The following is a 144,179-nucleotide window of genomic DNA, read 5'->3' as shown; positions in this document are numbered from 1 at the left end:
AGATATGTAAACACACCTTACTACAGGACCTCTTTGTTTGAAGAAGTGGTTCCAATAATTCACCAAACTATATAGGAAGTTCTGCTTACTGCCTTGAAGGAGTAGGATTCTGCTCAATTGCAATAGAACTATGTTCTGTTGCTGTAAATAAAGAAATAAACTACAACAAAGCGATCCCTTATAAAACGAATAGTTTAATATATTGGGCACCTTTTTAATTAAATTCTACCCTTTAATTAATTTGGGTACCCTTGAACGAGCTCCAACGTATGACTCAATGTGACAAGTGGAAGTAACATTGCTAATTAGAGTACCTCAATACATGAAGTTTTCCTCTTGTTTTTTGTGATACTTATTACTATAGATTAGATATTACTAACGTATTCTTTTCTCCATGAGACCACCGAACAGCATTGTCTTTGGAAATGCAGTTTAGTTGGAGTTGGGTGTTAAGTTTATTACTTATGGATGTGAAGTTATTAGTATTTCGATATTTTCATCCTTACATTCAGAAATTCAAGATTAATGAAAAACTCTATTGATGTAAACTATGAATAACATTGTCATTTTTTCGAATTTGTATACCCTGGGGGAACGTACATTTTAAAATCATCAAACCTTATTCCAAAACACTTTCTCATGGACAATAAGATCAGCGGAAAAATTAAACTGGATATAAAAAAGTGGACATACAGTAATTTCTTCTTCCTTTTAGATATATGACTCGAGATCTCTGCTCCAGCATTGTTTTTTCATTAGTTTTTTTCATTTTTCAGTGGACTCGCTTACCTTTATTTTTTGAGTACCTATTCCTCTGTTTTCTTCCTTCCCCCCATTTCTCCCTTCCCTTTTTTTCTCATTACTTCTCTTCTCTTCTTTGCCTGCCTATTACATGGGAAACCATAGTTGGCTAGGTATCTTCCTCTCTTTTTTTCTCTTCTCCAACACACCCAAACACAAAGCCCATGGTTTTTTATATTTGTATCATTTTATTGTATTTTATTTGTTTCGTATTCTTTGTAATTTTGTTTTGTGTGTTTTTAATAAATTTAAATTGAAAATCAGTACTTATTACAGTGAAAAAAATGAAGAAACAACGACTTCATTGATTGTAAATACCATTTACGGTATTATCACCTCCGAAAGACCGTCGCCCCATAGATGTTTCATCAAGGAATATAATAAGAAATACTCTTTGATTTAATTATTTTATCAAAAAAAGAGAGAGAGAGAGTGATTGAGTACTTTTTTGTACTTAGTTTTAGTACTTAGTTTGTACTTACTTTTTGAATAGTGAGAGAAAGAGAGAGAGAGAGAGAGAGAGAGAGAGAGAGAGAGAGAGAGAGAGAGAGAGAGAGAGTGATAGTGTGTGTGATTGAGGAAGAGGTGATGGGAAATTCTTGAACTCACCCGAGTCACCGACTGCTCAGCAGCGGACTGTATTCCGTTCACGGAAAGGAGGGACTTGGGAAAATATTAATATTCTTCCTTCCCTGCAAACATTATCTCTTTCCACAATATGTCTATTCCAGGGTGGTAAATTGATATAGATAGGTACAGTGAAGCGCTAAGGATAATTTATTTTATAATCATAAGAACAAAATTTGAATTAAAGCAACAGGTGAATTAGAATAAGAATATGACAGTTAAAATTAGAGGACTAGAGAAGTTAGTAGATTAGAGATATAGAATACAAATGATCTGAATAACAGGAGTAATCATTAGAATACCAGAAAGAGTTATAAATTGATTTATTTTTAAATCTATTTAGGAAAGAGCTTCTTGTTCCTAAGTAAATGATGATCACAGTTAAAGTTAGAGGACTAGAGAAGTTAGTAGATTAGAGAAATAGAATAAAAAGTAATCTAAATAACAGGAGTAATCATTAGAATACCAAAAAGAGTTATAAATTGATTTATTTTTAAATCTATTTAGGAAAGAGCTTCTTGTTCCTAAGTAAATGATGATCAGATGAGACTACGAAAGAGCTGAGTACGATGATGAGTCATGAGCTGATCAGATGAGTACGATGTACTAAACTGCGAAAGAGCAACAAAGAATTAGAGGAGGAATAAGTTGAAAGTGCAGTAGCCAGTAGTGCCTCAGTATCAGAATAGATTAAGCTTTAAGATATGTAAACACACCTTACTACAGGACCTCTTTGTTTGAAGAAGTGGTTCCAATAATTCACCAAACTATATAGGAAGTTCTGCTTACTGCCTTGAAGGAGTAGGATTCTGCTCAATTGCAATAGAACTATGTTCTGTTGCTGTAAATAAAGAAATAAACTACAACAAAGCGATCCTTATAAAACGAATAGTTAATATATTGGGCACCTTTTTAATTAAATTCTACCCTTTAATTAATTTGGGTACCCTTGAACGAGCTCCAACGTATGACTCAATGTGACAAGTGGAAGTAACATTGCTAATTAGAGTACCTCAATACATGAAGTTTTCCTCTTGTTTTTTGTGATACTTATTACTATAGATTAGATATTACTAACGTATTCTTTTCTCCATGAGACCACCGAACAGCATTGTCTTTGGAAATGCAGTTTAGTTGGAGTTGGGTGTTAAGTTTATTACTTATGGATGTGAAGTTATTAGTATTTCGATATTTTCATCCTTACATTCAGAAATTCAAGATTAATGAAAAACTCTATTGATGTAAACTATGAATAACATTGTCATTTTTTCGAATTTGTATACCCTGGGGGAACGTACATTTTAAAATCATCAAACCTTATTCCAAAACACTTTCTCATGGACAATAAGATCAGCGGAAAAATTAAACTGGATATAAAAAAGTGGACATACAGTAATTTCTTCTTCCTTTTAGATATATGACTCGAGATCTCTGCTCCAGCATTGTTTTTTCATTAGTTTTTTTCATTTTTCAGTGGACTCGCTTACCTTTATTTTTTGAGTACCTATTCCTCTGTTTTCTTCCTTCCCCCCATTTCTCCCTTCCCTTTTTTTCTCATTACTTCTCTTCTCTTCTTGCCTGCCTATTACATGGGAAACCATAGTTGGCTAGGTATCTTCCTCTCTTTTTTTCTCTTCTCCAACACACCCAAACACAAAGCCCATGGTTTTTTATATTTGTATCATTTTATTGTATTTTATTTGTTTCGTAATTCTTTGTAATTTTGTTTTGTGTGTTTTTAATAAATTTAAATTGAAAATCAGTACTTATTACAGTGAAAAAAATGAAGAAACAACGACTTCATTGATTGTAAATACCATTTACGGTATTATCACCTCCGAAAGACCGTCGCCCCATAGATGTTTCATCAAGGAATATAATAAGAAATACTCTTTGATTTAATTATTTTATCAAAAAAAGACAAATATATCATTTCCTCTGATGATAACGAGTGAAAAGGAATAAATTATTCAATTATTATTTATCACATTACTAAACTTATAAAATTATCATAAGTAATAATTATTATTTAATAATTCTATTGTTCAAGTCCAATTCATTGTTGAACTTGCTCCAGATATGAGAATAATTATCATATTCCATTGTTTTTTTTTCTCAAAATAATTGATACTACATTTTTGAATTGGCACAATATTCATGAAAAAAAGTTATTGATCCTCCACCTCTACCTTTTCTACCTCTTTTACGTCTTCCACCTCTTACCCCTAATCTTGTTATATATGTTCATCTAGTAGTTCATGCACTCTCTATTCTCCTTGCTCTTCTTTTCATTCTTCTTGTAGATCTTTTCTCCTAATTGTTTTCCCTCTTGTTCTCCACCTTTTTCATTTCTTCTTCCTGTCTTCTCTCCTCCTCCTTATTCTACTACTTCTACTTTACCTTCATCATCTATGTACCTGTAATATGTGTGTACCACAATCATCCGTTAGCTGCCCTGTTTGCTCTAACAGGTCGTTTGTTCATCTACCTCAACTAGGGATTTCTTGTTCACACTCGCCCCGTCACATGATTACTGTGGCAATCACTGTTCAACTCTGTATCTGCTGATAACGGACTTCATCAGTTGAGATGCAAATTAATGACCACAGCAACAAGCAGCAAGCAGCACCTTATTCTGTTCCAGCAATCAGTCAGTGCTTCTGCTGCTGCCAATTCGTGAGCCAGCGGAGCAAATAATGCCAACAATGACAGTGATGATTATTTTAACTGGGTCAGCGGCTTTCCTAACGGAAAATGTGTGTGTGTGTGTGTGTGTGTGTGTGTGTGTGTGTGTGTGTGTGTGTGTGTGTTTGATTCGAGAACGATTGTCAGCTGATGTGCGTCTGCAATAATTCGTGGTGGTATTGTGGTGGAAGTAGTCCAAGATCATAGTGGCATGAAAATAGTGTAGAAAGAGTGAGTGAGAGATTGATTGATTGATTGAGTACTTTATTTATGTAGATTACAATATATACTGGCTTATACACTTATATACAATAGCTTACAATACTATAGCAAAATTATAGATTAATTTACATAATATAGACTAAGAAAATAATTATTGAGTTGTATATGATATGAAAAAGTAATTGTAATATAATAACTATAGATAAAAAAGATAATATTGTTATGCATCTACATAAATTGCCGGAACTTTGGACATACCAATGTCCATTCTTCGGAAAGAATATTCAAAGTTTCCTTCCCACTAACTCTTTACCAAAAGAGATTGATTGATTGATTGATTGAGTACTTTATTTATGTAGATTACAATATACTGGCTTATACACCTATATACAATAGCTTACAATACAGCAAAATTATAGATGAATTTACATAATATAGACTAAGAAAATAATTATTGAACTGTACATGATATGAAAAAGTAATTTGTAATATAATAACTATAGATAATTATATTGTTATGCATCTACATAAATTGGCGGAGCTTGTCCATTCTTCGGAAAGAATATTAAAAATATCCTCCCCATAGAGAGAGAGAGTGATAGTGTGTGTGATTGAGGAAGAGGTGATGGGAAATTGTTGAACTCACCCGAGTCACCGACTGCTCAGCAGCGGACTGTATTCCGTTCACGGAAAGGAGGGACTTGGGAAAATATTAATATTCTTCCTTCCCTGCAAGCATTATCTCTTTCCACAATATGTCTCTTCCAGGGTGGTAAATTTATATAGATAGGTACAGTGAAGCGCTAATGATAATTTATTTGATAATCATATGAACAAAATTTGAATTAAAGTAACAGGTGAATTAGAATAAGGATATCACAGTTAAAGTTAGAGGACTAGAGAAGTTAGTAGATTAGAGAAATAGAATACAAATGATCTGAATAACAGGAGTAATCGTTAGAATACCAAAAAGAGTTATAAATTGATTTACTTTTAAATCTATTTAGGAAAGAGCTTCTTGTTCCTAAGTAAATGATGATCACAGTTAAAGTTAGAGGACTAGAGAAGTTAGTAGATTAGAGAAATAGAATACAAATGATCTGAATAACAGGAGTAATCGTTAGAATACCAAAAAGAGTTATAAATTGATTTATTTTTAAATCTATTTAGGAAAGAGCTTCTTGTTCCTAAGTAAATGATGATCAGATGAGATACTGAACTGCGAAAGAGCAACAAAGAATTAGAGGAGAAGGAATAAGTTGAAAGTGCAGTAGTGCCTCAGTATCAGAATAGATTAAGCTTTAAGATATGTAAACCACACCTTACTACAGGACCTCTTTGTTTGAAGAAGTGGTTTCAATAATTCACCAAACTATATAGGAGGTTCTGCTTACTGCCTTGAAGGAGTAGGATTCTGCTCAATTCCAATAGAACTATGTTCTGTTGCTGTAAATAAAGAAATAAACTACAACAAAGCGATCCCTTATAAAACGAATAGTTTAATATATTGGGCACCCTTTAATTAAATTCTACCCTTCAATTAATTTGGGTACCCTTGAACGAGCTTCAACATATGACTCAATGTGATAAGTGAAAGTAACATTGTTAATTGGGGTACCTCAATACATGAAGTTTTCCTCTTGTTTTTTGTGATACTTATTACTATAGATTAGATATTACTAACGTATTCTTTTCTCCATGAGACCACCGAGCAGCACTGTCATTGGAAATGCAATTTAGTTGGAGTTGGGTGTTAAGTTTATTACTTATGGATGTGAAGTTATTAGTATTTCGATATTTTCATCCTTACATTCAGAAATTCAAGATTGATGAAAAACTCTATTGATGTAAACTATGAATAACGTTGTCATTTTTTCGAATTTGAATACCCTGGGGGAACGCTCATTTTAAAATCATTTAAATCATCATACCTCATTCCAAATCACTTTCTCATGGACAATAAGATCAGCGGAAAAATTAAACTGGATATAAAAAGGTGGACATACAGTAATTTCTTCTTCCATTTAGATATATGACTCGAGATTTCTGCTCCAGCATTGTTTTTTCATTAGTTTTTTTCATTTTTCAGTGGACTCGCTTACCTTTATTTTTTGAGTACCTATTCCTCTGTTTTATTCCTTCCCCCCATTTCTCCCTTCCCTTTTTTCCTCATTACTTCTCTTCTCTTCTTTGCCTGCCTATTACATGGGAAACCATAGTTGGCTAGGTATCTTCCTCTCTTTTTTTCTCTTCTCCAACACACCCAAACACAAAGCCCATGGTTTTTTATATTTGTAACATTTTATTGTGTTTTATTTGTTTCGTAATTCTTTGTAATTTTGTTTTGTGTGTTTTTAATAAATTTAAATTGAAAATCAGTACTAGTGAAAAAAAATGAAGTAACAACAGCTTCATTGATTGTAAATACCATTTACGGTATTATCACCTCCGAAAGACCGTCGCCCCATAGATGTTTCATCAAGGAATATAATAAGAAATATTCTTTGATTTAATTATTTTATCAAAAAAAGACAAATATATCATTTCCTCTGATGATAACGAGTGAAAAGTAATAAATTATTCAATTATTATTTATCACATTATTAAACTTATAAAATTATCATAAGTAATAATTATTATTTAATAATTCTATTGTTCAAGTCCAATTCATTGTTGAACTTGCTCCAGATATGAGAATAATTATCATATTCCATTGTTTTTTTTCTCAAAATAATTGATACTACATTTTTGAATTGGCACAATATTCATGAAAAAAAGTTATTGATTGAGGTATTATCAAATTGTGAGGAACATTGTCTTTGATGAAGTTCAGTAATTAAGTGTAAGGTTATCGAGTGTATTCTGATATCCCCAGAACCAGGATAAAAAATGTATTTCATCAATTGATTGAGTTGACCCTGGTCTGTAATCAGACAACACCTACAGATTGGAAGTTTCTGAGTTGCAGATGCTTCACAGATTCTTTGAAATTAATTAATTTTTTATTTTTTGAAGTTCGGTGACAATTTTCTCCAAATTATTGAATAATCTAATTTTGTTTTGAAACAAACTTTGTTTCATACTAATATAGTATTGTAAGAATTGCACATTACAGTTATTTTTCGATATTACAATTTTAAATACCATGATATCAGAATTCAATGTGAAATTTACTTCATTAGTTCTAAAAAAAATTACTGAACTCCATTTCTGACATCACTAAACATAACATATAAGCAATGAAAAATGCTAAACAATACTACTTTTATTGAATAGATAGAACGGGATATGGCTCATTTAACTTGCAGTCATCAAATTGAGGCTAATATCATAATTGGAAATAATTATTGATTCAGTTTTAAGACAATAATTGATTCAATAAATTGAATGAAGATTCGTCTCACATCATCCCATTATAGTAGCCTATCATTGTCATCCAATTATCGGCGAGTCAAGGATACACGTGTCCAAGATTTGCAGATTTCAAACAATCATTCTGCTATTGAAAATTGTATAAAGCAAACTCAGATAAACGAAAAGTGATTCTGGTGAATTCAACTAGTTTATTCTATAACTCTTCAAACTCTTTCAAGACCTGTCTAGAGATGGATAATGGTGTTAAAATATTATTCCGCTATTATTCATTATGAAGTGATCTTGAATAATCTAATCACTGTTAATTTAATTATAAGTATTGATTCAATAAACGTTTATCTTCTATTCTATTTCTATTTTCGAATGGTTTTGAAAATTTCAAGTAATTTTATTAATAATTCCTGGCTTGTGTAATTTTTTTATTCAAAAATTGACTTAATTTGATTGGAGTTGAGAATCATAACTTATCTTTTGGAACTATTGCTATAGTAATTTGGGAAAGGGGCAGTTTTGGGCTGAGCCTGTTGACTCTTCACTAGCAATCCTTCACTATTAAACGAGCAATTTCTGTTTATATGTTTATTATGTTTGTATGTCACTAGATCTCAAAAACGGGTCTAACGATTCTCACGAAAGCCAGAACATAGTAGGTTTATAATATAAAACTTCGATTGCACTAGGTCTCATCCCTGGGAAAACTCGCTTATTATTACTATTATTACTGGTGTTCTGCCCTAGGGCAGGTCTAAACATGATTCCTCCATCTCCATTCCTCTCTGTCCTCCTCTATGATCCATAATCTTCGCCCTCCTAGGTTTTTTAATAAAGGCAGTCAATCAATCAATCAATCAATCAATCAATCAATCCTGTGCAATTCTCTTCATCTTGGAGTACTTTCCCTCGTCCCTGATATCATCCACCAACTTCACTCTTTTTCGTCCCAGCACCCTCCCTCCTTGCACAGTCCCTTCCATTGTCTCCACAAAACTCGCTTAAGGACATTAAAAGAATAATAATTATTATTCATAATTTCGTCGTCTGTTGATGATGGACGTGAGTGAGCGTGTGCATGTGTGTGGTACTGAGACAAAATTATGACCCAGCTTTTGAACTTCTTTAAATCATTAAGTCAAGTACTTAGTGCCGGTTGCACAAAAGTCGGTTGAATTTTAATCATGATTAATTCCAGTAGAACCAATCAGAGAAGCCATCTCTTTGAAATGGTCTTCTCTGATTTGATTCCCGTAAAATTAATCAGGATTAAAATTTAACCGGCTTTTGGGTAACCGGGCCTTTATGAGAGAAATTTTTGCATTCCTCTGGGAATTAATCTCAATCCACTCAAAAATTGGATAGACCCTTCCTGTATGAACTATAACTATATTATCTTCTTTCCTAATTTTTTTTGGCTTTTGTACTCCAGAGCGAAGCTTGGACCCCCGATATTTAATAATATGTTTTGTGAACATTTTTAATGTTAAAATAAATAAATGGATATGGATATCTACCAGATTCACTACAACACACAGGAAAAATAGCATCGCTCATTGACACAAATCTCAATACGGTATTAATCTATTTAAAATACTTTAAATTTTACTGAATTTAATTGGTTTATTGACAATATCTTAAGTCTATTCAATTATGGGAAAGTTCCACAACATCAATATTCACTCTTCAAACTTTATCAGTATTTATTTATTTATTTGATAGAGCAAACAATACAATAGTCGGAAAAGAAAAACAGGCTATTGTCCAAAACTTCTTCTATTCCTTAGTTTTGTCTCAAATTGTCCAAACATTCCATAGGATATTTCATGTATTTTATTTTTTTCTCTGTCATGTAGCTTATGACAGAGGTATGACATAACATTATTTGACATCATTTAATATTATTCAATTTTTAATATGAAAAAACATTTACAATATGGAAAAAGTCCTTAACATACTTGGATTAATATCCTTTAACTATCTTGTAGAGTTCCCACTATAGAGTCTATGTGTCGAGATGCATTCATATGCCCATTAGGTTATATGTCCATAGAAACAATGTTCATCCTCATGAAAGAAATGAATCACTGATTATCGAGGAAGTTGAGGTTGAGGAAGTGCCGAATGGAATTGGTGCGGAAGTGAGATGCTGGATAGGCGAAGACGGGTGTGGGACAATGAAGGAAAAGAGTGAAGCGACATTCCGTGGTATGTGTGGCAATGGCCGCCCTTGCCCCTGGCCAACACTCATCCAGGACACTGACCGACCACCGACAGCTAATTCGCCAAATCTCGGCTTTGCTCAAGCGAAACCGACAAAAACAGGCCGGCGCAAGAAAACGTCGATCGCGGAAAATGACCAAAGCGACCTGTCTGTCTATCATGCACAAGATTCTGATGCCACTGCTGATGCTACTTTTTCTGATGATGCTACTGATGCTGATGATGCTACTGATGCTGATGAGGCTACTGATTCTACTGATGCTACTGACTCAACTGATGCATATTTTTAATAAAAAAATCTGGTATGGCGCACTCACACAACTTTCCTTGCCGTTATGAAAATTGTTCACCTGACGCTAGTGTTCACGCGCATCTCAAGTCTACTTATAAACAAAGATCTGAGCCAGCTGGTGACAGAACAATAATGCTGGAGACATATTTATGCTGGAGTCTGCTATCTCTTCATAGTGAATCATTTAATAGAATAATAATTGTAATTGAATAATCTTATTTTTTCAAATTTCGAGTTTATTTTCAATTTTAGGTGAAAATGTTACTCAACATTAATTGTAGAGATTTTCATGCTCAATCTTTTCCACTCAAGAGTTTTTGTTTAAATTGTATCTAAAGCCTGATAATTTGGAATCTAAAATCAAACTTTGCATAGATGGGGCAGAGCTCGTGAAATTTTTACAGAAATGAGACTTGTGGCAGTTGATAGAGCTTATCAATGACTATTTTAGGTATGAATTTGATCAGAATCGTTGGAGCCGTTTTCGAGTTAATCGCGAAAAACCCTGTTTTTGACAACATTTTTGCCATTTTAGCCGCCATCTTGAATTGCATTTGATCGAAATTGTTCGTGTCGGTTTCTTATAGGGGAAGGACCTTAAGTTTCAAATTTCAAGTCATTCAGTTAATTGGAAGATGAGATATCGTGTACACAGACACACATACACACACACACACACACACACACACACACACACACACACACACACACATACAGACCAATACCAAAAGCAAAAACCGCTTTTTTGGAATCAGGGGACCTTGAAACGTATAGAAATTTAGAAATTGGGGTACCTCAATTTTTTCGGAAAACAATACTTTTCTTACCTAGGACAAGGAAAGTAAAAATCTGCAACTAATGTTACTACTACTAGTGCTGCAGCTGCTTACACCACTGATGCTGATGCTACTTTCATGCTTCATGCTAAAATATTAATAATGCTACTTCTGATGCACATTGATGGATGATTGACTGTTATTGATTGATTTAAAAATGACAATGTATTGCTAGGTCTTGCAAGACCTGGAATAGGAGAGATGGAGGATGAACCTTTTGAGCCTTTATTGAACAATACCCTTAGTGCACGGGTAGCGCGGCCCGTTTCCTGTCCATAACCAAAATCTACTAAAGATTATGATGATGAGTAATTTTATTAGCCTACTATCCATACTAATGATTCTGCTCATGAGGAGGAACAGGTTCAGGCTGTGTTATGTTAGTCCTCCCCCAATTATGTCGAGTTGAAATCAAAGTCAATGAGTGTCAACTTATTTAAAAAGAGTTTATACAGTGTAAAGCATCGAATTTGGGTAGATAAAAATCCCTAACCGAAATAGTAATAGGTCTGAAAATAAAGTAACTGGCTAATATCGCCAAATAGATAATAATTAAGATTAGATAGCATCAGCTTGTTCTGGCTAAACGGTACAAAAACCTAAAAAGGATTTGAAGGAATTTGTTGCTAATAAATATATTATTATATAAAATATTTTGAAGATTGAGGTTAGGTATATGCATTCAGGGATCGGTGACCTAGAGATCGATCAAATCGAGCAACGTAGAATCTGACCAAAACCCCTTGGCAGAGCTCTATTGCAATCAAACAGTATGCAATGTGAAAAAACACATGATCACGTGGCTAATTATTAGGTAGCATGAAACAAATATTAGTGTATAGAATATTAGCTAGAATATTAGCAGAGAGCATAACCAAAAAACCAAATAAAAATAATTAAGTGTATTCAGGAAATAGGAGGTACCAGGCGCATGAATACCGAATAAAATTTGCATGCACCAATAGCACAACGGCAGTTAATAGGCGGCAACTGTAGGCCAATTCAAAAATATTTCTATATATTTATATAAATGTACTGGATTTAGGTTAAAACATTGTATAGTCTATGTTATCGATATGGCTCGAAGGCGAAGAAATTATTAAACGCACAACCTGATTAATAATTTGATATTTTTTGTACGATCTATTTGAACCTAAATGGCGGAGGACTAAGATATTCAAATTTATGTTAATTTGAAAGTCGGAAGTAAGATTTGTAAAATTGAGAAAGGAGAACCAGCACTCGCCAGCCAAATGCCACCATGAGAGGACCCCAATATTTTAGAGCGTAGTACCTTGCTAATAAATTGTAAAAGTTAAGTTAAATCAAATTATTAAATTTCTTAAAAGACTTTGTGATGCTATTGTAAAGCAGAAGTCATTTTCAATTTCAAATAAATTTATAACCCCTTGGAAGAGACGATTCCGGCTACCGTATTCCAGGACCATAAGGAGTTGGATCGACATCGGCGGCTTATAAGAAGATTTTCGACACGTGAGTGATAAATATTGAATTAGTGATGGGCGCCCTAGTGCTTCGAATTAATCTAATAATCAAAGCTAGCTCGTCGAAAGGGTTTTTATTTTAAACTAAGAATTTAATAAGAGAAATACTTGCGCAAGTAAAATTAGTATTAAAGGTATTTTATTGAAGGAAAAAATAGATCAATACATTTCAGAAAATTCCATTGAATCAAAGAAGTATAAAATCTAGGCTATTAAAACATATTCATATGATATTAAATTTTTGCAATATAATTTGCGATAGTTTGTTATAGCTCTAATTCACTAGATGAATGGCTCTACCTATTCCGTCAGGTGCCGAATCTTGCACCCTGAGACAAAATATATTCTCAATACAAAGAAATCTACTAAGTACTAGAGAATTTAATATATATATATATATTTGGATTATTAGTGGCTAATTTATCAAGTTGATCTTAAAGAACCTATTTTTTAATTGAATTGTCCAAGTCGACAAGTATTAACAAGCGCATATCGCAGCTACATGCCAAAGGATGCATATGAATTTTAAGATAAAGGCACATGGTAATGATTCGTGCCATAAATCTAGAATATAAAGTTTAGCCTGTGATATTTTACTGATTTCAATTATTGTTCTATTTTTTATATTATATTTTTTATCGCTCTTTATATATTTTTTGCCTCGATCTATTTTTTGCATTATTTGTCTAATATATGAATCAAAATATTTATGGTGTGCAATTTATTTTTATTCCTCAACACTATAGTATAAGTATCATATTTATATATATTTATTTTTAATGAATTACAAGAGTTATAGGAGAAGCCCATACCTAGGCCTAGAAAGATTTTTATGAGACTGAATCCCATTAAAAAACCACGACCTAATTATATAATTATATAAAATTTTCATGCTCTACCGACTGATGCCAAGCAGGAGGCTAATCGTTATTTAAATATAAAGAATAACGTCATAACAGCTTTCTTGCTGCAAAGGCTTACTATAGAGTAGAGGATTTCTGTAATCCTTAGTACATAGGCACTTACAAGTTGTATAAATACGTACATGTATAGGCGCATTGCTTCAATTATCTCGGTTTAATTTTGTTCTCCAATTTTACATTTCATTGAAGTGAGGTTTTCTTTCAATAACCTATTCTAGATTATATTTCCTATTTACTGTTTGTTGTATTGTACTGTATGATATACTATGTTGAATAAATGGATATCCTATCTTATCTCATTTTAATAAATAATTGTGTATCTCGAATCAATAGATAATGCTATTCATTCATATTGTTGTGAATCAATCATATTGTTGGTAGATCAAGGTAGCAGTGCATGGATTCAATCTAAGTTCGAAGCTCTAGTTTAGATTTGTCAATTCTAAAAAAGTAAATTAATATGAATAATATGTTTTAGTACGTTTTGGCTAGAAAAGTGATCGAAAGTATTAGGAGTGATAAATAGCTGTGGGTGAGTGATTATTTAGAAACCGGCCTGCAGTGACAGTTCATTTTGAGGTTAAAGACTGGGAAGTGAGTACAAAACTGAAATCTATTTTCGTAAGTAACTTCATAATTCTCATTAAAGTTGAATATTAAACAAAGAAAAACAATGAACTGTTCAGTTTGCGATAAAGATCTACCGGATGATAATGATTTTATTACCTGCAGCAGGTGTCAGTCTGGTTTACATTATAACTGTTCGGGTGTGTCAAAAAGTACGTGGAAGGCAAAAGGAGTGCAGAAAAAAAATGAATGGGAATGTCCTAAATGTAGATCCAGGAGTAGATTGAATAGCTTTGAAGAAGACTCTACAGACCCTGCTTTCATCGCAATGAAAAGTATGATGGAAAAATTGTTTGCCAAACAGGATAAAATAATCACTGAAAAGATGGATGAAATGAAGGATATGATTGCGAATATCGATCTTAAGGTAGGAGAAATGAGGAAGGATATGGAAATTATTCAAGGAGAATCGGCAAAGTTAAGAAAAGAGTTGGATGATTTAAGAACAACAGTGGAATGTGAAAAGCAATATGCAAGATCCAGGAATATAATTCTTACAGGTATACCTTTCGAAAAAGAGGAAGATCTAGCTCAGAATGTGTTAACTTTGCTGGGAAAAATGGAAATCGAAATAGGATTAAAAGATATCTCAACTCACCGACTGCCATCGAAAAATAAACTTCATAGTCCTGCAATTCTGCAATTGAACTCTAGAGCGGTTAGGGATAAAATAATTAAAGCAGCAAGAAAAAAGAAACCAGATACTGGATTAATAAATCCACATCGTCCAAAAAGAGCGATATACTTCAACGATCATCTAACTCCGTATTTTAATTCGCTGATGATGAAAGTGAAAGAGTTTAATAAGGTGAAAAATTATAAGTTTGTGTGGATGAACGGTGATAGAATAATGGTCAAAAAAGATGAGTTATCTAAGGCTATTCGAATTATCAAGTTGGACGATCTGGATAAAATGAATTGACTTAATCGATCCATGGCCAATTAAGTTTATCAGTAAATACATTCACATTTTTTTCATTAAAGCAATATTCTATTAAATCTGCTAATCACTTACACAATAAGAACTTAAAACAATATAGGATAATTGTCACCTAGTTTTTTTTTTCCTACTTTGTACTAATTTTTAACTGAATCTGTATATATAATAATTTTTATGCATCAATTGGATAATGAGGATTTGAATTTATACGATGATACATTATGTTTTCAAAGTTTGAATGAGACTAGGGGTTTTTTGAAAAAGCAGATTGTGTCCGGTAATGAAATAAGATTTCTATGCACTAATATAAGATCTTTGAGAAAACATTGGGATAATTTAAGGATAGAATTGGATAATGTAATTAATGAAGTAGACTTTATTGTATTAACGGAAATTAATTTAAGAAATGAAGAAACAAATTTATACGGGATTCCGGGATTTGGAAATAAATTTAAATGTAGATCAGATGGAAGGGGAGGGGGAGGATTGGCAATTTTTTATAGAGATGGTTGGAGTGTCGATGAGATTGTAATAGAGTTTAAATCCGCTGAAATGATGTGTCTAAGAGTTAATAATAATGGGAAACAGATGATATTAGCAGCATTCTACAGGCCTCCCAATCAAAATGTCAATTTGTTTAATGAAGAGCTAGAGTATTTTTTATCCTTGGAAAGGATTAAAAATGAAAATAATATTGTTATGATGGGAGATATTAATATTTGTTATATGTCATACATGTATGGATCAGATAATTATTTAAGTGTATTGTATTCAAATGGTTTATATAACAGTATTCAGAAACCAACTAGAGAGGAATTGTATGATAATGTATTAGTGTCTAAATGTCTAGACCATATCAATGTTAAATTGCACGATGATTTCTCATTTTCATCTTTTGTTGTTGAAAATAAAATTGCTGATCACTATTGGACAGGTTTGAAAATTGTTATGAAAAATAATTCGTATGTTCATATGGAGAATATTGATGATTGTAAAAGTATAATTTTGAATAGTCGAGTTAATTATTTCATTCAAAATGAAAATTGGTGGCCTATATTGGATATCACAGACCCATCTGAGATCTACAATGAGATATTGAATAAATTTACAAGTATATATGATAAAAGTACAATAAAAGTTAAATTCAATAGACGTAAGACAGAAAATCCCTGGTTCAATGATAGTATTAGGAATTTAATAGATAGGAAAGAGTATATTTGGAATAGGTTGAAAAAAGATAAATACAACTTGGAATTAAGAGATCAATTTAAGAAGATTCGAAATGAGGTTACATTCAAGATTCGTAATGAGAAAAGATTGTATTATCATAGGATATTTTCTGATAATTTGAATGACAGCAAGAAAACTTGGGAGACAATCAATCAGTTTATAAATAAGAAAAGTAAACCTACTATTTTAGATTCAATTAAGAGTAGTTTCCAGATTAATGATGAGCATCAAATGTCTAATCTACTAGAAGGGTTTAATTTTTGTTTCAAAGAAAGTGTTGAAAAAATAAATCATGAGATGAATGGAGAGCCATTTGACTTGGCGGCACAATTTGAGGAAGGCAATTATACTATTGGCAATAAAATGAGCATGAATCTGAGAAAAATTAATCAAGAATTATTAATCAAAGCAGTAAATAAGCTTAATTACAAATCTTCTGCAGGCCCTGATAAAATTAGACCGCAGGATATAAAGTCCAACTTATATTATTTGAAATTGATTTTGATGCATTTAATTAAGCGAATTGTTGATACTGGGAATATACCACCTTTATTGAAAGTAACTTACCTTAGACCTATTTTTAAAAAGGGTTCTCGAAAAAATTTAGAAAGCTATAGGCCAGTAGGCTCAGTATCTGTTATAATGAAAATTTTAGAGCACTACTTATGTATGCAGTTGCAACAATACTTAGACAAACATAATATTTTGAATAATTCACAATACGGATTTGTTAATAAGAAATCTACTATTGACTTATTAGAAAAAATGACAAATGACATCAATGGTGCACTGAATGATAATAAGTTTGTAATAGCGGTGGCAACAGATTTGAGTAAGGCATTCGACTTGGTGAATTATAAGATCATGCTATCCAAACTAAAATTGATAGGCATTAGTGGAAAATTCTTAGGATATTTGAGGACTATTTTAGGGATAGGAGATTGCACGTCATTATAGGTAGATCAATTAGTAGTGGTTATAATCAGACATGCGGATTAATTCAAGGTAGTATAATCTCGCCGACACTCTTCAATATTATGTCAACGATTTGGCTAGTCTAGCATTCAAGGGTAGTATACTACAATATGCAGACGATAATTTACTCTATGTCATGGATAGTGATTTACAAATGGGCTTGAGAAACATGCAGCAGGATCTGAATATGGTAGTGAAATATTTTTACAATAATTCTATCAAGATGAATGCTCAGAAAACTCAAATGATTATATTTAAGAACCATAGAATAACTGTAAATGCTTTTAACTTGTTCAACGTGGTATGTCATAAAACAGAATGCTTAAGAGAGAATAGAGTAGTATGCAACTGTCAACGCCTTCCAGTTAATGATAGTATTAAACATCTGGGTATAAACTTTGATTTACATATGAGATTCAAAACACATATTGATATAATGACAAGAATAATGAAGGTGGCGCTTTACAAGTGTTCTAGAATTAGTCATTACTTTCCAGTGAATACCAAAAGAATTATATACTTCTCAATGATACAGAGTATTATTAATTATGGAATAACAGTGTACTCCCTAGCCCCTCAATACGTAAAATTGCCATTGGAGAGGACTATGAGAAGAATTGTTCAAACGTTGTTTAATGGAATTGAAAGAAATCTGCTGGGAATTTTATCATTTGATTTATTAGCCAAGTACCATGACTTGTCAAGGAACTATTTTAAAGAGGAATATAGAGTATTAAATGAAATTGTTTATGGGCTGCGACAAAGAAATTACAGAACGCAGAGATATAATAATGTTTATGGGAAAAACTTACCTAATAATAGAATACCCGATTTATTGAACTCTCTCCCCATAGAATTAAGAAATTTGGAAAGGAAAGGTGAAGCTAAAAGGAAATTAAAGGCATATTTTATGAGAATTAATAACGAATAGGAAAAATAGCTAGCATAACTTTAGATTATTCTGATTGAAATTATTAAATGACTTACCCGTTGTAAATGTTAATGAGGTTAGAATACTTGATTCAATGTTATAATAAGTTGGCTATGGTTCAAAACGCATTTAAAGCTAGAAGTTTACTTCCAGATTATTATAAATAATTTTCATGCTACCAATTATATGAATAACTTCCATATTATTTATAAACACTGAATTGAGCCTGGTATAAGTAGATTTGTTTGTTAGATAATAAAGTCATATTCAACAAGATTAAATGGAAACACATAAAAATACGATGTATAATTTGAGCAATTAAGGGTTCAAAATTGAAAATAGTAGAAAAAAAAAAGTTTTTTGTTGAGTTTATTTCTTGTAATGTTTATACTCTGATGAAAGAAAGGTTATAATAATTATTATTATGAAAAAATCAAAATGAGTTTTAGCAAGAGTAACTAGATAAATCTTGGTTGTAACCTGTGTGTATTAATTTGTGGCTGAGACGATGAAAATCAAGTTGGCAGCAAATGCCTTCTGTATGGATATCTGTGATCAGAATACTGTGACAAAGTGGGATGCTAAAAAAGTGTACCGACAATCTGTACTGAACTGTTTTCGAACTTCTTTTGTTGACTTTGTGTTCATTGGAAATGTCAAATTGTTTTAAAATAATTATTGTCTGTAAATTTTCTAACTGTATACCTCTCAAATAGCTAAATAGCTAGAGAGGTTATTATATATGTACTTGGTGAAATGTAATATTGTGAAAATTGAAATAAATAAATTGAAATAAATTGAAAATAAATTGAAATCAATTGACAAAACTTTAACCTTTGTAAAGAATGCAGGGTTTGAAGATAATTTATAAGGTTACAAGAAAAAAAATGATCCAGAGAATCCAACTAACAGTGATATTTTCTATGAACGGACGAAATTAATCAAGTCCTGTGTCACACAGGATTTACTAATGTAGATTAGTCTCATTGAAAAGCTGTGTCACTGCTGATACTGAGAAATACTGTTGATACTGCTGCTGATGCTGATATTGATGCATATTGATGACTGATCCACTGTTATTACACTGTTATGCTATCACAGGTGCCAATAATACTGCTTCCGTTGTTGTTGTTGATGATGATGATGATTTTGATGTTTATGTTGATGATGATGTTGATGGATGATGATGATGATGATGATGTTGTTGATGGATGATGATGATGATGATGTTGATCTTGATGTCTATGTTGCTGCTGCTGATTATGTTAACTATGATGATGTTGATGATGATAATGATGACGTTGATGATGATGATAATGATGACGTGGATGATGACGATGATGATGATAACGATGTTGATGATGATAATGATGACGTTGAAGATGATGATGATGATCACGATATGATGACGATGATGTTGATGATAACGATGATGATGTTGATACTGCTACTGGTGCATTGAGATGACTGATTGACTGCACGGTGATCAGAATCTACATCATAACTTTGCTCAGTCAGCCGACTTCAACTTTCCAGCAGTCATCTGCATACGCATCCTGTCAAGTCTGTCTATGATAAAACCGGTAAACATATTATTATTTATGTTCGGCTCCGAATCAGCGAAGTGTGTTTGTTTTCAATCCACTTTGTGAAACAAGTTTAATAAACATATATGCCATACATTATCATGCATGATTGTTGAGGTTGGAGGATTTTCTCAGCATACCATTTTCTAGATAGTTCACAAATGTAAGATGATAAGAGAGTGTTATCAATGAACGATTCAAAGAAGAAGTTTGAATTCAGATTCAATGTCCAGCTATTCAAACACACACAAAATTATAAAAATTTGATTCTATAGTATGAGATGTGGTATTTCTCCATAATTGAAAGAATAAGACGTTGATATTATCAATACCACTATATTAGTTCAAAAACTAATTCACATTACTGTAATTATATTATTTATTAATTTATTATTTATTATTTATTTATTTATTTATTCATATGCAATACAATTCAGGTAAAAACAACAGGCATTTGCCCAAAACTCAGCAGCAGCTCCTCCTCATATATGTCTTATCAATATAAGAATTAATTTTTGAAGAAATATAGTGGTATTGACAACATCAACGTCTTATTCTTTCAAACACAAAAAATTGCCACCAAAAGTTGAATATTGTATGAAGTGAGAAATAGGAGGTGATTAGGTGTATACACAGATTTATCAGGTGATAATTTAATCAAGTATATACTGAGAGACTTGAATTATTCTGGAAGTGGATTGTGGATGATAGATGAGATAAGTTTTATTGCCTCTTTATTTGTATCATTAGTTCTTATTGAAGCTCAAAATTCAATCAACATTCTCTTTCACAATCAACCAATACGACATAATTTTAAAATCTTGCTTGAAAGAATATATTCAAAAGAGAGGAGCCTCAAACATTACAAAGTCTTTGATTTTTGTTGAAAAAATCCTTATTTCACTGATACTCTCTCTTTCTCTCATTTTCTCTTACTCTATTATAATCGACATTGTACCGTAGGAGTCTATTCATAATTAACAAATATCTACAATAGGATCCTATTAATATACCATTAGAGAATCTTGTCTCCTTCTTTTTCCAAATCTTCTTTATAACACGAGTCATTTCATAATTGTTTTACAGGATTCAATTGTTTTATGTTAAGAAATGAGTAGAGAAGATAGATCTGCATTGGTTTATACTAGCTTGAAGACAATCTCCTTCCATCAAACTATACATCTGAACATCTCTACATCGATGACACCAGAGTTTGGTTTAGATATTCATCCTATACCTATCCAACCATGAGTTCTGCACACGGGGCATGATATCGCACGCTCTCTACACTGACTATATTAATGATACTAAAGTTTAGTTGAAAATTTATTCGAACCAATTGAGCTCTATACATGGAGCCTGTTATCACACTCTACACACAGTAAGTACATTGGTGATACCAACGTTTGGTGAGAACTCCGTTTTTTATTCCTCCTATCCAACACTGAGCTCTGTAGCCTCTGGAGCCTGATATCACACGATGTACATTGGTGATAGCAGAGTTGAGTTGAAATATTACCTCTATTTAACATTGAGCTCTATACACGGAGCCTGTTAACACACTCTACACGAGGTACGTTGGTGATACCAGAGTAAGGTTAAAATCTTTCTCCAACCGAACTCCAAGCCTGATATCTATGATATCGGCGTTCCCGGTTATCAGTTGCCGTATTCGATCGGTGTCCAAGATAATTACAATTGGAAGGAAATTGGTAACTGGAGAGATTGATGAGCCGGCAACCCGAAGTGTGTTGCCCAGTTTTAATGAACACTTTACAGAGTTTCGAGTTTGGAAGAGAGGAGCTGCTGCTGAGTACTGAGGAGTGAGGACTGTGTGAGCGCGCCGGGCTAATTGGTGTAAAACAAAGCGGTCGTTGACCCAGGAGGGGCCTCCACGGCTGGCCCGGGCCAGACCCTCCAACCTCCACCACAAGGTATAATTCTATCTTTCTTGAGTGAGTTTAGAACTGTTGAGCTCTCTCGGCTGCGCGTGCGTGCGATTGACCTCGCTGCTGGTACAGTATTACTAGAATAGTAGTGTTAGTGGAAGAGGTAAACATGTATATCCAACCACACAATATACATACATACTGGAAGAGAACTTTAAAAATACATACAACTTACAATATATAGAGGACCTACCTCTCTTAACCATCCACCCCCTTCACCATCTCAACTGCCCACAACCAACATAACATTGCCACCCACACCCCCCCCCACCCCCCGATCATCAAAACGACTTTGGCGTCGGAACGAGTTTGAGGCATCCAACAGCTTTCCATTGGACAGCAGCATCCTATCACTAATACCAGCCCGGCTCCTCTTCATTACATTACAATACAATACGATAAGATTGTGGACCACATTATGTGCTGCGCTCGATCTAACACAAACATTTGTTCCGACAGATTTATTAATACGGGTAGTTGGTTTTTAATTATACCCAAATTTGGGTGGAATGATGTTGTGTGGAGAATAGTTGAGGGGACAGCTTCCAAAACATTTCCAATCAGATTGATTCAAGAATGGAGAACTACATGGTGTTTGATGGAGATTCTTGATTGTTCAAAAAGCAACTCAGTTTTTTAGTAGGGAATAATACTTGTAAGGAAGTATTACATTGAATATCGGGGAAACCGAGCTTCGCTCTGGAGTACAAAAGAATAAAAAATGTATTACGAAAGAAGAAATTATAATACATTCATTTAGTGAGGTCCACGTTATAATGGCAGTGGATAAAGATAGAAGAATGGCGATTCCGATTCTCTGCATTAATTAATTATATTTTTACACTGTCAAAAACATAATTGGCATAGTTGTGGACCTAGAAAAACATAGTACCACCGGCTTTGTCGAATGATAGACAAGGATAGCAAAACCAAAGTTGATCAAATACTGTCATTATAACGTGGACCTCACTATAGTTCATACAGAAAAGTTCTATCTAATCACAGTGGATTGAGATTAATTCCCAGAGGAATGCAAAAATTTCTCTCACTAAGGCCCAGTTGCACAAAAGCCGGTTACATTTTAATCTCGATAAAATTAACGTGAACCAAATCAGAAAAGACCATTTCAAAAAGATGGCTCCACTGGAATTAATCAGGATTAAAATTTAACCGGCTTTTGTGCAACCGGCACTAAGTACCTGATTGAATGTACAAAAGTTGAACATTCAACTGTGTCATAATATTGTATCAGTCCCACACACTTGCACTCGCTCACTCACTTCCATCATCAACAGACGAACAAATTATCAGCTGTTTTTCCAAGGATGAATAATGATCATCCTTTTAAGCGAGTTTTCCCAGGGATGAGGCCTAGTGCAATCGAATTTTTATATTATAAACCTGCTATGTTCTAAACAAACATATAAACAGAAATTGCTCGTTCTATGGTATAGGATACTTGATCAATGTTTCAAGAATATGAACCAACAACGTGAGTTTTTGCTGTCGATGGCATCAAATCTATGCTACGAAAAGTCTCAGTATAAGCATTCTTAGTAACGGATATTAGTTCTGTTGCCTGAGATTAGAAATATCGTACTTGATTGTTTTAGAAGTGGGAAGCCACTAACCTCTTTTTCGTTGTAGTTTGTTCAGGAGAAAGTAATATTGGAGGAAAGTCTCAATTGATTTCAGCCAACGAAGAACAATCAACTTGATTGTAGTTGATGATAGGAAAAGCCAAATTTGATTGTTGAATAGATGGATTGATAAATGCACTCAATCTATGGAAGTGGATCGAGAAAAACATGTATAAAATATATCATATAAATTTATTTATATATAAATATATTATTATGAATAAATATAAATTTATCCATAATAAAAGGATTGAGCCTCATGAAGTAAACCCCCTCTACGGAAGTCAGAAAACATACACTGTACTTGACTCCTCAAATCTCAACTGAATATGAATAAATTCATTTAAATTACGTCCATATAACGTCATTCCATTTCAATTCCATATAATGTATTTATTTTTCCTTGATTCAATTTAGGCCTACTTGATCCAGCAATCTAAATTTCTATTAATTATTCTAGTTAATGTTATATTGTATTTAGTGATGAGTGACTCAAAGAACCATTCAGATGGATGAATATACGAGTTTCTCATTATTGAGAGTCGGATCACATCCTAGATAGAACAAAACTGAAGAACAAGCTCAATAGGAACAAAAACTGATGTTCTAGTTTTAAGCACACACAAAGCAGAAAACTGATCATCAAGTTCATGTACGAGTACGTAGATTGTATTCATTCATTTATTGATTCAATATTTTAACACATTTAAATAATTGAGGGAGGACCAACAAGCACAGCCCAAAGCTTTTCCTCCCTCGAATTTTGATTCAGCCCCTAAGGAGACACACTGGGGTGTTTCACACCCCAGGGATTTTTTTTCTCTGTTCTGCAGTTTACAATATCAAACAGATGGGAATTCATGCCCGGTATAAATTAGGTTTGTAGTATTGTCAACTACTCTCCACCACTTCAGGTGGTAAGAATTGTCAACTACTCTCCACCAGTCAGTAATAGCATTCTACAAGGTTACCAGCTCATCTTGTTCTTCGTTTGGGGTGTCTAACACCCCAGAGTGTCTTTTACGTAGGACTTTTATCAAACACTTTCATTACAAAGTTTTACTTGTATTGTCACTACGAATGTGGTATGGGATGATGGATCAGATTGGAATAAATGCTATGATTCTCTACAACTTGAGATTCAAAACAATAAAATGAAGAGACGTGAGTTTTTGATGAAGTTGTCATTGGCAATGATCAAGCCATTCGTTCAAACCGGATTAGGAGCTCCAACACTTAGGCGGAACAAACATTTATTTATTTACAATGCAATGACACTAATGTAATAACATTGTAAGATATAATAATAACATACTTCTGAAATTAGTATAAATATTGATAAGCAGTTCTTTACTTTTGATTTCTGTATGCACTTGGAACAAAAATGATTGAGAAATGATGAAGTATGGTCTAAGTACTTGTTTTTTCATTTTTTTCAAAGAAAAATGTAAAATTGAATTGGGTTGTTTCAACACCCTAGTGTGTCTACTGTGTTAGCATAGAGTAAGTGTGTCTCTGTAGGGATACTAGACCAGAAAGTAGGTTATATTTTTCACTTTTATAAAAAGTTTGTTTTCGAGGATCAAATTCACGCTGGGAAAGTCTGAGTATCAGCGTTAGTATTAGTTCTGTTTACTAGTAACTGTTACTAGTTCTGTAAATTTGTAAACTCTTCTATATCAATTTTCAAATGCTAGTACTAAAAACTAACAGTTATGAGATGCAAACCATTCGGTGGTTTGAAACTTCGGAGCCCACCTGGAACTGAAGACCCCACTACATCCCTGCATGAAACTGGAGGAGATAAGGTGAGTATAGATTTATGTTCGAATCCTCATCATAAAAGAAGTTCCTCATTTCTAATTTCTTCAAGAAAACAGTATTTCATGTTGAGTCTTCAATCCTTTGCCTATTACTTTGAAAACAGAAAGTGAACGAGCGTTAGCTGTAGTATTAATATTGTAAATTGCTGATCACAGATCGCATGGCAATAGGTAATGTTCTGTGGAGCCAAATTACTTGGCAACCAAGTGCCCAGTATTATATAGAAGCATAAGTATATACAGCATTATATATATATAGTACATTGATTGCAGATTACTCCACAGGTTTATGGCTGTTTTAAAAAATTGCAACCTGGACCGAGAATCGAACACTGAGAGAAATAGAGAGAGAATAATAGTGTATAGAGGAGTGAAAGAGAGGGAATGAGAAAGAATGTGTTCAACTCCTGGCCACTCACCCCGACAATCGAAGAATCCACCCACCTCCCCACCCTTACCTAATGGCTCCAAATGTCTTCAAATTGCAACAAATGTGACGCCAACTGTTGAAATCAACTGATAACAATAATTGTAATTTGATGACTGATGACATGAATATTAATTATTGCTGTAATGGATGTCTCCCACTAATCATAGGCCTATTATGTAATATTTCAGATTTGAGGCTGTTTACAAAATGTTTATTGATTTTCAATGATTGAGAAAATTACAAGAAATTGATGTGTAATCTATGGGAAGTTACTGTTATGATGGCTTTTTACGGCTTGAGAGAACAATTTATGTTTTATTCAGCTATTCATCAATCAATCAATCATTATTCTTATTGTAGCCACATCCGATAATGATATTGAAAATTTAGCCAAAAATGAATTATCTAAGATTCCAGTCGACGGTTTTGCATTTTTCTTGATGTTTATATGTTTATATTTATGTTTTTATGTTCCGCACTTACGGCGAAACGCGGTAATAGATTTTCATGAAATTTGACAGGTTTGTTCCTTTTTTAATTGCGCGTCGACGTATATACAAGGTTTTTGGAAATTTTGCAATTCAAGTATAATATAAAAGGAAAAGGAGCCTTCTTCATACGCCAATATTAGAGTAAAAATCAGACTATAGAATTATTCATCATAAATCACCTGTCTACTGGATTATACATTGCATTCCATGACGCATGCAATTCAATATCTCAATGTAACTTAGTGAAAAAACAGCTGTTGTGTGGACTATTAATTGCATGCAGTGAGGCATAACTTGGAGTAGCATAGTATTTTCTCCCGACTTCTCTCTGCTTTCAATTTGGAAAGCTTTTGATGGCAGTAGCATATAGCTGTTTACATCAAATTATTAGCATTGTCGATACAACAACCCAAACAGCCATTAGTCGTTTATACACCTATATCTCGCCGACACGACAGGACAGGACAGAATTTACTCTGATGGACAGTATTAGAGGAAACTGTGGTTTATAACAGCGCGAGGTCTACTGTTCACAGAACTACTAGTTATAATATACCAATCACAAAACAATACTATAAGAATAGGGTGATGCGTTTGTACTCCGATAATTGATACCCAACTTTCCAATTACAATACTCAATACAATTCCTATATTCGAATGTAAGAATTGTATTGAGGGTTGTTAATGGAAAGTTGGAGATCTTCCTCATTTTATTTATTGGAAAAGCATTTATCTTGAAACTATATTTTTGCTATCCAATCGTTACAAGCCACAGGGTGTTTGTAATCACTGTTCAATTGTCAAATTCTGTTTTCAATGTACAATGTAGAAATGATAAGCAGGAATTCAAAGTATGGAAACTTTTAGAATATTGGTTGCAATTTTTTTTTCGAGTCTAGCTGAGGGCAGTGAACCACGAAGCTGACTGAACCCAAAAACACAAATTTTACCTGAATGAAGTTACCTGACGACAGAGTTTTCAGCAAGAATGAACCCTTCCATTCAAGAACGGATTGTATGCTATCTTTTCATGGAAAAGAGTCTTGGACGCATTCAAAAAGAACACGTTTCAAAATTATTAGAATTCATAGAACAGCTGAACCACCAAGACACCCAGATCTCGATAACTCGGGGTCACTAGCCCTGAATTCAGGTAGGTCTGCCCACCTACTGAACTGGACAAAGCAATATGGGAGTCAGGTGCACTGAGATAACATCGAGAATGGACTTTGAAAGGCCATATTTTCGAAGAAAATACGATCCAAAGAATGTCCAAACAGTAGGCACAAAGGTACAAGAATCCCTCGACACATTGTTCTTAGAAAGCCTGTTTGTTTGAGACAGTGGGCTACTGTTTGTTCAGAAACAGCCACTCGGCTGAAATGCTAAAATAAAAGCCGGATTATGTGGTTTTGCTTCCAAAAGCGATGATATACGAAAAGTTTCTGCAGTGAATAGACACGACTAACAAAGTGAAGGGTTGTTATGAATCGGGTGCCAAGTGAACCAGCACCATCAGTCCCTCTCACTTGTCTCTCTCGCCACAAGAATGACTGCTTCTATTTAACTATTCTCAGAACTTGTGGTAGACCTTTTTCTTCAATAGAGGCTTGATACCTTGTCTTTCTCCTGTCCAAATTTGCTAGCTCATTCAGAAGAGTGATGAAAGACATGTCGTTCATTCAGTGGAAAAAGTCAACATTTTCATGAAAGGAACTATGGTTTTAGAAGAATATAATATAGACCATGTTATATTGGAATTTTTTTAAAGGTGTGTTTCAACTTCTTCAAATGAAAATATTCATCCATATACTTGAGAAATGATTAGCATTGAGAGTTCATTGTAGATTTAAAGGTGTGTCAACTAGTTCAAATGAAAGTATTCATCCATATACTCGAGAAATGATTAGCATTGGAGTAGATTTCGTTGTAGATTACAATATAATCCATGCTTGCTCAGATTGCAGTTTGTTATAAGTAATAGATCATTTTTCTAGCTCAATAACGCCAATAACCAGTCATAACATGTATCTGGATAGACAATTCATATTTTTCAAATCATGACAGTATTGTATAAAGTTTACTCTATACAGTCATAACTAACATTACTGTAGTAGAGTTATTGGATGACATGAGGTTGAATATTTGTATATCTTAAATATAATACTGTATTGTATGCCACACAAATGGGAAAAACATTTACGATGAAATTAAAAAATAGAAAAAAGCATGATTAAGAGATGGGTATAGGTGTATCTTGAATATAATACTGTATTGTATTCCACACAAATGGGAAAACATTAACGATGAAATCAAAAAAGATACTAATAAATTAATTATTAGTATCATTTGTGAGGAAATTGATGTTAAAAAGTTGTCTTATACTTTCAATACATTGTACTTGATGGATGAATTACAAAGGGGATTTTCTAATAATTTATTAATTGAATTAGAAAGTTGAAGAAAACTAATTATACACTTTAAATGATGTTTTATCCTTCCTCATTATATGAAGTTTTCTGTTGAAGTATCAAGTTCACGAATCACTGCACATGGAATCCAAATAAGCATGTTCTATTCTTAGCTATATCTGAGAGTCTGAGAATATTCAAGTGTGACAAATTTGGATTATCAGCAACACCACTCCAGCATATATATCTCTACTGGTAATAGACTTGTTTAGAGAGTCGCCATAATACTTGCAGAATCAGTATAAATATAACACGTGGTACTGATAGAATGGACGATAAGGATTAAAACCAATTCATATGAGGATTTCTGTAGCCTATGATAAAGTCACTAACTAGACTAGTTTACGGGTACCAGTGAATCTCCACTATTAAACAGATTTAAAGTGTGTAGTTTTCCTTATGAAAATTATGTGCAAACTTTTAGTAATAGGTAATGAAATAATAAAATGAGGAAAAATGGAATAAGGATGAATAGCTGCTTACGAAATAAGAAAATAGTTAACCACTTTTTATTACAAATGAACACAGAAAATCACTGAACACTTCAATATTCAACACTGTGAATAAATTTTTGGATAAGAATCCCTCAACCGATTCTCGCAGAAATATAATTGAAATGAAAGTGGTTGACAATTTCTGTTTTTGCTTCTTATTATGAAAAAAATATCGGGGCACCGAGTTTCACTCGTTATTTATTTATTGACTTTTGATAAACAGAACACAATTCTTTAAAATGATTGGGGAAGTACTAACAGGCACAGCCCAAAACTGTTTTTTCCCCGAATTTTGATTCATACACTATAAATAGTCCAGAAAGTAGGTTATGTTCCATACACTACATATACGAATTCAGGTTTAATTTTCTGTTCAAACATTTGAAAGCAAAAACATTATTATTTAGATTTTATACAAACCAAATTGAATAACAAAATAACACTCACTAATCACTTGAAATTGTCAAATAATGATCAACTTTGGAAATTATTATACACTCTAGTTCAGGAGGATTATCATGTCATGTCAACAAATCAGATTATGTTCATCAAATCGATTAAAAATTGTCTAGCTAGATAAAATTTCTCGCTGATTGATTATGATTACACAGCTGGAAATAATTCTGTCTCTCTCCCACACAGGCACGTGCATCTTCTATTATCGAGAGACGACGAAATTATCATCTGTTTTCCAAGGATGAATTATCCTTTCAATGTCGTTCAGCGAGTTTTCCAAAGAATAAGACCTAGTGCAATTGAATCTTTATATCATAAAAACCTACTATGTTCAAAATTTTGTGAAAATCGTTAGAGCAGTTTTCGAGATCCGTAAAACATAAATAGTCAGATATAAAAATAACCAGATATATACAGAAATTGCTCGCTTAATATAATAGGATACCACATCACATACAACACAACTTACTGTAATAAGAACTATAATTATTATTTACAGTACAGTTATTTCATACCCTTTCAGAGTTCCAGTGATATTTCAAAGTAACTGACATCCCTTTACCAGAATTTATAAATTGGCTTTCAGGAATGATCGTTCAGAACTTTTAAGCACATTTAAAATTTCTCTAGTATAATACTGGAATATAAAGTGTACAATATACTTGAAATTAACTCCAACTTCTAAGACTATAAAAAATTTTGAGCGTATTTTCCTCCCCATAGGCAATTCACTCCCCCCCCACCTAATATTTCAATGCATTTTATATTTTCATTAGTTATGACGTGTTCTCCCCCAGGTAATAGAGATCCACGTGAACACTTTATAATTCTCATGTTACTAAAATACACTATGAATACAACAGGCATATAAATCAAGCAAAGCATAAGAATTGGATGAACCTCTATTGTAGTTTTTTATTGGTAAACTTTGATAGAATACCATACCTTCTTTTCTCCTCCACATCATTAAGAGTTTGCAGGCTTTTATATTCGTGAACATTTACGGAAGAGGAAAATATAAGATTCTCTTTCCATCGAAGATTAAGTTACCCTTGACATTTCTTGTGCAACTTCCATGCTTATTCCCAATGCAAGGGATAGGTGGGCTGTAGATCATGCACTACAATAGACCAGCTTCATCCTGTATCGCTGAGTAGAGCCTTCACCTTGACAAAAGCGTGTACTCTACTTTGGAAACAAATCAGTTCTGATTTGCTCTATATCGCATTATACTATTACAATGTGTTCACCTTTTTCAGCACAAAATCGTATTTGGATTCTGTGAATAAATCAAATCACCAGGAATTCATCATGCATCATAATCTTCAATACCAAATCTATCTTATCATGATAAATCACATAAATTAACGAAAATATGATGTTATCTATCATGATTTTCACTGTGTATTAACTTGAACTTACTCATACACAAAAGCGTATTTGGATTCTGTAAATTGATCAAATCAACATGAATTCACCGTGCTTCAAAATCTTCAATACCAAATTTATCTTATCATGATAAATCACATAAATTAACGAAAATATGTTGTTATCTATCATTATTTTCACTGTGTAACTTAAACTTATAACTTTTTTGAATACTGGCTTGTTGATGGAACAATATGATGTCCATTCTACTTGTAATTTTTCATCACATGAAAATTCTACAACTTTTCAGATGTACAAATACTCTGGATTCGATTACAAACATGTTTCAACAGTTTATACTTTTATTTTGCGAATCCACTGAATTAACATACAGTAAATCTGTAGTCCAATGTACAGTTATAGTTATAGTTTCAGATATATCACGATGGGTCGAATAGATTTAGTGACAACTTTGACGAACAGTATATTTGAAATGAATAACTCATGTTTGTTGAAGTGGCATAGGCAGCAAATATGTTTAGATATCCCGAAATGTGGTCCATAACTGATGAAATTCTTGGATTACTGGGAGTTGAAAATCTCACGCTGGAAATTGACGATTATACAAATTATGTTCCTACAATAACGGGTAAAAATGTCGAGTTCCTTAATGTACTAGCATAAGCCTACTGGTTCTTGAAATGAATGTAGAAAAAATTAATGTCTCAAAATCGTTAACATCAAGTGAAAACTCTAATTTCCTCCTCTATTTAACCATCCATCTCACATCCTTTATTCAATTTTTTTGTGAAATCATCGTAGTTTGTGAATTTTTTGTAAAATGTAAATTCATCTCTGGCACTTTCTTTACTTGACCTGCTCTTATTGAAAGCATCTTTAACATGCCTGTCAAATAAAACGACTCAAAGAAAGATTTTCCTACCTACATAGGCAATTTTCCTCTTTCTTATTGCTAGTGAAAGATCGCATACCAGTGCGTCGTTGCTATTATATTCAGCACAGAGAAATTCTCAATTCCCACTAACTCCTTCTCACTCTTTCTCGCTCTCTCTCATTGAGTTGGTTCACTGCAGGATCAGCATGTGAAAATCCGTCTCCATTCACCAATGTCATACAATTAGAGCAAGAAAATCTCACGTAAAGGTTTTCCCAAGATAGAATAGAGCAAAAGTTTTCTCTCATTATTTTCACAGGCTTCTGTATTAATTTAGCTAGGAAGTTGAAATTTATTGCCAAGGAGTGGTGATTTCGAAGAAAGCGTGAATGCTGTATTAGGTGTCATAAACTGAAGTAAAGGCAACTCAGTTTCAACCTTAATCATTCCAACTGTTTCAACTCATTTAGAGAGATGGAATAGTTCAAATCCTTCAGAATTTATTCCCTGAATGCTATGGTCTGTGAACAATCTTTCGAATAATTGAAATGTACAAGAGGTTGAAAAATCCCTTTCATTACATTTTTTATTCAAACTTCATTTCATTTTTGCTAAACAGTGTATTGACTAGTCTTGCATGTCATTCTTTCCAAAATACCGGTAAATATATTTCTGCTCATCATTACATTATTAGAAGTTCCATAGAGTTTGATTTGATTTTTATCCTAACAGTATAATTTTGTCCACTTATTAGGTTATATCATATATTTATTAGGATTAATTACGCACGAGATCTAATTACGAGCTATTTCGATCTCAGTTTTGTGAGATAACTTGAGAACTCTGAATATACAAGGTAGAAATAACCAAAAACGTTCAACATTGTTTCTATTGGGAACTAAAAATCTGAATGAAAAATTGCTCCACTACTGAATGTGTACAAAAAAAAGCAAAAACATTTTAAACAGGAGTGAAATGTCAATTCGACCCGTGAAGATCATTAAGTATCATTTTTATATCTTTGCAAAGACAGTCCACAATACATGTTCCACGTGCTTAGAGCGGCCGATAGTTTGATCCCAGAGCCCACGCACTTCCAAGATTGATATGTTCCATGTTTCATGATATGTTTCCAGACTGCATCAATGATTTCGCTCAACATGTTCAGTGATTTATGCTTGTGCCAGTAAGTAATAAAAGTTTATTACACGCGTGAAAACCTGGATTTCGCATTCTAGGCTAGCCACATACGGTCTGAGTTTAATAGACAGGGAGTTGGCTCATTCCTGTCATGTTCGAAATTTTAATTATGAGCCTAAAAGAGTCATCATTACGCTAAGTGATACTTGAAGGACTGTTCGAGTGCTTGGTCGTCAAATCATTGGATATGCACACATTCATGAAAATTTCAATTTTTTTTTTTTTGTAAAAAGAAGTTTATTTGTTACACATGTCAACTTGTTCACTAGTGGGAGTTTTCTCATTGAATACAAAAAAAAACGAAAATTTGTCCCATTTATCGGAATACGAGTACATAAGCAAGATAATGCAGATTGAATTTTAAATTTTTGGTTGAATTAAAGATAGTGACTATAAACCCAATCGTTACTCTGGAATAATCTCAGTTTCCTATCATGAACCTTGTCCATTTGAAACTGATAATGGCGAAGCAACAGAAATTATTCTCTCTCTCTCTTGGGTTAACAGCCGTAGGGCTGGTTGGCAGCAGCTCTCCATGCTTTTCTGTCGTCCGCTTTCCGCTTCAGCTCGTAGTATGATCCACATCTCATATCCCGTAGCAATTGTTTCATATACTCCAGCCTAGGTCTTCCTCTCATATTCCTTCCCTCAACCATTCCCTCCATTATCCTTGTCAGTAGAGTGTCACGTCTGATGATGTGGCCAATCAGCTGTGCTCTTCTTTGCTTGATCCACTTCAAGAAGTTCCGGTTCTCTCCCACTCTTTCAAAAACTTGCTCATTTGTAATCATATCTCTCCAACTGATCTTCATCATTCTTCTGTAGCACCATGCCTCGAATGCAGCCAATCTTCTTTCCTCTCTCACCCCCATTGTCCACGCCTCACTTCCATATGTTGCAGTACTCCATACATACGTTTTCAACATGTTTTTTCTTACGTCGAGACTTATGTTTTTTGAGGTGAATAGATTTTTCTTCTTATTGAAGGCAATCTTAGCCTGGGCAATTCTGCTGGCAATGTCCTTGCAGCTTCTTCCATCACTTGTGATTTTGCTACCCAGGTAATTGAACTCCTTCACTTCATTTACTACCTCATTCCTTAGCTTTACTGCTGAGCTGTTCTCTCCTGTCCTGCAACATATTAGCACTTTGGTCTTTCGGATGTTTATTTTCAATCTAAACTCTTCCTCCATTATTCTGTCCATTTCATTCAGTGTTTTCTGTAGTTCCTCTTCACTTTCTGCCATTACTGCTATATCATCCGCAAAACGAAGCATATCTACCGTTTCCCCATGAATTTTCACTCCTGTACAAACTTTTTCTCTCACTCTGTCGATTGCCTTTTGAATATACACATTGAACAAGTATGGGGATAGCGCGCATCCTTGTCGTACCCCTTTTTGAATGTGTGCAGATTCCTCTTCATTTCCACTCCTAATAACTCCAATTTCTTGTTTATAGATGTTGTAGATCAGTCTTCGGTCTCTGTAGTCTATCCCAATTTGGCGAAGAATGTTGAATAGGATGTTCCAACTTACATTGTCAAATGCTTTTTCAATGTCAATAAAGGCTATGCATGTGCGTTTCCCTATCTTCATCTGCTTCTCTATCACCTGTCTCAGCGCCAGAATTGCTTCTCTTGTCCCTACACCCTTTCTAAAGCCAAACTGATCTTCAGACAATTGTTCATCAATTCGTTTTTCTATTCTCCTGAGGATAATTCTGGTAACTATTTTCGATGCATGACTCACTAAGCTCAGCGTACGGTACTCTTCACATGATCTTGCATTTGATTTCTTTGGTATAGGTACTATAATACACTTTACAAAATCGTCAGGTAACTCTCCAGTCATATATATACTATTTACAAGATTATACAGTGCTCTCTTTAACATTCCACCAGACTTTTTCAAGAGCTCTCCTTGTATATCATCTATTCCTGGTGCCTTCCTTTCTTTTAGGTCTCGCAGTGCTTTTTCAAACTCTTCCATCAACATTGGTGCCCCCAATTCCTGTAGTTCTATCTCGTCTTCTCTTTCCAAGTGCAGATTCTCATTGTCCTCTCCACAGTACAGCTGCTCCAGATATTCTTTCCAATGTTTTGCTATACTCTCTGAATCATACTTTAATTCTCCATTTTTGTCTACAATACTCATTGTTCTCACTTTCCTTGTTTCAAAGAATCTTTTCACCTCTCTGTAAGCTATATCCATCTGCCCTGTTTTCATGCAATTGTTTATGTTCTTGCAAATTTCTCTTAAATATTCTTCTTTGTCTTGCTTTGCCTTTCGAATAATCTTGTTCCTCAGACTCCTGTATTTCCTTAATCCTTCTTCATCTTGAGAATTCTTGTACTTTCGTCTTTCATTAATCATTTCAACAATATCTTGGCTTATCCATTCCTTTCTGTTCTCCTGCTTTTTCCTTCCTAAACCTCTTCTGCCGAAAGTTTGATACTCTTCTTTATTTTGTTCCATTCCTGCTCCACTCCCATCTGATTTTCTGTTTCTTCCATGGTCCTGTTTGTTTTCTCCACGTATTTCGTTTGAGTGAGATCATCTTTAAGTCTGGTCATATCCCATTGTTTGCTTTTTCTCATCTTCAGAGCTTTGAATTTCAGTTCACAGTGCATCATAACAAGATTGTGGTCACTGTTAACGTCTGCTCCTGGGTAACTTCTACTGTTTTTTACTTGGTTTTTGTACCTTTCTCTCACCAATATATAGTCTATTTGAGCTCTTCTTACATCCCCAGGGGCTTTCCAGGTATATCTCCTCCTTGGATGGTGCTGGAATATTGTGTTTGTCACCACTAACTTGTACTGTGAACAGAATTCTATCAGTCTTTCTCCTCTTGCATTCCTTTGTCCCAAACCATACTTCCCAACTGTGTTTCCTTCAGCTCCTTCTCCAACTGTTGCATTCCAGTCTCCAAGTACAATAAGATTTTCTTCACTCTTCAGTTTCCCAATCAACTCGTTTATGTCCTCATAGCATTTCTCAACAGCCTCGTCTTCTTCATCAGTTGTTGGCATGTACACCTGCACTATCACAGTATCCCTTGGTTTGGTTTCAATCCGTACTGAGATCAATCGTTCATTATATTGCACAAATCCCTTTACCCTATTTCCAAGTTTTTTATTCAGTACTATGCCTACCCCACCATAGCCAGGCCGATCGTCTGCTGTGCCTGAATGAATTATCCTATAATTTCCACTCCAGAAATCTCCAGGCTGGGGCCACCTCATCTCTGCCACGCCTAACACGTCTAATTCCATTCTTTCCATTTCCATGAGTAAGTTTTTCAGTTTTCCACTCTGGAGTAATGTTCTCACATTCCATGTACCAATTCGTTGTTCATTGTGATGTGACTTCTCGAGCTTTCCCCCCCGGAGATCCGAGTGGGGGAATGTTTTACCTCCGGAATATTTAACTTTTGAAGCATTCATCATGAGTTGCTGATTCTAGGGATATCCAAGTGGATCTTTAATGGAGTGGTTCCCGTTCACTTCTCCATTCTGTGCCGAATGGCCATGACTGGCTCATCGCCTTTAGAGACAGTTTCCTATCCCAAGGGCATAGATTGCCCTGGACCTCTACCCGCTCATCCGCCTTCCGAAGAAGCCGTTGGCACTTGGTAGAGGGGGTCTCCTTATCCCGGGAGATACTCGGTCGCCATATCCTCGTTAGTGGTAACAGGGTGCACCATGCAGCAAGCCTTAGCTACACATCGTGAAGGTGAGGTTGACATTTGTATGGAGAGGCTATTTGAGACGCAGTCACATACCTTACACACCCCTTACAGAAATTATTATGGAAATATAATTTTGACAAATGCCATTTTTCTTGTCTATCCCGTTGTCAAGTTGAATTTCGTATCAGATTTTTCTCAATAATATGAATAGATGTTTATGCAAGACCGCATATTTTGGTACAATCTGATCGATAACTTGACTGAATGCATATTTCGCTAATCTTATTAGAAAATATGCAGGTGTAAGGGGCCCGTAGTCTATGAATTGATAGACTGAGGCCAGGTTGCACAAAAGCCTGTTGAATTTCATCGTGATTGATTTCACGAGCACCAATCAGAGAAGGTTTTTTTGTAAATAGAATTGACTGTACTAACTAAACAGGATACTGTAGCAACATGATTTGTAGCATCAAATCACATAATTGAATTATGTGTAGTAATATGAGGTTTGAGACATCATGATTTGAGTGTAATTTATCCAACACAGGTTCAGGCCTATGTAGTTCCATGTTCAGAATCATATAAAAGTAACATATAGACTACTGCAGCATTATAATGTGAGCTGAGTTTACATTCTTCCGAGATCAAATGATCAGGAAGCAGGTGACGCATTTCATTTCAATGTTGGAATTCAAATGCTATTCATTCCAATAGTATAAAATTAACAATACATGTAGATAATAGGTGAAAATCGGTTTTGGATTTTGAGATGAATATGGAGCATAATATTTAATTGAAAAAATGTGGAATTTCAATCGACCTAACCATAATATATTTGAAAAAATAAATAAATAACAAATGCTTTGACAGCACAATCTGTTGGATTGTTGGATTATCAATCAGTTATCAAAAATTTATTCACATTTCATTTTAACATTTCAAATATTGTACCTCTTTTTAATTCAGTTTCCACAATGATGGATTTCAATTTAGTTTTTATTACCAGGCTTCTTAGCTTCATTCACATCCTCTCAATGAAGCTCATGAGAAACCCATGTATTCGTTTTGAAGTGGCACTCAGATTTCATTACCAACACCTTTCTCGTTCATACATTTCACTCGATTCCGTTCCTCATCTCTTTCTCACGCTTTTCTCACACCAGCACTCAGTTGTTCTTTATTCAAGTGCTCTGTCTCACTTGCGCCCTTTGCTCGGAGCAGGACAGGATAGGATGCAGCAACGAGCACTGGTCTCAGGTCAACAACCTTTTGACCCAGTAACTCATCTCGGTCTGCCCTGCCCATGGCCCCGGCCTCTTCCATCCTTCTTCCGCATTCACCACTCACCCACGATCCTCTATCACTCTCTCTGTCTCGCGGCTCATCCGTGGCTATCGCCGTCCTTGTCGCTCTGGTGTACTGATGGCCTGGACTACTCACGTGATGCACAACACGTACTCGGTAACCCCCCCCCCAAGAACACACACGCCTGCCTCCATTGTCCATTCTGCTTGTATGACATGAGTCATAACCATTTGGTTCATCCCTTTCCAGTATCCATGTTCAATTTCCAATCTTTTTCAGTTTTCAGTTGTTTATTACAACTGAAAAGCTTGAATCTAAAGATTAAGTTGGCATAAGTCATAACCATTTATGAAACTAAATAAAGGGTTCATCCCTTTCATGGTCGATTTAAAATATATTTCAGTTTTCAGTTGTTTATTACAACTGAAAAGCTTGAACCTAAAGATTAAGTTGACATGAGTCATAACCATTTGATTCATCCCTTTCATGGTCGATTTAAAATATTTTCAAGTCTTCAGTTGTTTGTTACAACTGAAAAGCTTGAATCTAAAGATTAAGTTGACATGAATCATATAACCATTTGGTTCAACCCTTTCCAGTATCCATAGTCAAATTACAATATTTTCCAGTTTTCAGTTGTTTGTTACAACTGAAAAGCTTTAATTTGAAGTTTAATGTAATTAAAGTTTTAATTTTTAGTTCAATGAAAGTTTTTATTTTTCAAAAATGTTTGTTGAGTAATTTTTGTTTAAACCTGATATCAACCCTAATTTATGAGAGAAATGTTGTTTCCAATGCTTCTATTTGATTCGAACTCTTCAATATACTTGTTTTCATTTTCTCAAATAATGTAAGATTTTAGAACTTTTTAGAAAAATTCAGTTGAAAATTTTTTGCCTGAAAATGGTTTATTTTAATTTTCCAATAACTTCCAGGAGTCAATTCTTCTATTCATACCTCATATTATGAATTTCCATTTCCTTTGAGAAGAGATGGTCTTTTCTAATGTTGTTTAGCTTCATATTTATCTTCTTCCGTCGATTCAATCCATTTTATCATTATTGATATTTTTCAAAATCCTTCAACAGTAGTAGACTACTAATCACTACCTGGATAAAAAGAGGAATATGCTAGGCCCAAGTTTAGTATATTTTCCCACTTATCTTTCTCCTTATAAATTCCTATTTCCTTCGAGAAGAGATGACCTTTTCTAATATTTTTTACCTTCATATATGCTCTCACATTTTACCCGTCGATTCAATCCATCTTATCATTTTTGATACTGTTCAAATTTATATTACAGTAATAGACTACTAATCTCTATCTGAATGAAAAGAGGAATATGCTAGGCCCAAGTTTTGTATACTTTCCCACTTATCTTTCTTCTTATAAATTCATGCCTATTCCTTCGTATTCCATATCTTAATGACTTGGAAATAGAAAGAAAAATAAAAATGTCCGAAACATGTTGTGATTAAATATTATTTCAAAAAGGGTACTAAGATTTTTATTTTTATTTCTATTTCTATGAAAGTAGCCCTATACAGAAATGAGATACTTAATGACTTAAAATTTTACCTGGCATTGATTGACATTCATTCCTATTGAATAATTCTTTGAGGTTTTGCTTACATAATCTCCCTAGAAGGTGTATTCTTGTGAATAGAAACATGTATATAAGTAAAGTCGTCTAAAAATCTCAATGTTAGGATCTTGAGCTTCTTTGTAATATTCTATTCAGAAATTGCTTCTACTGCTAATGGCATTGATGAATAATTAGCTCTACCCTGTGATTTAATTTTATTACCGGTAAAACATATGAGTAACTTAAGTTATTTGTCCTTGAACTTCAGTTTGGCAGTATTAAACTTATACGAGGATATTTATATGATATTATGATCTCATATTGTTTTTGCAATGAGTCACTTGGCCTCAAACTTCAATTTTTTTAACAAGAAGCTCCTGCAATTTTTTTCTGGATAACAAGTTTCTTCAAGAATGAATTACTTAGGTTCATCAGAATTCTTATCTGAGAATGTCAAGATCAAGTTTTATTAATTTATCTGCATACAAATATAGAGCAAAATCGATAAGTTAGATTGAGTACATCCCTAATATAAAAAACAATACTCTAAGCATTAGGACACTAATTGGGACTTTCAAAGACCAGGAAGCTGTGCTATAACATCAATGCAACATTAATTTTATTAACCATACAAGTATATACTAAGTGGCTGATGACTATATACGCCTGAATAAGAATCAATAAATATTATACGCTATAACAATGACCATTATTGACAGCATATAAAGTGCTAGTCCGGAAAACCCGTATGATTTGGTTGAATCGATCACACACATTTGGAAGAGCCCAACTTGGAAACTCCTAGAGTTGAACGGATGGATCAGGGTTCGGCTGCTATAATGTCAGGAATAGAGCAGAACAATTATTACATCGGCCGAGCCTTCAGGTTTTCCCATTACTAGATGTAAAGCAGCAGCAGACATATCAATTTATTAATGACATCGAAATAGGGCATTAATCAGATGCAGTTAGTTCTCTTAGAACTATTCTCTATAACTTGGCATGTAAAGCAAGATTTGAATTATTATCATCTCTTGAAAACTGGTTTCTTGCAGTTATCCGTTAGCTGTTATCTGCTAATCTTTAATGGTACTTACTCATCCCGAGCTTCCTGATTTGAACTTGTAATTATTTTCCAATCACTTTGTAGGTCAGTTATGGTCATCCATAAATTACTAAGTTTCTTCACATGTATATTATACAAAGTACCATAACGTAAATTACAAAGAATCGTATTGAAGACTCTCATAATATTAAGTTGAGGCTTATCATTCACAGGGAAGATACATATCATTCTGAAAAGTACTTTCTTGAGTACTCTACTAAAGTTGAGGTGATTTTAGTACCCTATAGTTGAGGTGAATTGATTCAGTTAAACGAGTTATATATATTTTGCTATTATGAAGCTTGGATTTGAAAGGGGAAAACGAATATTCAGTTATTCACTCCCTATATTTGAAGATCATTCTATACTTCATCAGATTTCCCACGTGCAATATTCTACTCTTTTCACATTTTTATTCTCTTTGACGGTGGCGGCTTTGTTAACGAAGATCCACGTCACTTTGATGTGATCTAGTTTATAAATAAGTTCACGAGAATTGAAAACGTGTCTAGAGCATCCGCTTGTTCTTAGTCACCTAACTTGATGGATTAATCCATCTTTCATCGATTTTACATTGAAGGTATACAAAAAAAACTTGTCTCGCCTAGCCTGTGATCTAGTACTTGGGTTGACGATTCTGTCGCTTGAAGGACATTTGTACCTCTAACACAAGAATATTGTATATACACTATAATATACACTATCCTTGCCTCTAACATACACATGATCTAAATCATTATAAGAACTCTTGAGTTCTTTTGAACCGACTATGCTAGGCGTTTCTTAAATAAATTATCAGAGTAAAACTAGGGTGATACTCAATACAATTTGAACACAAATGAATGGGAAATTTTTAATCCATTCTATGTGTATTCATATTGTATAGACACTATAATATACACTATCCTTCCCTCTAATATACACATGATCTACATCATTATTTAACTCTTGAGTTCTTTTGAACCGACTATACTAGGCGTTTCTTAAATAAATTATCAGAGTAAAACTAGGGTGATAATCAATACAATTTCAACACAAATGAATGGGAAATTTTTAATCCATTCTATGTGTATTCATATTGTATAGACACTATAATATACACTATCCTTCCCTCTAATATACACATGATCTACATCATTATTTAACTCCTTTTGAACCGACTATACTAGGCGTTTCTTAAATAAATTATCAGAGTAAAACTAGGGTGATACTCAATACAATTTGAACACAAATGAATGGGAAATTCATAATCCATTCTATGTGTATTCATATTGTATAGGCACTATAATATACACTATCCTTCCCTCTAATATACACATGATCTACATCATTATTTAACTCTTGAGTTCTTTTGAACCGACTATGCTAGGCGTTTCTTAAATAAATTATCAGACTTGTTTCTTATTATCAAAACTAGGGTGATAATCAATACAATTTCAACACAAATGAATGGAAATTCATAATCCATTCTATGTGTATTCATAATGTAATTCATATTGATAAATTATTGTATCTTGTGTGTATAAATGAAGAAGATAAATTTCAGTGCTGATATTTTATCAGAGCATTCTATACAGGATTGCAATTACTGAACCATCATTATTTTTCTCACGAGAATCAGATTTTTCAGTGTGAAGTACATGGAGTACCAAGGAACATAAAGAAACAATAGCATAAACTTACGCTGTTGTTTCTCTATACAAGTACCAGCGCTCTGCGCTTACATTTCTAAATTTACAGGCTCTATCAAAGTTTTGGATGAGCTTGCGTTTTTCATCTTGGAAGATCCATAATTTACTTGAAATATCTGAGTTGTATATAAGAAAAAAATGAAAGTTTGATGTTTATTGCTTCGTAGAAATGTATGGAATACTCTCCACCAGGAATATTAAGTCAACTCAATAAATTTCTTAAAACTCTTATCTTGTTCATATCTAAGCTATTCTCAAATCGTATTAATTGCATACAATATTGCGTACAATAGCATATTATTTGATCACCTGTCAATGATTTGTAATGCTCTTACACTCCTGTAGATATCTATAATAATTATATACTTTTATCCATTATTCTGAACAAATCAATTAGTCCAAATTCAGTGAATTCTAAATACAGATAAATGACGTCAAGTAAAACCGAAAATAGTATCTAATTGCGTGAATATTCATGGTGAAAATCTGGAATATCACCACCTTCTATTGTTAAGTTTTTGCTTGAGTGCTTCTATAACTCTGACTCATATGGTGTCACAGCACACCTTGGTACACGAAGGGTGTACTCGTCTATTTGCAATTTAAAATTCTTCAACGAATAGATCAGAAATGCGAATACATGGAATTGAATTTATTAGCTTTATCAAATTCTATGGAAAATTCCATAATTAAAATTCCAGGAATCACTTATCTATCTAATTTCTTATTCAGCATTCTAGTCAAGATAAGAGGTATCTACAGATACACCTATTAATATTAGCACTTTATAATAGACAAATATTTGTATTCCACAATTAACAATTCTTGCAATTCACTTGTCAAATGTAACACTTGTCATCCAAACACTCGTTATCTTCAAATCTTCACATGCTCGGACTTGAATCACAAACCAATTATTTTGGAGTATTTTTAACTCATAGGCACTTTTCCTACTTATGCCGTACTATTCCCTACTATTATATCAATGTACATAACCCATACCGATTGATATATCTAAAGAGATAGAGAACCATGGCTATCATTATAGTACTGTACTACTTTATTCTTTATTTTTCATTTCTACTGAAGTTACACTTCATCTCACATCTCAAAGACCACGCATTAAACTATTTAAAAAAATCAGTGTTTTTCTTACTTTCATATTTCTCTTATCTGTGCTACACATGGTGTGTAGATTTGCATATTTTCAAATATGATTAACCAAACTTGACTAGTAAAATATAGTAGAGAAACATCATGCTACAAGATGAAGTTTGATCTGCACGTGAATTATATGACCAGTTAACCTTCGAAAGATACTTAACATGGTTTTTTGATGAATCTTCCACATTTCACTGCAGGATACCTTTCAGTTAGAATGTGCTTTGAAACGCATCTGGCAAGAATTTTATCATGTAATTACATAAAATCATATGAAATAAGATGTCTTAACTTCTAGCAATATTCGAACAGTTCCATAAGTACCAAAAGCTTCATAGCAGGGCTTTTACTGTGCTTTACTGGGCTTTACTTTTACTGGGCCTTTACTTTTACTATACCCTGCATAGCTGAAATTCATTGGAAAGCAGAGGGTGAATTAAGACGTTTTTATGAACTCAGATTCCAATGTAAATAGTTTTTGCAAAAATGGGTAAGTGTAGAATGCATTACAGCATCCGAGGCAATTATAGTCTATCCTCTTTTATCAGTATTGATAAGAAGTCACTCTTAATTTCTCATACATTAATGTGTACTCTTCAAAATATGGGTGTTCACGTATTACTGCAACAATGTATGTGGCTTGCAGTAGATAGTAATTTAGAGCTTGAATAGTCAAGCTAATCAACGAATCTTCCTGATACATACATAGTACTAGACGTTTATAAACCATTCTGGTTTATAGTCTACACCAGAGAAAACTTCTATAATGTATGAACTTCTATTGCTGTATTCTGGGTTAATACATAGTAACTCCCCCAAATTTCCAAATAGAGAATGTTTTCATTAATTTAATGGCTTAGTAATAACATAGAGAAACGATAGCATAAGTAGATATCTCATGGTATAGGGCGTTTATTTCGCAACTTTTACTGTTATCTCAAGCTGATAGTCCACGTAGTTCTTTCCTATGCAGCTGTGTGATGCTGGTAGTTTCTCAAATTGTGCCGTTTATACACTATCACCCCAACAAAACAGTGAAAATTGACAATAATCGACAGTAATCGGCTTGAGATAACAGTAAAAGTTGCGACATAAATTACCTATACCATGGGATATCTACTTCCACTATTGTTTCTCTATGGTAATACATAGTAACTCCCGCAAATTTCCAAATAAAGAATGTTTTCATTAATTTAATGGAGATGATTCTGAAATTTTCAACATCCCCCTTGTGAATTTCCACTATATGTGAATGAAATATCGATAGATTTCTGAAACAAAACTATTTCCAATTTTTAATTCTATTTAGATTGAGCCTAGTTCCAGTCGATTTTCTATCGCATCCACCCCGGGGCAATTAAAAATCAATCATAGAATGCCAGCCGGGCCCAGGTAAGAGGCTGGCTTATTACATATCAATTAGCCGCCTGCTTCGTGGGACCAATGGATGTTGGGTTCTCTGCTTGGAGATAAATCATTTCCGACTTGGTGATTTGAGTAATTACCGGCTTCACACACGAGGTTCAGGAATATGTTACGCCCAACTAATTCGATCGCTACAGGAGGAGGTTCTTAGAGGTCATTTTCCGGGCTCAGTCCCTCTAATTAGCAGGTGCTGTATGTACTTTATGTGTAGCGCCAATATGGGTTGTATGTTGAGGAATTTGCTGATCGTGATTGATCGAGACCTGAACTAGGCACAAAGTTGCTCGGACTCCTAGTGCTTCCAAATAATCTGCAATTAATCATCGGAACATTTCCGAAACAAGATTCGTGGGATCACTCATGTGTAATCGACATGGAACTATCATCTTTGGATTCAAATGGTTTGATGAGTCTTCCTGGATGATGAGATTCTTATTCATCTATTCAGTACATCAGTACAATATTTAAAACATCAAGCCCAATTATACATGACAACTGGGTTCACAATAAAACATTCGTATTCTTTTGGGTAGAGAGTGGAACTAAATGAACTTTCTCACTGAATTCCAGTGGAAGTAGGTAGATAAGGACGAATTGGTGGTGTAAATTAATCGTAGATATTCCTATTTACATGATAAACACAATGAAATCAATGAGAACCAGATTCTGATTTATGCTATTTTTGTCATTCTCGACGGTATCTGATAATATAGCTGCCAAAAGGGATGCCAGTTTGTAATCTTATACCTCTTCGTTTGTTTATTTGGCTATCGGTGATACTTTAATCTTGACCTTATCAAGATTTCTCCCAATGATTGATGAATTTGGTTTCTGAACAAATCTCAAAAATTGCAATCGATTCAAGCAAGGGCTTCGGCCCTCAACATCAACTGTATCTCAAAAAAAAATTGCACTTTTCAGAGTATATAGAGTATTTTTAAAGCTTGTTTTTGAGTTTAAATGTTGAGGATTGTTGAATTAATCTTAAATTGGTCTTTTTACATGAAACATAACATTTTAGAATAGATTATTCAGATTTCCACAATACAATTTTAATATTCACTCCAGCTTTCGCTACTAAATGCATTTCTTCTAGCAACAAAGTTTTTTCGCGGAACGGCTTGGCATTTTCGTGGCTCCTTTGCAGAAGTTGGGTGGGAGTTGATGAACGCAGGTCAGCAGGGTGATAAGGAGCAGATGATGAGGAGGAGGAAAGGAGAGCGAGCCAATGACAGTGCGGAGGAGGCGTGCCTGAGGAGGCAAAGGGTTGGCACCATAGAAATGAAAATCGTACTGTGGCACGTGCCCCAGGTAGGGTCGCCCCGGATCAGAGCAGAGGGTGCCCGGTGACTGAGTGCACTTCCGGGGGCGCCTCCCCCCACCAGACAGCCGGTTCCGGCTCTGCGCATGCGCGACCGACCGAGCGCGCGGCCCGCGTTTATATATATCATTCTTGGTCGATGCCATGACCTGGCTTCAGTCGTTCCTCGTCGTCTGACCGAGTAGCACATACAGTCGCAGCAAGCTTCCGCATATCTCGATCTGTTAGTAGTACGCGGGTGCCGAGTTCTATCAGTTTCTCCAGTACTCAGTTTATCATTTATTTCGACATCATGGGTCCCAAAACACTCGACCCCACTGGCCTGTACTGAAATCGCCAACACTCGACATCTGATATTATTTCGTGCACTACTTCATCAAGAACGACAGCAACCATCAACATGACGGCAACATCATCAGCAAGGACTGCTCCCTCGGTGGAACAGCTGGACCCGACCGGACTCTACTGAGTGACCACTTGACGACCTCCCCGAGGAACCTCCCTCACGAGGATGAAGAAGAAGTCGACGACGACGCCCTGGCCCTATGTCTGCCGGCGCCGATCCAACAATGTGAGTGACACACATCATAATTCCATTATTCAACTTGACTCGCCTCTACACGGCGAAAAAATATTCACGAAAGACATTCTGCCTCTAAGAAAAAACAGACATTCACGTTTATTCCATCATCCACTCCGCTTATCTCATGTTTTGTTGTTCGCTATCGCATCGACGAACTCGTTATGTATTTAATTATTATTATTATTTGTTGTTTTTAATTGACCTTCGACTGCCGACACCCGCCACGGTGAAGTGGCTACTGTACCCGTTACTGCCTAACTGCCTTCCAACTTGACCAAATCAAATAGTGTAAGGAATAATGTTGAAACTAGTCGACGGACTGATAACCTGTACATTTTTAGATATTGTTAGAACCTTTATATACCTCTTAATATGTTCTTGACGCATAACTTATGTTTGTAGATAAATATTTTTTAATTTTTTAATTAAATTATAGAAAATAACGCTTCATGTGTACGTCTATGCTTGATTAACCTCAAAAAGTTCCAAACTACATGTAGTAAAAATTCAATAGAATGTTTCTATGTTGTCAAACTAATTATCCATTCAATACTTTGTGAAAACTACCCAGATTTACTTCATAGGTATCTTTCATCACATAATCAGCTTGTTCCTACAAGTATCTTTTCATTTGATGCAGTCAACTTCAAATAATGAATTATGTCAATTGAATACTGCAACTATATTAATTGTATTACTGATTGTGAGTTTGATCCATTATATAAAGAAGTTAACGTCAATTGAATGAGTTGTCTCGGGTAAAATTTTGAAGTATTGAATGGAGTATTGGTTTTTCTACATAAACAATCCATTGTATTTATTATTGGTATTCTCACAGAGAAATATTGTTATAAATTGTGTCACTGAACAGTTTCAAACAGATAGGTGAATGACTCATCCACCATAAGTGAACGTACTTGATTAATGCTTTACTAACAAAGCACAGCTTATTGCTTCCTATCTGTCTGTTCACACTTGTTCTCAACGCATGTTCTTTTGGAAGTTCATTGAAGAGATTCTGGATTTTAATTTGAAATGAATACTACCGGTATTTGAACTCTGTTACCAAGTGATAACCTATGATATAATGATAGAATATTGTCAATTTTAATCACTGTCTATTTTGTTATTCTAATGATCTTTAATGCACCATATATAACACTCATTTCAAAACTTATGAAGTTCATAAATTCACTGAGTGTGATGCATGGTACAATATAACTGAACAAGATAATTTATATTACATTGACAGGTGGAATACAATATGGTTAGTGACTGAGATTGACAATAACTTTCAATTAATCTTGGGCTTTGTCACTTGATAATAGATTAGTAAGCGATAAGATTTAAGAAATTAGAGAATTAGTAAACTCATGATTGAAGAATTCAAACTCGTTCATCCAAGTAGTTACTTATACACTCCATCAACAATTTTTATCAATTCAATAGTAATGAATAAAATCAATCAACTATCAGAGAATTCATCTTGTAGATGACTTGGAAATATTAAAAATATTGAAGCATCTTCCATGAGAGTTTAGAACATCTTTGAATTTATCCTCTCAATTGATCAGACCACTACAGTGTTATGATACAAACAAATCCATTTTATTTGAAATCAAGAGAATGTCTTTGGCTTGTATCAAGTAAGAGTGAGAAATTGAGAAGGATAAACAAAGGAGAAATGCTACTAAGTTAGAAGACACTGGTATCTCATGTCAGATATGTTACAATATTGTAGAGATTGTAAACTACATCTAAAAATTGTAAACTGGTTCATCCAAGTACTTACTTATACACTCCATCAACAATTTATATAAATTCAATAGTAATGAATGAAATCAATCAACTATCAGAGAATTCAACTTGTAGATGACTTGGAAATATTAAAAATATCAAACCATCTGGTTTTCTCGGAAGAATTTCAAACTGGTTCCATTGAAACAGACAAATTTCAAAATATTATGAAATTTGATGACCTTATTCTACTGGAAATTGTAAGCAGGTAAGACAATGATCTAGGTAGGTTGAATTTATCAATTACTAATATTTTGAATATCTAGAAGTCTAATATCAATCTTTTCCTGATTTCAACACTGCCAGGCTACCTTGATTAAAATAATCATACCGATTTTTAGTTGATGTAAATTCAATTCAACCATTGATGATAATTTTTGTTGAATGAATTCGGTTTCATGAAAAAGTAATCTACTCCAATATCAAACGATTCTCATTAGAGTAGCGAATTTCCCATCAGTTGAAAATTCAACCAACGTTTTCGATTCAAATGTTTTTAACGTTTTCGATTCTTTAACGAAATGTCAAGACTATCAGGTCAGTTGACAATTTTTGAACTGCAGTTTGGTAGACATTATTATGATTTTAAAACTGTATTCAATAAAAATTCATCAGCTTTTGATTGGCTAGAACTAAACTAAACTCAGTGCACTAGCATTTTTTCTTTCTTTTAACAAAATGGCAGATTCTCAAATCGCACAACATGGCAGATTTTTTAGAAAAATAATTGAAATACTAGATAGGCTACATTTTAAAGATATTTCCAAACACAACTCCCTACTAGGACTTTATACAAACTTCACAAGCATTTTTGTCATTGCTGGATCAATTCAGTTGACTGAATATTATTCATAAGCTGCGTTTACACCAAAGTTACAAACAAAACGTTAATAACTTAATCCTTATAGATTCAATTAGATTGAATATAACTTATCGTGATATGATCATATGTGTTTATCAAGTTCCGTTCAATCTAATAGAATCTATAAGGATTAAGTTATTAACATTTTGGTGTGTACGCGGCTATATCCTCCTCATCTCATTCTCATTAACGAACTTCATGTATGATGAAGCTGGGGAATCCAGATCTAATTATCATTCCGGTTCAGCAATTATCATAAATTATTTTTGTAAACGTGAATCAAAAATACTGGAATCGGTGAACGTATATCATTTTATAAATGCCCTGAGCGTCCATCAATGATGGAATGGGTGATCAAAGTTTTTGCCAGTCTGGTTCTTCCTGTGATATTAGCCTAACAGCTCCATAAGTTGGCCTAAAATTTTCAGTCGAATGGCCAGCTATTTCCTCTTCCGTACTATCAGCTCTGGACACGATAAAAAGCTGCTTTTGAAATTCGCACTAAATAATAATAATATCTAATTGCTACATAACGTTGGCTGAAACTTGTTTGCATCATTGAGAAAGTGTTGAGCCATTCATATTTTTATGAGCGTATTTCGTACAAAATGTATAAGCCTTGATCAGAACATCAATCACAAATCAAACCTGTTTGCATGTGAGGTTGAAAATTGGCTTCACATTATAGACCATCGTATTTCACAATATTAGGCCATAAGATTGACCAAATTGATATCAATTCTAGTGATTCAAAATTCACCAGTGCAATTAACCCATTCATGTAGTGCAACCAAAGTTAATTATTTCTAAATAATACCATAGCGAAAATATACAAGTTTATAGAGGAAAATACTTGTATCTTTCCTCTATGATAATTCATTCTATGATCAGAAAGACTCCAAGTAAAATCGATAGCTTCTGAAACTAAGAGGCTACTGTATCAGAACAAAATCAAAACTAGATGTTTCAAAATTCTGTAACTGCATTGCAAGTCTGAAATTTACTCAGAGTTTACTTTTATTGGCTAGGCTCTAGATCTGCTTATCAGAAGATCATGATAATCAATTTGCACTTGGCCTATAAGAGTAGTGTATGTTCGATGATAACTTGACTGTAGCTTAAGTTCAGTAGGCTATGCAATTTCAAGCATGAAGTAAACAGACTATCTCACACTACCTATACAAATCAAACCCTTTTTTCGACAAAATACACAATACAATAATACTAACAATAACTTACTAACACTTACTCAGTGAAATAATAAGAACTTCTATACAGTTAATTACTATCAAAATGAAAATACTACCTTACTTATAACACACTCATGAAATAATGATAAAAACGTCTATACAGTTAGTTCTTATCAAAATGAAAATACTACTATAATTTACTACTACTCTACTATTATTTTTGAATAGTAGCGCTCATCGAATTTCCATCTAGCTGTTCACCCTGTTGTCAATATTTGCAGTAGCAGAGCTCTTCGGGGTGAATTACAGCATTCAATTTGGATTTTCATTTATTAATAATAGAAAAAATATTACTTGCTAAATTATCATTAATTAGTATGCAAAAAATGTATACAAACTTCACTGCTTCACAAAACTCGTTTGCATCATAACAAATATTTACTTTTGGTCTATACAGTGTAGTTTGGTTTCTATTTTTAAAAAATTAAAAAGATTTTCTATAAAATCTACTAACCTAGATTCACATTTTGAACCAACTATAACTTTATAACAACTTTTGAAGACTATTCACTAGTATCAAATGATGTCATGATGAAATAATCCGATTATACAACTGAGCGCACCTAGTTATCGATCCACCTGTGGAGGATATTGGTTATTGCATTAGAATTACATCAGGTTATTCAAATAGTCTGTAGTTAGTGGGTGCATTCGTTTAATGGGACATATCAAACAAAAATCAAATTCTATGGAAGAGTAATTAATATTCATTGTTGAGCGATGTCTAACGTTTGAAATAAGTAACTGAGCATTCTATAGTGAGGTCCACATTATAATGGCAGTGGATAAAGATAGAAGAATAGCGATGCCGATTCTCTACATCAATTAATTATATTTCTACACTGTCAAAAACATAAGGGCATCGTTGTGGACCTAGAAAAGGATAGTACCACCGGCTTTGTCGAATGATAGACAAGGATAGCAAAACCAAAGTTGATTAATACTGTCATTATAACGTGAACCTCACTATAGTTAAAATTATCTCATCAGAACAGTTAATTATTAAAGACAATTTCCTCCAGTCTTCTTTAGATTCGAAAATGTTTCTTTGAATTTCAACAAAAATGACAACTACAACTGAATGTACAATATTTTTTTAAACTCAACTATGACCGTTCTGAATGCTAATAAAATTGTCCTATAATTTATAACATAAAGCAACTTCATCGCCTTCGCGAATTATGGGATTTGATATTCGAATATCTCTTTCAATTTTTAGATCGATGGAATGTTCAAATGAACGAATATTTTTATTGAAATTTTCGGCAAGTTGGTTCCAGTTCCCCATTTTCAATGGCCCTGCCATTTTCGACAAAAACCACCCAGGCCCTCCCACAATCCTTTCAGCAAAAATAACAAAAGAATGAATAGTTTTTCATGGTCTTTTCTAAATTGTCATGAACCCGCCCCGCACCATTGTTCATGGTGGCCATTGTTTATTGTGACCATTGTTCATTGGTTTTAGCAGTAAGTTACATTTTTAAAAGAAGAGTCCTTATTAGTCACACTAATTTTATTTGACATTCTTTCTAGAAGTTTGTCGTGTGGTTTTTCATCATCCACTTCACATCATGAAATGATAAATTATTGTGCTCAAATATAATAGGTAATTCTTAAAATTTCTACCTAGTGAGATTAATTATTTGATTACTTCATCAGTGTCGTTTTTCAAATAAATAAATAAGGAATGAATTAGGAATGACAATCTATATTTTTCTAACTAAAATATATTTTTAATCATCAAACTAAAATGTGACCCCTGAGATTAGAGTGAGATTACAATAAATTATACTATTGAATGATTTTCCTGAAAATAACACCTTAAAATAAGTTCATCAAGTAGACTTATTATTTGATTTTATCAATAATTATTCATAAACCAAAAAAAGAGGATTTATTTCATGGAAGTAACAAGCTCTTTCGGTTTGACCTAATTTTGGAAGTCCTCTATCATAAAGCTATTTCCAGATACTGAGCAATCTGAAGTTGGAGATAATAAATAATCTTTGTTATCGTTTCTTTGGAATGGGAGAATCTTACTTTTTTAAATAACTTTTTCTTATCGGTTTTCTTGATTTTCATCCTAAATTAAACCTAAATAAAATCAATTCCGTAATAAGTTGCATCACATATATACAGTATAATATAATGCTGTAATATCTTTAGAAAAATAGGAATTCTAGACGTATCCCTGCCTTCAATTAAGGCTGGGAACAAAGAAGTTTTCAATAAGAATCATCATTTAACTGAAAAATTAATCAGCACAAATCAATAACTTATGGGAATTACAAAACTTGAATACTATTTTACTCTACATAGGCTATTCTCATTGAATTCATTCCTGTAAATCAATCATCAATCATGTCAGTTTATGACATATTAATAATAGATTCAATTCAAAACAGTTTTCTTTCTCTATTCTGGAATAAAAATATCAAAGACGAAGGTTAGATTAGGTTTTATACAATTAACTTCGAATAATTAAGTGCAAGAAATATGTATACACTAAAAATGTCGTGTTCAGAGGGTTTAGATTACAATAATGAAACAATCATAATATTGATATTATTAATTTATAACTTGTAAAATACTGAGTCAGTTTTGAAAATAAATTGTAATAGTTAGTTATTGCAATAGTTAAGAACTAGTTGAAACATCGTTAAGCCTACACCCTCTTTTGCAAGGAGAATTGAACAAAGTAAAGAGACACCTCTTCAGTTCAATGTTTTGCTCGTAAACTATCTGTATCTTACAATAACACATCATGACTTTACTGGAAAAACAAGTAGTTGAGGAAATATTAACTTACAAACCTCTGTTCACAAGGTCAGCCATGCTTGGAGCCTGACAAAAAGGCGTGAATCTAAATAATAGATGCAGAACATACACACAACGTATGCAACCTGTGCAATTGGTCAAGAAGCTAGTAATATGGAGGTTGCAATCAGTCTACAGAAAATAAATATTTAGCTTTATTATGCAACTTGCAGCCTAACTAATAATTCTAATAATCAGAGACAAACTATAATGATACTTCGCTAAGCCATAGATTGTACACAACGCCCAAGGCTCAAAATGTTTTTACAAATCCATGTATGTCTTTGAATATCATTGCAGGTTGATGCTGTGTTTTCCGATGTTTATATTCCATACATTTCCCTCAAAATTAATCAAATCCAATTTTGAAACTTCATTGAAAATTTTGGAATCTCCTAGCCAGTTCTATTACAGTTGAATGAATATCGAACAGCTTCAGTTACAGAACAAGTCAATGGAATGAATTCCATATTCATGCAATAAACTTGAATTAGGATCATGAATCTTGAAGCTATCAAGTTCAGGTGGTCTTTGCACCGTTCTCTATCAATTTCTAATAAATGACTCCAAAATTGGTAGCTTAAATTAATGGATATTATATCTTTGAAATTAAATTATAATCAAAAGAAGTTGCATTTCCCCATCATCATTTATCTCAGTTGAGAGACGCAGGTGGACAAGGCCTTGAATTAGTCTAGCTTCATTCTACACAAGTCGTTCAATTCTAATGATAGTGTTGGTATGTATCAACCTCACACATACAATTCAATTAGTTCAATATCTTCAATGAGTGAATGAATATCGATCAACGTCGGTTGCAAAACAAGTCAATGCAATGAATTCCATACGGTATTCATGGAATAGACTTGAAATTAGGATCTTGAAGCTATCAAGTTCAGGTGATCATGCACCATTTTCAATTAATTTCTAATAGATTACTCCAAAATAGGTAGCTTATTTGAACTCTAGAATAAAGATTTCTGAAATCAAATTACAATCAAAAGAAGTTGCATTTCCCCATCATCATCATCATCTATCTCAGTTGAGAGAAGCAGGTGGACAAGGCCTTGAATTAGTCTAGCTTCATTCTACACTAGTCGTTCAATTCTAATGATAGTGTTGGTATGTATCAGCCTCACACATACAATTCAATTAGTTCAATATCTTCTCAGTACAGTCTTTATTGGGAACGTGTCAATTAAAAGTCTTCATTCGCGTTGCAATTGTGTGAATGTAGGCTAATTGTAGGCGTACCCATCAGTACTGAAGGATTAAATCAATGAATGCTCAGTAGGTATTATGTAGGCCGGTTATTAATTGTTGATCTGTTTTTTGGCGTGATTCAATGAACCTCATTCAGACCCACTCTGTGATTCATTTTCTAATTCATTTAAAGCAGCTCTTATCTCTCATCATCATTGTCTAGTGGTAACAGAGGTGAGAATGACTATTGAAAGCCAGGCATATGGCGAACAGCCAGCTATTTCTCGATAGAAATTAGCACAATATAGTGTGCGAAATTTGGGTCAAGGCTGTAGTCATACATTGCGATTTATAGAATAAAAGCATTTCGACTTATCCCGGTAAGACAATTAACCTTTAGCTCAGGAATATGTATTTCTCTTTGTTGTAATCACCTATATTAATCATTGCAATAGAGTTTTGTATTCTCTCTTGACTGAAGACACTTTCAAGCAGAACGAAAAAAGAATTCTCCTTGTATTATCATCCTCTTATCATGAGACTATTCTAGTATGAGGAATATGTATATTATTTATAATGTACAGGTATACTGTTCAGACTTTACAAAAGAGTGAATGACGAAACTTTATTCTGATCATTTAGTATCATGCAATGTGGTGAAAATGAAATACAGTATTATCTCTAATAGTATTAACTTGATATTAGATGAAGAGAAATGCTCTTTATTTTCTCTACTAAATTAGAATGCAGTGATTTTCGTGCTAGTCAAATTTTCATTTTGAACAGAATCACTGTGATTCATGTGCATGATAGATTTGATCCTATGCTAAGAAGCCCTATACTAATAGTACAGAAGATGGTAATCAAGTTGGAAATATTTTTCAGAGATTTTCCCCACCTAGATTACAAATTTATTCAAATACAAATTTATTCTTTCAGTTTTACTTCTTTTGACCTACAAGGCGAGAATCATAACTTTGGGAGAGGCAGGAGATTAGGAGATGATAATTCAGCTAGTAGATGAATTTTCCGGCTAGAATCGAGAGAGTGAGAGAGATGGAGGCGAACGAGAGAGAGCTGAGTTATGTAAATAGCATCCAGGCTGGGCCACCTGAAGGTGTTCTTCTGACCACGGGTCAATGACCTCTCAATTCTGTGTGTCACGTCAATTCTTACTCTTCTTCTTCTCCTCTCTCTCTCTCATCATCCTCCTCTTCCCCATTTTTATCGTTGCTCGCGGTCCTACTTTCGTTTTCCCAATACAAGGACAAGGATGGAGATAGTAGGCTACAAGTAAGCACCCCTCTGCGTATGTTTCATTGTTATGGACTACACAGGGTACTGAGTATAGGTACTACAACTACACAGAGTATGTTTTATGTGTGTAAGGCTGTTTAATTATTGTAGCCCGGGCAAGACAATTCCCATCACATAAAACTTCTTCAAACACGCACCAACACACACACACACACACACACACACACACACCACACACACACACACACACCACACACACACACACACACACACACACACAGTGATGTAGACTAACACATCGTACATGGACAGATCCCCCAACCAATCTCCACCCTGAGAACCAGTTCAGAAGTCATTAAGTTATCTCCACTTGTGGAGTTTTCATTTAATTCCCAATGTAGGAACTGGTGCTTGCTGCTTGGCAGTCGACGTTTTATCGTCACACAAACTGTTCGGAATAACAATACCCACATAACAAGAAGTGGGAGATGTGGGGTTACACGTTTTATTCGAGGATAGGAATATTATCGTCGCCCATCAACATTAGAGTTATGGTGTAGCCTACACAACATAAAGACATGGTAATTGTTTACATTTTTATGTATGTTCAGGAATGTTCGTCATCTGTTGTTGGATTCCAAAAATGTTGTACCATTTGGGTAATTAGTATCAATGTTACTTGCTGCTAGGAATAATTTTCCATCAACATTTTAATTATTATGATTTTCATTGATTAGAATCAATGTTGCAAGGGACCATTTTCCATCAAAATTATTATTATTATCATTAGTATTATTTGGTTTGGCTAGGCATCAGTTTTATGCACAATAACACTTACAGATATTTATTATCAAACTAAAATCCTAATTAAATGCTGTAATGCATAATCCTATACTATTAAACGAGCAACTTCTGTTTATATGTTTAGATGTTTATAAATGTTTGTATTTCACCGGATCTCGAAAACGGCTCTAACGATTCTCACGAAATTCAGAACATAGTAGGTTTATAATATAAAGATTCGATTGCACTAGGTCTCATCCCTGGGAAAACTTGCTGAAGGACATTAGAAGGATAATTATTATTCATCCTTGGAAAAACAGCTGATAATAATTATTTCGTCGTCTGTTGGTGATGGAAATGAGTGAGCGAGTTCATGTGTGTGGGACTGTGTCAAAATTATGACTCAGCTGTTGAACTTTTTTAATCATCCAATCAGGTACTAACTTAGTGCCGGTTGCAAAAAAGCCGGGTTATTTTCAATCCTGATTAATTCCAGTAGATCCATCTTTTTGAAATGATCTTCTCAGATTTGTTTCACTTGAAGTTAATCAGGAATAAAATTTAACCGGCTTTTGTTCAACTGGGCCTTTGTGAGGGAAGTTTTTGCATTCCTCTGGGAATTAATCTCAATCTACTGTGATTAGATAGAACATTTATGTATGAATGTTATAATAATTTCTTCTTCTGTAATAATTTTTTTATGCTTTTGTACTCCAGAGCGAAGCTCGGTCCCCGATATTTATTCATTAATTAGCATTTGAACAAATGCAATTCCTAATTTATTCCCATCTGTAGACTTACAGATAAGTAACTAGGCTCTTGGAACCTGAGGCCTGTTCATGATAATTATGAGCTTTGTAGAACGATAACAGTTAACAGTAGTATAATGCTAGTTTGTTATTGGTTGATTTCTCTTTTACTCAACTCTCGTTGGCTGTCAACGAGAGATTTACGATGGATTTACTGGTCTCTGATTGGTTGTCCTGTGATTGGTTGAATTCTCTCTTACTCAACTACCATTGACTGTCGCGATGACCCCTGAATTGTTACACTCTCATTGGTTAGCTGGGAATTGGTCGAACCCCCTCTCTCTACAACTCTCTCTTTTATGATTGGTTGAATTCTCTTTCTCTCCCATCGGCAAAATTTCTCATAGCAGCAAAATTGATTGACATTTTACAACCGGCTTATGGCTCAAAACTGCTACTCATCTATGTTTTTTTTTACGGATGCCCAATTGATGATTATAAACTTTCCTCGATAAGCCTGAATTCATAATTTTGTAAATTATAATTTTCTATTTGTTCTAATAATATCTTGTTTGATTCACCTGAATAGCATGTTAGGAATAGGCTTCTCAATCAGCATTGCTTACTGTCTATTTTAACAGCATCCTCACAAAGCAAAATAGATCTGATCTAGTTGTGCGTTGGCATCCATAGAAATCGAATGCATAAATTAACTCACAAGAAGAAAATTTTGTCATTCATGGACTGAAACTGAAGTGGAAACAGCAGTGCATATGAAACCAGATGCATAATAATTGATTTCCAAGTTTGTAATTACTGTGCAAACTACTACTTTATATTGCTACAAGTGTATCAACCCCGCATGGTTGTAGCGTCGATCGTGATATTGATGTTGTAGACACGTTATCAATATAATTTATCGCCATGAAGTACTAGCGGAGTTAATGAATAACGAGAATTATACTGATTTCAAACTGTTAATGACCTTCCTTGTTGGATACAATCCATGCCATTCACTGAGCAGAACATAGACAACATCAACATAGTAATGGAGTTATACACTCTACATACATTATGTATTGTATACAATGTGTACATTACATGCAATTATATGTGAATGTATTTGACAACATAACTTCATTGTTTATGAATTTTGGTCAGTCATGAAGTTGAAACTTCTGTGTAATATCTTTCAAACCTTTTATAAACATTGTAATAGAATCATTTGGGAATGTATTACCATAGAGTAGAGATACTGTTTAATTTACTAGATTATTTTTTTGTCTCTGGTATTACTATTAATTGACAATACAACTTTATGGCCTACGAATTTTGGACAATCGTGAAGTTGTAACTTACGATATCTTTTAAGCCATTGACTTGATAATTATCTGAGCTGTTGTGACTGCTCCCTCTGGTGGGCCTTATTGCGTTGCTGGAGAGCTAGAGCCAACTTCCGTGTATCTCCTAATAGCCAATGTTATTTTCAAATCTATAAGAATAGCTTTCAATTGTAAACAAAATTCCCTTTGAACTATTAATTAGGCTTGTCTGTTGTGCAAAAACAGACACTTGGAATGGCTCAGTTCTTGACATTGATACACGAAAATAATCGACAGATGTAATCTAATGAGACTAAATGACTGATGCCTAAATGACTGAATTGTATACACAACGGCTCAGAAGTGAGAAAATTCTCTGGAATCAATTTATCTTGCTGTCAAGTCGTGAACAGTACTCGGTTATTTTCGTATTTTTCCATCTCTAGTTCTTGGAAATAGAAATCTGCTACTGGATAATTTTCGACCATTGCTGTTAGCTCTGAGAGGCTTTTGAGGAACTCGACATCATCACGGCTTTTTTGATGATGTTATTGTGATTAACTCCACTATCAAGGAGGAAGGAAGACATCTGTTGGGAGGATATTACATCTTGTTGCCTTCATGTTTGATACCATGTTAGAGTCTTTCAACTGGAAGATGTTAGCCTATTTTATGAGTATCAACCATAGTTCAATTAAATAAGCTACGATCGCTCGGTATTCCTGTTGGTTGGGTGACCGCTTGAAGCCAGCCCCGTGAATTAACAGTAATCCTCAGTCTTTTTTCAATATTCAAATTTCAATTTATTATCCCATTTTTTTCAATGTGGTTGAGAAAAGTCAATTTCTTTTGGAATTAATAATTAATATCGGGGACCGAGCTTCGCTCTGGAGTACAAAAGCATGTAAAATGTATTACTTACTTGAGAAGAAATTATAATAACATTCATACAGAGATGTTCCATCTATTAACAGTAAATTGAGATTAATTCCCAGAGGAATGCAAAAATTTCCCTCACAAAGGCCCAGTTGCACAAAAGCCGGTTAAATTTTAATCTTGATTAGCTTCACGTGAACCAAATCAGAGAAGACCATTTAAAAAAGATGGATCTACTGGAATTAATCAGGATTGAGAATAACCCGGCTTTTTTGCAACCGGCACTAAGTACCTGATTGAATGATTACAAAAGTTCAACAGCTGATTCACAATTTTGACACAGTCCCACACACATAAACTCGCTCACTCACTTCCATCACCAACAGACGACGAAATAATTATTACCAGCTGTTTTTCCAAGGATGAATAATAATTATCCTTTTAATGTCCTTCAGCAAGTTTTCTCAGGGATGAGACCCAGTGCAATCGAATCTTTATATTATAAACCTACTATGTTCTGAATTTCGTCAGAATCGTTTGAGCCGTTTTCGAGATCCGGTGAAATACAAACATAATATAAACATACAAACATCTAAACATATAAACAAAAGTTGCTCGTTTAATAGTATAGGATTTATTAATCTCAATCATCACTCTTTTCATCAACCCCGCAAAAGCTTTCGTGGTCATCATTCTCAACAAAAATTTGACCTTATTTGAAAGACTTCTAAGCGCACCTGACACTTATTCCTCTCCAATATTAATTATCTCTATCTAAAATAAATTAATAAAGATATTCAATATCATAGTAGAATTAATCTCTCACCATAGCTCAAAATTGGACAGATTATAATACATTACCTATGAACCTTTAAGACTCACACAATAATGCAGTAAAATCACAAGTAATTGAGAATCAATTTTTGAATCGGGAACATTGTCCCATGCTATAACATGCGAGTGCAAATTTGAAGGCTGTGTATAACACCAGTTACGCAAGCATTATGTGTTTCAAATCCAATACTGTATCTATATAACCGACATTGATAATGCATAAGTTCAATATCGAGGTTGCTTCTCTGATTACGATGTGTGGACGTCATCATTGTATAAAAGCTGCAATAAGATGTGAACTCTGATGGCTCAGTCAGATAAGGCGCTTTGATAAACTGAAGCCGGAAGTAAAGTGGGTTCCTAGCGTATTGTTCCTTCATAAGTCAAATAAGTTTTGTCGATTTTTGACAAATTGTACAAATGAAACAAATCAGGGCACACATAGAATGATACAAAACATACTGGGGAATCAGTTAAAGTAGCCTAACAAATTTCTCTCTCGTCCTGGTCAGATTGTCTGGTCAAAAATCAAGCCCTCCTACAGAGGAAGATTCTGGAAATTATAAACAATTAAAAGTTTACAAGCACAACTTCTTGATATGAAAATGAACTTTCATCAGCAAGTAAGCTACTGCTAAAAAAATTAATATCAATGAAAAATAAAAAAATTTAGTATATAAAATTTTTTTAGTATAATGTATATTTGGACTGTAAATTTTTGTGATCTTTATAAAAGTGTTTTCATAACCTCATTTGGACTATTTTTATCAAAATTAGGGAGAGGAACAGTTTTGGGTTTATCCTGTTGATTTTCTCCCAATCATTAATTTGATGTTGTGATTAAGGAATGTAATAAATGAATAAATGAATAAATAAATGAATAAAATATCATGGTCTTTGTTAGATTTAGAATACTGTATTGGGATTTAGATGTATCACAACTTTATCCTCTGGAGAAGACCTGAAAAACGTAAAATTTATCTCTTTTTGTTATTAGTTTTTTCACTCCCTTTCAAGTAAGCCATAAAGTAAATTCGTATGGCTTTTGTTGGTGGGGAGTCCCTTGCGGGAAGGTCCCACCGCCTGATTATATAATTTAAGCCGTCAATGGGCCTAACGACTGTCATACTTCAGCCGGGACCGACAGTTTAACGTGCCCATCCGATAACACGGGAGTGATCTGGTTAAAAAACTTTTGGTTGTGAGATGGTTTGAACCCGGGATCTCTATGCTGCTACGCAGGCACTCTATCCACTAGACCACGGATCACAGCCATAAATTTCATTAATATCAAAAACAAAATCTACATTGATGAATTTGTAGATGTAGCAAAATATAAGATAAGAGAGCAATACAATTATTTTCTTTGGATAGAAGCCTAAAAATTTTGGAAATAATTGAAAATGTTAATTTAGCATGATTGAACTTGCGCAACTCAACCAATGAGTGTGAATCAATGTCAGTTCATTACATGAGTATATAGAATTAAGCCATTGAACTATTTTCAGAACACAAATTGTCATCAAAAACTCTACAAAAAATTTCCAAATTAGGTGCTGATTCCAGAATATATTACCGTTCCATACCTCTAATCGAATACCGACACATGAATAATGCTAATAACATGAACCCATGTTATGACAGGTTGACAGGTCAATCAACTTGTCCATCGATTATCGGCATATTAGTATTCTCGGCCAGACATGTCGCTCCCTGGGTGGTGGGGGAGGGGTTTGGGGGGTTTGATCTCGATTTTATTGAGTGGGTAGTGGGTGGATTGAGGTGGTGATCATGAGACTGCGGCTGCGGGCGGCACACGCTGTAAGGTCAATGACGCTGTCTTCGATCACGAAATACATCCAGAGGAGTCAATCCAGCCCAATGAACTTATTAGCCATAGTGTAATAGGTAGAGTTCATAGAGTAAAGCGTAAAGGTAATAGGTAGAGTAAAGAGTTCATAGAGTAAAGGTATAGGGTAATAGGTAGAGTTCATAGGGTAGAATTATAGTGTAATAGGTAGATTTCATAGAGTAAACGTATAAGGCAGTAGAGTAAAGATAGGTAGGTAAAGGTACAGAGTATGGGTGGAGTATAAGTATAGAGTACCTATAATTGAATAAAAATCAAAGACCTTCCAAAAAAAGTTTAAAAAACGGTACTATGTAGTTATTTCTGTATTAATTAAACAATATTCAAGTAGCCCTATTAAAATACTTCATTACACTTTTATCAATTATCCAGCCCACTGAACTGATTATTTAAAAATATATATATAAACATCAAAAAATTAAATGAAAATCCAACTACCCTTTCAAAAAAAGGATACTATGTAGTTTTTCTATATTAATTGAACAATATTCAAGTAGCCCTATCAAAATACATTATTACTCTTTCAACAATTTGTCCAGCCCACTGAACTTATTATCAATCTATATTTATGAAAGCGAAATGGTACTGACTGACTCACTGACTCACTCACTCGCAGAACTAAAAATCTGCCGGACCAAAAACGTTCAAATTTTGTAGGTATGTTCAGTTGGCCCTTTAGAGGCGCATTAAGAACGGATTTGGAAAAATTTCCAAAGATATGCCCAAAATCTGCGTTTTTCCAGCGTTTTCTCAGCTTTATCGAGAACAAATGAACAGAAAATGTTCAAATTTAGTACAGAAGCTAAGCTAGGGTGTAATAATGTTGTGTTGGAAGGAATTTGCAATAAAGTCAAAGATACGCCCAAAATTAGCGTTTTCCAGCGTTTTTTTTCTGCTTTTTCTCAGATTTATCGAGAACAAGTGAACAGAAATATTGTTCAAATTTAGTACAGAAGCTAAGCTAGGGTGTAATAATGTTGTGTTAGAAGGAATTTGAAATAACACCAAGGATAAGCCCAAAATTAGCATTAATTTGGTACAGAGGTCTAGCTATTTAGGGTCTAAAAATTTTGTGATAAGGTGACTTCAATATTTCAAATCACCAAATATACGCCCAAAATCAGCGTTTTCTCAGTACTTTGACTTTCTGAGGAAATGAAGCATGCTCAAATGAAAAATGCAGGCGAGCGAAGCGAGCCCGCTGATCTCATTTCTGGACGATCCAGCCGGGGGTCCTTGGCTAGACAGATATGACGAGCGAAGCGAGCCTGACAGCTATTATTTAATACGTGTAAAGGTAGAGTTTTCATAGAGTATAGTGTAATTAGAATTTAGAGATCGAGTAATAGAATACACAATCTTTATAATCTGTATAAGTTTTCTCTATTACATACAGTATACGGAAGAATAAAGGCGTCATTAACCTTTTACCATACATGAAAGCGTACCATTAATAGTCTTATCAATGATTAAGCGTCATTTCTTTTATAGTGGCGTTCCTTAGGTAAAAATACTTGTTATATAGCTTTTGCTCTGATTTCTACGTTATATAGGAGTGTTTTTAGTATTGTTTATTATTAGTGTGTTTTTTTTTAGTATTGATTGTTATTGAGATGTCAAGAGCTTGCCTATTTTGATAAGTTTGTTTTTAGTTTTGAGGACTTACTTATCGTGGTTCATTGTAGAGTCACCTTGTAAATTAACACGATATTCATAGTTTTTGATGAAAGTCCTGTCGCGACGATTTCGGCCGAACGGACAAAGTGGAGTGGTCAGCATGCATAATAAGTTGGTTCCTAAAAACAAGCAGGACTACGTGATTCGCACGTGACTGAATAGAGTGAGGCACACAAAGACTTGAGTCCAATTAATATGCATACTAATGGACGGTTTGGCCGTAGTCACCATATAGGTGGCCTGGGAAATCAACCATTAAATTTACAAATCATGATTCCACATATTAGGCCTATCGTCTTTTTGAAATGGACAACTCCAGTACCACCACATTATTTAATATATATCCTTGAATTGACTTTGAAATTCTCTTGCCCTTGATTGGTCGGTACATTTGTGTCTTTCTTGTATTAAAGTTATCAAATCTTGTGAATGATCAATATGTCTACTCTGAATGATTAGGCTTGATAGAAAATTGGTGATTAATCCAAGAAGTGAATTAGTAGGAAGCTTGTAACAACCAAAATTCTCATAATTGAAATCAATTACCTTGATTTATATCTAACTTTGGAATTAGAAGAGGGTTCTTTGATATGTCAAAAGTAAGTATCCTAACTTGAGTGCGTTTTTCACCATGAAGTGGGTATTGGGTAAACACTAGATGCTCCAGAATATATAGAGTACTTCAATGAAAATTGAATAATTTTGAAATTAATTAATCAGTATTGTTTAATTAGAGTTCAAGAGTTTATGTGGAAGTGAATTTTCACGAAGATCTGAGAACAAAATAATATTTTAAATGTTTTTGTTCATAATGAAGTTAATTTTGCAATATTTGGTGCCGGTTGCACAAAAGTCAGTTGAATTTATATCGTGTTTAATTCAGTTGAATAACCGTGATTAATTTCAAGAGAACCAATCAGAGAAGACTTATTTGAAATTAATCACGGTTAAAATTTAACCGGCTTTTGTGCAACCGGGCCTTGAAAGCTTGTTGTCAATTGCAATTAAGATTCATTCGTGAACATCCCTCTAAATCTTGAAAAAATATTCATGCAACAAAAGTTTAGTACTTGTTCAATAAAACAGATGTCCAGTTTGCACATTGACGACAGGAAAAGTGGTAATAACGATAACGATGCTGAAATGAACAATGCATCCCCGCTTTTCGCTGCGGGACTGAACAGCAGCATTATTGCCAAAATGCGTTTTGCATTCAGTGACAGGAAGACTATAAAAAGGCGGACGGAAACACAGAATGGTTCTGAGAAGAGCGGCGATAAGACAAAAAGAAACGCGACTCGACAAGAAGAGTCTTGGTGAATTGTCGGATTTGGTGGAAACGTGTTGGTGAGGATGTGGGCTATAGGTTTCTTATCATACCACGTGGTAGGTTTGTGTGGCCGTGATGACAACAGCCGTTGGTCTCAAGATTCCGTCGATGAAGAATGGAACGATAAATTAGCCGAGCTGATGAACTCTTAATTGAAACCTGCTTGTCACCATCGCAGACATCCCACACGCATGCGCCTTGCCCTTTCCGCGCATAAATTACGTCAACTGTTTGTTTGGTCTGTCGACTGATCGTGAGTTACGATCCAGATGCTCACACCAAAGAAATTAACACTGTGCTTTTTTCCGACGTCGGAATTCGCTAAACACTCGTGTCCTTGAATGAAATTTTCAAACATTCGTCAAAAAATTTCGAAAACACCTTCCCATGATTTATGACACCCGTCGACTCCCACTGAGATGTGTCATCTGTGTGCTTAAACGGTTGCCCTAAAAAAATCTACATTCGGGATACATGAGAGCTGTCATGACTCCATTATGTATTTATGAAGCACACAGTCAACCATAAAGAACTCATAGCGAAAAAATCACTTAGTTCAGAGTTCAATTTGTTATGTACAGGAAAATGTGTACTGTACTTTTATATTTTAAAATCTTCATTAAAATCCTATTTAATCTTCACTTAAATTTTCTATTTTAAAATTTATAAAATAGCAACTCAGGAAGTGAAAGTGCAATTTTTTAGTGGGAAAACATGAAGAACCCAAGACATAACCTATAAACTTGAGTGTTGATACGAAATGACATTGGGTAATACGGCAAGGCTGAACATCCGAAAGGATCTCTCTGCCGATAAAAGCCATAAGAATAAATGAATAAATTTCGGAATAATACGGTATTTTTTTAATAAGTTAATGGGGAACTATTCATTTTTCATTTAATTTCGTTAATCTTTGTTCTCCTACATGGAAAGAGCTCGTTGGCAGTCATTATATTCAATATATTTCTCTTTCTTATCGAGGGAAAAAACCTCAATTTCTAAAATTGAAGGAATCGGTTACAATTTCAAGAAATTGCTACACATGAGTGATGGTTGAACTTGATTTATTTCAAATGTTCCTTTTGATGGAAATCAACGTAACTTGTACGTTTCCAGCTACTTGAATACTTGCCATGATATCTTTCCAATACTGCTCCCATCCCCCAAGAGACAGACAACCATTTCCGCCATCACTTAGTCCCAAATCCATGCCACGGAACCAATCGCTCCTCAATAGCATCCTCTACAAAGCACTCTAGTTTATTGTAATGGAGAATTGTGTGTTGTTCTACTGAACTCGCTCAATGCTGAGAACCCGGAAATTATTCTCAGCCCAGTTTACCGTGGCAGCCGGCCCTTCTATCAATCTATCAATAGGGAAGCATCTCTGAGCCCTACTCTGCGATGGATCCTCATTTTTTTGGCTAGATGTGAAACAAAAGAATCAGGTCGAATCTCTTGAATAGCTTCCGGGACGTGGGGTCTGCTGGTTTGAATATAAGTAGTATATACTTAGTGGATGGTTGAGGGATAGAGAGAGTATAAAACAAAGTAAGCAAGTGAGCGAGAGACGAGGAAGAGGAAGACTCCAGTCCCTTTTTTATGTAACGAATAACGGTGCCAAGGGTAGCTATTTACATGTATGGGGATCTTCTCCTCGAGTTTGACCCACAATGGACCACCTTCTACTCCCCCACCCACTACAACCAACACCCCTCCCCTACTGGAGCCGCTTTACAGCCCTATTTATAACGGTACCTGACTCTACCCTCTTCTGTGATCATTGTTGCTAGGCCAACTTCTGACATTGTTATGTAGGTGTGTGGATAATCAACATCAAAGCATCTCACAGCATTTGGTTGCATCTTCACTGCGGAAGTGTACGCTTTCCCGCCGCGTTCTTCCACTGAAATAATAATGTTGTGCATCTTCAGAGACCTATTGATGAATTCCCAAACAATACTGCTTCCTAGTTTGCCTCAATATGGAGCAATGTGGATAATGCTCCTTGGAGATCCTTGCTATACAGTACATCAAAATAAAAAAAAACTCTTGGAAAAACGAAATAGTAGGAATGAATAGAACAATAATAGCCTTTGATAAAATCCGAAGATTCTCAGAGAAGATTCTAGAAGTTGGAAGGTATAATTGTTCCACGTCAGCTGTATACCTATATATTCCAGCGGATTGAAGAATCAACGTTGTCACCACTTGTTCGTTCTACCACAGAATAGAAGTTTTATCTGGTTCTATCTAGAATCGTGGATTCTAGATTCTAAAGGATGAAAGAAAGTTTTTTTGACAACCTGTTAGATGTTCTCTACACTGTTGTTCATTTATTCATTCAATTATTCGGAATAACAAAGCATTCAGAAAAGTAGCATAGGCTCTAGCCCAAAATGGTTCCAATTCTAGTGTAAACAAGTGGCGATATAGCACACAATGATAAACAAGGGTCTCACATCAACATCCATATAAATCACTGTAGAATAGTTTGAAATTCGGTAGCATAAAATATTTATTTAACGTGACTGAAGGCGAAGGAAAATTAAAAACATCTACTGACCTTATATTCTTTATTGGTTAGCCTCATACCTTCTTCTTCTAATATTAGGTACTCTAGTTACTGAGGACTCCAAAAAGTAATGAAGAATAAAACAAGTCAGCAGAATAAAAATAAATTTTAGCACTTTGAACTTCACGATTTGTAATTCGAATAAGAAGTGAAAAATACTTTCAGATCTCAGATACACTCGAGAAATGGCACAAGGAAAATACGATGATACTCGAGTGAACTTTCAGAATTTTTAAGCGTTTCCATTTGTTTTCTTGAAATAAGAAAACAGATAGGACTTTGGCCTCATCGTATTGTTAAATTGATCCCTCCTAGATCTTCAGTTTCAGGTTTGTTTGTATCAAACGCTACAAACTCATTCAGTTGAAACAAAATTCAATACAAAAGTAGTGTAAATAAATAAGGAAATCTGATTTTTTGCTTGGAAGCTAAATATTGAAGCTATAGTGATCTAGTCAAGTGTGAATACACTTTGATTTGTGATTTTCGTCAAAATCTTGAACCTACAGACACCAGAGTTTGAGAAACCCCACCTTGGATCTCAGTCGCGGTAAAACATTCCGTCCTTTCAATGTATATTTATTATCATGCCAAAGGGTCCAAACGCTTCACTAATAATATTGATATTGATATTTCTCAAAGTGATTTTCAAGATTTTTTGGATTCCATGATAAATCTCTCATTCATTTGATGGATTATTGAAACATTCCAGTCAAGTATAGCAATAGACTATTGAAGAAACGTTACTTTTTAAATGGAAAAAACATTATCAGTAAGAGTTTCTTACTGTTGCATAGTTTCACGTACCGATAATCTTGTACAGTTTACGTGGAATAACGTTAATTACTCCATTTGCAATACGACATGACATGTCATTCAACAATTTATTTTAATTACCTGTTGTAATTTTAATTGAGATGTTGCATTCGTTTCCAAGCCTCAAGAAGTATAGTAGGCTATTCACAAATGCATAGTTTTTGTTCATAAGCAGAAGGTTCCAAAAACGGATCTAAAATATATATTCTGAAGAGACTGTGGGCCTGTAACTGTGGATCTTGTATGAGAGACTGTGTAATTATTTTTTAAATAGAAGATTATTTGCAGTTTGTAAATCAAGTAAATTACTGGAAGTGAGGTTAAAGATTCAGAGATAGATTTAAATTTACCCTCTAAGTAGCTACCATCTACTATTCTCTAATCTGTATACAATTACAATATCAATTACAAAACTATATTACAATCTGTATAGATTTTTTAATCTCTACACTGGTCTACAGATGGAAATCATCTTTAACTTATTTTACTAATCTCCATTGGCATAGATCACCAGTTTATTTTTATTTTTAGAGCTATGTTCATTATCTTTTTTCAGCAAGCTATCACTGGTAGACTACAGAAGAGGTGTTTTCTTAGAGAGATATGGCCCTATTCATTTTAAACTTAAACATAGTATGACTACATCAAGTTACGATACAATTGAAAATTGAAAAATTTCCCAACTTTATAATAGGAATCTCCGTAGACACTGGTACAGTAATGCACGAAAAAAATAACATGGTAGCATAGTATGACTATTTCAAATAACAACAAATTTGAGGATGAAAAGATTTCCCAACTTCATAATAGAAATTTTCGTAATTAGATTATAGATCACGATGCTTGAAAAATATAGCAGGAAGAGTAGGAAGTTAGAGTCTGAGTATAACTGAGACAAGCAACAGAATAGCAACTATGAGTGATTAATAATTATAGGAGAAACAAGTGAATAGTAAGAATAGAGAGCATGCGCAATGTTGATGCGGAAAAGGAGGAAGAAATACTATTCATGAAGCAATGAAGGTCGGAAGATTATCAAATGATAGACAACTCAATTTTCGTGTTGTCATCTTCTGCTCTCATGCCAAAATTTTTTCTGGGTCGTTTGAATATGTAAACTGCAAATATGTATTCTATATTCCATAAGAGATTGTTCAACTCGCAAATAAACGATCCAAATTGTATATTGATATAACCTACTGTGTAGTATTGCATCTCGTTTCTCAGTGAATTTCAAATTGTTTATGAAATCCTCATTGCTCCGAGTTGATGTATGGTCCATAGATGACATATCTTTTCAAAAGTCTATATTATTCGCAAATGTGGATAAGCATGGTAGTTGGGTGAGATTTGGCTGAGCTCTCTCTCTCTCTCAGAGGAGAAAATAATGTGTGGAAAGATAATGTTTGCCAAAAAAGCAGCATTCTGAAACGTGGAGAACAGACTCTTTCTTGCCATTATTAAAAATTCCTTTGGAGATGCTGATGGGTACATCAGCTAGGGTCAATGACTTGGATGCCCTACTCTCGACTTGGTCATTTCCTGGTCAGCTCACTCACTCTCTCTCTCTTTCCACTCGCTTTTCCTCGTCCATCGTGAAAGGTTTTCCATTTTCAGGCTTTGAAGAGATTTTCTCCAGAAAATTTCTCTCCTAGTAAATTATACTTTGTAAAATAATCTGAAGCAAACAAAAAATATCGAGGAAATAGCTTTCTCACATAGACTACAGATAGTGTGCTGTGTGGAAAGAATTATTTTTGTCCCATCTACAAATTCCTAAATACGAGTTTTTTGTATTTCTAGTATTTGACGAATTGGACTAATATTTCTAGTATTTAACTTTTTGAAATTGAAAAAAAAATTTTTAACTGTGTTCTACTATTTCCTTATTCCTGATATGTTGGTTTTGGATAATCTGATGAAATAATAGATGATAAAACAGAATAATATTGATTGGATTGATTAGCAATTATCCATAAGATATAGATTGTGGAAGATAAAAAATTTATAAACTCTCAAATAATCAAAAATATGAATAGAACTACAGTTGTAATACTCATTGGAAATGTAATTTATTCACTCTAACATTGATTTATACATCATTTTTCCTTCATTGGATAAACGAAATTTGTAGTTCTCATTTTTGATTCAATTTTATCTCTAATTCGATCTCACATCATCTTTCCTTTATTAGATAATCGAAATTTTTAGTTCTCATTTTTGATTCAATTTCATCTTTAATTCGATCTCACATAAGAAGGAAACATTGTTAATTTTATGCAGGATTAACTAAATCCCAATATTTTTGATAAAAGCTACTAAGAGTAACTGAACTCTTCTTCTACGAGAGGAAACAAATATAGGTGTAATTCACTGGAAAGGCCTTGTCTCTCCCAAAGATAATAATAGAATGCATAATTGTCCTGTATCTTTTTCATTCATTCGTCAAGCTCTGATTTAATTTCCACAACAAAAATTATTTTCCCGCCAATAAACAATAAGCTCAATAAGGTTCAGTAATTCATAAGACTATCACAACGTATCATCACCAAAGAATGATGAAATTCATCCCTCTAGTCTGGAATCATACAATGCAATGAAACATGAAACTGTTTGGTTGATAAGAAATGAGCTTAGTGCTCAAGGACTGTATATATATTATCATCTCAAGGATGAAATAGATATTACTTAGTTACTCTGTTGCATATCCATACTTTATCACTGTTAAAATTAAACTTGAATTTTTAAAAACACTTCTGAAGTGAAAATGCACTTGAATGTGGAAATTCCCACTGTCTGATGATGACCAACAACAGGTCGAAACGATCGTCACTACCAAAGTAAGTGCATTTTCACTTCAAAAGTGTTTTTTAAAATTCAAGTTTTATTTTAACAGTGAAAAAGTATGGACATGCAACTGAGTAACTAAGAAATATCTATTTCATCCTTGAGATGATAATATATATACAGTCCTCGAGCACTAAGCTAACTCCAAACTTGCTGGAGTAACTTTTTGGTCACTACCAAAGTAACTGCATTTTCACTCCAATAGTGTTTTTAAAATTCAAGTTTAATTTCGTAGCTCTTAAATGGAATCTTCATGAACTATTATTTCTATTCCTTCTTTCTATTTCTCTACTGATAATAACCATTATTTTCGCTTTGCATTTAATAACTGTTTACCACTGTAACAACAACAATTTTTGTTCCACTGATTTTCAATCAGGCAGCATTTGATTTGGCTGATGGCATCTCTGTGATGATTCACAACGCATGTAATCCATGTGAGCCTCATAATAACGGCAGCTAAATAAAAGCGAACTTATCTATGACAAGCTCGCTGGAGGCGCTTGTAGCATCTTCTCATAAAGGGGACATTGTTATGTAAGAAGCATACAACATGGAGACTATTGTTGCCGACATGTATAGTATCATCCATGATAGTAGTATCTTGTATATCTATGGATATGGATGGAATGTATAGTACAGTGCAAGTGTGTATATCTATGGATATGGTGGCAGTGTCCTGAAGACTGTTGTGAGGCCGGTACCCCCTTGGCAGCTAAGTCCTTGGGCTGCTTACAACTTACTTCCTGACCCAAAAGCAAGGCAAGGGCGAGTGTGTGTGCGTGCGCGCGCGCTCTGAGACTCCACAATGTCATGGCGCCTGATCGTGAAATAATCTCTTCTTCCATTCGAACCCATCAACTCTCCTCTGGTTTTCATCTCAGGATCTGATATCCGGGCGCCTATCGATTTTCCGATATAACTTATCGTTGTGTCGATTTGTCTGTCTATCAATGTTTATCGATCTACTTCCTCATCTCCAGATTACAATAATCACTATAAGATCTTGCAGGCTCCCAACAATAAATTATTTCCTCACATTCAGACTACTATAGTGTGGTGCAGTGTTTGATTAGCAATGTTATTGCTATCCTTGTCTATCATACAACGAAGTGGATAGCGCTATCTCTTTCTCCCTTTGCTCTGTTGCCAGATCGTCTTTTAACAATGTAGAAAATTAATGATTAATCAACAAAATATTCCATCTTTATTATGAAATTATTAAAAATATAATTTCTTGCTTTATAGAATAATATCGGGGCACCGAGCTTCGCTCGCTAATTTTTTTTATTGATAAACGGAACCCAGAACATAGATATCACTTGCGAATCGGTAACAATTATAACACATATGGATTAGGTTAACATTTTGTTAATAACTTTGGTGTAAACGCCGCTTTACAAACCGAGTTCTATGCCTGTGCGAGTTCCAATTAACACACATCAGTAGTATATGCATCATCTTTGTGTAAAGGTAAATTGATCAGCTGTTGGTTTAAACCTGGACTGTGAAATATTATAATAATGCAATGTTAGCTTTGTAAACCTAGTTTAAGCTCAAGTTAGATAGTACCAATATCGGAGCACCGAGTTTCGCTCGTTATTTTTATTTATTGATAAACAGAACACAATAATTCTCTAAAATCATCGTGTTTATATTTTACAGCTGGCTATACGTCAGTTCATGAATTTCGGGGATGTGATATTTTGACTTTCCACAGACTCACTTACCATCCACAGACGACGAAAGTCTCAGCTGTTTCAGCCAAGGATGAATTATCCTTTTAATGTCGTTCAGCGAGTTTTCCCAAGGATGAGACCTAGTGCAATCGAATTTTTATATCATAAAGCTACTATGTTCCAAATTTCGTGAAAATCGTTTGAGCCGTTTTCGAGATCCGTTGGACATAAATAACCATAAATAAATTTAAATAACCTAATATAAAAATATATACAGAAATTAATCGCTCAATATAATGGGATAATAAATCATTTTAAAAAAGAATAAATAGTTAATATTACATCAATAAACCGGTATCAGCTACTGTCATTGGAGTCATTGACTAGACAGAGGATCGGCAACGTTGTTCTCCTATCTTTCTCCACTGCCATTGTAACGTGGACCTCACTATACTACAATCACCACTAATAGGTAACCATAGAAACAGATGACTATCGATAAATCGATATCTCCATGTATCGATATAAAGTTCCTCATTACCAGACTACAATCACTACTATAAGATACTATAGAAACCAAAAGACGAATATCGATAAATCGATATAAAGTTCCTCATTACCAGACTACAATTACTACTATAAACCAAAAAACGAATATCGATAAATCGATATAAAGTTCCTCATTACCAGACTACAATCACTACTATAAGCTACTATAGAAACCAACAGACGACTATCGATAAATCGATATCCCCATGTATCGATACAAAGTTCCTCACGTCTAGACTACAATCACTATTATAAGATTCTATAGAAACCAAAAGACGAATATCGATAAATCGATATAAAGTTACTCATTACCAGACTACAATCACTACCATTAGCTAATATTAAAACCAACAGACGACTATCGATAGATCGATATCCCCATGTATCGATATGAAGTTCCTCACCTCCAGACTACAATCACTAGAACACGATCAAACAGCATTTTTGATTCAACTTATTCGTTCCGGCGACATTGAATCGACTCGCAAGGTTTCTGATATTGACACTGACATTCACAAAGTTGTCCTGCTGTTGATTATTATTCGTTGTATTGTTTCCGATCTTCTACCTGCAGTGAAGTATGATGATTTGATAAGATAGGTTAGCCATGAGATGTTTTATCACATTGACAGTGATATTGGCTGCTAAACGTAATATGTACTTTGGAAGCTTCTATTTTAATACGTTTGGTATAAGGGAACATGATCATTGCAGTATTTAGAAAAGAATAAGACTATCGGAAGAAACTAACTCTACTTAGTTTTTGAGGATTTGATACTTAGAATCTGCAATCTTTTTCATATTGGACAACCTATTACGTTATTATAATATGTACTTTAGAATCTTCTATTTTAATACGTTTGGTATAGGAGAACATGTTCATTGCAGTATTTAGAAAAGAATAAGACTATCGCATATAACTTACTCTACTTAGTTTTTGAGGATTTGATACTTAGAATCTGCAATCTTTCTCCTATTGGGCAACCCATTACAAACAATACACCATTAATAAGAGAGAGAAAAAAGCAGGGAATCGCGTACAAGTCGACTTGGGAATTTCATCCAAAACAAGTACGAAATCAGAATAATGATTGGGGAGAAACTACAGAATCAATTCAACTATTTATAAGTAACAACTACACACCATTAATAAGGGAGAGAAAAAAGCAGGGAATCGCGTACAAGTCTGGTAGCGAGTTCATTCAAAACATGTATGAAATCAAAACAATGATTGGGGAGAAACTACAGAATCAATCCAACTATTTATCTCCCGAATTTAGATAGTCGATGAGCCAGTCTGAATATGTAAATTATACAACTAGAAAAAAAATGTCAATATTCATTGATTACTTCCGAGCTCAGTTCAGTTCAGATTGATAGCATTGATGTCTTCTTAGGAACAATAAGTATTAAACGTTTTAAAAAATTAACAGTACAGGCTTATCTCAACTTATCTTGAATGAGTTCAAATTACAAAAAAATATAGTTACCCCTGAAGAAATTATCAATGATATTATATTGTGAAGACTTACAATTCAAAATTATATTATCTCTACCACTTTGTTCGAATATTGAGATAGATTGTCAACATAATCTTACGCCATGGCAAGAGGTAATCCGACTTAGCCTAGGGCGTATCAAGTCTTTATTTTAGCTCGTCTCCATTCAAGGTTAGCAAAGCCCTGGGGCGGTGTGGTTGCCATTGCCTATCACTACTTCATAGACCAGAATCATATTATATAAACTAATTATAGACAGATAGCATATCTCTTACAAGTATTACTGGTCTGACATACCAGCACAGGGAAAAAGAGTTGGGTGAATAGGAGATGAAAATACAAAAATAGACAAAAAAGAAGAATGTATGGCTAGGTGTTGAAGGAAGTATTGAAGAAAATATAGAATATCTGGATTCAACGAGCTCAATGGAATGTGGTTTCAATATACGATTCGGTTGAGGAAGAAACAAAATTGGTGCTGAGAGATAAAATTGATGAAAAATATAGAAAGGAATGGAAAAAATAAAATAAAAATATATCGTGTACAGAACAAAATAGACTAATAGATAATATAAGAAGGATTGTAAGTTACAAAAATACTCACATAGGTCACTATAAAGCCAGAGATTTTAGTGAGGGGGCTATGTGGGAAATGAAAATAGATGAAAATTGAAGAATAACTGAAACCTCACACCTTAAAATTGCATTAGAAACAATCTTGTAACTTGAATCAAGTAAGCAAAACCTTGATATTCAATTTTCCAGAATTTAATTCTCTTAGCCTTTACAATCCCTTCGTATAACAAATAATATTCACCCTATTGAATGAAAAATACTCTGCTGTGTTTTTCTTAGTTTTTCTTCCCCTGCCCCATAGTTTACTGTTGTAATTGCTAAAGAAGCTCTGGAATTTTCAATAATCAATGAATTGATTAGTTCAAGGTGATCGTAAAAATAACTTCAGGAATTTTAGTGTATTTCTCTCATCTCTCTGAAACTGGTTGATTTACATAATACTGTATTATTTTTATTTACATCCTTATTTTTCATACACTTTTAAAAAATATTTTCAGGTTTATTGATTTGATAAACAAGTTGGTAACGTGGAGACGGATACTCAACACTTTCAAATGAAAAAAATCCAATCCTAGTAGAATCTCTACTGAAAATAGCTTTTCTCCATGTATTATTCATAATTAGAAAACAAAATAAAAAATTTCAAATCACAGAGTCCGAAGAAAGTAAAAAGCTATCAATCATTAGCTTTGAATGACCTCTAGAAATAACTCTTCTTCAAATCCAAAAATAGAAAACTCATCTCGTCTTGTTAGATTCTCCAGCAATTTCCCCAGCGCTCCTTCAGTTTTTCCAACTACTACTTGTGACAATCTGTCAAATATGTTCGCGAAAAGAAGAATGATGGTAGAGAGATAATCCACGGCCGAAAAAAGTGTTGTGGAAGAGGTGAGAGAGAAAGAGCGAGGAGAGAGTGTGGAAGAGAGAGTGAGAGAGTGGTAGGCACGGAAATGTGTGTCGATGCCTGAACTCGACCTGAGGTCAATGACCCCAGGTGAACCAATAACTGCTAAACACAGCCGCATTGCTCTGGCTGTTCAATGCTCAACCATTGTCTCCTACAATCTTGGGTCCGGCTGCTTCCCCTTCTTCCACTCATTTTATTACCATAGTCTTTTTCATCTCAAGCCAACAATAATTATGTTGCTCAATAAAAACAGTACAACAATCAAGCTAAAAATAGCTGGGAAACCACTTTTATTTGATTATTTGAAAAGTTGAACCATCTTAAATATTTGTAACTCAAATTATTTCGTATTGTGTTATCATTTTTTCTATGATATATATTTTTAATTTTCATAAATATTATGATAAAATTAATATGATTCATGTAGAGATCTTGCTAGAATATAGGATTCCTGTATATTCTTCACTCAATTGTATTTTCTATTGTGCATAATAAAAATTATAATTAAAAAAATTATAATAAAAAATATCTAAATAAAACTTTCAAAAATACATTCAACTTTTGAAAAACAGTGAAGTACACAGAGAACCATGAGTTGCATAGGTCGACAGTGCCATAGGAAAAAGAATACAAAAATCTGATGTGGCGCACTCACACAACTTTCCTTGCCGTTATGAAAATTTATCACCTGACGCTAGTGTTCCCGCGCATCTCAAATCTACTATTCAAGCCAGCTGGTGACAGGACAATAAGGCTGGAGACACACGAAGTTTGCTATCTCTTCATAGTGAATGATTTAATAGAATCAACAGTTGCCAACAGTTTGTAATTGAAATAATAACATTTTCTCGAATTTCGAGCTTATTTTCAATTTTAGGTGAAAATGTTACTGAACATTAATTGAAGAGATTTTCATGCTCAATCTTTTCCTTTTGGAATTTTCTGTTTAAATTGTATCTAAAGCCTGATAATCGGGAATCTAAAATCAAACTTTGCATAGATGGGGTGGAGCTTCTGAAATTTTTGTGGCAGTTGATAGAGCTTATCAATGACTGTTTCAGGTATAAATTTGATCGAAATCGTTGGAGCCATTTTCGAGAAAATCGCGAAAAACCCTGTTTTTGACAACATTTTTACCATTTTATCCTCCATCTTAAATTGCATCACATCGAAATTGTTCGTGTCGGATCCTTATATTGTAAGGACCTTAAGTTCCAAATTTCAAGACATTCCGTCAATTGGGAGATGATATATCGTGTACACAGACGCACATACACTCATACACACACACACACACACACACACACACACACACACACACACACACACACACACATACAGACCAATACCCAAAAACCACTTTTTGGACTCAGGGGACTTTGAAACGTATAGAAATTTGGAAATTGGGGTACCTTAATTTTTTTCGGAAAGCAATACTTTCCTTACCTATGGTAATAGGGCAAGGAAAGTAAAAACTTACAGCTGATGATGTGCGAAAGCATGCTCCTGTAAAATATTAATTTTTATTTAATTAAAGTGGATTTTTGACAACGTTTCAAGTCTATTCAATTATGAAAATACTAAAGAGTACGAGTTGATAATATAATAGTATTCCATCTCTGCTCTGGCAGTAATTGATCACGATGACTGACTGACGACCTTTTTTTTGCGGGGTTGTTTTTTTTGGCTTAGGAGTCACTCCAGTATGTAGGGGTATTCTTTTAATACTATTCGCTTATACTGTTCATCTATAATAGCTATTCATCTTCTATACATTTATTCATTCATCCAATAAGAATAAATATAAATATGATTATCCTTTGTGATCTCATGTGGAAAGGATGTATTCTTGCTAGTGCTACCTGCTCTAGGTTTAACAAGTCATAGAATAAGGGTTGACTATCACATTGTTCTAAAACAACAAACCATAATATTTATTGTCATACATTTTTGATTTATTATTATCAACCGTATAGAATAAAAATTGATTCAGAAGAATTATTGAATAGAATATAATTAGCATAGATTACTAGAATTCCCTTTGTAACCGAAGTCTACACAAGAATTAAAATGAAAATTACAATAATAATTTAAGTGGTGAATCAATTTTAATTTCCATACACAAATTAGTATGACTGCAATTGGTAGACTATTCCTAGAAAATACAGTCCCGTAAAAACTCAGACGTTGAAATCAACTTCTTTTCCGTGGGCAGGTAATTGGCGTAATGAAATAAAAAACGGTATAATTTGTTTAATAGTTGAGTTTTATTCGTTTGTCTGCTATCAGTTGGTCTGCTGTTTGTCTACTGAACCGTGAAGTATAGTAGTAGACCTATAACATATATCTCACAACTCACACACGTTATCAATAAATTATCCCACTTGACTGCTGATAAAAATGTGTATACTGTACTTACCTGCTTCGATTGCTAAACAGTACATCACTCTGCTAAAAGCGTTGTTGACAAATAGTAGCATGGCTTAGTTGCTGGATAATTTCAAAGTTCTTATTTCCCTGATACAAATTGTGTGGAGGTTCTGAGTTCTTGAAATGCTTTTTTATAAATATGATCTTTCATATGTTCTTCTTGATTATCAATATTTATTCTTAATACAAATAAAAATATAAACTCTAGACACTTTAAACACTTAAAAATTTGCTGATTTTATAAAGCTTGAAAGTTTATGACATTCTATTATTATTAGTTTATTCACTAGGGTTTCCAGGATTTTACCAAGGGATTCATGGATATCCTTCATTTTCCATCATTTGAAGTTCATTCTCATTCCATCAGAAAATCTTGAAGCTATCATTAAGCTTCTTTCAATTTCATAGACAAACAAATTTCCATTCAAACTATAGACAGACATTGTACTGTGGTGTCCTATCTCCAGAATGCTATTTTCAGAAAGAGAACAATAATCTAGTGGTTGGATGGAGGGATTTGGTACTTTTCGGTAGCTCGTTTTTGTAGGGAATTTAGCACACAAACCGGGTGACTTCAGAAATGCCTCTTGATTACTCTACGAGTTATATAACTTAGATTACGGTACCTCATTTACTCACCTTTTACTTCATCATTGATATCACTTGCGAATCGGTAACATTTATAACACGTATGGATTAAGTTAACATTTTGTTAATAACTTTGGTGTAAACGCCGCTTTACAAACCGAGTTTTATGCCTGTGCGAGTTCAATTAACACAAATCAGTACCATATGCACCATCTCTATAATATAAACGTAGATTTATCAGCTGTTGGTTTAATCCTGGACTGTAAAATATTATAATAATGCAATGTTAGCTTTGTAAACCTAGTTTAACATTCAAGTTAGATACTACCAACATCGGGGCATCGAGCTTTGCTCGTTATTTTTATTTATTGATAAACAGAACACAATTCTCTAAAATGATCGTGTTTATATTTTACAGCTGGCTATACGTCAGCTTATGAATTTCGGGGATGTGATATTTTGATTTTCCACAGAATCACTCGCTTACTTTTTACTATCCACAGACGACGAAAGTCTCAGCTGTTTCAGTCAAGGATGAATTATCCTTTTAATGTCGTTCAGCGAGTTTTCCCAAGGGTGAGACCTAGTGCAATCGAATTTTTATATCATAAACCTACTATGTTCCAAATTTCGTGAAAATCGTTAGAGCCGTTTTCGAGATCCGTTGAACATAAATAACCTAATATAAAAATATAAACAGATATACAGAAATTGCTCGCTTAATGTAATGGGATATAGATCTAATAAACAAACAATCTTGTAATATCTGTGATATAACACAATCTTGAATCACAATTCACAAGGCTTAAATCTGTTAATACGTAATACGTATATCCAGATGAAACGTCTACTAATCTCAAGATTGTTTTATTCTATGGTATAAACGACCAACTTGATAATGCGAATTAACCTGCTTATGGCCCTTGGAGGAGCTCAATTCTTGTGATATGGGGGCTGTGCAAAGGCTAAAAATAAACTTTCTACTCGTGATATTTTTGTTTTTCGATTTGTATATCTTCAAGCTATCAAAATTAAAAAGTTTTCTCAGGGAAACATTTTTTTCCTATCATTACTTTTTGAGATATGAGCGCCGGAAATTTGAATTTTTGGGACAGCACATTTCAAATTCGGTAAGATATAAATCCATGAGATTTAGAAGATGGATTCTTCATGGTAAAACAAAATTTTTTTGAAAATATCAATTTTTGAAAAAGTTATTCAATTTACCAAAAATAACTCAACTAAAAGTTATTTCTGGTTATTTTTAGTAAATTGAATAACTATTCAATTTACCAAAAATAACTCAACTAAAAGTTATTTCTGGTTATTTTTAGTAAATTGAATAACTATCTTATAAATTGATATTTTCAGAAAAGTTTTGTTTTACTAGATCAACAAAACCATGAAGAATCTATCCTCTAAATCTCATGGATTTATCTCTTACCGATTTTGAAATGTTCTGTCCCGAAAATTTAAACTTTAGGCGCTCATATCTCAAAAAGTAATGATCAGAAAAAAAATGTTTTCCTGAGAAATTTTTTTTTCATTTTGATAGCTTGATGATATACAAATCTAAAAACTTTGAAAAATACCACGAGTAAAAAGTTTATTTTCAGCCTTTGCACAGCCTTAAAGGTACGGTGAAGACGTATATAGAGTACACCAGACTGGAAGGTTCATTCAGAAATGGTTGAGATGACAGATGCGGCGCGGCGCACACCAGTGATTACACCTAGGATGTGCACCCCTCCCCTCCCCACCATAACACCTACCCCGGATCCAGGATATGATGCGACCTTTCGTCTCTCGTTATCTAGTTGGTGAGGCAGGCGCAATGATAGTAAGTGCAAGGCACCGTCGTCGGCTTGACCTTGGCACCTCGGGGGGTAAATTGATGATGTTCCTCTTCACAGAGGGAAAGTGATGCAAGAAAGTGAACTGAACTGGAGGAAAGTCAAGAAGGTCAGTGACCTCAGCTCTGTCCCTGCTCCACCACATTCCAGCCGAATGGTACAGCCATCATCTTTTACATCCCGGCTTCAAGTCTTCCTTCCGTGTTTCCAACTCCAACTCAACAGCGACTAATAATAATGCTGGTGGAAACACTGCCTGCAGCTTGGTTTCAGCTTTGGAAATTGGAAATGGCTCTCAATGGAGGTGCTCTTGCAATAGAGAAGATATTTTCCAATACTTTAATATTATTCTTTCATGACGGGCCAGGATGAAAACTTATCTATTGACATTTTACAAAGGTGTAAGAACGTGTGAGATGAGATCAAAGTTTGAAAGGTTTTATCTCAGTCATGTAGGTATTATCTGTCAAAAGTATTATCATTGCTCTTCACAATTTTTGACATTTCAATTATTGTACAGATCCTTAAACTTTATACTATCTATTAGTACTACATACTGCAGAAGCTCTGATAATATTCTAGTAATATTAATCAGGTGATGCGATTTAAGACACAGGATCAACGTTTAATTCATTCCCCAACGTTGTTCAATTTATTGTGAATTTTTCATTCCCCTCTGTGTATCCGTGGAACATACTAGCATAGAGAAACAATAGCGTAAGTTATGCTAAACTATTATTGCTTATGCTATTGTTTCTCTATGATACTAGTATCCAAAGACCTTAAAGAGATATAGACCCACAATGCCTATGCCTTCCCAATGATAGCTCTTACTTGAAATTGAAGGCCGCCATTGGGGTATTTTAGCACGAGATATTATATCTATATAGTTGTAATACTATAGATTACAAAGGCATTGGTATGTAATAATCTTATAGGTTGCCCCCTCAATGGCCGATTTCAATTCCAAGTACGACACTAGCGCTGCATGTGAGTCTATGCATCTTTAAGGTCTTTGCTAGTATCAGAGAGTATAGAATGTTACATTCTATCCTCACTGATTAGTATGCGAGATAGGTGGGATTGTGTACGTAAAATGGGTTGCAAGCTCAGTTCAGTTTTTGCTCATTTATATCTTGTAGGATAGATTCAGTTGATTAGTTTTGATAACTTTTTTATCTTGTGTAATGTAGAATAAATAAGTGGATGCTTTGCGAGTAACAAGGATAGAGAAAAGGTTATAACCAATATAATTACACTACATATAATACGCGTAGTTACTGTAAATGCTTTTGCCAAATTGGAGCAAACATCTATAAAACATCTTACTTCTAAAGCATTGATTAGACATACCAATTTCAGAGCCCAATATACACGATGTTCCATCCTTTATTTTCTTGGTAGTTTCGATTACGCCTAAAATTATAATCGAAATATCGATTCTGATCCTATATGGTTGAAAATATGTTAATCAATGTGTAAAGTGCATACTGCCCCACCGGCAACATGGTTCCAATTAAAATGTAAAAGTCATTCACATTTTTCAAATAGTTGCCCTCGATTTTAATAGCTCTGGTTTGAGCTTATAATAATTATTGTTTCGTCAGAAAATATGAATCATCCTGCCTCTCAGTCCCCATGACTCACGGCATCAAGTCGCTCAACTGAATTAAATAAGAACAAGAATGGAATTCAGGCCAGCGAATCTAGGCTAATACTATTGGATAAACATGTTCAGTGCATGTTGAGTCGATAGATTTGTCGTGGCTCAATACACAAATATAATTTTAATCGCTTTTGCATGCTATGTAGCCTAATCTAAGTGAATTGCAAGCTGAATTTGAATGTGTAATAGAATATAAACTAGTCACCAATGAAATTCAATATACATTTCCATTTGGTGTGTTTCCAATCCATTCTAAAATAATGCACCCGGTTGAACTAGTTTTCAATTATTGGTGGCTCTTGAAACCTTACAGGCTCAATTTAAAATTGAAGTTTAATAATTCAATAAGTCAAATTATTCGATTATTCATGGACAGTCAACTTGGATTCTAGTGTATATGGTGGAATATTGATGAATATTTAATATTGAATCATCCAATTTGAAACAAAAAATAATTTTCGACCTCAGTAGAACTGTACTGCTTTGTTCCATTTGAAGAACATATTGAAAAACTCATCTTTTATTTCAGTATAGACAATTATCAGTTTTACTGTTCACTTTTATGCTTTATTATATCTAAATTACCCTGATCTAGTTATTTTGAGATACAAATATATCAAATCTTTTCATTAATATTTCAAAAGGGTTTCAAAGTCTCTGATCAAATCAATGTCTTCATTGAATTCTGTAGGAGAGTTGTTAAGTCTTTGAAAATTGCCAAATTATTTCCTTCAGATCGTCAAAACTCTTCTTCAATTTTGGGGGTAACTAAATTGATGGAGATTTCAAAGACTCTACAAGTTTTAAGCGATTTCAATATTCTCAAAAAGCTTTTTAAACATTTCATTTAACATAAAATGAATAAAATCTCAAAATAACATACTTTATTTTGGTAACTCATAACCAGAATAAATAAATGCAATTAATAATCGATAACAAAATTCAATGGATCCTGACTATTTTCAATAGCTTTCCAAACGATTGAACCCCTCAAAGATTAGATCAGGTTGAGTGAGCTCCTAACGAAAATTATTTTTGAAAACCGGTCTTTTCAGCCTAGATCATCCTTTCAGTCTGGAAGTCAGTTCAGAAAGCAGCCAGTTCCTTTGACACATCTGTAATAAGATATAAGTAGCAGTTAGGTATACTAAAATTAGACTCTGGTTATCAGAGCGTTGGCCTCATATAGAAGGAAATGGAGTCCTGACTTTATTAATAGTCCATTTGAGATGTGAGAGTAGGCTAGGAGAGGCGTTGTAGGCCTCTGCTAAGTGATCAAGTTCTTCTTCTATGCCATAAAATTAGAAACCAACTCTCCTGATTCTGAATGATCTGAATCTAATTCAGTTTTGTATTTCTGTTACAGGTGAGTGTTATGGATAGATCAATGCTGTTTGTGGATTTCTGGCAAAATTATGTGAGTTTTTATTTTTTGACGGAAGTTTTAATTTTTCAACATTTTTAGAAACACATTTATTGGTTTTAAATTACATATCACTGTAATTCAGCAACATACTACATTCCATATAATGTAGCTATTCTTATCCACTCTCGCTCCATTCCATAGTTGGATTCATGTGCAGGTACCCGCAAAAAACTTTTTGATTAGACTAGATTAGGCCTGATTCCTTCTAGAAGGAATCTACTTTATTTCATTCGGAATAATATATACTGATCTATCTATCTAGTAATGAATCTATCATATCACTCGTGCAATAGCAAGGTTCCTGTAAAGGCTTCTGTAAGAAGCAACAGGAAGATTTGCCTTGCTTTCTATAAAAACGCTTATTAGAGCTTACAACTGCTCAAATATAAGAGTGATGGTATTTTGAAACTTCATATTAATAAGATTTTTTGATCCCCACATCAATTTTACTGAGTGATTTTCTGTATTGTATTTTAGCTGTATATCCCCTAGTATATTGCTCTAATCTGTTGTGATTACGACCAGTAACAAATCAAGAACAAATGGACCTAGAACAAATCAATATATTCCAGTGAATGATTTTAAATAATTTACTCTTTATTAGGCAGTATTTCAAAAAACTGGTCCACTTACAACCATCATTTTTATTGAAATTCAATATTGGATCTATTACTTCTGTAAAGTGACTTGTTTCAACTTTTACTTCTAATTTCAATAACAAAATTCATTTTATTTTTCTCACCAATTTTATTTATAACAAATTCCAACTAGACACTCCAGCCATTTGACTATATTTTTTATGATAGATTCAAATAAAAAAATATTTCATGAATATTCTATTCCAGTTATCTTGAACCAATTTGGCTACTTTCCAGCTTCAAATTCTATAAAACAACTGTAATGCTATTTCAATCTGGAAATCAATCATTTTTAGATTCACAGCTTTACTTTTTTTGTTCATTTCGCTCAAGTTTTCTGCCAATTATTCCTCTCTTTTTTGTGCAAGAACTTGTGCTGATTATCCTGAGAGATGCATGGTGGATCTCTTAAATAAAATCAGTTTTGATGTGCCTATGAATTCTAGTAGAGAATCCACCAATAATTGGCTGATACTGTAGGTGTAAAATTCATTGTGCATCCTGAAAAAAACCTGCGAATTTCGGATTCTTGGGGTAATTACGAGTTAGATTTGCGTTTCATGCAAATTAATTGTTTGTGCAGCAGCCACAGCTGTCGTTGTGTTCTTGTGGACCTGATAGCCTTGAGTTATTCTGCTGGTGGTGAAAAAGAAAACCTACAACTGGTAAGGCTCTAGTTAGCGCAGAACAGAGCGGGTAGATCTAGATTTATATGTAGGCCTGTAGGCGCGAAGATCGCCGCTCGGAATCTGGAGGAATTTATTTATTCTTCAATGGCTTCCAAGGTCACGGGCAATTGGCCGAAATCTGTTCACAGCAAGTCTATATACATATATAAATTCCTCCAGTTTCCTATGTATATTTTAGCGCGGTTCGAAATTCCACCCGTCAAAACTAGGCCTCAAGTCAGATTATTATGATACAAGAAGAGCAGCAAAACTGATAGGCGCCTCGTGTTGAAACAACACAAGGGTCTGCGGCCACTCTATCACACTCCTCGTCGATGCACATTGGCGCCTACCGCCATCGGCACTCAAGGATGCATTCCTTCCACGCCACTCCATCTATCCACCTCATCATCGTTGCTGCCCCAATTCATCCATCATCAATGTCATAATCACAGGTTGATTACGTCTTGTACACTCGAATTGCGGCACCCAATTCCACTCAACACACCTAGGATTGTTGTACAGTCCTTGTCATTTGTTATGAAATCAGCGATCACACTCACACACACACACACACACACCACACACACACACACACACACACACACACACACACACACACACCACACACACACACACACACACACACACACACACAGACACAAACAGCTTCTTTATTCAGCAATCATCTCATTAGCGAGTCGGAAGTAGCCTAAAATATTCGGCAACATTCGAGATTGTTTTGATTATCGGGTTCAAGTTATTCAATAGACCGGGTCTAACGATGATGTATTTGTATATCTAACGATGTATTTGTATATTTTTGCCACATTATCAATTTTGTTTGGCATTTTTTTCATGAGTGGACGTGATAGATTGATTTGTATCTAGTCTCATCGACTGATGAACTTGACCTGTCAATAATAAACGTGTGACACGCTGCGCTGTGTTATTGAGTGGTTTATTTATCGTGAACTAGAAGCAATGAATAATGGAGTTCATTAAAACTCTTCTACCTTACTACCGTACTAGTTTTGTAACTAGGTCTTCAAATTTCGATTCCATAGGTACATTATCTGAAAAAAGCAAGCCCAGATCAAACCAATGAAATGAATGTAAACTTGTAAACCAACTGAATATCCATAAATAGGTTATTTATTCATAAAAATATTCAATTCTCCTATTTTATAATAAGTTAAACATTTCAAGACTAAATATAACCAATCGACGTTAAAGATATGATGTTTATATCAATTTTGGATTCCATCACGAGCTGATATTATCAATAAATATCGGGGCACCGAGCTTCGCTCGTTATTTTTTATTTATTGACTTTTGATAAACCAAACATAATTCTCTAAAATGATTGGGGAAGTACTAACAGCACAGCCCAAAACCGTTTCTTTCCCGAATTTTGATTTATACACTATAAATAATAGCCCAGAAAGTAGGTTATGTTTCATACACTTGAATTCAGGTACAATTATCTGTTCAAACATTTGAAAACAAAAAATTATAATTTAGATTATATACAAACCGAATTGAATAACAAAATAACACTCACTAATCACTTGAAATTGTCAAATAATGATCAACTTTGAAAATAAATTATGATATACTCTAGTTTAGGAGGATTATTATGTCATGTCAACAAATCATATTATGTTGATCAAATCGATTAAATTGTCTAGCTAGATAAAATTTCTCGCTGATTGATTATGATTACACAGCTGGAAATAATTCTGTCTCTCCCCCACACAGGCACACGCATCTTCTATTATCGAGAGACGACGAAATTATCATCTGTTTTCCAAGGATGAATTATCTTTTTAATATCGTTCAGCGAGTTTTCCAAAGAATGAGACCTAGTGCAATCGAATCTTTATAACATAAACCTACCATGCTCCAAATTTCGTGAAAATCGTTGGAGCCGTTTTCGAGATTCGTAAAACATAAATAACCAGATATAAAAATAGCCAGATAAAAAATAACCTTATATAAAATTAACCATATATCAAAATAGCCAGATATATACAGGAATTGCTCGCTTAATATAATAGAATATAAAAATTGCGATTATAATAGCAGTTCGTGATGCTTGTTGTTGATTTGTAGAAAATTTTATATTTCGTTTCCTTGGAATTCACCCGATTTTCATTTCATTGATGAATATTATGCTCTTCCTTCAATTCTAACGTATCGAAGCTGAACAGTTGACATTTTGTAAGATAATCTAGAAGACTTTATTGCCTGGAAATGAGGTACTAAATCTGCTTGTAAACGTTCAAATGCTCATATCGATTGGGTCTATAGTCTACTATTTTCTATCTAGCATAGACTTCAAGGCTCAATATCATACTAATCAATATTGTGTTCGTACGTCGGAATGACTCATTTCCTTGTTCAAGTGTTTAGCTCAGCTTTCAATCAAAGATAAACCAAGTCCAAAATGTACTTCATTCTTTAGCAGCTCTCAACAGCTTTATTTAATCAATCCCTGAACAGCAAAGACATACCAAATCCGCACAGATGTGTCTGAAAGTTTCCAGTGATAACAAATTAAAAATCCTCACATTTAATTTCATATCTATTTTCAAGTAGTATGTAGTATCTACAAGTTAAAGCAGATGGTTATAATATGGTTCTAATATGTGTCCGATTTCCTATTCGACTCTGTAGGTAGCTTCGACCAAGGCAAATCAAAATTCCTATTTCTCATCTTATATCTGTGCTTCAGAAGTACCTCATACCATAGAGAATCAATAGGGTAAGTAGATATCCCATGGTATAGGGCGTTTATGTTGCAACTTTTACTTTTATCTCAAGCCGGTTACTGTCTATTATTGTCGATTTTTACTGTTTTGTTGGGTTGAGAGTGTACGAACGGCACAGTATGAGAGACTACCAGCGTCACACAGCTTCAAGGGAAAGAACTACGTGGACTATCAGCTTGAGATAACAGTAAAAGTTGCGACATAAACGCCCTATACCATGGGATATCTACTTATGCTATTGTTTCTCTATGCTCATACTCTCATATCTTTAAAACCTTTCCAATCACCAGTTCACCTCACCAATTGACAAACTCGTATCATCTAATTCTAGTATCAATTGGCTCAATTCCATCTTTACCAATATTTCTAGTATCATCTGTGCGTCATCCACATGTGCTGTGATTGATTCATATAAGTATCTATGCTTCAAATATCTCATATCCTAATAGATCTCATAACCAATCTTTACATATCCAATCAGCAGAGAGTTTTGAGTGCTTCAAATATCTCATATCTCAATAACCAATCTTTACATATCCAATCAGCAGAGAGAATAGAATGCTTCAAATATCTCATATCCTAATAAATAATCTTTACATATCCAATCAGCAGAGAGTTTAGAGTGCTTCAAATATCTCATATCCTAATAACCAATCTTTAGATATCCAATCTCCAGAAAGTATAGAATGCTTCTTTCTAAACTTTCTGCCAATCACTTGTCGCAGGTCCACTGATTGCGTGCACGATCATTGAATTTGGGCATCGATATCGCTGGCGGCATAAGCGGCGTGATTGAGGCATTGAACTTGCCCAGCAGTCAGTAGTCTCTCCTCTCCCAGGAACCAGAATGCTTGCATCTTAATTGTGGGGAGAGCGGAAGTGGTAGAGGCTTGGGCGTGCGATCTGTCAGGTTGTCTTGCAGATTGCACCAAAACAACAGCTCACCAACACCAAGTCTCGTGGCTCGACTGACTGGTATCACTGGTGCATGAAACGTCCTTGCAGTGCGCTCGCACTACCTTGTAAGGTATTCTAATGTCACTAGAATGTAGCTCGCTGAGCCTGAGCCTGCAAAAAAGCTGTCTCCCGGCTAAAACCGTCCGGCGGCCGATCGCCCATTCAAAACAAGCTCTCTCCTTTATTAAACTACCCCCTATCAAGCGGTCTCATTCACTCCCTGTTTCCGTCCCTGTCATTATGTACATACACAGCGTCTCACTGGTTCTGCTTTGAAAATTTTGTTACTATTTAGTAAATTGTTTTGAACATTTTGTTACTATTTAGTAAATTATTTTGAACATTTTACTATCACAAACTACCCTCTGTCAAGCGATCTCATTCACTCCCTGTTTCCGTCCTTGTCATATGTACATACACAGCGTCTCACTGGTTCTGCTTTGAAATTGCTTTGAAAATTTTGTTACTTTAGTAGAACGTCCATAATCCGGATTAATTGGGACCGGACCCCATCCGGATTATCAAATTATCCGGATTATCGAAATTACGTTAAAAAAACGGACAGCACGCACTATTCAAGAAACAAAGCTGTTAAAATTGCATATACAGTATTCAATTATTTGTAGGTAGAGTATAAGGTATATACATTAAAAACACGTTTTTAAAGCACTGTATCGTATTTTATTTACAGCAACATGTGTACAACGCACAGTAAAAATTCTTGCCAGACACGAATCCGGATTATTGACGTCCGAATTATCGACGTTCTACTGTATTTAGTAAATTGCTTTGAACATTTTACTTTAACAAACTACCCTCTGTCAAGCGATCTCATTCACTCCCTGTTCCTGTCTTTGTCGTACGTACACGCACTATGCGCCTCTATTTTTGAAATTGTTTCTGAACATTTCATACTCCAGCCGCATTAGTTTTAAATGATTATCAATTGTTGTGACAAACGTGATTGTAATCAACTGATTTCTATACTCATATTAATGAAAGATAAAGATCTGGTTGCTCAAAAGCCTGTTAACGTTTAATCCCGATTAAACGTCACGAGAAACAATCAGAGAAGCCTTCGTCTTGGAAAAACCTTGTTTGGTTCCCATTTAATTTAATAATGATTTACATTCGATAGGTTTATGTGCAACCAGGCCAAAATTTATGAAAGATATAATAGATAATATGCTAAAATTGATACAAATTATTTTGTGTATTGCAATCTGATGAAACTTGTGTACAGTGGAGTAATTGAGTGAAGTAATTCAGAAGTGCGAAGTAAATTATTCAGGAACTTTGAGCAGACAAAACTCCACTTGATTTCAAATTGTCATGCTTGTTTCATCATAAACTCATTGGCAGAAATTGGAGTTGCATATATTTCATTGTCTCTTTTCTGTATAGGGCTACTTGTAATACCTTTAATCTCAGTACCCTTTTTTAGAGATTTTTATTTCAATTGAATATTTCAACTTGTTTCGATTAAGTTTAATTATGAAGTTATCACGTCAATTTCCACATAATGAAAAGAGGGACGGAGAAAACTCATTTTCATGTAAAAAACTTTAAATTGTACCTTCATTTGCAATCTCTAATGTTGAAAAAAGATAACATGCTGATATAATTCTATTGTAGACTTGATATAATCGATATTTATTTCCTTGTATGTTTTACGTTTATCATTGTTTTTATACAGAAATCAGTAATTTATTAAACATCAGCATAAACATTTTCCATCAACTTCCTCATTAAAAAATAACCTTGTATATCTTGATCATTGTTTTTTATCATATACACATCATGATATTTTATAAAAAATAGCAAGCTCAGAATACTCTTGAAAGAAATTACTTAACTTAAATCCATTAGTTAATCAACATAATAACCAATAAGCTCCAATCCTTATCGAGAATAAAACAGTCAAAAATGTATCCTTATTTCATGTACATCATTGTACGGAGTACATTAATTTTATAAAGAAGAGGCAGCAAACCATGCATCTCTCCAACACTATCTCACTCTCACAAATTAAGTAATATAAGCTCCAATCTTTTATCTCTTTTCAAATTTAATTTTTTTGATCGCAACTATTTTTTTTTTTGTTACTAACGTTGGAATGAACAAGATCGATATATTTTAAAATGGCTTGTAAATTAGTTTGAAAAAGGCCGTGTACACAAAGAAGTTAATTGGCATAGAATTAATTATTCTCTTAGTAGATTCATCAACTTGTAACTCAGTGTCGTTGATGTAAAAATATCTTCTAGTATGTACTTGTTCCAAGCTACATTACCTATTTTATTTTATTAAAATTACTGAATAACTTGAATTCCACCTCTTTGATTGATGGGAAGAAATAGTCTACACTTGAGGAACTCTTAAGGAAAAATGAAAACAAAAACTTATGCAGATTTTTTCACACTAATTCCTTTTAATGCAATCAATATATTCCACGTTAGTCGATGAAGTTTTGCTATGCAGTGCTTTTGTATGATTGAGGTATTTCAGCTATTTTCAATGAATAGAATTAGTTGATTTAAATAAGGTTATTATTCAATTCGCTTTTTACACTGTCAGTAAAACTAGGCTGTCTCACCTTATCATATAAGAAATTTATTGCCTATTCTCATGCCAATATTGAATGCTTATGGAATAGAATGATGAATAGGGCGGTATGGCCTAGCGATTTTTCCTCATATTCTGTATATTTTCAGTTGATGGAGCTCCTGATAGTGTGAATCAAGAATTGGATTATCAATTGAATTTTTCCACTTGATTATCATTTCAGAGTTGATCCTTTAACATTCCATCGTTGTTAGTTCTTACTGAACGAATTAGATTTGACTGCGGAGAACTATCTTTTGAATCCAATTCATTACATAGGCCTACAAAAAAATAAAGATCAATTTCTGTGTAGACAAACGTTCATTGTGAGACATATTCCGTGAGTAAAACTCTCTTTTGCAATCAAGTTCTCTAACTCTTTCAACCCCTTCTCTAAAAATCTTCTGAGAACATGTAGACCCTACAGATTTACGCGCCGCGAACATGAGCAATTCACTTTTAATCAGCTGATGCCAAGCTTTTTATATCTGTATCTTACCGTTTCTGTAAAGATTACAGATATAATCAGCTGATTAAAAGTAAATTGCTCATGTTCGCTGCGCGTAAATCTGTACGCACCTTCAATATATACTATGCATCTATTCAATAGCCTCCACAGATTTTGAAATCATGTTAACGACAATTGAATAAAAATCGATGATGGAGAAATTGGTAGACTCGATCAGTACAACCAGAAAATTGTCGTAAATTATAGTTCAAGTTGAACAGACTTATAAATGCTTGTTGTTGAGCATTAGCAATTTTTCTCCTCTACGAACATAAACAAATTTCACCTTGGTGGATGGCCTTGAATTGAATTTGACTGCATTACGATGTGTGCAGGCTATTAACAAAAAGTATTCAAAATAATTACTTCCGAGCATACCCGCTTAATCATCATGGTGTCTTATTTCAGTAATAAAGCCTAATGAATACACTGTATCTCAAACATGGAATCGTTTGTTGAATGGATAAATTACTTGATAAGATCATGATTAATGTTGAAATCAAAGTTATCATTATGATAATTAATAATTGATTTTCGTTCAAAAGTTCAAATCATTGATGTGGAATCCTTGGACAAACAAAAAAAAACACAGAATTTCCTAATTACATTTTTTTAATATGTTATTGATATGATTTATCATTGCTATGGAAAGTACTCATTCGTTTTAATTGGAGGTTCCCTTTGGAAAAAAAATCAAAATTTGGTTGCTTAAAAACAATATTCAATTACTCAGTTACGAAATCTGGTAGGGTTTTTCATGTGATTATTATTTAATGCACTATTTTGAATAATCTTGGGAATTTTTTTCAACCTTGATAGCAACAACGTGAAAAGTACCATATTGGGTGAAAGATTAAGTGCAGTTAAGGTCGCGTTGATTCCTATTTATTACATAGAAATTTGGGGAAAATCGATTATTGCAATAAAAATCCTCGAAATTGGAGTGCAAAAACACATTAGATGATACGGTAATTCGAGTAACACATTTTGAATTTTATGTTTTGACTTCCAGAATATGAAGGACTGCAACATCATTACCAGCTTCTATGTTTCACTCACTGTATTTTCCTGATTCTTCTTGTTTGGTTTGGAAAGTTTGAGGAACAGTATTTTGTGAATGGTATAGCAACTTGTATTGTGCTCAGAGGGCTCCAATCGGAGCTCAATTATTATTGAATCCGGATCTCTTTTTTAAAAAAGTATCGTTGGTGGAACAGGTGGAGCGTATCCAACATCTATTATCTGAGAATGAAATTCTAAAAAGACAGGAAATGGCCTCGAAGAGAAATTCACGACTATATGGGGTACAGCAGGTACCCCAAGCCCCAACGGTCAGTTTGCAAAAAACACAGCTAATAAAACTGTCGTTTTTTATCTCAATTTGGTGCTGAATCTCTCAAGAGAACAACGAGGTTAAAAAATGGTTGTGTTTTTTCCAAGTTGGGGGTCGAGTTTTTTACTGGGACATTATTGTTCCTCTCTGGGGCAAAACAAATGTGCGAAAATGTTCGAGCTATTTTCAACAGTTTACGCCTCTCACTAACTCTCTCGTTCTATCTCGCTCTCACACACTCTTGTCTATAAAAGGCTCTGTCATCAGAGCCGTCTGCAGAAACAAAAACCATGCCATAAATTAGAGCCTTGTCCGTCTTTATTCAAGGAAAGATCTGCAAATTCTTGAAATAATGTGTTTTTAACAAAAGTTGATCACTTGTGAAAGAGCTATAAAAAAAGAGAAAGCTATTGAAATAGTTTTTGCAGATCTGTTGTCAAAGCAAACATTGATTTTGAGACGAGGGTACTTTGGTCACGCTCGAGTCGTAAAAAACTGTCAGATGTGTCCGAAAACTATGCTTGCTCTATTGCCTGGCGGCTTTTGCAGAGGTGCGTGCTCTACAGGTCGACATTTCGGCCAAGGCTCATCGACGCCTGCCTAACATTCACAATCATCATTTCGGAGCGTAACTAACGCACATCTTTATGTAGACAATATTCTAAACTCCAAAAAGGTCGTCATATCCTCAAGGCTATTCCAGGGAGAAGAGAGCTTTTGTGAATGATCGTTTGATGTTTTCCGCCAAAAATGTCACTCATTCATTATAAGTTTGTTTGATTTTCTTTCAAGCACCACCCCTATTTAATATAGCTTTGTAAGTTTCTGGCATAGTTTAAAAGCAGTCCCTACCCGTCAGACATACTTCATTCAGAAATAACATAATATTTATGTATTTTCCAGAATCGTTTTATCTTACAAGCTGATGAAATACAAACATGTATAGTAGGATTACTGTAGATAGAAATACAAATCTCAGTACCCTTTTTAGAGATTTGTATTTCTATTTATAATATAAGTAGCTCTAAACAGAAGAGAGAAAATAAAATAAGATTACTGTATTTATATACTGGTTGACATGTTGACTACTGCATAATTTTGGTAATGTATTTGTAGTTTGTATACTGGTTAACAGCCCAATACTGTATTTCAATATTTACTGGTAACAGCCATATACCAGTAAACAATAATACAGTATCTGACTGTTAACCATTATACAAATTTCAAATACAGTACCATAATTATGAAGTTGTCAACATGCCAACCAGTATACAAATACAGTAATCTTATTTTATTTTCTCTCTTCTGTTTAAAGCTACTTATATTATAAATAGAAATACAAATCTCTAAAAAGGGTACTGAGATTTGTATTTCTATTTACAGTAATCCTACTATACTGTAATAATTGTGTTCTGTGTTGTGATATTATAGCAACTCGACTACAAATACCATTATATACTGTATACTGATTAATATTGCATATCGATTTGACTTTCAAATTTACAGATAAATATTTCTGTTGTCCTGAAATGGATTATTTCGAAGTTCTTTCGCTTTTAATTGTTTGAGTAGCCTAATAAGATCCTAGTGTTAACATAGCACATTTACTATGACAAAAAACATGACATATCTATAGTAATAATACTACAATAGGCTTGAGGAAGTTTTCCCAATTGATTGTGATAACAAGATGTGATCTATTTTTCTTGTCAATTTGCTTAATCTTGGAGAACTAAAGTATTCATTGATTCAACTTGTGGGAGGATTATCAATGTGTTTTAAAAAAACTTATTTCATTTTGCAATAAGAATGCTATAAATTCTCTGGATGAACATTCATGGTTCTTATTCATTATTCTTAGCTTTTCAGCCCAGATCATAGATTATATAAATATAAAGGTTAGAGGTTCTAATGTTCATGTAATTCTATAGATCAAGGATATATTATTATATAGAATGTACATTCTATTCTCTCTCTGGTCTAGACTACAGTAACTATATTACCCACAGTATGGTCATTGACTGTCACGCATTTGATTGGCTAGCTCAATCACATGGTACAAATCCGCCATTAATATTCCAAACAAACTTTATAGTCCTATCTTATTACATTGGAAATTTTGAACTTATCACTTCTTTTACCGATTGGCAACATATATTGAAGTTCCGATAAGTTTCGTATATCATTTTCGAAGGTAAATTTATTATACTTCAATATAGACTAATAAAGTTTATTTAAATAACACTAATAACGCTTAAAACTTCAATTTTTCTTTCCTCGGGCTTCTCGCGTACCACTTCCAGAGCTTTCGCGGACCGCTTTATGGAAAACTAATGATCTAGATGAATATGCAGGAAGATAAATTTCAATTTTATTGTATTCCCTCATCCAATTTATTGGTTTGAGCTTCTTATCTTATCTTATCTCTTAAATATTTTTGCGGCTCGATAACCATACAGTAACTATGGTTATATAGTTAATGTAGTCAAGGCTACTTCTTCTCAGCTGTGATCCTTCCCATCATAAGTATGAGTATCAATTAAAAAATCCTCGATTCGGTTTTTTTTTCAAGAAAATCTGAAACAGTCTCAAAATAAACTGTTATTCACAAAAGATCAACTCAACAATTGATACCAGTTGGCTTGAAGATCACCTCCTCAAACTACTGATAAAATTTATTGCAGATAAGGCAGACACACTTATCACCAGATGCTCGTGATGTCATCGTTCCTATTGTATTGCAAAATACAGAGTGAACGTTCGTCACATTCAGTACCTGGAATAGGAGTTGAAATGTTGCACGTTATTCGAAATTGTTTATCAAGAAAAGCATGAAGGATAAAAGATACATCTTCATGGAAAGAAAATCACATCAACGTATAGGTTTTGAGCAATTTGCCCAATTAATTGTGATATCAAGAGGAAAAGTCTCCACTATTATGTTGCATAATAATTTGTAAATGCAACTATTGCTGGATTTAAGTTGTGGGAAGAACGAAGATGTATCAATGTGATTCACAAAAGTTAACTGTTTTTGATTTTGCAATAACAATGGTGACGTTTGTTGTCTGATTATTTATCAGTGTCAACTCTGTCTAAGATTTCAAAGTGAATCATCACTCTAGTAGCCTATATAACTATGCGTCACTTAAAAAATACCTCGCTGAAAATATCTCACAATTTTAACAACAATTGTTCACTGTAATGATTACTCTGGTTTCTGCGGAATCCGTACACAATATTCTATCACCAGTGATATCCTTATATAGAAATCTTATCGTTGACTTATTGAATGATCCTTTCAGAAGATAATTCTATAAATGTAGAATATAATCAAAGTTATTACATTATAAACAATAATTGAGCAGCTTGGAAAAAACAATCTGTGTTCAGTATGGTTCGGTGTCCTTCAGTCTTTCATTTAGTTTGTGAGAGGCTCAGAAGTTAGGAATTATCTTTTTCAACCATTAACTAACTGAGAATAAATTAATTTAGTATTTTCTATTTGAAAGAATTTGTATAATCTAATAATATTTTAATATCGGGGCACCGAGCTTCGCTCGTTATTTTTATTTATTGATAAAACAGAAAAAAATATTCTCTAAAATGATCGTGTTTATATTTCACAGCTGGCTATACATCAGCTTATGAATTTCGGGGATGTGATATTTTGATTTTCCACAGAATCACTCGCTCACTTTTTACTATCCACAGACGACGAAAGTCTTAGCTGTTTTATCCAAGGATGAATTATCCTTTTAATGTCGTTCAGCGAGTTTTTCCAAGGATGAGACCTAGTGCAATTGAATTTTTATATATCATAAACCTATGATGTTCCAAATTTCGTGAAAATCGTTAGAGCCGTTTTCGAGGTCCGTTGATCATAAATAACCAGATATAAATATACAGAAATTGCTCGCTTAATGTGATAGGAATTTTGATTGAGGACCAATCGACAATGCTACCACTGCCACCTTATCATCCTCTAGAGAAAAATCCAATATGAGCACTGATATGACGCTCACTGCTGGACCAAGATGAAGAGGAAGTGAAGTGTGAACTCAGAGCTGCTGTTCATAATCTTCTTCCACACCTGCATCTTTTTCAACTCTTTCTAGCCAGATAGCAGCAATTGAGACAGATAATATGAAATGCAGTGTACAGTCCCCGGATTGACCTTCAGAAGGGATCGTTTTCTTTAGTGACCTGAATAGTGGTCACGATGACGTCACGCGTGGTTCATCGGCCTCTTCTCCTCCTCCTCCCACTGCATTTCTACCTCTTTCTCCTCTCTGTGTATAACGGGATATTTGTAGGCCAGCCACAGAGCTCCAGTAAACAATATCTCGGTGAAAAGGTATTTGGTGCCTCACTAGTGCACTGAGCCACCGATGCTTGCTCCAATTAACACACGCCACAGGCCACAGCTGAAATGCTATCATATCAACGAGAACACTTCCAAGGATCTCAATCAACACTGATAAGCGTGAGAATCAAAAATGCGTGGAACATCTATGAACCATGACAAAGTACTGCAAAATACACCAGTGATCTAATTATTTCTGGGAAAATTAACCTAATGTGCATCACTGATGTGAATGAGAAACCAACAAACTATTCTGAGAAAATTTCAGAAATCAATAAATATCTTTGAACCCTTTGGTATACATACTGTACCAAAATAGCTTACATAGAGATCAGCGTTATCTCTCCTACACATTTTTTCAACGATTCCAGGGCCCTGTTTCATAAAACTTATAAGTCACCTAATACAGGAGAATCACCATTCCAATTACATGCTTAATATAGACGATAGAATCAGCTGTTCCTGTATTACAGGACTTCTAAGTTTTTACGAAACAGGGGCCAGAATTGAGCAAATTTCTTTGAAACTCTTTTGGCATTGAGGTATGAAAAAGTAACCTCAGGTTTCCGTACTTATTTTGTATCGTCGTACTGTTCAAGGACATCAAAGACTATGACCCAATCATATTTGCTATTTTTTGTGCTATATTCACATCACATTCACATTATGGGCTATATTTTAATATAATTAAGTTTTTTTGTAATATTGTTAATGCTTCATCAAGAATCCATTTTATCATACTGAGACCGTTTTCGAGACCATTTAAGTAAATTTGAAAATTCCAATAGTCATCTTATTTCGATTGAACCAATAAATTTATTCACCAGCAAATGCTGGTGTTCAAGATGCTTGTTCCATGTTGTAGCTGATTTGTCTATATTATTTTAACGTACTATACTTTAAATAGTTTTACTTTGTGATATTCTTTATACTCTGAAATCCCTGATCTGCAAGTGAGTCATCTGAATTTTTATTGGGTATCAATAGGGTCAGTGCTAGGATGGTAATTTCACTGAACAAATACGATAAGATTCAAGCTGTAACTTCCCAAAATGACTGCAGGCGTAGAAACAAGATTTGAGTGCTTGTGAACGTCATCATCCTATTATAAACGAGCGGAAGTCAATAGACCCACCTCCAAACTTGTCACGCAGTCCCATTGGCCAATGGTACAAGCTTGAACCGCCTTCTTGTTATGACGCAATAGGCTCGACCAATCAGATGCGAGGAACACTTGTTCGGTACCAGCTTTGAATTTTTTGAAGTTGTATCAACTCGAACTACATATAACACTCAGTTTCATGTATTTCATTATCGAGAAATTTCACTCTTCGATCCAAAAGAATATTGATTACATTTCATCTACATGAAACTTTTTAAATTGTAATTGTAATCCTTAATTCAATAGTCTGAAGATCACATTAGAAGACCAAATATAATGTGAATAAAAATTCTGTATATCATTCTTAAAAATTGTCTTACAATGCCATTGGCCAATGGAATAAGATCAACCTACAATCTTGTCATGACACAAGAAATTTTATCAACTTTATTGAAGTTTTGTCGACTGGTACGGTAGGGATTCTGATATTTATAAACTCAGAAATTTTTAATCTTATTCCAATTCACTATAAAAAAATGAAGAAACACCGACATGTTCACGGTTAGTCATTAACATTTTTAATCCTGGAAATTTTGGAATTAACCGATTTTCAAAAACCATATAAGTACAAAATGAGAATTTAGTACTTTGGCAATATGATAGGAAACAATCTTATGATACTTAAAGTTATTTATTTTACTCTCTTACTTGAAAATGACATTAATATGTCGAAAAATGTCGTGAGTAATAAAATAAAGTTCTGAAAAAGGGAACTTCGGTTTTTTTTAATTTTCACATAAATACGAGTAGCCCTCACCAATATAGTTATTAGTCCATTCTAAATATTTCTTGACAATTTCAATGGTACGACACATACAAGTCACTCTAATATATTATTCAAGTGCATATTATCATAGAGAAACAATAGCATTAGTAGATATCCTATATGGTATAGGGCGTTTATGTCGCAACTTTTACTATTATCTCAAGCCGATAGTTCATGTAATTCTTTCCCGTGAAGCTGTGTGACACTGGTAATCTCTCATATTGTGCCTTTCATACACTATCACCCCAACAAAACAGTAAAATTCGACAATAATCAACAGTAATCGGCTTGAGATAACAGTAAAGGTTGCGACATAAACGCCCTATACCATGGGATATCTACTTACGCTATTGTTTCTCTATGATATTATGCACTTGATGCAGCTTCGTTGACAATAGAAATTTGTCAATGAAATTCTTTCAGTTTTGTTATGCTCCTAAAAGCTCTTATAGTATAAGATAACTTTCCAAAACGATTGTAAGAAATCCATTTCTGTAAACAGTATAAATACTTCTGATAAATATTTCCAAGTCCTATGAATACTCAAATAAGAAATACTTTTGATGCAATAAACTATCTCCATGTTTTCAACGTAACACGTCTGGTTTGTTGACCCACCACAGCTAAAAGCTGTTCTTGTCGGAGACAATTTTTCAAATCAAGTCTCTCCAGGACAACATAAACAAACAATTCGCAGGGTGAACGCACTTTGCGATAATATTCGAAACCACGTCCGTGACCACACAGTCATTTGCTCGGCCCAACAGCCAACACTTCTGCAGGAAGCCCATCTAAATAAATAGAAAAAGTTGAAAAAGGTTCGGCGGCGTGCTTTCTACAAGCTAAGTACTCCTCAACCACGCCCTCATGAAACTTGGCGCCGGCTATTAGTAGTCGCTCTCTCTCTCTCTCACTCGCTCACTCTCTCTCTCTCTCACACACTCTTTCTCTGATAAGTTGCGGATTACGTTCTCCACCTTTGCTCACAGAAGATAAGAATAGGACGACGCAAAACTACCGCGTCGTCCCAGTTCTGCTTCCTGGAAAGAAGCTTTCACTGAGCCACTTGAGTTATCAACGAGCTCTTCACATTTTCCCCTCCTCCTCCTCCTCCTCCTCAGCACATCCTACACTTCCTCACACTATTTTTACTATACAGGATACTACTGCTTCGATCCAATCCCACGGCTTTCTACCCTCGCGAGATCGCCGTCTCGCAATTCTTGATTCATTCTCACCTACTCACTGTATCATTAACTCATTCATCAAACTTTTTTTACAACTTCTTACTCCTCTGTCAACTGCTTCCACCCTTCCCCATAGTTTCTCTTCTACTAACTCATTCATCACCACTTCTTTCACTTCTTTTTTTCCTACTCTGTCAACTATTTCCACCCTACTTGATATTTCTTTCTTCAACTCTTTAATCACCACTTATTTTACAATTTATTCCTCCTCATCCTACTCCTTCCTCTAACAATTCATTCATCTTTACTTCTTCCATTCATGATTTATTCCACCTATGTCAATTTCTATATCATTCTTCAACATCAACTTCTTCCTTCCTCAACTCAATGAAACCCACGTGATTATGACCGATGATATGATTCCTAGAAAACTAACTTTCGCTTCCATTCTTCCAGTACATGACTCCTGCAACTTTCTCATTGACGTTCATTAATAATTCAGTGGTATGTTTACGCCAGCGGTTATTAACCTGGGTTCCTGGAATTTTCATGGATTAAATTGGAATTTGCAGCTGGAATATTCCAATAATGAATCATAAATTTGTTGAATGATTTTAATTATATGAAATACGAACTACTTTCTTTGCTTGCAGGGTTTCTGATACTTCATGCATCGTATGATTTTTTGAATAAACTACTACACTAGGTTAAAGGACCTGATTTTTTTGTTATGAGATGAACCAAAAATAAGTAATTTTTTCCAAAATGAAATCAAACTATGAACCTATCATGATCATAATCTTGGTTTGATAATCTTTGAACAATGGTCTGTTATCATAAAAATAGTGCTAAGTTTCTGATACCGGTACGGTGAACGTGGTATTCTTATTATTAATGGACCTGTTGATTGAGTATATTGGAATGAGTAAATTATTGTTTGAATGGCTAAAATTCTTGAAGCAACCTCATTGAATGTTAATGGTATTCATACTAAATACAGTTTGAGTGGTGATTTATATCACAAGGTATCTGATTTTCTTGAATGGAAATTTACCTTTGATTGACACTTTCCAAACTAATGCTGGTTCAATTCCAGTTTCATTTTCAAATTAATATAAAATATTTCCAATCAATCAAGCTGTACCTTGTATCCATTATGATAATTTTTCTATGAGTTGCTATTTCTTATTTTTTATTTTCTTCTGTTGCAGATTTGGAGGCACCGAGGATTGAGGCCATTAGTCCATCAACGTGATAGCTGCTCTAGTGCCGCCATTATTGAAAATAAGACTTTGAGGTTCAACCTCAAGATGCAGAAAAGGAATAGGCTTTTCACAAATAAGGTGAGGAAAACACAAATATGTTTGCAAATAGCTGAAATCTTTATTCAACAGTTTCAGCATTTTCAGTTTCAGAAGATAATGGCCTTGAAATTTCGGACTATCTTTTAGTTGTAAGTCTGTCTTGTTATTAAATTTCTATTGAATTTGACAGGAATGAAGCACTTGATAAATGGCTTCATATGTCTACTAAGTCTAGGTTTAAACTGTTCAAGATTGTTTTAATCATTATCTTGATGTTTCCATCTCTTATTTAACCCTAAAGTGACACACTGGGGTGTTTCACACCCCAGGGATTTTTTTTCTGTTCTGCAGTTGACAATTTCAAACAGATGGGAATTTATGCCCAGTCTAAATTAGGTTTGAAGCATTGTCAACTGCTCTCCACCATTTCCAGTCAGTAATAGCATTCTACAAGATCACCAGCTCATCTTGTTCTTCGTTTGGGGTGTCTAACACTCCAGAGTGTCTTTTACGTAGGACTTTTATCAAATACTTTTTTACAAAGATTTACTTGTATTGACCACTACGAATGTGGTATGGGATGATGGATCAGATTGGAATAAATGCTATGATTCTCTACAACTTGAGGTTCAAAACAATAAAATGAAGAGACGTGAGTTTTTGACGAAGTTGTCATTGGCAATGATCAAGCCATACCTTCAAACCACATTAGGAGCTCCAACACTTAGGCGGAACATACGTACTTCTAAAATATTGATAAGCAGTAGTTTACTTTCGATTTCTGTTTGCACTTGGAACACAAATGATTAAGAAATGATGAAGTATGGGCTAAGTACTTTTTTTCTCTATATTTTTCAAAGAAACATGCAAAATTGAATTGGGGTGTTAAACACCCCAGTGTGTCTCTTGTGTTAGCATAAAGTAAGTGTGTCTCTGTAGGGTTAAAAAAAAAATAAGAAATATTTCAGTATAGTTCAAGCTCAATGTTTATTGAAATATTGCACGGAAATTCTTCACCACTATTTTATAATGTACAGTATAATTAGTTTCTGATCAAACTGGCATTCATGGTTCATTGTTTATACATAAAATCAACCACTGCATTTTATCCCCTTCTCCATCTGGTAATTCACGTAATATTTCCTATTAATAGTTATTGTTTCAGCCTTCAATGATTATAAAGTATGGAAGGAGCGCTCATATATGTCTGGGGAGAAGGATATTTCTTAGTTATTTTAGAGGCGTGCCATCATTTTATTAACAGTTATTGTCCTGACATTTGAAGCCAATTATTACGCCAATGCATCATAATTTTCGCTCTTTCAAAACGGCTACTTACTATTTGCTATTGAAATTGTCTGCTCTTTAGTGTTGTAACGGTTTGAGAAAACTACCATCAGGGTAGTCGGGAAATTGCCTGTTTGTTGTAGAAATAGTGTATAAAAATATTTCAAGAAAAAACTATTTGCTCGACAAGGTCTTAGCAATTATTCTTTTTATGGTTCATGCAAATCATTTTTAGAGAGTGGTTCAAGGTCGTCAAAGATTTATTGATCATAAAATGGCGATAGTCGGTAGTATGAGAATTCAACAAGCGAAGGCCGTTGAAGTATTGGCGCAGGCGCGGGCAGCAGAAGTCTCTCTCATTGTGAATCGAACCTGAATGATGGACGTAATAATCAGTAGGCTCTCAACATCCTTAGGCCTGAATGACTGGAGACTGTCTCCCGTACGTCTACCCACGGCGACGTTGCGATTGTGATGCACCAACGCAATAATGTCAAGTTTTCCCCCTCAAATAACTTCCTTAGTAACGTTGAAAACATGTAATCAAACCGTCAACGTCATCTATTACAACCTATGCATAATATATTGCTCGTTTTCCTAGATAGAGTACAGTAGCTTACTTAGTGCCACTCACTGTATGTGCAATTCATAACATAATTCTACTATCCTTATTAATAGAATGCTCCTCTTATTAAAAACATGATGCTCTTAGAATATGATGCTCTTTACTCTTTTAACGGTTGATTCTCGGATGAAAATGAAGTTCATAGTTCTGATGTTTCTATAGTCAGGTCCACGTTATAATGGCAGTGTTTGATTAACAATGAATGGTATTGCTATCCCTGTCTATCATTCAACAAAGCGGATAGCGCTATCTCCATCTCGCTTTGCTCTGTTGCCAGATCTTAACAATGTAGAAATAATCATTAATTTACAAAATATTTCATCTTAAACATTAAATTTATTATGAGATTATTGAAAAATATAATTTCTTGCTTGATAAAATAGAATTAATTATTTTGAACAAAAATGAACTGTTAATATTACATTAATAAAGCTGTATCAGCTACCGTATATAGAAGGCAATGACAAGACAGAGGATCTGCAACGTTGTTCTCTATCTTTCTCCACTGCCATTATAACGTGAACCTCACTATAGATGAAAATAATCGATACAAAAAATGCATTTTATTCGAAAACGTTATCATTTATTCATTGAATGGTTCCAATATGAATGTGGATATAAATCTTGAACGCTTAAAATATATTGAGATGAAAAGTATCAAAAATTTTAGAAATAACAAATAAATATCCAAGTTCCCTTTTTTAAATTATTGCTTATTTACGACATGTTTCAGCCATTATGAAATGGATAAACAATTTTAAAAAAAGGGTACTTAAATTTTATTTCTATTCAAGAGTAGCCCTAACGAATAAAGATAATCAATCATTTTTACTTTCCTTGCCCTATTACCATAGGTAAGGAAAGTATTGCTTTCCGAAAAAAATAAGGTACCACAATTTCTAGATTTCTATACGTTTCAATGTACCCTGAGTCCAAAAAGTGGTTTTTGGGTATTGGTCTGTATATGTGTGTGTGTGTGTGTGTGTGTGTGTGTGTGTGTGTGTGGTGTGTGTGTGTGTGTGTGTGTGTGTGTGTGGTGTGTGTGTGTGTGTGTGTGTTTGAGTGTATGTGTGTCTGTGTACACGATATCTCATCTACCAATCAACGGAATGACTTTACATTTGGAACTTGAAGTCCCTACAATATAAGGATCCGACACGAACAATTTCGACCAAATGCAATTCAAGATGGCGGCTGAAATAGCGAAAATGTTGTCAAAAACAGGGTTTTCGCGTTTTTCTCGAAAACGGCTCCAACGATTTTGATCAAATTTATACCTGAAATAGTCATTGATAAGCTCTATCAACTGCTACAAGTCCCATATCTGTAAAAATTTCAGGAGCTCCGCTCCATCTATGCAAAGTTGGATTCTAGATTCCCAATAATTATCAAGTTTCATATACAATTTTAACAAAAAAATTTAAGTGGAAAAGATTGAGCATGAAAATCTCTGCAATTAATGTCTTGTAACATTTTCACCTATATATATATATATATATATATTATATATATATATATTATATATATATATATATATATAAGCGAAATGGCACTGACTGACTGACTGACTGACTGACTGACTCACACACCCACTCACTCACTCGCCGAAACTAAAAATCTACCGGACCAAAAGCGTTCAAATTTGGCCCAGTTGGCCCTTTAGAGGCGCACTAAGAAATCTTTTGGCAATATTCTAACTCTAAGGGTGGTTTTTAAGGGTTTAAAGTTCGTCTTTCAGCATGTATATTCTTCTTATTATCTTAATTATAATTGAAAAATATCCATACCATATGTTAATATGGAACTATAATCTAGAGAGTGTACCTCTTCGAAACAGTTGTTAACTGGTAACTAAATAATAATTTTGTCAGGTTGGCCTTAAGTTGAGTTGACTTTGTTAGGTTGGCACCAAGTTGAAGATTAGAATGCATTTATCGCGGAAAAATTGATTGGGCACTGCTACTTCAATCAGAGCTATTCCTGGGAATATTATATTACTAGCCGTCAGGCTCGCTTCGCTCGCCATATCCGTTTAGCCAGACGTTTAGTCTGGACCCCCGACTGGATCGTCCTAAAATTTATGATAAAAATGCTCAAATGAAAAATGCAGGTGAGCGAAGCGAGCCTGCTGATCTCATTCTTGGACGATTCAGTCGGGGGTCCAGGATATGGCGAGCGAAGCGAGCCTGACGCCTAGTACTATATAATATCATCTTGTTTATTTATTTTCTACATTTCAACTTGAAAATGATCCAAGTTAGGATCGAAACTAGTCGTTGAACTATTTTAAAGTTTTTAAAAAAAAAGGGTACTACAAGATTTTTATATTGTTTTTATTAATTTGTTCAAAAGTACCCCATGTAAGTGAAGTATTTTCAGAACTACTGACATATATCTTCTCCTTATCATCTATGAATAGAAAATAGAAAATCTATACCAATATGTCGTATCTCCTACTTGAAATCTTTCTACATTCTGATATGGCTAGAATTATTAATATCCATAATAGTTTTCTTATCAATTAATTTTAAGAATAAGGCAATTTTTCTCATTTATGCTGCACTGTACTCTACTGCATTCCTGTATACTACAATCCAACATCTTTCATTACTAGAAGTTATTGGTAATTACCAACAAATCCTTAATAGTCGCTTACAAGCTTATCAATACCTTACATCTGTGTGTGTAATACAAGTTGCCAATATTGGCATATTGGCAGCACACTGATAGCCAATTTACTCTCACACACGTACACTTACATGAAGGCGAGAACCAGAACTAAAGATGTGATCCCTCCAGGCGTCAAAACTGCAACATAGTATACAGTCTGAACAAGAAGTGAAATCCACATTGATATGTCAGCATTCCTTGTAGATTACATCAATTCTTCAAATTAAATCAATGCTGAAAGTTCAAAGTGAGTATCGCTTGAAACAAATCTGGTTGCACCGTTCAATTAACAAATGAACCATATAATATTAAACGTTGACGTTTGATCAATGGTTGCCAACAGATCGATTATTTTGAACCACTGTATTAAACACAAGTTTGTCTTGTAAGTTGGCAATACTAGTTTATCTGCATAAAATCTTCTGGACTTGAAATAGCGACTTTGCAGTCTATTACTGTAGTATAACAGTAGGAAGAGAAGAAAACTACTTCCACCTCTACTCCCTCAGACTACAACAGACATATTTTTAGTCAGGATGTATCTATCTAGACATCTATCGACTTTTTTTATTAAATATTACTGTAATTAAGTAGTATTACACTAATACCCAAATATTACACTAATGCCCAAATCGATAGCAGGCTATGTATCAATCTATGTCGATATTATCATCTATCTATCTATAGATAGTGCCGGAAAGCTATCCTCAGGCACTGGGCCTCCTGGTTTTGAACTTCCCCGGCGCATCTGGGTGGCGCTTAACAGAATCGGTCTAAACATGGGAGATGTAATGCATCATTTTTCAAATAGGGACTTGTAGACTCCCCACTATGTGACTGGGGCGATGGAGCAGACAGTGCACCACATCATATTTGAGTGTGAGAGACGTGCCTACCTGGGTGAGGCTAAAGACTTTACTGTAGCAAGTCCCCAGGCAATACAGTACATTTCAACCCTTGACGTGCACTTATAGTGTGAAATTTTCTTAATTTTGACAAAAATGCCATACGCTAAATAAATAAAAGTGGCTATAACAAATGAAATGCCTACAAAGTGCACACAAAGAGGCCAGGCGTTCCGAATTCTAGCGTTCTTAGAAGGGTCTCGATTTCTTCCAGAGTCTAGATATCTGTATCTTCCAAAAACCTCTCTAACCGCTCTCTGTGTGCAACCACCTTTGCTTCTTTCTAATAATTTATTACCTTCAAATTGGTTAAGGAAGGGTGGTATTCCAATTTTCAACAATAGTCTAATAGTGTATTCTTATAAAAACACACACTCTCTTGCTTGCTTCTCATCTATAAAAACTCATGTCGCTTCTTGTATCGACCAAATCAAATTCACTCTTGATTCATACAAAATATTCACGAATATATATAACAACTTACAAGCTATACTGTTACCATACTATAGCAATAGTCATATCAATCAATCAATCAATAATCCTTTATTGTCATAAAACACAAAGTGTTGTAACAAACGTCAATATACAATAAAATTAAAAACAGTCAAAATATTTTTAAAATAATAATAATATAGTCAAAGTAGTATTTTTGTAAAAAAAAATTTACAACTAAATTGGTAATTAGTAATTAACAACAGCAATTGATAAAAATAGCAGGTATTAAAACGGGATCATAGCTCTAACATTGTCATAGTCATATATACTATATAATATTAATTTAGCATCAAGACTACTTTTGTAACTTTCTATAACTTACAGTTTTTCGCATTCACAGTGGGATTAATAATAATAATAATAATAATAATAATAATTTTATTTATGGAGACAACAGGCAGAAATCCTTCACATAATACAATATTTTCAACACATCGTACAATTTGGAATAAAAGATGAAAAAATGAAAGAATTATTCAATAATATGATAGAATACAAATAATCACTGAAGTAACCATAGAGAATAATAATTGATTATAAGAATAATCAATAAACAACATAGAATCAAATAATAATAATAGTTATCAACATTAGCTTCAAACTGGCAGCATTCCCCATGAATAGCATCAATGCTTCCCATTTAACCAATGCTGACTGTATGTAGTGAATCTCCTCACTATAGTCCGCTTTTGGTCAAAAGTGCATAATATGCATGAGGAGTCCTCACTGCTGACTGTTCACTGCTCACTGCTCACTGCTGACTGCTGAAGTGATGCGGCGCGATTATTGCCGTGCTATCATTTAATGTTGTACGCCTTCTGCCACCCCAACCTTGACATTTAACCGGCGTTAAGCCTCTGTAATTTGTGTCTTATTTATTGTACTTGCCAATACAACAGTTAGCTCATAAATCAGACGCCGCTGTTATTATTTATATCTTTCTACAATTATTCACAATTTTCACATATTATTGAAGTGCGGCCGTTTTATTAGAATAAAAATCGAGTCTCTATCACGAGTCAGTCAGCCACGGAACTGACATAATCGGTTGCATTGAATACTTTTAAAACTATTATATTTGTACATTGTGAGCACTTTTGTACGCTCGGTGAACTTCAATAAGGGCAACTTTGTTGAAGCCGACGTTGTTCATTTTATAGAGCTGTCAACGGATTAGCTTGTCTGTTGCACTCCATTCAAGCGAATCAATGGTACTGTTGATGAATTGATGAATGACTTCTGAATAGTTGTTTTGATTGAGAGAACACTCCCACTAAAGTCTTGCATTGCTAGCTCTTCCGGCATTGCTTGATTGAGTCATCCAATAAGCACTAGTGGAAATGTTTTATCATGAATTTCATTTTGTTTGCAGAGTTAGGCTAGGACCACACCAGTTAGTCAAGACAAGACAAGACATGATCAGACACAATACTTCACATAGTTGCTTATGACGCAACACACACTGATAAGTCATTGCAATTAGACATGTCTTCATAAGCAACTATGTGAAGTATTGTGTATGATCATGTCTTGTCTTGTCTTGTCTTCACTAACTGGTGTGTAGCCTAAGGCTATGATCAGACAAGTTCAGTCACAATACTTCACATAGTTGCTTATGTAGACATGTCTAATTGCAATGACTAATCAGTGTGTGTCAAAAGCAACTATTTGAAGTATTGTGTCTGATCATGTCTTGTCTTGTCTTGACTAACACTGGTGTGCGTCTAGCCTAAGGGTGGCCACTAAAGACAGGAAAAATGTGTGTACACACATGATCGGCATGCATATTGTGACATCAGCGAAATGCTTCGAACTAAAAACAGCTGTTTGACAGCAGCTTCCAACATAAAATTACAAAAATCAATAACAATAACATAACCACTGGATAATTACACATTTATCCCGGTGCAAGTATGACAGTCGTAAGGCCCATTGACGGCTTAAATGTAAAGGTGCGTACAGATATACGCGCCGCGAACATGAGCAATTCACTTTTAATCAACTGATGCCAAGCTTTTTATATCTGTATCTTACCGTTTCTGTTAAAATACATTATCATGACAGCTGATTAAAAGTGAATTGCTCATGCTCGCGGCGCGTAAATCTGTACGCACCTTTATATTCAGGCGAGGTGGAACATCCGTCAGGGACTCCCCACCAATAAAAGCCATACAAATATTTATTTTATTACACATTTTAATGATACAAAAATAATTCAACCTTAAATAGAGCAGCAAATAAAAATTAAACAACAAAAAATCGAATATACTAAAACCCAACCTCAAAACATTTTGTTCGCTGATGACACAACATGCATGACGACTTGACGAGCATGTTTGTACACACATGTTCAACACACTTGTCCTGTCGTTAGTGGCCACGCTAAGTAGGGTTTAGAGAATTTTGAGCATTGATATTATTTATGAAAATAATCTCTGTTTTTTCATATATGACAAGAAAATTTATGCATAATCACTTGAGTAAACTTCATCCATCCTCTCATCGAAAAAGAGGATCTTTTGTTCCCATTTTATATTAAACTAGCCGTCAGGCTCGCTTCGCTCCGTCTAGTCAGGGGGCTCCGCCCCCTGGACCCCCGTGAAAAATTGGATCAGCGGGCTCGCTTCGCTCGCCATATCAGGCGATATAATATTACCAGTAATAGCTCTGATTGAAGTAGCCGTGCCCAATCAATTTTTCCGCGATAAATGCATTTCAATCTTCAACTTGGTGCCAACCTAACAAAGTCAACTCAGCTTAATGCCAACCTGACAAAATTATTAATTTAGTTACCAGTTAACAACTGTTTCGAAGAGGTGCTCTCTCTAGATTATGGTTCTATATTAACATAATGGTATGGACATTTTTCAATTATAATTAAGAGATTGGAATAAGAAGAATATACATGCTAAAAGACGAACTTTAAACCACCCTAAAGCTGCGTACACATATTCGCGCTTCCAACCCGCACCGAGCACGCTCCTCCCTCGTACCGCCCTCGTACCACCATCGAACCACAGTCGGAGCGCCCACGCAACCATCATGAACGTTACGGAAGATGTTAGATCTTCTCGCGTTCCCCGGTCGAACCACTCTTGCTCGCCGGTCGATCATCAATCGCTCTGCTGGAGTGACGTTCGGTTGTGGAGCAGAGCGAAAGTCTGTACGCACCTTTAGAGTTAAAATATTGCCAAAAGATTTCTTAGTGCGCCTCTAAAGGGCCAACTGAACATACCCACCAAATTTGAACGTTTTTGGTCCGGTAGATTTTTAGTTCTGCGAGTGAGTGAGTGAGTGAGTCAGTCAGTCAGTCAGTGAGTGAGTGAGTGCCATTTCGCTTTTATATATATCTAGATTGAATTCTCAAGTTTTTTGATTTGTTCTCAAACCAAAATCTTTCAGTTCCGATCAATTATAGTTGTTTAATTTCAGTGATTTTCTTCATCTGTTTCAGGCCAGTCACACCAACTGGTTGACGCAGAGGCATAGGTTACTGTCACTGCCCCCACCTGTCCATTTACTGCCATTCAAGTTGCTTGTGCCAGTCAACTTGCCTAAGTCAGTTTTCACTGCCCAATCGATCTTCGACTATTGATTTAGAACAATCGTCCACTGCCATTGCCACTAGCCACTTCGCAACGAAGAGTCCTCTATTCGGTAGAGGGTTTATAATAATTATATGACATTATTTTTGCGTCTTTGTGTTTATAATGTATTAAAAAAATCTAATTTTATTTATTATTTTGATACAGTAGCTTTAGAAGTGTCAATGAGAGTTTCGATACTGTGTTTAACCTTTTATAAAATTTTACGATACGAGTAGTTATTGTCATTCAACATAATACAATTTTAAAACACAATACAAAATACTGTTTATATTCGATTAGGTTTTCTTTGTCGAGCTATTGAAGAAGACTTGTTGGTAGGTACTTCCTCCTTGTGATCATTTTTTGACCAATTTTCTATTTTTTTAAAACAAAAACTGGTGCCTTATGAACAAGTTTGACGAATTTTCTAAAGAATCTGTCATTAAGTATGAAAAGCAATATGGTGTGTAAATAGAAATAAAAATAAAAATCTTAGTACCCTTTTTTGATTTATTTAATCTCAACATGTTTCAACATTGAAGTTTTATCACTTGAAAATGGCATCAATGTTGAAAAATGTTGTGATTAAATAATTCAAAAAAAGGGTACTAAGATTTTTATTTTCATTTATATTTATATTCAAAGTAGCCCTATACAGAAAAGAGACAATATGGTATGTCTATGATTTCTAGTTTGTAGTGTTCAGAGCATTCTAATTCAGCCAATAATAAAACTCTAAACATTAAGTTGAATCTGTTACACGATTTCTGTTGGATATCTGAATGGTCGAAGGACATCGAATTAACAATTTGTTCATTTTAAAATCTTTGAGTTGGATTAATGTGGAAATGTCACCAGATATCGTCGTATCCTCAATTAGCCTATAACAAACCATTCACATTCCATTCATTTTCATGCCAAATAGATAAAGAAATCATGAATAATGACCATGAATAAGTTACAATTTGTTTCAATACTGTTTGCTAAAATATATGCTGCACTTTTCAATCAACTGCTTTGAAAATATACTGATACAGGACATTTTTGAAGCGTCCTTCCACAGTACTGATAAGAATTTTTTTGTTTTGCATTTCAATTATAATAAAATAATTGTCAAGTCACATGAATTATATGCCAAAGCTTCCCTTGAGACTCTGTGAAGTTCACAAATTAATTTAACACTAGAACATTCCAACTTGACTCGAATTATTTTGCCAATTGAATTGTAATAATTATATAATGTATCATGAATAATCAATCGTTTAAGGATTCAATTTTGGATCAAGGAATCATTTTTTTATTGCAATAATTTCCAATCTATGTATATTTTTCCTAAACTAATCAAACTTATTGTTATGAAAAACGTTTATTTTCAATTATCATATCAAATTCGTACTTACAGTTATAAAAATAAGTACTTTGCCCTTCATCTGCATTATTTAAGATACAAGATCCAGTATTCCTTGAAAGTTTATTATTAATAGTCTAGTTTTCCCCAATAAAAGCGTTTTTAAGTCACATACTGCCATTGATTACGACTATAATATAATCCGCAATATTTTATTAAGTGTTTTGATTGGGTAATGAATTATTGTTTATTGCATCTTTCATTCAAACTTCTATTGAGATGTTCAACCTCAATGCATTTAGTCAGTCAATGGAATATTTCACTGCCTTTTACTAGTTGAGTAATTTTAACGATAATGTAACTGGTTTTCATTTATAAAATTGTTATATTTTTTTGTTCGACTGAGTGTTACAATATTCATCATTCATGAAACTTTGTATTTTTGTTATATTAGACTCTGATTTAGTGATTTTGTAAAAAATATAAACTATGTTCACATTTCAATGTAAGGAATGTGTAACATTCAATGTAATTGGTTGTGGTAATACAATTACATCGAATATACTCTAAACAAAAACATTTTCAATGACAATATCATGTTATGCCCAATGGTTACCATAGTCTTGCTGTACTCCTGTGCTTAAGCTTGCATTATTTCCTAAACAAGCCGTTAAGCTTCAATATTTTTACATACACAATACTATTCATAAGCAATTGTCATCATTCTGCAAAGCTATTAGCATAACAAGATTATAACTAACAATCATTTTAGTACGATAATTTATTTTAAAATTGAAAAGTGAGGTACCCTATAAGACCTCTAATAAGGTGACTGTGCTAAATAAAATCCATATGCCCCTACATTTTGGTGGGTAGGCAACCTTCAACATTATTCTCCATCGAGTACTGGTTGAATCATGAATCTTCCATGAGGTCCTCTCTCAATTCTTTGCTACTACATATTTTCACATCTTTGGACTAAGATTTGAATATCCCAATTTTTTTGATAACTTTCTTACTGCTTAAATCATGAATATGTAATCTTTCATGAAGTTTTTGAAGGGACGGATTGTAAGAACCAAAGCAGAGAAAACTTCTATAATACTTCTATAAACTTCTATAATACTATAAAACATCTGCTATATTTGTATTCTGTGATCCAAAGGTTCAAAGAACCTCACACGTCAACCGAAGCTTATTGTGTGTAATCTCTATGAGTTACTCTCTCAATTTTATATGACTGACTTATTGTGCAATTTTTCTCGTTCATTCCATTTCTCACAAACAAATATTACTTGTTAAAATAACTGATTCATTGTTATTGTTGGGTCCAAACATTTCACAGTTAAATGAAATTTGTAACTTTCAAGATTCAATCATTCGATTTAATTCCAATGAAATACTGACATAGAATTATTTTTTTAAATTTATTTGAAATGTGTTTTATTGAAACTTTGTTAACTCCGTGAAATGTCAGAATTTCTTATAATACTCAATATTTTTTATTGTTGTACTAATTACTCCCCAATTTGAAATCAGTATCCACAAAATCTTCAAAGAATATATGCTGAAACCATTGTTAGTTGCTAAATTAATATATGACTCGATTTATAGTTAACGATATGTAGCTTAAGTCTGTTTAATTGCGTTGATTCTATTATAGTTTGAATATATGTTATTTTTATTGAATTTTCTACTTAATAAAACAATTGAATATACCATGTTTCTTTTCATTGATCACGACGTCCTAGTGAAGAGTATAATGCCTCTAAGAGCTTTAGTTTGTATGTGGGTAATGAGAAGGATGAGATAAGATTAGATTAGATTAGATCAGAGTTCCTTATTCATGTAAGTTATGCTGCAATATATACTGGCTTATACACTATTTTACATTGAGTGACAGTATTGCTTATTATTCAACGAAAATTACAAAGTATGAAGGATTAATTTATGAGAATAAAGATTGAATGCAATATGAATAATCATAATATAATACTGTGAATTTGTGATGTAACTTTATAAATCGGTGGTGTTTCAACAAATAATTATAGATTTTCTGGAAAGGATATGAAACACTTCCCATCAACACACGACCTGATGGAGATGATGAGATTAGAATAAAGCTAGAGTTTCAGATATGATATCTACAGGTAAACTGCAAACATCAGTTTGAGAAATTAGTGTATATGGTCTATAGCAACGAAATGAGATTCTGATCCACAAAATCTTTAGGTAGCGAATCTGCCCTCCAGCTTCCCCTAGGTTTCATTCTTGAAAATTTAAAGCTAATTATAGGCTAATTATTGAATTATGAATTAAAGGTAGAAAGCGGAATTGCCAAGTTTTCTCCCACCATTCAATCATTGCAATGTATTTCAAAATCTATTTCAATAATCTAAATTTATCTGCGGCTAAATCTATTTTGAGATTCACAAAGATGCGATTCCATCCTAGTTTGCATACTTCTGCAACAGTCTACATCGCTGTATCATATTAATCTTCCTGTTCATGGAGATCTCTCAAGACCGGAATGACTGTGACTTTTTACTCTCACAAACTGCTACTGTTGTTATTAAATTCTTCCGTCTATTGAAGTCACTGGCCTCTGTCGAATTCTAGCTAAACTTCCAGTGCTGCGCGGAGGCCTTCAATGCAGATGCCGATCCTAATCTCTGCAATTTGCGCTATCAATTCGTATTCTTCACTCCAATCTACCAGTCATCTCTATTTCTAGGACTTGTGACTGAAATACTTGTACACTTCCGTAATAGCATTGTTCAGTTCTATATTTGGTAGGGTGTCATTATTGTTCAATTATGACTGATCGGCGAGATGATAGATTTCATCTTAGCACCTGTCCCAATAAATATTTCCAATTCATCTCTCTTCTATACTTCAATTATGAAGGCTACTAAGGTATCATTAAATACAAGTTTTGTCCCACAGTTTCAGTATTTGCCAATCCATTTCATTTACAATTTCAATATCAATAGGAGCCCAACTCCCTCTTCGAGTTTTCATGTTATAGAAAACTTTTTGGGCTATTACCTGTTATCTTTTCCATTGTGAATACATATTGTACGGTATTTGTGATTCTAATTAATCATCAAATGAATTAAGGGTATCAAGATTCATTGAGAATGTCAGAAATGTATTTTTTAAATGTATTACATTTTTCCAAAATTTAATCAAATCTATGGAGAGCATTGATGTTAGAGAGCATTGATGAAACATCATACATTTATGAGGAATGATGACATTTGTAAGTGAATCCCACTGAAGATAATTGTAATAGGTAGTGTAAATGTGTACATAATAATATAATTACAAGACTGAAGAGGTCTTCATTCATTTTAGAAGCCATGACTTTGGTTTGCTTTGCTAAGCTGAATTTCAATATCTAAACAATGTCACCAAGAAATATAAAATCAAGTATTCGTAAGTCTACATTATAAGATACGACATTATGCATTATCCAACAATAATATGCAATGCTATTAATGCTGATAAATCGGATTGGATTTGGATAGGTGAATTTAGAAAAACAGACAACTATTACAAAAAACGTACTGTACATTAGTTTGTGAAATCTTCAACAATGAAGCAAATCGAATTTTCAACCAATGAAAAATACCTGTGAAAATCAATCACTAGAGACAGAGTATTCTTCTACTTTTACTTTCCTTCCCTATTACCATAGATAAGGAAAGTATTGCTTTCCGAAAAAAATTAAGGTACCCCAATTTCTAAATTTCTATACGTTTCAAGGTCCCCTGAGTCCAAAAAAGCGGTTTTTGGGTATTGGTGTATGTGTGTGTGGGTTATGGGTGTGTGTGTATGAGTGTCTGTGTACACGATATCTCATCTCACAATTAACGGAATGAAATTTCGAACCTAAGGTTTTTACAATATAAGGATCCGACACGAACAATTTCGATCAAATGCAATTCAAGATGGCGGCTAAAATGGCGAAAATGTTGTCAAAAACAGGGTTTTTCGCGATTTCCTCAAAAACGGCTCCAACGATTTTGATTAAAGTTATACCTAAAATAGTCATTGATAAGCTCTATCAACTACCACAAGTCCCATATCTGTAAAAAATTCAGGAGCTGCGCCCCATCTATGCAAAGTTTGATTCCAGATTACCAATTATCAGGCTTCAGATTCAGTTTGAACAAAAAAATTCAAGTGGAAAAGATTGATCATGAAAATGTTTAGTAACATTTTCACCTAAAATTGAAAATAAGCTTGTTGTTCGAGAAAATAAGATTATTAAATTGCAAACTGTTGGCAACTGTTGATTCTAATAAATCATTCACTATGAAGAGATAGCAGACTTCCTGTGTCTGCAGCGTTATTGTCCTGTCACCAGCTGGCTTAGATCTTTAAATAGTAGTCGAGTTGCGCGGGAACATTAGCGTCAGTTGATCAATTTTCATAACGGCAAGGAAAGTTGTGTGAGTGCCCACACCAGATTTTTCAAATACCTATTCATATCATTTATGAGAGTAATATAATCTAAAACCAAAATATTGAATCATGAAACATAATATGTAACAGATGTGGGTTACTTATGAAAACCAATTTGTGGAAAGTGCTCTTTCAAATCCATATCATTTATGAGAGTACAATCATAGAGAAAATATAGCATAAGCTATCTTTCCTCTATGGTACTGTGCAATTTGAAACCAAAATTTAATCATGAAACAAATATGGGCTTCTTGTAATAACTAATCTGTAGGAAATGCTCTTGTACTTTTCAAATGCATTATCCATCCAAGATACAACCTCATATTTATGATCACTACAAAAACTAATTTGAAGAGACATTTTCAACTCTCCAAGTGAAGTATCTATACAATAAATAAACATTTCTGATTACTTCAATTGGAAATTCTTTCAACAGACAAACAATGCTCACTTTCCCTGTTCAAGAATCACATAAAACGTCACACAATTTAGAAGGTATGCCGGAGATGTTGATTGCAAATACCTGACGATAGTTTGTCTAGCGTAAATTGTCCTGTTACTGAGTCGTTTGCACTCAAGTGACTTGAGCCTATTTGTGCACTTATTTATCACAACTTCATCTATTGTAGCCTACAGTGACGGTCTAGCATCGTATAGTGTCTGGCAAAAACCTGTATTAGTCGCTGATTGAAGTTGAAGCTTGAAAATACTATCATATTATGTAATGATGACCACTTTAAAATCGCAGTGGAGAAAGATGGACGAACAGCGTTGCTGATTCTTTGCCTTGCAATTGCCATCTATAAAAAATAGTTGATAGTGGTATGATGTAATATGAACTGATGTAAATACTAACTGTTGAGTGCAACGTTGCCAAACGTTGATAAATGAGTTGACAAACGTTGTCCACAACTGATTATAAATGAGAATATTGATTATTTTTTCTAATACAACTGACGATTGCTAACGTCAATGAATGGGTGCGGGTACAGTAAGGTTTCCCAATTTCCATTGGGTTATTTCTCGTGCGGTTAACTATAAATATCGGGGCACCGAGCTTCGCTTGTTATTTTTATTTATTGATAAACAGAACACAATTCTCTAAAATGATCGTGTTTATATTACACAGCTGTCTATACGTCATCTTATGAATTTCGGGGATGCGATATTTTTATTTTTCACATTCTCACTTTTTACTATCCACAGCTGTTTCAGCCAAGGATGAATTATCCTTTTAATGTCGTTCAGCAAGTTTCCCCAAGGATGAGACCTAGTGCAATCGAATCTTTTTATCATAAATTTAATATGTTTCAAATTCCGTGAAAATCGTTAGAGCCGCTTTCGAGATCCGTTAAACATAAATAACCAGATATAAAAATAACCAGACATAAAAATAACCAGATATATAAATACAGAAATTCTCAATCAATATAATAGGATACCTGTTAATCCTTGCACCAAGACTATAGTCAACCGCACGAAAATAGTCCGATGGAAATTGGAACAGAAGATTGCAATGTTGCAAAATGAGGGTTGTTCAACGTTATCCAAAGCTAATTTATATAGTTATTATATAATTAGATCAGTTATTATAGTAATATTTTTCTAACACAACTGACGAATCGGCAACGTCTATGGGTGCGGGTGCTGAGAAGGGACTCATTTGTTCTAATTTCTATCAGACTATTTTCTTGCGGTTGACTTCAATACCTGTTAAACCTTACAGCTTAGAGCTTACACTGATCTGTGTTACGACTTCACGTACACCACTATGTGACAACCGGATACAAAGCAATGAGGCTGCTATATAGGTCACTGAAGCAGGCCTGCCATGTATACAGCATGCAGAGTAACATGTATATAGTAATAAATATTAGCAGAGTCAGGGTTTCCCAACAGGGAAGGACTTCGCACTCAGAGCTTATACTACAAAGCCCATTTGAATAATGATCAATGATCAGCTGTTTTCCCCATTCAGATAACTGAAGACTACGTGCGTGTATCCTATCCGAAAATTTATGTTCAAATCTGTTCCATTACTTACATTCGCACCTCTACAATGTTGTACTTGTGAGTCATTGTATTAAAATAGATAAAACGAGCGGGGAAGTTACAACAATCGATTATTTTTAACGCTGGTTGAACTGTTTATTGACTTCCAGCCTTGTAGCACAGTCTCTTTTTGTAGTAGACATTTCCAGCCATATATTGGTTGTGAATTAATTTTTTGATTGACTTCGTATCACTGGGGATTTCAAACATGGAAAATTCAATAAATAACATGCCTGGAGATCAATACTGTCTGTGAGGACTCACAATCATAGAGGATAGAAGTACTGTATAGTAAGTTAAGTTCTTCAACTTTTTTTAATGAATAATGACGATTGTCTCAACATATTGTATGTTTTATGACAATAAACGATGATTTGATTTGATTTATACACTCTGTCTATTTATTCTATTTATTAGCATTGGCTAGTGAGTAGTCCACTTCTAAATTCTCTGCGTCCAATACGACCTTTATAAACTAGTTTTGGAAACTCCACCAATATTGACACTTGAGATCAGTCCATCGATCTCAAGATTCTGTATCCAATTTCATTGTTCTTTTGCCAAGTATATGTTCTGAACTGCGTGCTTTGTTGTTGCTTTGAATTGTGGCCATTGAATTTATACTGCATTCAAGATGTGAATTTGCTTTGCATCAGTACAGCAAATCAGACTTCCCTTGACATTGACATTGAAGTTCTTCTACAAAATTCTTCTTTGCTGAGTGTTGTTGTGGAAGTGTATCATTGCCTAGCGTATTATATCCTTTTATGACAGAACTGGAGGGTATCAGTGCTAATTTCATTGATATACAGGGTGATTCTTGATTATGGTAAAATAATTTAATATGTGATAGTAGAGGCAAAAATAAGAAAAAAAGTTCTTATAAACATTGTAACGTAACAAAATCTGATGGGTAAACAAAATCCCTATTTGAAAGAATTCTATAGGTCTGAAGTGGAATAATAGTTCAGTATCACCAAATGCGATAACGTTTTAGAAGATTAGATAATATCAGGTATCATGGCTAAAATTAGAACAGCCGAATAGAAATAGAAAGTTATTTGCTACTTATATAATATTATATAAAGTATTGAAAATTTGGCGACATAATGATTGATCGAGTCGCATAACGTAAAATCTAGCCAGACACCTTGGCAGAAATTTATTGTAACTAAATGGTATGCAACTAGAGGAACTAAAAAAGCACATGGCTAATTGTTATAAAGTGAGAAACAACCTATAAACATTATAAAAATATATTGCATGTAATAAATGTACTTAAAACCCAAAATAAAAATAAATTAATGTATTAAGGAAGTAGGAGGTTCATAGGCACATGTATACTGTAATAAATTTGCATGAATCAATCAAATGGTAGTAATCATGGACGGCAATAGTGAGCCGATTCAATGTATTATATATATTTCTAAAAATGATAAGATTTTGTAAATATTTACTGTTCAGTTTATGTATTGGATATGGCCTGAGAAAATATAAAATATCAGATATATGATATAAGCAATAATTCAATAGATTGGCATGAACTATTTGAACCTTTAAATGGCGTAGTAGCAAATTATTCAAATTTATGTAAATTTGCAAGTCAGAAATGAAAATTGTGAAAAGAAAAGTAGAACTTGCCCACTTGCCTGCCAGACACTACCATGGAATGACACCAAAATTTGTAGAGCCCAATACTCTTTATTGTACATTTTTAAAGACTTAAAGTTTTAATCTAATTATTAATTTTCTATAAGACTTTGTGATGCTGTATTAAAGCAAAAGTCATCCAAATATTTATTTAATCCCTTGGAAGAGACGACTTCGGCCACCAACAATCCAGGACTACCAGGAATTTCGGATCGCTGCCAGCAACTTATAAAAATTCAGCACGTGAGTGAAAAAATAGTCGAAATAAAATTAGGGCGCCCTCAGTGCTTCGAGTGAAATGAAAATAAAAGCTAGCTCGTCGGAAAGGTTTCAAATATTAAGAAATTAATAAAAAAACTTGTGCAAGTCTTAAAAGGGTATAAGAAATACTTTATTGAATAAGAATGAGTCAATTTATATATCAAAAGTACACCAATTAAAAGAATATTAAGTTCTAAGCTTGTAATACTAACGTTCACCCAATCATTGATTTTATAATACAATTTGTAATAATATAATGTAGCTCTGGTTCATTGGATAAATTGATTATCTAATTCCATCAGGTGCCGAATCATACACCCTGAGAAAATATAATATTATTATTGAGAAATTTACTGGAAATCATAGAAAGTAATATATTTATAATTATTGATTTGTCAATTTATCATTCTCTGATTTGGGAAACAATATATAAAGTGAGATTACCTAAATCGACAAGCAACAGCAAGTCGATATCAAAGCTGCATGCAAATAAATGCATATTATCATTGAATTGAAAAGCACATGGTAAAATTTCGTGCTATAGAACTGAAAAATAGTGTACTGATCTGTGATATTTTATCTTGATTTTTGTTCTTGTTTTAATGTATATTTTGTTGCTCTATATATTTTCTATATTGATCTGATTTTAAAATTATTCATTCAATATATGTATCAAATTTTTTACGGTGTACCATTCATTTTACTCCCCAATACCATAGAGTACAAATCTCATATATATATATATATATATTTGTTATATATTCATATTATATATAACATACATATATATTTGTTAATTATCAGTATTAAATTATTGCGAGAACTACTGAATGAGCCTATTAAGACTTTAGCGAAATTGTATCCTAGAAAACCAGATTTTATAGTATTTAATTCTCATGCTCTACCGATTGAAGCCAAGCCGAGGCAAATCGTTATTCATTAAAAAATAACGTCAGATCATATATCCATAAACGCTTCATTAGCAAGCTATACAGAATGAAAGATTTCACCCGGAATTCAGTTCCTTTGGTGAAATACACCGATGCTGAATTGTTTGGGGACTAGTTCTTGGAAAACTTATGTTGGATTCATATGGAAAAATATCTGAAAAATTGAATAAAACTAGTCTGGAAGCTGTAGTGTGAGTAGTTTTTGGGAAAAAAGTTGAAATATGCAAAAAATCTAAGTAGAAAAACACAGACTTCTACGTTTGATGCCTAATAACTTTCTTTAATGACCAGTAAACAAATAATTTTTCGCAATAAAAATTGTAAAGAATTTAATTCTGAAAAGAATCATGTAAGCTGTGAAAACTAAATTTGAATAAAAGGTATTATTATGTAGTACATTACACCACAAAAATTTACTGTTTTATGAGGAGAGAACTAATAACTCATAGGTTGCAGCTGATTGCAAATTCTTAGGCACGTTCTGTGATTCTCACAATATAGCCTATTCCATTCACCTTGCACGCATGATACTAAAATATTCATTTTTTACATACGAGAATCGACAATAAAAGTTGACTATTGATATATTGATAAAAAGTTACAATATATTGACTCGTATGACAATAGAAGTATTTTGATTTGAGAGAGAAGAGAGAGCTGCAGAACTCAATATATCATCCCACAAGTATCAATTATCATTAGCTTCAAGAAATGCATGCACTTCCCCAAAGCCATCATCAGTAGGTTTTCGGTAGCCTTTGAATCAATGCATAGCCGAGATCAATAGGTTTTATACAATTTATCACAAGATTCCTTTCAAAGCCTCAATCAACGGACTCTTTGTGATCTATTCAAAGATTCTTCATATTTGCAACATGAGCCCCCAATCACAAAATCCCATTAGAACCACTCTCAGTTTAGCTTGTAATTCAAATTAAAAGATCTGTTCATAGTCAATGGATATCTGATGGTATAGTGAGGTCCACGTTATAATGGCAGTGGATGAAGATAGAAGAATAGCGATGCCGATTCTGTTCCTTAATTAATTATATTTCTACACTGTCAAAAACATAATTGGCATCGTTGTGGATCTAGAAAAGAATAGTACCAACGGCTTTGTCGAATGATAGACATGGATAGCAAAACCAAAGTTGATCAAATACTGTCATTATAACGTGGACCTCACTTTAGGATAGCACATGAAAAGCAGCACCCATTGATTGGCCTGGAATCCATAATAAATGGATCCTTCATTGGTCCAACACCATTCTGTAGTTTGTGACAAGAAGTGACCAAAACCAAAGCAAAAAGAAAGAGTTTGTATGAAGGTGAAGAGAATAACTAGAAACAAAAAGTTGTGAGAAGAAGAAGAAGAAAAGAGAAGAAGAAGAAAGAAGAGAAGAAGAAGAGAAGAAGAAGAAAAGAAGAAGAAGAGAAGAAGAAAGAAGAGAAGAAGAAGAAAAGAAGAAGAAGAAGAAGAAGAGAAAAGAAGAAGAAGAAGAAGAAGAGAAGAAGAAGAAAAGAAGAAGAAGAAGAAGAGAAGAAGAAGAGAAGAGAAGAAGAAGAAGAAGAAGAAGAAGAAGAAAAGAGAAGAAGAAGAAGCAGAAGAAGAAGAAGGAGGAGGAGGAGGAGAAGGAGAGGAGGAGGAGGAGAAGAAGAAGAAGAAGAAGAAGAGGAGGAGGAGGAGAAGAAGAAGAAGAAGAAGAAGAAGAAGAAGAAGAAGAAGAAGAAGAAGAAGGTATCTCTATCTCTAGTAAAGAACATCTTGTGACAGAATGTGGATATGTTGAGATTCATGTTGGACTGTCAGAATTGCTTGTGACAACTATCAGCTCTTCCCATTGAATCAGAGCTGACAGTGAATGTGTGTTTGGTAGGGTCGGGCTTACGTAACACCTACTTGGTCCAATTAATCTGCTACTTCTGTGACCAGTTTCTGCTTATTTTTCTTCTTGATCAGTGTCGTAGTCTCCACATGCGTGGTGAGCCGGCGTACTTTTTCGCAGGTGAAATATTGTGTGTGAGTGTGTGTGTGTGTGTGTGTGTGATGGTGTAAAAGTCAAGGCCGCGTCAAGGTCAAGGCGAAGGAAGGGACCAGTGTCAGTGTCGAGTGACGTGTACCATCTTCAATCGACTCTTGCTTGATACTTGTCACCTATCGCGCGCTCGATGTGCTAAGTGATCCGCGAGCGGAGTTTGACAAGGACCGCGCTGTAAAGACTGATGTAGTGCGAGAGAGAAATATAGCTACTGGAGTTGAAATGTAGTCCTATAGCAATGGTCGCCAAACTTGTGAGCCTGTGAGCTAGAATAGCATTTATAAATGTTCTAGTGAGCTACCAAGGAGTATTAGACTGAAGAAAGTACGGTATGAAAAATGAAATTTTCACACTTTTATTGCCTCCAAAGATACATTTTTAGTGTTGTAATCTACTTATCTCATAGCAAAAAGTATAACAGAAGTTGAAATGTACATTTCAATGAGAGCGGTGGAACTCTTTTTGGTCATCAAGTATTTTCTTGATGTTTGGAGTGTACGTTGTAGCCATCATTCTGAAGCAGTTGTCCAAATGTTCATCAGTCAGTCTGTTCCTATATCGATTTTTTATGAATTTCATACCTACTTGAAAAAGATGCTTCGCACAAGTAAATAGAGCTGAACATGGCTTTCAACCTCAATGCAACTTGAATAATATTTGGATATTTTTTCTTTGGAGACTTGAGGGCAAATATTTCCAGTTTAAGAAAGTGATCTGAGAGACATATCATTTTGAAAATCTACAAATTCCATTTCTGAAGCCATTTCTCCACCAAAATGTTTTACAACACAAGCTGCAAAATATTCTGCATAGATCTCTACAAAAGAGACTTGATGAATTGTACCATATTAGATATGCTTTTAAACTCTTGAAATCGTTGATCAAACTGTTCTCTCAAATCTGAAAGAATCGTAACGTATTCTTTGTTATTGCTGCGGTGCTGTGGAGGATTTTTCTAGTCATTGATTTTCTTCAGACTGAGAAAGTGTTTATATTCAAACTGGACGACATTCTTTTGCACGAGCATTTCTGTGAGCTACCAAAAACTGCCCCACGAGCTACCGGTAGCTCGCGATCGACTGTTTGGCGACCACCGTCCTATAGCTATAGTGAGGTCCACGTTATAATGACAGTGGATGAAGATAGAAGAATAGCGATGCCGATTATCTGCATTAATTAATCATATTTCTACACTATCAAAAACATAATTGACACCGTTGTGGACCTAGAAAAGGATAGAACCACCTGCTTTGTCGAATGATAGACAAGGATAGCAAAATCAAAGTTGATCAAATACTGTCATTATAACGTGGACCTCACTATAGTGCTGATCTCCCATCTTCTTTTAGTAGAGAGTTACTGGGAAGGATATTTTAAATATTCTTTCCAATGTCCAATGGACATTGATATGTCCAAAGCTCCGCCAATTTATGTAGAAGCATTACAATATTATCTTGAATAGTTAATCCAAATTGGTTTTTCTCATATCATTATACAGATCAATAACTATTTCCTAGTTTATGTTATGTAAATTCATCTAAAACTTTGCTGTATTGTAAGCTATTGTATAAGTGTATCAGCCAGTATATATTGTAATCTACATAAATAAAGTACTCAATCAATCAATCAACCATTCATTATAGCACATAACGCTGAGAAACGTACATGTTATCATTTATCTTGATTTATTTCCAGTTGGCTACTTGATAGCAGAGATAAAAGAAACAATCAAATAATGAAAGAAATAATGAAATAATTACTAACTTCTTTCTGTTAATAGTGTTTGATTGGAATAACTATTCACCCTTCAATCAATTAAACCGATCATATCTTTAGAATATAATAGGAGGAGGCTACGATTATTGTTATTCCGATAAAAAATAATGTATTTTGATTAATTAACTTATAATTTTAGGGGTAACTATATTACCCTCAACTAATAATTTTAATAGGGAAACTATATTACCCTCTCATTCATTCTTTAAACCGATCGTGTCTTTAATATAGAATAAGAGAGGGCTAAGAGTAGTTGTTATTCTGAACGAAAAAAGGTATCTTTTTTGAATCGTAATATTATACAATAATAGATGATCGAGAGAAGACAACACGCTGAACTGTCACTCTCCCAAATCCCGATGGATAAAAAATTTTAAAAACAATGAGGAAACTTCAGTTTTCGGATTTTCATAGGTCTTCACCGCAGTTATTAGACCGGGGAATTGTCAAACATTTTTAAAAATCAATTATGTAGTACCTTTTAAGTTCCCGTTTTGTAGATAGTCCTACAACATGTTTCGGCTTTGATCCAATTATCAACCTAAAGATAAACTGAAAGATCTAGCTAAGAACCTGAAAAACTCTAACAAGAATTGACTTAACATTCTGGAGCATCTCCAAACGAATAAGACATAAACTCAAAATATTTCAGAGATGCAAAGATAAGTAGAGATGTCCAAATCTATCACAAGACTTTAACTAGAGCAGTCAGATTACTAGTATAGGAATGAGTAAGTGAGTTAGTAGTGTAGTAAGTAGGCTATGCAATACAAGAGAGAAAAGAGGATCCTATTCTTCCCTTCTCTATTCTTCGGTAGGAGATCGTCTATCTCCGATCCTTCTCTGTGGTAATACATGGTTACCAGAAGTTGATAGTTTCTCTCTATTTTGGAAATTCATTCATTAAATAATTGATAGCAGACATTAAAGAAATAACCAAATAATGAAAGAAATAATGAAATAATTACTAACTTCTCTCTGTTAATAGTGTTTGATTGGAATAACTATTCACCCTTCGATCAATTAAACCGATCATATCTTTAGAATATAATAGGAGGAGGCTACGATTATTGTTATTCCGATAAAAAATAATGTATTTTGATTAATTAACTTATAATTTTAGGGGTAACTATATTACCCTCAACTAATAATTTTAATAGGGAAACTATATTACCCTCTCGTTCATTCTTTAAACCGATCGTGTCTTTAATATAGAATAAGAGGGTGCTAAGAGTAGTTGTTATTCTGAACAAAAAAGTATACCTTTTTTGAATCATAGTGAATCACAATATTATACAATAAAAGATGATGAGGAGAAGACAACAAGCTGAAACCAAAACTGTTTCTCTCCCAAATTTTGATAGATGAAATTTTTTAAAAACAATGAGGAAACTTCAGTTTTTGGTTTTTTAGGTCTTCACCGCAGTTATTAGACCTGGGAATTGTCAAACATTTTTATATTCATTTTTCAAAATCAATTATGTAGTACCTTTTAAGTTCCCGTTTTGTAGATAGTCCCACAACATGTTTCGGCTTTGATTCAATTATCAAGTTAAAAATAACTGAAAGATCTAGCTAAGAACCTGAAAAACTCTAACAAGAATTGACTCAACATTCTGGAACATCTCCAAATAAATAAGACATAAACTCAAAATATTTCAGAGATGCAAAGATTAGTAGAGATGTCCAAATCTATCACAAGACTTCAACTAGAGCAGTCAGATTACTAGTATAGGAATGAGTAAGTGAGTTAGTAGTGTAGTAAGTAGGCTATGCAATACAAGAGAGAAAAGAGGATCCTATTCTTCCCTTCTCTATTCTTCGGTAGGAGATCCTCTATCTCCGATCCTTCTCTGTGGTAATACATGGTTACAAGAAGTTGATAGTTTCTCTCTCTTTTGGAAATTTATTCATTAAATGATTCACATTAATTATTGTGTAAATGATTGGGTGTGAAAGAACATAAGAAAATATTAAAAAAAACTGGAATGGTTTATTAAAATTATTATCCACCACATCCTTCTATTATAGTTCATTCATCATAGGAAAATAGGAACTGAGCAATCCTGACACTTCAGCAAAGTGAAACGTTGAGACAAGATTGGATTCAGCCGGGTGTAAATCAATATCGAGTTTCCTATCAATGTTGAAACGCCTCATTCAGCTGCTCCATTATAAACATTCTAAACATTCCCAGCAAGGACACTCCATAGCCACTTGGTTGTTGTAAATTTTTGGCAGACTTTATGAATGAATTAAGATGATTAGCTTAAGCCTCTGTGGAGAGAGATTTCACAGGAGCATTACGAATATGAGAAGCGAATAGATCAAAACTGGACCAAAAAAACAACATTTTATTACCTATCTGTTCCTCAGCAGCTCGGTTGAGCACCAGAATACGAGCTATAACTTGAAGCCATGTCAATTCAAGTTTGCGAATGGGAGGATTCTTGAATATTTCTGATTTTATCGCAGATTGAGAGAGGTCCTGATTTACATGTTAACAATGTCAGACACATTCATCTTCAACATCTATGATAAGATCTTGAACTACCCTAACTTACTTATTCATGAGTAGTTTTCAACCAGGCTGATAATCTACAACAGCCTGGACCAAATCAATTGGACATACCACTCAGAATGAATCAGGTTATCAAATAACAATAAAAAATGATGGAGAGAATAGATTTTATCTCTTCGATGTATGAATTGTGTAGAGAATGATCCTCTTCAGATCTCGAAATCATATACAGTATTAGTATTTTGTAGATGTGATCAATTTAAACCATTTATCCAATACTTCTTCATTCATTGTTGTTGATAGAAAAATATATGAGGAGTTTCATTTGAACAGTAGCAATAATTTGTAACAAAGCTCTATTATTCTTGAAGTCTGTCTGTATTTTCTTACATTTTATATACTACAAAAGCCAATTTGATTTGAAAAATATGGGTATATAGTAGACGTGTTTGATTCTATGATTTACTTATGTGCTATGCGTCTAGTATAAATCTAGTTACTTGACTACCAGTCGAGCTCTGAGGGGGGTACACTAGCTCTAGCTCATAAATGGTGATGTTGAATATTCAACCTTCACTCAACAATTTAATTCACGACTGGTGATTTTCTCACACATTTACAATTTGATATCACACGAGCACATTCCAAATTGAGTCTTTTGTAATAAAAGTTTTTAAATCGCCATGTGAATAGATCAATCGGTAAACAAAATATATTGCCAACTACACGCATAATTTTGCATGATGTGATTGTAGGCCTGTTGCACGCCGGCTAAGCGCAGATCACAGTAAAATTTATCATTTAGTATTTCGCTTGTCAAGGCTGAATTAGACATTCTACATTGTAGCCTATAAGGAAAAGCCACTACGGTAAATGGGAATCTCTAATCGAGTGAAATGAAGCTCCCATAAGTTGTGTAACATGTCATTATTTTTTCATAATACAAACAGCACGTGAGTGGCAGCGGTTTTTACATTTGTTCCTATCTTGCCATTTAATCGAAATATCCTATGACAAATGGAATTAAATCTTACAAAGTTATAATACACTTGGATCAAGTTTCAAAAAAGTATGATTTAAATTTAAATGATTCACAAGCTGAGAACTCGAGGACATACAGAACAGTGGAAGACAAACGTTTCAGCCAGAATGAAAAAGGATCGTGATAGAGCAAGTTGGACAGTTCTAAGAAAATAATTATTAAACATGCAAAGACTTGCCGTGCTTTCATGTCCTAAACTCCTATACTAATTTTATTATTTGAGGATTTTCGATCATCAATATTAATTTATTGCTTCAAGTACTCTAAAAAGTATTCCCAAAATAGAATAAAATAGGGTTTGAAAATTATCTTCTAGACTGATTTCAATATGGAAACTGATATTATAAAAGGTGGCGTGAAGTTTTACATAATCCTTTTGGCATTTCATATCACAATAATTCACTTGTGCTTCCCAATTAACTGAATGCAAACCAAGGTAAACTCTATATATTTTATTATTCAATCTACACTGATCTACACTTTGTACCCCAAAGAGTAATCATATTCTTTCCATCTAAAGTGGTAGGTGTTGAGTATAAAGGTGCGTATAGATAAACATGAGCAATTCACTTTTAATCAGCTGATTATATATCTGTATTTTTACAGAAACGGTAAGATACAGATATAAAAAGCTTGGGATCAGATGATTAAAAGTGAATTGCTCATGTTCGCGGTGCGTATATCTATACGTACCTTAAAGCCCCCTTCACACACACAGATTTTTGTTCGTACGGTATTTTGCCGTCCTTATAAATTCTATAAGTTTAAACGGAACTTGACAAACATCAACTGTTTGAAATAATCTGTTCAATCTAATGGGATTTATAAGGACGGCAAAATACCGTACGAACAAAAATCGATGTGTGTGTGTGTGTGTGTGTGTGTATGTGTACGGGGCTTAACTCTTGTAACTCTCATTCCACTATCAAATCGGGTAATTGTAATAGAAAAAATAAATATCTACTGATAAGCTCATCTACTTATAGATGGTTCACTTTATAGACCTACTGTTACTGTAGGAGATAGGTTGGTTTTGTAGTCCAAAAGTTATGAACTTCAGTTATCGAAACAATAATTGCAGAGAGATTTTTGAAGATTGAATATTTTGATTCGGGTTTTGTGCTTATTCCCCTGCAATTGTTGTTTCGAATTTGATTCTTACGTCGCATTCTCAAACGGTTGTTAAACGTTATGTCAACGGATGGCTTTTGATAGTCTCTCAAAGCCAAAGAGCGGAGATGAAAGGAGAGAGCGCAAGAAGTGGAAGATTATTATGAAAAGGTGAGCCTTATTATCTTTCGATAAAAAAACTTCTTGGCGTGGTAGGGTTGAAAGAAGAATGCGGAACTGGGGTCTGCTCTGTAGACCCTTCCACACCAAAAGAAGAACCCCTTCTTCTCCTTCCTTCTCCTCTTGTTTCAATCCTTCCTATTTCAAAGTTTTCTTATAAGCATGCCGCTATCTATCAGGTACACGGGAATCCCTAACAAAGTGTATTATTGATTCTATGAATAAGAAATACTGGAAGGAAGGCCATGGAAATGTTATCGCCGTTAACAATGAAGTCGTTCTGTTCATTGTAAACGAAAATGCGCACTTTCAAAATGAGTTTGAAACTTGACTATCAATACTATTCTACTTGTTTCAGAAGACAAAGATTCTATTTCAATATAATTGAAAAAAGAGGGAACATATTGGAGCAATTGCATTGTTTATAAAGTATGCATATTTCGTAAGTGACGTGTGATTCGCATAGGCCATAATAAGCAGGAATAGCTATTCTAGTAAAAATGCCAAATTTCTAGGCACTAAGTTTTATAGATTGTTCAATATTTTTGTGTTTTATGTTTGTTTAGTTGTATGATCAAAGTTCTCGAATTAAAAAATCAGAAATAACATTACCGAGTGACTTAGTTCTGGTGTCAGAGTTTTCAGGTCGAAACTGAACGATTACAGGGCCTCTGACATGACCTAACGACTGTTATTACGCAGCTGGGACCGACGAGTAACGTGTCCATCCAAAACACGGGAGTGGCCCGAGAAAAATATCTAGCCCGTGTTGGGATTTGAACCCGGACCTCTGAATTATAAAGCCAGCATCTAATCCACTCAACTATCCATCAGAAATTAATTTGAAGTAATCTTTTGCCGGTGAAGATATTGTTGAACAGTTTCAACAATGAATTGTTTTGAAGAATAATTTTCCAATAATTCATTCTACTAAATTTTGTAACTGAATTGATGTAGAATTAAACTGAATGTAACTGAATTTAACTGTAACTGAATGTAACTGAATTAAACTGTAGAATGTAACTGAATTGATGACTTGGTTTGATTTATCATTACATTTTGTGACTTTTCAAATTTGTTGGAGTTTCCAATGATTGAAGTCACAATAAATTTCCTCATCTACAAATATTCATGACCATTTTCAATACTGTATGTCACACGTCTAACTTGAGCTTAAAACTGTTCTGAATTCATTCCATTTTGAAAATCTCAGTTATCATTGTTTGAAGCGGGTTTTCCACTGATACGGAATACTCCAGTATAATGTGCTCTAATAAACTCTATTGAAATTAATTAGTGAAAATCAGGAATTGAAGACATATTAGGCATCTTTAGCACTAAAAATGTCATATAAATAAAAGAAGTTTGAATTAGAGAGAAAAATGAAAATCTTAGTACCCTTTTTGAATATTTAATATAAATTGCCCTATACAGAAAAGAGATGAAGTTTGAATTAATTACTGTGAAAACCTACTAATTTGTTTCACTCAACATTCTCTAGATCTCTCAACAGATACATAATATCGCGGGCAATACAGTATTGCTCGTGTAATTATTATTCTACTATCTGTTTATTATGCTAAAACCCACTCATACCACATGGTCTACAGTAGATTTTATCGTAAATACCTTGAGAAGAGACTGTGACTCCTGACTTACCGGACATTCCAACTCCATTCAATAGATTTTATGGCTTAATCACGTGTCTCTTGCGTTCATTCATGAATGGAATCATTAACACTCAATATTTTTATAGTAATGCGTGGGATATTGGAGTTCGCTTTGTAATGAACCAATAAATAATCGAAGAACTATGAATGGAGATTTGCACGTACAAACTGTCATGATCTTTTTTATGTTGAGAGATTACAAATTACCATATGTGTTGGTTCATGTCGATGTTCCAGGATAATGGAGGAAAATTATTAACTCAGGAAGCTTGATTTATTGCTACTACTAACACCTGGATCACTATCTCCTACACTCAAACGGAGCTTAAATCTCGAAGTTGTAAGAATATCGTATACAAGTATCTACTTATCTCCGGGTAAAGTAGTGTAATAAGATTTTTCCAATCTTCCTCATCGAATATGACAGTTTTCAATTCATGTTTGTTTCTTGTAGTGTTCTTTTATGGGCCTGCTCGTATATTATTGCAGCTGTCATTTGTACAGCGATTAGTATCGAATAAGTAACTTTTATCCAATCAGTACAATTTAATTCCATTTTCCTTCTCCACTATTTTTACTCCCACGCAACTACTTCAATTCCATTCAAAAAGTTGTTGAAACTGAAATTTTACGTTTTGGAAACAAGTAATAATTGCATTGGGGACTTCCTGCAAGAGCAGTTGGATTTGAAAATAATAATACTTGATACGTGTGTGAATGAGAATTGAAATTTAGGCAACTATATACAGTAATAAAGTATCAAGCTTTGATGTACGAGTGGATCTACATTATACATTTTATGTTAAGAGCCGACTTATGTATAAGTAGTTGAGCTTGGCTCAACCTTACAAACACATTTATTTAGTTTATTTTGGAACAAAATTCAGCATATTACTATATAGCAGTATAGTCTTACTTTTAGCACTTGGAATCTTGACTCCTATTCGCGGAAAAAATCCAGTAACTTACTGTACTTTTTGTGAGCAGAAGGTATCTTATTCACTTGTGAATAAATTTGATTGATATATTCGAATCAATCATAATTATGTCTAAGTGTAGGAGTGTATATTTTTTAATGTTGTACTGTACATAATGATTTTTTAGTGAATCACTCTAAACTCATTACAATAATTATGATTGAATCTAATAACTTAGTTGAATTATAAACTGAAGAAGAGCTTTCAAACAGAACATCCCTCTGTCCTATTGAATGACTGGTGAGTTTCAGTACCACAATGAATAATAATAAAAACTAGAATATTCAATTCCCAACCTCCAGTTTTCAAACAAAATTTTCACGGTCGAATCAATTGTCTCAGGCTGCAACATAATAAATGGTCACAGAACTCGCTGTTGACTACAACAAATTCTAATGCCGATGAAGAAAAAAATTGATGAAAAAATAAACTCACCGTGAAGGAAGCTGGGGTTGTTATAAGAAATGTATGAAAAAACAGTAGAAGGGTGGAGAAGAAAAAATGGTCCCCTCTGAGCGTAAAGGGTGAGAACAACAGGAACGCGGAAGGGTTAGGGCATATTTTCAGATTGCCAGCTGCTTTTTTTCCGCCTTCGGTTTCAAGAGCGGAGTGGTATGAATTACTTAGTCACTGGGGCTACTATAAATTATAGATTGTAGCATGTTCAATAGAGTAACAATATAGATATTTTTGTAGAGATATATTATTTTCCGCGCCATTGGAATTCTTTTTGTGATGTGGCAAGGAGTGAGGAAGACTTAGGTGCTTAGAGTGAAGGTGAGACTATCAAGGATGATCATCGTTGCTGGTCCTGTAAGTGTCAAGGTCAGAAGGGCCTAGTCTAGGCTAGTGCCTACTGCCTAGTCTAATCTGGTCTAGGCCATCCAAGTTCGATGGGAGTCTCTCGATGTAATTTGACCGCTATGGAATAATGCTTACGATGCTGGATGTTGAAGTGGTAGGTACCGTTATACTTCCTGATGCAACACAAAGATAGGCGGTTCGGTATTATCTCATACATACACTTCCTTCCTCCGTCAGCTGGCTTCAAATTATATTGAATCTCGAACAACGGCATCTGGGAAGTTCCATCTAGTTCATATCATAAACATCCAGCCAGACTGCATTTTTTATGATAAAGGGGGATTTTATTGTGAGAATATGCAGCGGTTCTAGAATTCGAGATCTAAAGGAAGCATTATTACCTAATACTTATCGTCAATCAACCAGGAATTCTTGACATCTTCAACGATAGAAATGATTTTTTTTCTTGAGTTCACTAATAAGCTACTAAGCTACAAATATAATTAGCTTAATTTGATACATCATTCAAATATATTAGTTACATCAATTCAATTAAGCTACTAAGGCAAATATTTGTAATTATATTGTTGTTTCTCTCTTGAGAAAGGGAGATTAATTATTGTGAGAAATTTAGTGGTTCTTGTTCTTTAAATTCTAGTTGTGGAAGAATAATTTCTGTTTGTCATTCTTCAAACTGAAATTCTAGCAATAGTCTACATATTGGCCATAGAAAAACAATTGTGTAAGTAGACATCCCATGGTATTAGGGCGTTTATGTCGCAACTTTTACTGTTATCTCAAGCCGATAGTCCACTTAGTTCTTTCCCGTGAAGCTGTGTGACGCTTGTAGTCTTTCATACTGTGCCTTTCTTACACTCTCATCCCAACAAAACAGTAAAAATCGACAATAATCGACAGTAATTGGCTTGAGTTAACAGTAAAAGTTGCGACATAAACGCCCTATACCATGGGATATCTACTTACGCTTTTGTTTCTCTATGATATTGACATCATACCATTCAATTTTTGTGTGATAATCAGCTTAGAGAGCTTTATTATAGAAATTCATTGAAAGATTTCAAAACTCATGTGTATAGCCTACGTCTCATCTCATTTTCAAAGATAAATTCTCGAAAATTCTTATGCATTGTATAGTTTCTTCCTTTCAAAAGCCTCTGTAAATCTCCACTTATATTCAAGATGTTGTTATTAGAAAAGCTAAGTAGGGGCTATTTCCTATGCTGATCAAATATATACGTTTCATTGATTCAAATAACACTATCAATATGGTGTGAGCACGAACAATTACTGCAAAGACAACAAACTCTACAATTAATTGTGCGTAATATGAATGTGCGCATCACTCAAAAGATAATTTGCGCCTCACTCAAATACAAATCTTCAAAACCATTTTATAGTGAAAATTCAATCTCTGTCTCTTATGATCAACAAGTGATACTCTTATTTTGTGAGTAAATACTTGTGAATTATTTACAATTCAAAGACATTTTAATTGAAGAAAATAAATGGTTAATTATCAGTGCCCTACGTGAGGACTATACTATTTTGAGCTGTTCAAGTTCTGACAAGCAGTTCGAGAAATTATCGAGTACTATCATCAAACACTTGACAATCGTTTAGGTGACAAGCATCCAAAAATAACATTGTGCTATATGTATATACACTGCTAGACGCAGAGTAATGAACTCGAATGAACATCGCTTGAATAGTTGCACTAATGAGAAATCTGTTGGCGAAAATTCCACCTATCGACTTGAGTGTATCCGATAATAGATAATAATAATTAAACGTAGTGTTGTTGTTATCGTGCCACATTCATTTGCGTGTTTGGTGGAAATAAGCGTGTCAAATTCAGACTGGCCTACTTCTCAAGATTTTAATGATCGAATGTAGGACTGAGGTGTAGTGAAATTATGCCAGCCTTATGGAATATTTATTGATGACAGCAAATTTTCCTAACTTATAACTATTTATTGTTTAGAATCTGATGATGTACAATCGACAATAACCGATCAACTCGATCATAATATACTTGTCATTTGGTTGTATATTTATACATATTGTGTTCTACCACAGATGAAACATTTTTATCTAAATAATCAACCACAACGTACATTGCAAAACTAATTTGCTAGTCTATAATCCACTCACTCATTCGTGTATTAAGTTGTAATTATAACTACAGAAAGTCGTTTTCTGAAAATTTTCCACTGTATTCAAATATTAGGCCCGCCTCAAAGTAGACCCACGCTAATCCACGAAAAGCAACCCACGCCGTAGGATTTTTTTTTTGTAAACCATTGCTATAGAATTATTGATAATCAATCAGCTGACAAGTGGATTATTCATTGCATGTATTACACAGATATCTGGAAAAGCATAGCAATGGTTTACAAAACATCCCATCACGTCGTGGCTTGCTTTTCGTGGATTAGCGTGGGTCTACTTTGCGGCGGGCCAAGAAGTATAACATCTCGATTTCAATGTGGTGGCATTCGTAATTAGAAAACTAAAATTTATTCTCTATTAATATACAAGGATATATATTTCGATTTTCCCTCTATTCCAGCCCACCCTAGCCCGTTCTTCTCAATCTGAAGTAGGGCAATGATTCAATGATCATAGGAGATAAATAGACCTTCAATTACAAAAGAGCTTCATACTGTAAGAAAAGCTCCTCACAACTGTTGTCAGTTTATAGGCCGAAACAAAAGAGGTGTTTTTTTCAGACGAGTCAGCACGGCATGATAGGAAGATCTTCGATTGGCTGATTGTGTTGACATATCGAGAATCAACTAATCGGAAAGTTTCCTGTCCTGTTCTGTCGACTCACCTGAAAATACGCCTCGTGTATTTCGGCCCTTTTTCTGTCAACCCTCTCGGAAGAGAGATTACTCCCGACCACATTACAAATTCAATCAGATCTAAATATAAAGAAAATAAAAATCTCAGTACCCTTTTTTTGAAATATTTTATCACAACATGATTCGGATATTTATGTCATTTTCAAGTGATTATCACTGACATAAATGTCCGAAACATGTTGAGATTTTTATTTTCTTTATATTTATATTACAAGTAGCCCTATACAGAAAAGAGATAAAAATATGGCATATCAATCAGATCTATTTACAAATTCAATCTGATCTATTAGATACCACGCTTACCTGCAACTCAATCACATTTAACCAATAGTTCATTCATTTTCAATCGTGTCCAACCCCAAAAGGGTAAACTCGCTTATGCTAAATAGATGTTTTGTATACTAGTTGAGACCCTCGTGTCTCTCCAGATTCCTCAGGTTGTAAAAACCTAAGAGCTTCTGTAAACTAATTGAGGTAGTCAGGCTATTTAACAGCTTATTAGCTTGCACCCTTGAGCGAGTGGAAAAAGCCTAATAGTATAATGAGGGAGGAAGAGAATGCTGAGAAAAACATAACAAGGCTACAAGAAATCTGTAGTGTAAACACCACCGCGGCGTAGTCAAATTAGGAGCCTGTTTTGAATAGAGCACTAACTGATGAAGGGTTAATGGGGTGAGGTGATGCCACCCTTAGCTCGTGCGCTTCCTAAGTAGTTTTGATTTTTTGTCAGGCAGATGGGAGCCTTCATTTGCATACAACTCTGTAATGAGTGCGCACTACACCTGTGAATGTATGTGTGTGTAGTATGACTGGCTCGTGTGTCATTATAAGGTAAGGTGGTGTCTCGTGCCGTATAGCAAAAAATAATTATATCAACAATGTTGTATTTATTCAGGTTTTCATAATGACATAATCATGAGATATTATTGGCTTATTGATTGTAATGTTTTTATAATGTCAGCTAGGTACAGATCATAAATATGAGACATGATTGTTTGAAGCAAACAAATACAATATTCAGAAATGGGAAAAGTACATTGAATTGTCCAAAACTTATATTTCTCAATTATTGTGAGACAAATAGTTTAAGTTGCACAAATATTCCAATATTGATGGTGAATTTCGCGTAATTACTATTTTCTGTGATTGTGACAGAGAAGAAGAAGAAGAAGAGAAGAAGAAGAAGAAGAAGAAGAAGAAGAAGAAGAAGAAGAAGAAGAAGAAGAAGAAGAAGAAGAAGAAGAAGAAGAAGAAGAAGAAGAAGAAGAAGAAGAAGAAGAACGCCCAGTTTCACCAACGTCTCTGTCCGTGAATTGGTTGAATTTCTCTGTGTTTAAAAATTTTTGTTTGAAAAACGCTTCTCTTATTGTTTCTCAATTTCTCATAGCATCTAACCGCCATTTAATCACGCAATTAATAGGGCCATTTAATCATGCAATAAAATAGGCTTTTTAGCCACCGAGAGAAAATGTGTGAAAAATTCATTGTTGAGTCTTTACTGTTTTGAAGGAGTTGTTTTGAACGCAAGCTCAAAGACTTTCTTGGCTTGAAGTGTGAGTTTACCCAATATCGCGCGTTTCGAACAATATTCTACCAGACGGTCTTTCTAGATGAGATGGGCCAACTTAATTTACAATTGAATATTGGGATTCCAATCTTCTATTGTCATCAAAAATATAATTAATACAGTACATTATCAGTTTGCTAATCTTTTGAAAATATAATCAGTTTTACAATACCATATTTTCAGGAATATAAGAGTAAGGACTTAGGAGCTTACGTACTTCAAAAAAATCTGAGGTTGTTCAACTCAAATTCCGTATCGCTTAATTTGCATGATTACAGAATAGGCCTACCGGTACTGATCATCATATAAGCAGCCGATGATTTATGACAAGTGAGCTGTATGTGCATTGTGCACGTAGTAGCCTATAATATGTGTTATGTGTGATGTGTTATGAACGCCAAGAAAATTATTATCCAAATGTTTGGGGTCACTGTATCCATCAAATGAATTTTAACACGTAATAAAGATGACCATCCGTTTTTACATATTGGCCTACAACCGCTACATATTATAAATAATGCACTCGCGTAAGAGCATCGGCAATAATATGCAAAAACTACAATGATGTACGTTCATACTGTATAATAAGTCCATAATCTTATGACATAACTTTTTGGTTTGTTTTATTAATCATCATTATCAACAGGTCAAAAATAGTTTGGTCCCAAGTGTTTCTTATTTTACTAAAGTGTAATTATAGTTATTTGTATATTATCTAGAGTGAAAAGTACGACTTTTTCTCCCTGTGAGAAAAAGTATGAAGCCCGAGGCGAAGCCGAGGGCAACAATTTTCCTGAGGGAGAGAAAGTATTTTTCGCTCGTGATGTACACAACATTTTTCCTCCATCTACATTTTTTTATAGAAACTGCAAATCAAATAATTTCAATAACTTAAGTTATTGGTGGCAATGTTTCCCTTAGACCAGTTATAGATTAGACACGGCCCATTGAATATTCATACTGAAAGTCGATGAAGCCAACATCTACTGCCAAATCCACCCATCTTAACGTCACAAAAGTTTGTTGTGTAAGTGTTTGTGGTGTTTAACTTACATTGTTGTTGAACAATGCATTGTTGTTAGCTTGGTTGTGACGTCAAGATGGGTGGATTTGGCAGTAGATGTTGGCTTCAGAGGCTGGACTTCCCAGCGTGTCTATTCTATTAATGGTCTAAGATGTTTCCTAACAACATAACCTAAAATCTAAAACCTAAAAGCCGGTCGTCTGATTGGCACTGCCGATTGGGCTATCTATCGGCAAAAGTTATAACAATTATCAGCTGGGCGGCTATCAAAAATGGCTGACTCCAGATCACACGTTTCAGATTTGAATTGCAGATGAAAAATGTTTGTTGGCTGGTATTTTGAATAGAATAAAATATTTTAAAATTTGTATAAACTTTTATTGTCTACTAATAGTAAGTATATAATATCATACAAACATATATTTCATGAGTTGATAAAATTTCTGGTTGTGGTATTGAATTCAGTTGACTCAATGACAGACACCTCTATTATGCTTCCTCATCTGAGCTTAGACCTTCTAACATATTTCAAATGTAAGTTTTTAAAATAGAGATGCTTCCCATGTTATTTAAATGGAGGATCCATCCTCCAAAAAAATGGAGGATCAATACTAAAATGTCACTTTTCCTCCCTAGGGAGTTTTTCTGTTTTTTACTACCAAGAGCAAAAAATTGACATTGTAGTATTATGTTTCAGGGAGTAAAGTAAGTACTTTAGACAGTAGGTAGGTGGAGGAAAAAAATGTCTATCCTTTGAAAGTAATCTTCTAGAAACATTAAATGTTCTTCCACGTTCTGTTGTACTCAGCCTGTATACCTGTACAATATGTGATTGGTCGTAGAATCCAAGCAGTGTTCAGAAGATTTTCCTCTTCCGCGATTGGTCAAAGTCTTCTTCCATAGATCTGATTGGCTGATACCATTTTACACAAAATGGCGGATAAAATATCGCACAAAATGGTGGATACCATCAGCATTGTTCATTAAAATCAGATAAGGTTTGATTTAGTATCGATATTATATCAACAATAATTAATTACCGTATTAACTCTTTGCTTTACGATGATTATGATTGTGTAGCCTATTGTATGATAAAATCCTCATCGAAATTAGCAAGTTGTAAGGGAAGTGCATTGGAGTAATTATGAAGAATGGAAGCTGTTTCTTTCAAGCTTATACACGTGAATTCCTTTTAAGAATGTAACATCGACTCCTGCTATAATGATGTACTTGTAATAAAATCGATATACCTTTTTTCCCTTCCAGAAATCAATTGGATCAATTTAAATGGAACTTAGTATTGAACAATCGAATCAAAAAAGTGTCGAAGGCCTGGGCAGGTGGTTCTGGATAAGGCAATTTTTATTGTGAAGTTTCAAATTGACCTTTATATTGCCTTTGTGATATTACCGTGCTATTGTTGTCTCACAAAATACAACCTCATTATAACCGCCTGAACGTAAGGGGACTTTTCTAATGATAACTAGGATATTGCTTATCCAATCCAGAAGAGGAATGCTGTTTTTACCAAAAGCAGTTATTTTAATCATTTTCAGGTTTCAACAATATTGATCCTTCCTATTGTCTCCTGAATTGAAATCATTAACTTAGTTGAAAGTATCGAAATTTATTAAACCTCTTACAGGTTTTGGCTAAAAATGTTTATCATTTTTCCATAGATCAGTATTGAGTATTGGATTGTAGTTACAAGAATCGGTGAAAGTTTTCATTTGATGTCTTACAAATAATCAGGAGTTGAAATTTCTTATAGATCTGTAAAATAGCTATCAATGTAGTCAGTCTAAAATGTTGAATGTCCTATTCATCCGGAAAAATAGCTGTTAATTCAGATTCAGTCAGTCTATTCTAACTCTTACTATCATGTCTTCCCAAAAAAATATCTCTTAATTTATATTTAGTTAGTCTATTCCAACTCTTACTATCATGATAGACTCCAAGCGTTCAGTTCTCAAAGCACTCTAAAGGAAGGGGAAGCATGATTTTTAAATTAGAAGGAGTTAGGAGATTAGATTTGGACAAGTGCCTGTTGTTCTTTTCTGAAAGTAGAATAATTACTGCGTATGTACGTACATTGTTGTATTGACGAATTAATTGAATTGATTGGTCGTTACTCCTCTGAATGATATTCAGCATCAAATTGTTGAATTGAGTTATAAAGTAGTTTATATCAGTCATAAAAGTACCGTACTTAGTATTATAACACCATGGTACTTTTTCAGTAATTGTTGGAATTTTGAGAATAAAGATTAGGTTTTTGAGCTAAGATTTGTGAAAATAGGAGGTACATTCATTAGTAGGCCTAAATCAACTAGTGTAGGCTATATTATTACACAGTAATGACATTTGTTCATCAATTGATTTATCAAACCATCAAATTACCTACTGGTTATTGAAGCGAACAGTCACCGTATTTTTTAAATTCAATTATTGAGAGAAGACTCTCTATTCATTGCTGTGAAATCAGGACTCAATGATCAACTTTTGTTTCTGGTAACATTGGGAGAGATAAACCACATCTACGCAATGGTCCTCACTAAATCAATCAATCATCGTCAATCATTAATGCAATATTCTATTTTAATGGACAATTCTGAAGACTAATCTTCATGTTTATGATAATGTAAGAATATCGAGATAGTAGGGTTATCCTGAATCGCCTCTTATCAGATCCACATAGAACCAATATGGAAATATTCAATTTCAGATTGCAGAACTGAAAAAAACTGTTACAATTTTTATTGAAGGTGATGTAATAGTTTAAGTAGTTTTGTTTTCAGTAGCAGAACAGGTCTCAATGAATAATAATTTTCTCTTAAAAGAATAGCATCATGCACCTCCCCATATGTGCAGTAGTGCCGACTCAAACAGTGCTCATGTAGTAAGTGATATTCAGATATTCACCAGTCAAGGCAGTCTAGCTCGTAAAATTGCGGAAAATTCTAATCCAGCCACTCAAATGCCCACTGAAGACAAATTCATAATAATAATCATATCCTCTAGCACATGGATAATTCACTCACTTTTTTAATGAGCTAGATAGATTTTCGCTATGATTTGAACACTACTAAATAGCTTGAAGCCATCTTACATATTTATCAGCAC

General features: G+C 34.1%; 1 protein-coding gene across 2 annotated transcripts; it reads left to right on the top strand.

The window, feature by feature from the left end:
* Positions 1 to 46,286: 46,286 nt before the first annotated feature.
* On the top strand, positions 46,287 to 115,797 carry LOC111054942. 2 transcript variants are annotated; one of them, XM_022342073.2, is made up of 4 exons: positions 46,395 to 46,844; positions 84,835 to 84,885; positions 103,069 to 103,200; positions 112,598 to 115,797. In XM_022342073.2, exons 1-4 carry the CDS (start codon positions 46,785 to 46,787, stop codon positions 112,736 to 112,738), a joined length of 384 nt encoding a protein of 127 aa, XP_022197765.2. In that variant the 5' UTR covers positions 46,395 to 46,784; the 3' UTR covers positions 112,739 to 115,797. The 2 variants fall into 2 exon arrangements, with proteins under 2 accessions (XP_022197767.1, XP_022197765.2); XM_022342075.2 differs by lacking the exon at positions 84,835 to 84,885 and having other exon boundaries at positions 46,287 to 46,844.
* The last annotated feature ends 28,382 nt before the right edge of the window (positions 115,798 to 144,179 follow it).

This window comes from Nilaparvata lugens, chromosome 1, assembly GCF_014356525.2.
Source record: "Nilaparvata lugens isolate BPH chromosome 1, ASM1435652v1, whole genome shotgun sequence".
Taxonomy (NCBI): domain Eukaryota; kingdom Metazoa; phylum Arthropoda; class Insecta; order Hemiptera; family Delphacidae; genus Nilaparvata; species Nilaparvata lugens.
Note: the sequence above shows the minus strand (reverse complement) of the source record. Positions and strands in the feature narration are given on the sequence as shown.

Excerpts from the sequence above, each read along its gene's own strand:
- LOC111054942 (XM_022342073.2), top strand. The coding sequence starts at position 46,785 with ATGAAGAAGAAGTCGACGACGACGCCCTGGCCCTATGTCTGCCGGCGC. Across the intron at positions 46,845-84,834 it reads GCCGGCGCCGATCCAACAAT|GTGAGTGTTATGGATAGATC; the intron begins GTGAGTGACACA and ends TTTCTGTTACAG. Across the intron at positions 103,201-112,597 it reads ATAGGCTTTTCACAAATAAG|GCCAGTCACACCAACTGGTT; the intron begins GTGAGGAAAACA and ends CATCTGTTTCAG.